Source organism: Bubalus kerabau, chromosome 11, assembly GCF_029407905.1.
Source record: "Bubalus kerabau isolate K-KA32 ecotype Philippines breed swamp buffalo chromosome 11, PCC_UOA_SB_1v2, whole genome shotgun sequence".
NCBI lineage: Eukaryota > Metazoa > Chordata > Mammalia > Artiodactyla > Bovidae > Bubalus > Bubalus kerabau.
The window spans coordinates 71,888,777-72,013,299 of NC_073634.1; the positions used below are offsets into that span (position 1 = coordinate 71,888,777).

Consider the following 124,523-nt stretch of genomic DNA (forward strand, 5'->3'; position numbering starts at 1 on the left):
ACAATGTCACAAACCTCAGTCCATAGTTCATCAAGCACTCTATGTATCAGATCTAGTCCCTTAAATCTATTTCTCACTTCCACTGTATAATCATAAGGGATTTGATTTAGGTCATGCCTGAATGGTCTAGTGGTTTTCCCTACTTTCTTCAATTTCAGTCTGAATTTGGCAATAAGGAGCTCACAATCTGAGCCACAGTCAGCTCCCGGTCTTGTTTTTGCTGATTGTATGGAGCTTCTCCATCTTTGGCTGCAAAGAATATAATCAATCTGATTTCGGTGTTGACCATCTGGTGATGTCCATGTGTAGAGTCTTCTCTTGTGTTGTTGGAAGAGGGTGTTATGACCAGTGCATTCTCTTGGCAAAACTCTATTAGCCTTTGCCCTGCTTCATTCCGTATTCCAAGGCCAAATTTGCCTGTTACTCCAGGTGTTTCTTGACTTCCTACTTTTGCATTCCAGTCCCCTATAATGAAAAGGACATCTTTTTTGGGTGTTAGTTCTAAAAGGTCTTGTAGGTCTTCATAGAACCGTTCAACTTCAGCTTCTTCAGCATTACTGGTTGGGGTTAGTATTCTTTAAATGGTAGAATTCACTGGTGAAGCCGTTTGGCCCTGGACTTTTGTTTGTTGGGAGGTTTTGATTACCGATTCAATCTCCTTACTTATAATTGATCTGTTCATATATCCTATTTGTTCATGATTAAACCTTAGAAAGTTTTATGTTTCTGCTGCTGCTACTAAGTTGCTTCAGTCGTGTCCGACTCTGTGTGACTCCATAGACGGCAGCCCACCAGGCTCCCCCGTCCCTGGGATTCTCCAGGCAAGAACACTGGAGTAGGTTGCCATCTCCTTCTCCAATGCATAAAAGTGAAAAGTGAAAGTGAAGTCACTCAGTTATGTCCGACTCTTAGCGACCCCATGGACTGTAGCCTACCAGGCTCCTCCATCCATGGGATTTTCCAGGCAAGAGTACTGGAGTGGGTTTCTGGAATTTATCAATTTCTCCTATGTTTTCCATTTGTTGGCATATAATTATTCATAGTTGTTTCTTACACTCCTTTGTATTTCTATGGTAACAGTTGTAATGTCTCCTCTTTCATTTAAAATTTTATTCTAGTCCTCTTTTATTTCTTGGTAAGTCTACTTAAAGTTTTGTCAATTTTGTTCATCTTTTTAAAACAATAGATTTTAGTTTCAATGATCTTTTCTATTGTCTTTTTACTCTCTATTTCATTTATTTCCACTCTATTTCATTTATTCCACTCTGGCCTTTTTTTTTTTTCTTCCTTCTCCTAACTTCAGAATTAGTTTGTTCTTCCTTTTCTAATTCCTTGAGGTACAAACTTAGTTTGCTTATTTGAGATCTTTCTTCCTTCTCAATGTAGATATTTATCACTATATACTTCCTTCTTAGAACTGCTCTTGCTGTATCTCACTACTTTTGGTATGTTCTGTTTCCATTTTAATTTATTTTACAGTCGCTTTTCTTTTTTTCCAGTTTTCTTAAAGAATAATTAACATATCATTGTATATGTTTAAGGCATACAGCTTCATGATTTGCTTTATATGTATCATGAAATGATTATCACAATAGTTTCAGCTAACACCAGGATTTTTCATTTCTCTTTTGTTTTCATCTTTGGTGCATTGGGTATTGAGGAGCATGTTGTTTAGTCTCCACATACTTGTCAATTTTTCAATTTTGTTCTTATAATTGGTTTCTAGTTTCATACTACTGTGGTCAGAAAAGATGCTTGATATGATTTCAATCTCAAATTTATTAAGCCTTTTTTGTGCTCTAATATGGGATCTATACTGGAGAATGTTCTGTGCGTGCATGAGACGAATGTGCATTCTGTTGCTTTTGGATGGGACGTCCCGTAAATGTTTCTTAAGTTCATCTGATCTAACATGTTAAGTCCAATATTTCCTTATTAATTTTCTGTCAGATGATCTACTCATTGATGAAAGTGAGGGATTGAAGTTTCCTACTATTATTATATTTCTATTTCTTTCTTTGGGTCATTTAATATCTATATATGTAAGTGCTCCTCTGTTGAGTGCATATTTACTAATGTTATATCTTCTTGGTGAATTAACCCCTTTATTATTATATAATGGGCTTCTTTATTTCTTTTTACTGTCTCTGGTTTAAAGTCTGTTTTGTCTAATATGAGTATAGCTAATTCTGCTTTCTGTTGGTCTCCATTTGCGTGGAATATTGTTGTCATGTTCAGTCCACTGTGTCCCTTAAGCTAAAATGAGTGTCTTGTAAGCAGCATGTGTTTTGGTCTTGTTATTTTCTTTGCTTGGCCACTCTGTGTTTTTTGATAGGAGAATTTAGTCTATTTATATTTAAGTTGATTATTGATATGCATTGACTTACTATTGCCATTTTGTTCATTTCTGGTGTTTTGTAATTCCTTTGTTCCTTTTTTTCCTCTTTTCTTTCTCTTTTTTTGTGAATTGATGATTTGCTGCTGTAGCATGCTTTGATTCCTGTCTCTTTATTTTTTTATGTATCCAATATGAGTTTTCGCTTTGTAATTACATGGAGGTTTACATAAAACATCTTGTATTTATAAAGTCTATTTTAAGCTGATAACTTAACATATGAAAGGTCTACATTTTTAACCCCCTCCCATTCTGTGTTTTTGATGTCACAATTGCATCTTTTAACTAGTGTGCTGCTGCTACTAAGTCAATTCAGTCCGACTCTGTGTGACCCCATAGACGGCAGTCCACCAGGCTCCCCCGTCCCTGGGATTCTCCAGGCAAGAACACTGGAGTGGGTTGCCATTTCCTTCTCCAATGCATGAAAGTGAAAAGTGAAAGTAAAGTCGCTCAGTTGTGTCTGACTCTTCACGACCCCATGGACTGCAGCCTACCAGCCTCCTCCGTCCATGGGATTTTCCAGGTAAGAGCACTGGAGTGGGGTGCCATTTCTTTCTCCATTTATGTAGTGTATTCAATAAGAAATTATTAGAGTTAGTATGACTTACCCACCCCATTACAACACTAGCATCATCTACTCAATGAACATGAGTTTGAGCAAACTCTGGAAGATAGTGAAGAACAGGGAAGCTTGGAGTGCCACAGTCCATGGGGTCGCAAAGAGTCGGACACAACTTAGCAACTGAACAGCAACATTAGAATATTCTAAATTTAACTATATGTTTTCTCTTATCAGTGAGTTTTATACTTTCATATGTTTTCATGTTACTAATTAGTGCCCTTTTATTTCAGCTTAGCATTTCTTGCAAAATTGGTCTGCTTGTGATCAATAGACTCAGCTTTTGACTGTGTGGAAAACTCTTTATCTTGCCTTCAATTCTGAAGGACAGTTTTGCCAGATAGAATATTCTTGGTTACCAGGGTTTTGTTTTTTTTTTATTTTTCTATCAGCACCTTGATTATATTTTCCCATTATCTTCTGTCCTACAAAGTTTCTCTAAAAATCCGCTGATAGTTTTATGAGGATTCCCTAGTACATAACAAGTTGCTTTTCTCTTGCTGCTTATAAGATTCTCTTCTTGTTTTCAACTTTTGATTATATAGTGATAATGTAATGTGGTGTGAGTCTCTTTGGATTCATCTTTTTTCATACTTTATGGTATTCCTGGGTTTTAGTGTCTCTTTCCCCAAATGAGAGAAGTTTGCAGTCATTATTTCTTTTAGTAAGCCTTCTGCCCCCTTCTCCTTCTCTTCTGCTTCTGGGACTGCTATAATATATAAATTGGTCCACTTGATGTGTCTTACAAGTTCTTTAAGCTATCATCACTCTTTTCATTCTTTCTCTTTGCTCCTCTGATGGGATAAACTCCATTGATCTTTTTTTTCCACTTGATCTACTCTACTGTTGAACCCCCTCTACTGAATTTTTCATTTGGATATTATATTCTTCAGCTGTGTGAATGTATGCTCTACACTTTTTTATACTCTCTCTCTTGGGCTTCCCTGGTGGTTCAGCTGGTAAGAATCTGCCTGCAATGCAGGAGACCTGGGTTCAATCCCTGGGTTAGGAAGATCCCCTGGAGAAGGGAACGGCTACTCACTCCAGCATTCTGGCCCAGGGAATTCCATGGACTGTGTAGTCCATGGGGTCACAAAGTGTTGAACACAACTGAGTGACTTTCATTTTCACACTTTTTTTTAATTCCCACTTTGCTTTTTTGACCACAGTGAACATCTTTATGACCATTATTTTGAACTATCAGATAAATCTCTTATCTCCATTTCATTAAGATCTATTTCTGGAGATTTATCTTATTTTGTTTGGAACATATCCTATATTCTTCATTTTCTTTGCCTCTCTGTATTGGTTTCTGCACATAGGATAAAACAGCCACCTCTCCCAGTCTTGACAGAGTGGTCTCCTATAGGAGATAAATTCCATCAGTCAGCCTGGGCTAAACTCATGCTTGTCTTTCAGAACTCTGTGACTGTCCAGGCCACTATCTTTGCTCTCCCAGTACTAGAGTGGCTGTGCCAAGACCTGTCTGTGTCCCAAAGGAGAGGACTGCATTTAATGCCTAGATGCAGGCTGGTGAGAAGTTAGATTCTCAGGCGGCAGCTGGGAGAGTAGCCCCTTCCAGGGAGAAACTGGAAGACAGGCAGTTTTGTCTGCTCCCTCTGTCCTGGGCCCGTGTGTGTAGCTGCGGTGCAAGTGCTCCACTCGCCACTGCTTCTTTGATTGCTACAGCTCTACCGGGCTCATGAATGGAAGCTCTTTGGCTATTAGAATCGTGCAATGCAGGAACCCATCCATTGGGTAGCAGCTGCAAAAAGTAGAGCCTGGAGGTATGTACACACTCTTTTTAGGGAGATACTGGCAATCTGGGTCAGACCACAGGAAGACAGCAGAGGAGATGTCCACCAGCTTCCCTGATCCTTTGAGAGGATCAAAGCCAGCCCCTAGATAAGTGATAAATTAGAAAGCTGACACTTTGGCAGCAACTTGTGAGATGAGGTCTTTTCAGGAGAAGACTGGGAAGTGAACGTTTTGCCTATCTCCTCCGGGCCGAGCCCTGAGGGGACAGTCGGTTAAAAACTCCTTTGATGGGTATAGTCTTCTGGTATTCGTGAATGGAAGCCCCATCGGCTATCAGACCCAGGCAATCTGGGGATATGCACCTTGGGCAACAGCTGCAAAAGCATGGGTGCAGATGTGTGCACAAGCTCCTTTATGAGAGAAACTGGTGATTTGGAGCAAGTGATGAGAGACAGTGGGGGAGGTGTCTGCCAGCTACCCAGCCCCTGAGGAAGATCATAACAGCCCCTAGATGTGTTCTAAATTAGCAACCTACCCTCAGGCAGCAGCTTTGAAAGTTTTCAGATGGAAAACACATGGACAATCCCAAACACATGGGATGATCATAAAAACAGATAGTCTGACGTTTAGAAGGAGATTGTCTGCAAGTTAACCAGATGTTTTTGAACTGTGGTGTTGGAGAAGACTCTTGAGAATCCCTTGGACTGCAAGGAGATCCAACCAGTCCATTCTGAAGATCAGCCCTGGGATTTCTTTGGAAGGAATGATACTAAAGTTGAAACTCCAGTACTTTGGCCACCTCATGCGAAGAGTCAACTCATTGGAAAAGACTCTGATGCTGGGAGGGATTGGGGGCAGGAGGAGAAGGGGACGACAGAGGATGAGATGGCTGGATGGCATCACTTACTCAATGGACGTGAGTCTGAGTGAACTCCGGGAGTTGGTGATGGACAGGGAGGCCTGGCGTGCTGCGATTCATGGGGTTGCAAAGAGTCAGACAAGACTGAGCGACTGATCTGATCTGATTCTTACTGTCTGTATAATATTCTCCTGAGGAACCAACTAGATTAAAAACACATTTTTAAAACAAGTTTCAGAAATGAAATGTTGCCCGTTGGGAAATCTGCCTACTCTATCCCTATCATAACAGGCAGGATTCCAAACCACATCCAAATTCAGTCTAGCAAAATCTTACTTAATCCTTTCAAATAAAATAAAATAACAAAGTAAAATAAAATGTTTCCTTCAGTCCTTCAGAAGGGTTTAGATCACAACTCTTTAAAAAAATCCTTGATATGAAATTTTCTAGAAAGTACTTGTGTGCATGATAAGTCACTTCAGTCAGGTCCAACTCTTTGCAATGCTTGAATTGTAGCCTGTCTGGCTCCTCTGTCCGTGGGGTTCTCCAGGCAAGAATACTGGAGTGAGTTCCCAGAGGATCTTCCTGATCAAGGAACCAAAACTGTGTCTCCTGGGGCTCCTGCATTGCAGGCAGATTCTTTACCACTGATCTACCCTAGAAGGTATAGTCTCACTTAAAAATTTGAAACTAAGAGAAATTCTCTTGGGCCCATGTCATAGCCAACTGTATCTCAGGTTCAGCCAGGAAAAAGCACACCTTCAAATTATACAAGTCCCTACAGGGTCAAGATTAAACTCCTGGCAGCTGCTACTGTGATCAGTATGGTTATCTGAGGAAGGAACATTTATCTAAACAGTGAACCAGACTCACTATTTTCTATATCTGCTAATACATAAGCATTTCTCAGGAATAGGGTGTCTCTGCTTTAAAATCTTAACGCTTTGCACGAAAATGAAAGTGTTAGTTGCTCAGTCATGTCTGACTCTTTGTGACCCCATGGACTGTAGCCTGCCAGCCTCCTCTGTCCATGGAATTCTCCAGGCAAGGATACAGAGTGGGTTGCCATTTCCTTCTCAGCGGATCTTGCCAACTCAGGGATCGGACCCAGGTCTCCTGCATTGCAAATAGTCTCTTTACCGTCTGAACCAAATAGCCTTGGCATAGTAAGGGTTGTCTAGTGGTGAACTTTTCCCCTTAGTAAATTTCTCAAGAATGAGGCTCTTATCTCTTTGTAATCCTTTATATTGATTTACAGCTTGAAAGGTAATACTTTGTGTTTATTAACTGTAAAAGAAGGAAGAGGAGAACAAGGTGGAGAAGGGAAGGTCCTGGTTCCAGTTTTGATGGCACTCCTAGAGGGCAAAATATCCCAGGAGGAGAAAGCTCTACTGAACATTTACAACTCCTGTGAGGTGAGTGTTGGAACGAACTTCTGGATCCTGGATCTCAGGGTTTCTAGGTTGTGCTCCTGCTGCTGCTGCTGCTTCAGTCATGTCTGACTCTGTGCGACCCCATAGATGGCAGCTCCTGAGTCCTCCCCATTTCCGGTGAGGCACTTCAGGGACCTTGAATCGAGAGTGGGAGAGAAGGCAGGGAAATGTTATTTGGAAGCCCAGGTGCATAAACACGGATTTAACAAATCAGTCAGAGAAGCTCTTATGTTTTAAATTGTGGTACCTCACTCCAGTATTCTTCCCTGGGAAATCCTATGGACACAGGAGCCTGGCGGACTCCAGTCCACGGGGTCACAAAGAGTGAGACATTCCTGAGTGCACACATGGACAAACACAGTTGGTGCATTGGATGATGCGGTATGGCAGGTAGATCCTGGTTCAGGACCAAGACATCTGGTCCTGAATGGCTTTCCCCTTCTGCTGGACACGTTAGCAATTAATGACTCTCAGTTGAGTCCCTCTCCAGGCATTTCCCTGGATTGCCCTTGGTGGAAAAGAAACACCTTATCCAAGGTCATGCTCCCTCCTCAGAGGCAGCATCACTGGTCCATGTGGGGTATATATAAAAGGCTTGCTCTCCCTGGGCCATCCAGAGTCTAGATCTGCCCTCTATGAGGTCTGCTGAGACCTTTGCTGTGATGGCCTCTAACCACTTACTTCTGTCTATAACTTCTCTCTATCCTGTCCTTTTTCCTTCATCCCCTTACCTTGAAAGCACTGATCCCAACAACACTCCTCAATAAACCTTGTGCACGTAAATCTCAGAGTCTGTCTCTCTGGAACTTGCCCTAAGACCATTAGACGATTAGTCATCCACACACTGTGAACAAAGGGGATACAGAACTACACAACTTCCCTCTGCTGCTGCTAAGTTGCTTCAGTCGTGTCCGACTCTGTGTGACCCCATAGACGGCAGCCCACGAGGGCCCCCACGTCCCTGGGATTCTCCAGGAAAGAACACTGGAGTGGGTTGCCATTTCCTTCTCCAATGCATGAAAGTGAAAAGTGAAAGTGAAGACTCTCAGTCGTGTCCAACTCTTAGCGACCCCATGGACTGCAGCCTACCAGGCTCTCCCGTCCCTGGGATTCTCCAGGCAAGAGTACCGGAATGGGGTGCCATTTCCTTCTCCAATGCATGAAAGTGAAAAGTCAAAGTGAAGTCGCTCAGTTGTGTGCGACTCTTAACGACCTCATGGACCGCAGCCTACCAGGTTCCTCCGTCCCTGGGATTTTCCAGGCAACAATCCTGGAGTGGGGTGCCATTGCCTTCTCCCTCTAGGACTCCTGAAGGCTGGCACCCTCCCCAGGCACCACCCAGAGCAAAGATAGGAGTATGTGTAGGAGAGGCATGGGGGCTCCAAGAAAGAGCAGGCCTGGATGGGGCGGCAGAGCTGGGGCCTCCAGGCAGCCAGACCGTGTGGTCTGAGAACTGCACTGGACATGCCACCACCCCGGAGGGAGATAGGAGAGAAGGGACCCAGGACGTGAGAAAGAAACCTGTGGTTCTCAATCGCACTAGAATCACCTGAGAATCTTTTCAAATATATTACTGCCAGGAGCACCCTTACTCAATCAAGATTCTGACTTGACGGATCAGGGGTGGGGCCCAGGGACAAACATTTAAAAAATGTTCCCAGGTAATTCTAGTGCATAGGAAGAGTGGAGAATCATTTGGCTAACAGAGGTGCGCAGACAGGAAAGGCTGATGACTTTCCCTGAAATCCCCTCTACAAGTTTACTCTGCCCCCTGCTGGACTGATCCTGATTTACTACTCATTGGGCTCCAGGCTGAGCTCACGGAGGGCAACCCCACCTCCGACCGTGTGAAGGCTAGAGGACCCCTCTTATAGCACCAGTGTCCCGGCAGGGACCATGTGTGCATGTGATGAGGGTGTTGGCTTTTCTAAGTAGCGGACCAGCCCCAACCAGGCTACTCCAGGTATTCAATATCAACTCCCAATTTCCTGAGATGCTTATCAAACCTGTGGATTCTCTGGCCCCACCCCAGACCTACTGAATACGAATTTCTGGGGTGAGGCCTGAAAATCCTCATTTTCAACACACCCCTACCCCCTCCAATGAACCTTGTGCATCTAAGTTTGAGAACTGGTACTGACAGCATCACGGATGGCATCACGGACTCAGTGCACATGAGTCTGAGCAAACTCCAGAGATAGTGAAGAACAGGAAGCCTGGCATGTTGCAGTCCATGGGGTTGCAAAGAGTCGGACACATCTTAGCGACTGAACAACACCAAGTGAGAGTTCACTTCCAGGAAACCCTTAATGCCCCAGTTTGCTGATAGGGAAGCCTTGCTTTCTCTGCAGCAGAGGAGTCCTGGCCTGCTCCTAGTTTTCTAACGCACACTGGAATAGGCAGAGTCAGCTTCCTGGATGACCAGCTCAGCTTCCCACTGAGCATCTGAGCACAGCCTGAGAATCCTCTTCAGCAAATTCTTTCCGGTTCTTTTTTTTCCCCCTTTTAGCCGCTCTCGTAAACATGGCTTGTGAATTGTCCCAAATACTTTTTTTTTCACATTGTGCAATTGAATCAACAGTTTTGCATAATAAAAGGTTAACATGATGAGCGATCAGAAAATGAATAAAGCTTGATTGTTCAGCTTAAGATTTGCCACTGAGCACTCTGTACTTCTCTCCAGACTCTGCCTGTTGTCTAATGATTGCCCTCTCCAGATTAAGTGTGGCTCTGAGGTGGATAAAAATATTCACAGGTTCAGATGCGTCCCCCTCCCAGCAGCATCGTCTCATCAAAGAGGCACGACTATTTCTTTGACCTCCCTATTGGCTTTTGGGAATCAAAACTGGCATATCTGAGCTTGACTGAAATCTCCTCTTTATGAGGCACCTCTGTGTATTCCTTGGACACGGTACTGAGCAGTTTGTTTGACTGTGCTGGGTTGCTGCCAGGGGGCAGGCTTTCTCTAGTCCTGACAAGCAGAGGCTACGCTCTCCTTACGGTGTGTGGGCTTCTTACTGCGGTGGCATCTCCTGCTGCAGAGCACAGGCTCTAAGCGCTCACAGGCTCAGTAACTGTGGCTCACGGGCTTAGCTGCCTCACTGCTTGTGGAATCTTCCCGGACCAGGGATCAAACTCATGTCCTTGCACTGGTAGGCAGATTCTTTACCACTGGACCACCAGGGAAGTGCCTATTGGGCAGTCTTAACATCCTCATTTAGTTACTCTGTGAGGGTGCCAGCATCCATAAAAATGAAATGACTTTGATTCTCTTCCATAGAGTGTCCGTGGGCAGTTAGCAGCGCCGTAAGGAGCACAGTGCAGGTTTTCTGCCGGTTTATACTTAGGGTTTTCCCTTTTATCTCCAGATCTCTCCACCTTCTCTGCCTTTTGTTTTCCTGGGGATTCATTTACCTGCTCTGTTAATCCTCTTCAGAACATCCCTTTCTTTCTGTACTCCCAAATGACCATAGGCATCCTTTTTAATTAGTTTTCTTGCTCATTAGGTTAGAAGACAGATGGGGGAGCCCACAGACCCCCAGGCAGAAGCTGCACTGGCCTAATGGGGCTCTCCGAGATTGTGTTCTGAGAGGGTCCCTGGATCCCTGGAGGTCTCTGCCATCAGAACTGACAGCCTCTTTCCAGGTGAATCACTCAAAATTAAGAAATCCTGCCATAGACCCACATGAATTTGGGTTGGTGCTGCCTGTCGAGGTCAGGACGCAGTTTGGAAAAGATTTTCCAGATATGAGGCAGAATGAGAGGGAAAGTTTATTAGAGTGGGAGACTGTTAGAACAGCGGGTCAGCTCAAGGGAGAACTGACATTGAGCAAGGGTCCTTAGTCCACTTTTATACCCAGGGCACAAGGAGTGGGATAGGGGTCTTGTGGGTGATTTGCTGATTGGATGAGGCACATATACTGGGTGGGGGTGGGGAGAGTAAGGCAAATATCTTCTCCCTATGGGGTAGGAGGGGAGACAGGTTATACTGCTCAGGAGGACCTGAAATCCATTAATAGTTACAACATGGGGGAGGGAAGGACAATAAAGGTCTGGTTTTTCTGTTCCTGCATTCCAAGACCCCTCTTGGTTTTATCTGCTCTTTCACCCTTGGGTCACCACACTGCCATCAGGCTTGGTGGATTCCTGATCCCTGCAGGAACCTGCTTGTCATCCTTTGTCCTGGCCACACTGCCTCTTCCTCCCCAAAGTCTGCTCACCTCCAAGGTCAATCACTGACTTTTCTGGGCAAGCACAGCCTTTCCCCACCTGGTTACCAAATGCCTTTCCTCTCTCAGCAGGCCAGTCTGAACCATCTTTGAATCCTTCTAATCTGTACTCATCCCTACCCCACCCCATTTGTCACCTTTCAGAAAGAAGGGAGAATTTGCCACAGTCCCCTGGGGGAGCTCAAGAATGAAAGTTTGGGGAGTAACCTGACTCTAATCCTCCCGAAGCCACCCTCGTGTGTGGGGGCTGACCTAAGCCTTCTTGCCTCCAGTTTCTGAGAACTTCTTTCCTGGGGATGCAACCCGAGAAGGAAACAGCAATCACAGTCCTATATCCTGTCATCTCACCCACATCGCAGCCTCAGGACAGTGCTGGTCCACACATCCTTCTTGGGCTGCAATGGCAGTGATCACCCTTGGATTGTGCTTTCATGGACCTGGGTGTTCAATGATGGAGCCCTTGCGCTGAAGGATGCCGGAGCATTGAGGGCCAGAGCAGTGCCCAGGGACCTGTGCCTACACATACACATGTCTCTCAGGGGGCTGGCTTCCTGCTTCTTTAGCACAAGCAGGACATGGATTCCCCCTTTCCCTTTCCACCATGGTCACCATATCAGAACACAGGAAAGGGGTCCATCTCCTTTCAGCCCCCTCATTATGAAGGTTTCCCTCGTTATAAAGAAAGCACAGCTCCTTTCTACTTAGCCAGATGCCTCTGTATTTCTCAGGTCAGCAACATGTGGCAACACCAGATAGAGGCACATCATGCTGGTCTCGACCCACTCTGGTACTCTTGCCTGGAAAATCCCATGGACAGAGGAGCCTGGTAGGCTGCAGTCCATGGGGTCATGAAGAGTCAGACGCGACTGAGCAACTTCACTTTCACTTTTCACTTTCACGCATTGGAGAGGGAAATGGCAACCCACTCCAGTGTTCTTGCCTAGAGAATCCCAGGGACGGCAGAGCCTGGTGGGTTGCCATCTATGGGGTTGCACAGAGTCGGACATGACTGAAGCGACTTAGCAGCAGCAGCAGCATGCTGGTCTCAGTTGGTTTCTTCAGGCAATACTTATGTAGACTTACTTGTTATGGAAACAGAATTTTATGAAATGGATGAAGACAAGTTTGTTTTCCCTTTCTGGACTTTCTCTTCATCAGTGTCAAGCTCTCCTTCTCTAGCCTGAGGCATCACCTTTATCCTTCCCTTATCCTTCCCCAAAGAGTCCATGGTTTCCACCATGGAGGTCCCAGCCTCTCTCCTAACAGTAGCTCTCTGAACTCCCACCAGCCAGGTACTATGTCTGGCTTCACTAAATAGCCACTATAAAGCCGCTCATCATTGCATAGTTACTGTCTGTCAGGCATGGTAGTAAGCAATTCACCTGCCTTTGCATTTTTTTTTTTTTATTCTCATGATGGCTGATGAGTTAAATTCTATTATCATCTCCATTTTGGAGTTAAGGAAACAGGCTTAGCATTAAGTGTGTGTGTATGCAGTGATTCATGTCTGATTCTCTGCAACCCCATGGACTGTAGCCTGCCAGGGTCCTCTGTCCATGGGATTCTCCAGGCAAGAATACTGGAGTGGGTTGCCATTTCCCTCTCCTAGCATTAAGTATCTTGTCCAAAATTCCACGATAAGTAAGTGATTGATTGTGCCAGGACATTTTGGTTTGAAAACTTGAGTGTTTATGATAGGGACAGAGTAAAGGGACGAAATAGGTGATTACATAGTTTATCCCACTAGGGGACTGTAAGTACAAAAAATATAGGAAACCCCTGTAAGTTAATGATTACTCAAGAAAGCAGGATTGCTTTACCACAAAGCCAACCAGGCTTGCTTAGCAACAAAACCATGTGACAGAAGCATGAGGCATGCCCCCAAACAATAAAACAATGGAGGCAGGAGACCCATATCCTGCCCAGTGAGGTAAATAAGTTAACGATCCCTAGGACATACTCTGCACACATAAAAAACAATAATTCATGGACCTAGCTTGCCCATGCCCCAGGTGGTACAGTGGTAAAGAACCCACTCGCCAATGCAGGAGACACAAGAGTCATGGGTTCATCCCTGGGTCAGGAAGATTCCCCTGGAGGAGGAAACGACAACACACTCCAGTATTCTTGCCTGGCGAATTCCATAAATACATGAGCCTGGTGGGCTACAGGCCATGGGGTCACCAAGAGTCAGACACGACTGAGTACACACACACACACTTGACCATGAAGGGACAAGAAAACTCCCCTGCTCAGCTTGGAGGAGGAGCTGATGAGGCAGCATGACGTCTACTCAAGAAAGACAAGGAAGCTCTCCCTGCCACCCCTCCAGTTTTCCTTTGATTACAAACCTGTAGCCCAATAAATTCCCAGGGTGTGGCATCTCTCACCTGCCCATTTGTAAAACTCACAAGCATCCTATTCTAATAAATCACTTCTTACGCATCACTTTTCCTCTCGCTGAATTCTTTTCTGCACTGAAACATAAAGAACTCTGGTACCAGAGCTCTTCAGAACCTCCCCTCCCCAGGAGATACCAACTAACCAGTTTCATTTATAATGCTTCTCTTGAAGATATTGTTAGATTTGTCACCTATTGCTCTGAGTCTAAGAATATGACTTGCCTGATTCATACAGAGTGCAGCCCACAGCACAGCACTAAAGCTGAGTGAGCTTGCACTTTACACTTCTTAGCCCTAAGAAAAATCATCTCACTTTGTTGACTTTTTCCACCCACAGAGGAATGTAAAAACCCATGAAATCTGTTAGATGAGCCACTTGATTACATGGCAAATACTCTGGATACCTGTTTGCCCCACCACAATAGTCTCCTTTGTCATATTTTGTAGGGACTTTTGGTTTAATCCCCTAAATCAACTCTGAATTTGTTTTCTTAAAAGAGGAAGAGGATAGAGCTTATCAAAATGCACAGGACTGGGAATAGTTGACCTTGAGGCTCTCCTGGAGGATAGTGATGGGAAGGAGATCCCCAAGGGGGCTTTGGGGTGCTGGTAATGTCGGCTCTTAACGTGTCTGTGGGTGATTTGGGTTTCACTTCATCCAAGTTCCTCAAGCTGTCCACTTGGGATTTGTACTTTCTCACCACGCTCACTCCTGCCTGGACCACTTCACCACCTTCTTTTCTTGGCAAACGCTCCACTACCCATCACTCCTTAGCAGGGCCTCCCGCGTCTCATCAGTAGAAACAAGTTTTCCTTCTTTTATATTGTGAGTGAAAATTACTGCCAGCCATGTCAGTAGACACAGGATGTTGCAGTCATCAGCCACTACAAAAGCCCTGGATGGATGGAGAGAAACAAGCCTGCCCACTGCCAAGGACCTCGGACTCTGTGGCCACCCCGAACAGTACACCCTGAGGGGACTCAGGCTGAGAAAGAACAGGATACTGGCCATAGATAGCCGAGGTGCATATCAAAGGAATGATTCCAATGAGCCCGAACCCTTGCCTCTTCCCATAAACAGAGAAGTGCTAAATTACTTAACTGGAGATACCTGATTTTCTTTCATTAACGGTAAACTTTTGATGTTCCAATGACCTGGTCTTTGTTACAAAAACTCCTATAAATCCTGGTTCCTCCCTTACCTCTTTGGAGCAGTCCCTCAGAGCTATCTGAGAGGCTGCCTCTCAGGCCTGAAGTCCTAAGAATTCTCAACTTACAGGCTGTGCATTTTTTTTTTCAATCAAGGCCTACAACACGAGTGGACCATGCTATCAGGGGTCTGGAGTCAGGAAGTGCCTGCCTTACACACTTCATCCCTTTCTCCACCATCCATTAAGTACGAATGATGCAGAGACCTTCCCCGGGTCTCTCCACGCCCAGAGTTCATCGAGTCTGCTATTTACATTTGTCAAAAGGAGATGCTCTTCCTGCACAAAGCCCATGTGGTGTGACTTACTTTGAGTAGTTGCTCTTGATGTGTGACACCTGTTGAAGGCACTTGGGATGTGAGAAAGAGGCACCAAGGAAGGGCATTTCCCTCTTCTCTCAGCCCTTCCTCTGAAGGAAAAGTCCCTGAAGTTAAAACAAAGCAACTGAATTATTTGGAAACTTCGGATGACCACAAATCAGGCGGCCAAGAAATCGAAAGCTCGGGACTCCAGGAAGTGAAATGGGATCAGGTGGAGACCGGCTTGGGGGAAGATCTGCAGTTCAATCCAATATCTTCTCTCCAGGTCCCAGGATAGAGTCACTGTTTAACTAAGGTGGGGCGGTGTCTGCCGTGCCCATATATGGAAGAGCCCAAGGGGAAGAAGCAAGCAGACACCCGGGCAGCCGACCGTCAGCCAACTGTTTCTGCAAAGGAACTGCCACTGTGCAACCACCAGTATCCTCCATTACCCTCCATCCTGCGGAGCGGCTGCAGCCAAGCCGGCGGGACCCACCTAGTCCCAACGTGGCTCCCTGCGGGGGAGTCCTGCTGACCAGGCTGCATCAATACACCTGTCTTCAAAACAGGTAGGGTGTGAGGGGTGACCTCTCAGGACTTTGGACCAAGAAAGTGCTCCAAACTTTAGTAAGCATGTAAATGTCTCAGAGACTGTCTTAATTCTGTAGCTTCGACATTTCCACCCCCAGAGATATGGATTCAGTAGCTCAAAAAAGCAGGTGTCTGTGATGCAAAGGGTCCAAGTACAAGTTTTAAGAAAAACTAGGGCAAAGGGTGAGTTGACTCCCTAAATGAAGATAACCTCAACTTTGCCCGTTTCATACAGTGAGAGGATCTCTTAATCGGCGAGTCACCTTTGCTTTCTGCTCGTTCAGTCACAACCTGGAGGGCTACATTATCATCAGGGATACTCTGATGGCAGGAACCATGCCTTTGTTTACCACTGTATACTTTCTGACATACAGGATAAGCAAAATTACTTGTCTTTTAAAAAAAAATAGCTCTTGGTTTCATTGATGCCTTCTATCATCTTTTTGATCTGTTTTATTTATTTCCTCTCTAATCATTTCCTTCCCTCCGCTGACTTTGGGTTTTGTTTGTGCTTTTCCTAATTCTTGTAGGTGGTAAGTTAGGTTGTTTCAGATGTTCTTGTTTCTTGAGGAAGCCTGTATCACTATGAACTTTCCTCTTAGAAGTGCTTTTGCTACATCCTGTAGATTTTTTGAAGGGTTGTGCTTTCATTTTCATTTTGTCTTGAGGTATTTTCTGATTTCCTCTTTGATTTCCTCATTGGTAGTATTCAGTGAGGGATTCCCTGGAAAGAATGCTTTAGAAGAAAAGGTGCTAGTGAGAAATATACAGATTAATGATCCACCTACTGACCCTGATGGTTAACTCTGTGTGTAGCTCTGCACTTGATCCTCACATGTGTGATTTCTAATGCTATCATCTGGGCATGTTATATAACCTCTCTGGGTCCCAGTTTCCTCATCATTAAAATGTAAGATGTATAGAACAGTCTTTTGGACTCTGTGGGAGAGGGCGAGGGTGGGATGATTTGGGAGAATGGCATTGAAACATGTATAATATCATATGTGAAATGAATCGCCAGTCCACGTTTGATGCATGATATAGGATGCTCAGGGCTGGTGGAAGACAGGATGACCCAGAGGGATGGTATGGGGAGGGATTTGGGAGGGGGATTCAGGATGGGGAACATGTGTATACCCGTGGCGGATTTATGTTGATGTATGGCAAAACCAATACAATATTGTAAAGTAATTAGACTCCAATTAAAATAAATTTATTTTTAAAAAATAAAAAAATAAAATGTAACAGTAGTGTATGCTTCACACAAGCATGCACTTTTATTGAAAAGATTAAATGAGATAATATATGTAAAGTACTTAGCAGATAATATATATAAAGTACCTGGCACATGATAAGTGCTCAAAATATTCTAGTTATTACTGTTGATATTGTTCTATCCTGGGTTCTCTACAAAACAACGCTTGAGGCAAAGCTTGAATGCTAATGCCTAACTGGGAGGTGCAATCCCAGGGCAGCAAAAGTGAGGGAAATAACAAACGAGGAGAGGAGGATGGGAAGCAATACAAGGTGATGTATCACCCACGTCCCTTCACAAAGAGAAATAGCTACTTGGCTAAAGCAAGACACCTACAACTAGTTTTGCAAAAATGCTGGGTCTTGGAATAATCCACAGGAGAGATGTTAGAGAGGAAATTTACATTTAGGCTCCCTTCTGTCTTCCATCTCTCATTGCTCAAAGTTTGCCCCATGGGGAATTAATGCTTCTGAACCTCTGGCTTGTGCATCTGGCCCCTTGGCAGTCACTGGGAAATCCAGATCCTACTCCTTGAGGTTTGGCACCTCACCTCAGTCCGGAAGAGGTGAGAAGAGCCTCTTCTTTGCCCAGAGTCAAAGAAAACCCTCAAAAGAGAGATAAGGGTCCCAGAGACAGTTGAGACCACGAGGACCTGAGACTGCACATACGGTTCCTGCCCACTGGGGAGCGAGCCGTCTGGAGTGACCTGGGGAGGATGAGTTGGAGATAGTAACTCTTAAAATCAGATAATCATTTGATACATGACGGGCCCCAACTTCCTAAATCCCCCGAATGTGCTTTAGAAGGAGTTTAAATTAGTAAGTGGAAAGTGTATCCTCTCTTTATGGATGGAGGAAGAACCGTGCCCAGAAATCCGTGATCATACTGAATATTACACAGTGTTTCTGGGACACATGTAATTATAGAACCCAGGAAGAAGGCTCTGCCATGTCCTCAGAATACATCGACAAGCTACTTGGGAACTTTCTAGGCCTCTTCTGTTTTCAGTAACACGTCAAAGCATTGGGAGATGGGAAGGAGAAGCGTTTCATGCGAAGATGTTTGGATTTTCTGTGTTTGCACGTGATGAACTTAACTGAAAGGAAAGCTGTATTCCAGTTTCACTGCCTGCCCAACAGTATCATGGAGTGTGCATAGAACATTATCAGTTCCAGAAACACAGAACGTTACAGCTGAAAAGCACTTCAGAGAGTAAGTCCAACTTGCTCAGTGTTCCAAATGGTGAAACGGAGGCCAGAGAAGAGGCACGGTTCATGGACTTAATGGAGTGGCTCAGACTCCTTGCTTCCTGGCAAGGGCTCTCCTTGTTACCCCACAGGGTGCCTTGGGAGGGACCCATCAGCCATGAGTCCCTGAAGAGGCTGAGTCCACACGGCGAGGCCACCTGCTAGAGAGCACAGTGGGGTTGCCCCATCCATGAGCCACACCAGTGGTTTCTGCTTTCTGCCGCTCTTGTGCCAGGCTGTTCATCTCCTTGGCAGTCGGCCCAGCATTGAACCCAGAGTCACTGGCAGACGATGGATAGTTCTATTCTGAGTACTCACTTCTCTGGCACCTGGTCCCCATCAGGGGTGCTGCAATGCTCTGTAAATCTGAAGCCATATGAAGGCTTCTCTCATCACTCCCTCTCCCGAGGCCCTTGGATTAGAGATTATCTCAGACCCCTCTCAGCTCCAACAAAACAGAAAGTAAAGATACCCCTCAGCAGGGCCCATGACAAGCTTTGCTTCCAGGCCAAAGCACCAGCCTTGAAGCTGGGAGCCAGACAGCCATCTACTCCCCATGCTGCCCAGACACCTCTTGTCTGATCTTAAGCCTCAGTTTCCCCTTCTGCAGAGAGCCCTGGGTAGTCTTCCTCTGAGGCTTACCTTTCCAGGGACCAGAAGCCTCCATTCACAGCTTCCAGGCCATCAAGGCAAGGAACGCCGCTGAGACTATTCTGAAGCCGGGGAGCCACCCAGGGAAAGCCCTGGTCTAGGTGTTAAGTTCCATTTTAAAGCTCGAAATTTATGTTCATTCTCACCTTCTCACCGTCTCATATCCACTCTCCTTGAGAAATAGTCACATGCCCTCCCCACTCACAGTGAATTTACCTCTGCCCCAAGTCCCCTCTCCTTCCTTCCCTCTCCCCCATCTTTGTTCTTTCTCTCCAACCCTTCTCCCCATCCTCTCTCCCCCTGCGAAGCCCTGAGGTGTGCGAGGTGGCGCACAGCTGAGAGTGGTTTGCACGGGGCTCTTTTCCACTGGAGAGCAGTTAAGTGCCTTATTTTCCCCACTCGGGTGGCTAAATTATTCTCGATGTGTTAAACAGTGTAATTAAACACATACACACGCGAGTGCGCCGGGCCCCTCCCCCCACCCTTCCTTGCTCCTTGTCAGCAGAGAGCACAGTCAGCCCCAGCCTTCAAGCTCTGTTAGTTTTAATTTGAGTTGTGGAATTAGTAATGGGTTTTGCCGGAACACTGTTGTGGGAAATAGATCGCTCCTCATGCGGGGTGTGGGCACCATTTCAAATGAGTATTTGTTAAGAGAAAAACCGTCCCTTGTTGTGTTCTGCTACATTACATCAGATATATTTCCACTGTTCTGGAAAAAAACACGAGCTAGGAAAGAGCTGTGTGCAGCCCTCCCGGCAGGGAACAGCTGAACGCTGCTTCCGGTTTCTTAGTGGATTGAGAACAAAATGCAAACAGCATCCCTCTTGGCAGCTGGGATGTGCTAAGCTCAGCCCAGAGGCCAGGTCACCAGGGCCAGCCCTGCACCTGTCACTATGAGGTCTGTCCTGTCCTATCACTGACAGGAGGGAACTGGGTGGTTTAGAGGCAAAAATACAATGTTGAAGACAAGCAGTTGAGTGCAGAGGAACTCTGCAGGTCAAAGTGAAAGGATCTGCCCAATTCAGGGCTACTTCTGCACCCCTGTTTTATAATCACCCAACCTCATCTTGACTGTCTCCACTTACGGGTACTCAGGCCCTCCTGGTTCTGTGGTCATCGCTGCCATTACTCTCTTACCCTTGACTCTGTCTAATAAGACAGGTGCAAGCCATGTGTGTGGGTATTTAAATATAAATTCAGTTCAGTTCTGTCACTCAGTCATGTCCGACTCTTTGTGACCCCATGGACCATGGCACACCAGGCTTCCCTGTCCATCACCAACTCCCCGAGCTTGATCAAACTCATGTTCATCAAGTCAGTGATGCCATCCAACCATCTCATCCTCTGTCGTCCCCTTCTCATCCTGCCTTCAATCTTTCCCAGCATCAGGGTCTTCTGCAATGAGTCAGTTCTTAGCATCAGGTGGCCAAAGTATTGGAGCTTGAGCAGCAGCATCAGTACTTCCAATGAATATTCAGGACTGATTTCTTTTAATGAATTAAATTAATTTAAACTTAAAATTCAGTTCATTAGTTGTATTTGCCATATTTTAAATGTTCAAAAGCCACATGTATCTAGGGCTACTCTGTTGGACTCAACTCTGGGGACCTGGGAAGGCCTACTGTTAGAAGTCCAGGAGTAACTGGCCAATGCCTGAGGTGCCCCTTCCTGTCACAGGGTAGGGCTGTGGGTACCTGAGGAGATCCTGGTGGTGATGGTCACAAGATCTACCTACCTAGTTGTCGTTATGTTCCATGCCAAGCCCTTTACAAGAAACTTCTCATTTAATACCCACCTACTGTTAAAAGGCTGGTTTTATTGCCACCACCTCCAGTCCATTTTATATGTAAGAAAAGGAGGCTCAGAGATATTAAGGACACTGCTTAGTCATTAAGCAATATCTGGATTCAAACCAAAGTTTCAACCTGATTCCACATGCTCTTGACCACTATTTCACGATGTCTTTTTTTTTTTTTTAAGAGACAGGGCAAAGCCCAGTTTTCTGAAAGGGAGTATTGGGAGTTAGAGAAGCAGCAAAGGTTCCACCTGTGGGACCAGAGATTGTTAAATTTGTGCTCTCTAAGACCAGGATTATTCTAGAGGGCTGGGGATTAGGACTACAGGGCTGCATCTGACAGTCACTGTAAATCGTTCCGTCTTTCTCCCAATAGATATTCTTAGATTTCTAACTTCCCAGGAATTAATCTCTAGATTCCTTGTGTACTTAGCTGATGGCAAGTTTGTGCCAATTAGAGAAAGTCATCACCTTTTCTGGATGGATATAACTGCATACTAGGAAACCATCCTTGCAAGCAGACTGCTTCCTCGCTGGCAAGGTACCCTCTGCTACTCTCTTTGGATACCATTGAAGATGTTGATGTGTCTCTTAAAGTGTGGCCCCCAGAACTGAGCACAGAGGGTTAGATGGCCACGAGAAGCTTTGATTAGGCGGCTGGAGGTGTCCTTTCCAAAGCAACCCCTTACTACTGTGACAGCGGAGCAGATTGTGTCCAGTCTTTTACCACATTTAAAGCGGGAAGTCAAGTAAGGCACACACATGATTCTGAAATGAAATTTAACCGAGGCAGAGCCCACTCACTGTTTACTTGCAATTAACTTTAAAATGTGAAGACAGCTTTGTGGTTTCATTGGTTAAATTCCATCTTCTCGATTTTTAGGTCCTTTAGAATTTTGTTTCTGCCATCTGCCTGGTTAATTGTAATGTTTTCTTTCTATCATTAGAAATGATGAAAGTGTTGAAAAGTATTTTCCTTTTCACTTCAACATCTTCATCCAGGACCAAGATAAAAATGTTAGTGCAAGGGACAGAGCTTTGTGACTATTACGGTACGATGATTCCAAGATAATCTGAAATCATTCATCTGTGATTTCTGGTTCAAACTGTGAATTATATTTATTATATTTTACTTTACTGTGCTATACTGCACTGTACTTCTATATAATACTACAGGATACATACAACCTACTCAGTCTAGCTTGATTTTACCATCTTGTATATAAGGAATAAAGGATGATTTTTATTGGACAATTTTTAAAAATCAATATATTTTATCTATCTATATGTATATAAATCAATCATATACATATGACCATATATATGGTATTCTCCTATTATTCTAAAATTGGAAATCTATTGTTAGAATAAAAAAAAAAGAAAAAGAGCAAGAAAGTTAAATGATTAATTTTGGTAAGGCACTATTTGCCTCTAGAAAAACATGCACCATTTCCTAAGTACTCAAAGTGTTTCTTTACAAGTTCATTTCATCATTTTGCTATGAATATCATACTGCTTCTTTACAAGCTCATTTCAGAGCTTTGCTGTGAATATCATACTTCTTAGAAACATTATTATAGGGCCATAAAAATTTTTAATCAATACTTTGGGGAATGAATGTGTAAATTTTACAAATGAACTTCCTGTTTTTAAAAAGAGAAAGTCTCACAAAGTTTCTTAAATTAAGTTCCCATAAGAATTAACATATGGCTCAATTAAAAAAATTAAACTTCTAAGCAAAGATTCATAACATGTTTATATTTGTATACAATGAATAACTCTGTTCATCCAAAGACATTATAAAGGAGGTAAAAAAATAAATAAACCACCAACTGGGAGAAGACGTTTGCAACGCATATGACCAACAAAATAGAAATATCCAGAGTAAATAAAGAATCCTCCAAGTCCATAAGAAAAATATAACTTACAGACAAATAGGCATAGCTGTGAATATTCATCTCATACAAGAGGGAGTACAAGAATAAACATATTGAAAGATGCTCGGTCTACCAGTAATTTCAGGGAGACATAAATTAAGACTGCAAGGGGGTTGCCATTTTGCTCCCACCAGATGGACACAAATAAGAATCCTGCCAATATGCAGCATTAATGAGGAGACAGAGCAACAGGAACTCTTTTACATCACTGGTGAGATTATAAATTGTTAACAACCTTAGAAAATACTGAGGCATATGTAGTAAAGTTGAATATATGCACAAGTGAAACCGAAATCCCACTCAGTAAACATATCATTTCACATACGCACCAATAGTATGTTAAAGTTCCAGCCATTCCATTTTGCCTCACCAATACTTAGTATAGTCAATATTTTTAATTTTAGTCTTTCTACCACATGTATGGTGGTATCTCATTGTGCTGTTAATGTCCATTTAACTGACAAGATGTCGAACATTTTTCATATTGGTCCTTGCCTGTTTTTGTATACTTCTTGGTAAAATGTCTGATCAAACCTTTTGATCATTTTGAATGGATTATCTTCCTTTTATTATTTATGAGTTCTTTATATATTCAGAGTGCCTGATGAACTATGGACAAAGATTCGTGACATTGTACAGGAGACAGGGATCAAAACCATCCCCAAGAAAAAGAAATGCAAAAAAGCAAAATGGCTCTCTGAGGAGGCCTTACAAATAGATGTGACAATAAGAGAAGCAAAAAGCAAAGGGGAAAAGGAAAGATATACCCATTTGAATGCACAGTTCCAAAGAATAGCAAGGAGAGATTAGAAAGCCTTCCTCAGTGATCAATGCAAAGAAATAGAGGAAAACAATAGACTAGGAAAGACTAGAGATCTCTTCAAGAAAATTAGAGATACCAAGGGAACATTTCATGCAAAGATGGGCTCAATAAAGGACAGAAATGGTATGGACCTAAGAGAAGCAGAAGATATTAAGAGGTGGCAAGAATACATAGAAAAACTGTACAAAAAAGATCTTCATGACCCAGATAATCACGATGGTGTGATCACTCACCTAGAGCCAGACATCCTGGAATGTGAAGTCAAGTGGGCCTTAGGAAGTATCACTATGAACAAAGCTAGTGGAGGTGATAGAATTCCAGTTGAGCTATTTCAAATCCTAAAAGATGATGCTGTCAAAGGGCTGCACTCAATATGCCAGCAAATTTGGAAAACTCAGCAGTAGCCACAGGACTGGAAAAGGTCAGTTTTCATTCCAATCCCAAAGAAAGGCAATGCCAAAGAATGCTCAAACTACCGCACAATTGCACTCATCTCACACGCTAGTAAAGTAACGCTCAAAATTCTCCAAGCCAGGCTTCAGCAATATGTGAACCATGAACTTCGAGATGTTTAAGCTGGTTTTAAAAAAGACAGAGGAACCAGAGATCAAATTGCCAACATCCGCTGGATCATGGAAAAAGCAAGAGAGTTCCAGAAAAACATCTATTTCTGCTTTATTGACTACGCCAAAGCCTTTGACTGTGTGGATCACAATAAACTGTGGAAAATTCTGAAAGAGATGGAAATACCAGACCACCTGACCTGCCTCTTGAGAAACCTGTATGCAGGTCAGGAAGCAACAGTTAGAACTGGACATGGATCAACAGACTGGTTCCATGTAGGAAAAGGAGTACGTCAAGGCTGTATACTGTCACCCTGCTTATTTAACTTATATGCAGAGTACATCATGAGAAACACTGGGCTGGAAGAAGCATAAGCTGGAATCAAGATTGCCGGGAGAAATATCAATAACCTCAGATATGCAGATGACACCACGCTTATGGCAGAAAGTGAAGAGGAACTAAAAAGCCTCTTGATGAAAGTGAAAGAGGAGAGTGAAAAAGTTGGCTTAAAGCTCAACATTCAGAAAATGAAGATCATGGCATCCGGTCCCATCACTTCATGGCAAATAGATGGAGAAACAGTGTCAGACTATTTTGGGGAGCTCCAAAATCACTGCAGATGGTGATTGCAGCCACGAAATTAAAAGACACTTACTCCTTGGAAGGAAAGCTATGACCAACCTAGACAGCATATTAAAAAGCAGAGACATTACTTTGTCAACAAAGGTCTATCTAGTCAAGGCTATGGCTTTTCTAGTCATGTATGGATGTGAGAGTTGGACTATAAAGAAAGCTGAGCGCCAAAGAATTGATGCTTTTAAACTGTGGTGTTGGAGAAGACCCTTGAGAGTCACTTGAACTGCAAGGAGATCTAACCAGTCCATCCTAAAGGAAATCAGTCCTGGGTGTTCATTGAAAGGACTGAGGTTGAAGCTGAAACTCCAATACTTTGGCCACCTGATGCAAAGAGCTGACTCATTTGAAAAGACCCTGATGTTGGGAAAGATTGAAGGCAGGAGGACAAGGGGACGACAGAGGATGATATGGTTAGATGGCATCACTGACTCAATGGACATGAGTTTGGGTAAACTCTGGGAGTTGGTGATGAACAGGGAGGCCTGGCTTGCTGTGGTTCATGGGGTCGCAAAGAGTCGGACACAACTGAGCGACTGAACTGAACTGAACTGAACTGATATAAGTCCTTTGCCTAATATATGTGCTTCATATGAATATTTTTTCCTGGTCATGGTTTGCATTTTTGTTAATGGTGTCTTTTACACTTCTGATTAAGTTTTATTTACCCATTTTTTTTCTTGTAAGGCTCATATTTTTGTGTATAAAAGACCCCAAGATTGCAAATATTTTCTATATTTTCTTCCAAAATATCTTTGTGATCCTTTTGATTGGATTTTGTGTGTATTGTATGAAGGAAGGGTTTGTGTTTACTTTTTTTTCCCAAGTGAATATCTTGTTGCTCTAGCATCAGTTTTTGAAATACATTTCTGTCCCTGTTGAATTGCTTTGGAATCTGGACAAAAATTAATTGACCACATATGTTTTGGTCTATTTCTGGATTCTCTACTCTGCCACATTGATCTATTCATCTGTCTTTTTGCCAATACTGTATCTTTATAACAAGTTCTGAAGTTAGGTTGGCTAAATCCTCCAATGTTTTCCTTTTTAAAAATTCTTTGGTTATTCTAGGCCTTTTGTGTTTAGATACAAATTTTAGAATAGGCTTATTAATCTCTAAAAAAAGAGCATGCTAGAATTTCGGTTGGGATTTTATTGAATCTTTTGGAAGAACTGTAATACTTAGCCATCTAATCAATGAACCTGATCTATCTTTCTGTTTATTTAGGTCTTATTTAATTTCTTATCACAATATTTTGTAATTTTGATATGGAGAGCTTGGATGTCTTAAGTTAAATTTTTCCCCAAGCATATATAATAAAATGTTACTATTTTCCTATTGTTTGCAGCTTGTATCTTGTGATCTCAAATTCAATTATTAATTCTAATAGTTATTTTGTAGATTTTGTTTCTGAAATCCAAATATCAAATAGGGGTCATTTTTTTCTTCTTTCTGATCTTTTTCTTCTTTCCAATCTTTTTGCTTTTTATTTTCTTGTTGAAATGGCAAGGACCTCTGGTACAATGTTAACTAAAAGCAGTGACACAAACAAAAGCCCAGGTCCAGACGGCTCACAGCTGAATTCTACCAAAAATTTAGAGAAGAGCTAACACCTATCCCACTCAAACTCTTCCAGAAAATTGCAGAGTAAGGTAAACTTCCAAACTTATTCTATGAGGCCACCATCACCCTAATACCAAAACCTGACAAAGATGCCACAAAAAAAGAAAACTACAGGCCAATATCACTGATGAACATAGATGCAAAAATCCTTAACAAAATTCTAGCCATCAGAATCCAACAACACATTAAAAAGATCATACACCATGACCAATGGGCTTTATCCCAGGGATGCAAGGATTCTTCAGTATCTGCAAATCAATCAGTGTAATTCACCACATTAACAAATTGAAAAATAAAGGCCATATGATTATCTCAATAGATGCAGAGAAAGCCTTTGACAAAAGTCAACATCCATTTATGATAAAAACTCTCCAGAAAGCAGGAATAGAAGGAACATACCTCAACATAATAAAAGCTATATATGACAAACCCTGAAGGAAAGTTATGACCAACCTAGATAGCATATTCAAAAGCAGAGACATTACTTTGCCAACAAAGGTCTGTCTAGTCAAGGCTATGGTTTTTCCAGTGGTCATGTATGGATGTGAGAGTTGGACTGTGAAGAAGGCTGAGCACCGAAGAATTGATGCTTTTGAAGTGTGGTGTTGGAGAAGACTCTTGAGAGTCCCTTGGACTGCAAGGAGATCCAACCAGTTCATTCTGAAGGAGATCAGCCCTGGGATTTCTTTGGAAGAAATGATGCTAAAGCTGAAACTCCAATACTTTGGGCACCTCATGCGAAGAGTTGACTCATTGGAAAAGACTCTGATGCTGGGAGGGATTGGGGGCAGGAGGAGAAGGGGACAACAGAGGATGAGATGGCTGGATGGCATCACTGACTCGATGGACGTGAGTCTGGGTGAACTCCGGGAGTTGGTGATGGACAGGGAGGGTGCTGCGATTCATGGGGTCGCAAAGAGTCGGACACAACTGAGCGACTGATCTGATCTGATGACAAACCCACAGCAAACATTATCCTCAATGGTGAAAAATTGAAAGCAGTTCCCCTAAAGTCAAGAACAAGACAAGGGTGCCCACTTTCACCACTACTATTCAACATAGTTTTGGAAGTTTTGGCCACAGCAATCAGAGCAGAAAAAGAAATAAAAGGAATCCAAATTGGAAAAGAAGAAGTAAAACTCTCTGTTTGGAGTTGCCAGTCCTGGTTCGATGCACAATACTGGATGCTTGGGGCTGGTGCACTGGGACCACCCAGAGGGATGGTATGGGGAGGGAGGAGGGAGGAGGGTTCAGGATGGGGAACACATGTATGTATACCTGTGGCGGATTCATTTTGATATTTGGCAAAACTAATACAATTATGTAAAATTTAAAAATAAAATAAAATTTTAAAAAAAAACCTCTCTGTTTGCAGATGACATGATCCTGTACATAGAAAACCCTAGAGACTCCACCAGAAAATTACTAGAACTAATCAATGAATATAGTAAAGTTGCAGGATATAAAATCAACACACAGAAATCTCTTGCATTCCTATACACTAATAATGAGAAAATAGAAAGAGAAATTAAGGAAACAATTCCATTCACCATTGCAACCAAAAGAATAAAATACTTAGGAATATATCTACCTAAAGAAACTAAAGACCTATGTATGCTGCTGCTGCTAAGTCACTTCAGTCGCGTCCTACTCTGTGTGACCCCATAGACGGAAGCCCACTAGGCTCCCTCATCCCTGGGATTCTCCAGGCAAGAACACTGGAGTGGGTTGCCATTTCCTTCTCCAATGCATGAAAGTGAAAAGTGAAAGTGAAGTCGCTCAGTCGTGTCCGACTCTTAGCGACCCCATGGACTGCAGCCTACCAGGCTCTGCCGTCCATGGGATTTTCCAGGCAAGAGTATAGAAAACTATAAAACACTGGTAAAAGAAATCAAAGAGGACACTAATAGATGGATAAATATACCATGTTCATGGATCGGAAGAATCAATATAGTGAAAATGAGTATAGTACCCAAAGCAATCTATAGATTCAGCGCAATCCCTATCAAGCTACCAATGGTATTTTTCACAGAGCTATAACAAATAATTTCACAATTTGTATGGAAATACAGAAAACCTCGAATAGCCAAAGTAATCATGAGAAAAAAGAATGGAACTGGAGGAATCAACCTGCCTGACTTCAGGCTCTACTACAAAGCCACAGTCATCAAGACAGTATGGTACTGGCACAAAGACAGAAAATAGATCAATGGAACAGAATAGAAAGCCCAGAGATAAATCCACACTCCTATGGATACCTTATCTTTGACAAAGAAGACAAGACTATACAATGGAGTAAAGACAATCTCTTTAACAAGTAGTGCTGGGAAAACTGGTCAACCACTTGTAAAAGAATGAAACTAGAACACTTTCTAACACCATACACAAAAATAAACTCAAAATGGATTAAAGATCTAAATGTAAGACCAGAAACGATAAAACTCCTAGAGGAGAACATAGGTAAAACACTCTCAGACATAAGTCACAGCAGGATCCTCTATGACCCACCTCCCAGAATACTGGAAATAGAAGCAAAAATAAACAAATGGGACCTAATTAAAATTACAAGCTTCTGCACAACAAAGGAAACTATAAGCAAGGTGAAAAGACAGCCTTCAGAATGGGAGAAAATAATAGCAAATGAAGCAACTGACAAACAACTAATCTCAAAAATATACAAGCAACTCCTGCAGCTCAATTCCAGAAAAATAAACGACCCAATCAAAAAATGGGCCAAAGAACTAAATAGACATTTCTCCAAAGAAGACATACAGATGGCTAACAAACACATGAAAAGATGCTCAACATCACTCATTATCAGAGAAATGCAAATCAAAACCACAATAAGGTACCATTTCATGCCAGTCAGAATGGCTGCTATCCAAAAGTCTACAAGCAATAAATACTGGAGAGGGTGTGGAGAAAAGGGAACCCTCTTACACTGTTGGTGGGAATGCAAACTAGTACAGCCACTATGGAGAACAGTGTGGAGATTCCTTAAAAAACTGGAAATAGAACAGCCTTATGACCCAGCAATCCCACTGCTGGGCATACACACTGAGGAATCCAGAATTGAAAGAGACACGTGTACCCCAATGTTCATCACAGCACTGTTTATAATAGCCAGGACATGGAAGCAACCTAGATGTCCATCAGCAGATGAATGGATAAGAAAGCTGTGGTACATATACACAATGGAGTATTACTCAGCCATGAAAAAGAATACATTTGAATCAGTTCTAATGAGGTGGATGAAACTGGAGCCGATTATACAGAGTGAAGTAAGCCAGAAAGAAAAACACCAATACAGTATACTAACGCATATATATGGAATTTAGAAAGGTAACGATAATCTGTATGCGAGACAGCAAAAGAGACTCATATGTATAGAACAGTCTTTTGGACTCTGTGAGAGAGGGAGAGGGTGGGATGATTTGGGAGAATGGCATTGAAACATGTATAATATCATATAAGAAACGAATCGCCAGTCCAGGTTCGATGCAGGATACAGGATGCTTGGGGCTGGTGCACTGGGATGACCCAGAGGGATGGTACGGGGAGGGAGGTGGGAGGGGGGGTTCAGGATGGGGAACATGTGTACACCCGTGGCGGATTCATGTTGATGTATGGCAAAACCAATACAATATTGTAAAGTAATTAGCCTCCAATTAAAATAAATAAATTTAAATTAAAAAAAAATAAAAGTGGTGACAGTGGGCATCTTTGCCTTGATTGTGATCAAAAGGGAAAAATACACTCTTCCATCATTAAGTATGATTTTAGCTGTAGGTTTTTCATAGATGTCCTTCATCAGTTTGAGGATGTTACCTACTTTTTCTAGGGAACTTTCCTTTGAAAGTTTCTATCATAGGTATATGTTGAATTTTGTGAAATAATTCTAATTCAATTATTGGTTTTCTTTTTAGCCTTTTAATATGGTTAATTACACTGATTTTTTTAAGTGTTAATCCAACCTTACATTCCTAAAATAAATTCAACTTAGTCTTGATGTATTACTCTTTTTTTCTTTTTTACATTGTTGGATTTGGTTTGCTAAAATTTTTAAAGGATCTTTGCCATCTCTGGTCATGAGGGATGCTGATTCATAATTTGATGAGGGGCAGGGTGGGGGTGGATTCCTTTATAAGGCTTGCTTGTCAGTGTTATGCTGTCCTGATAAAATACATTCAGCACTGTTTCCCTTCTCCTTTCATTTCTGAAGAAATCTATAATCTTAGTGCTATTTTCCATTGATGGTGTAATAGAATTCACTAGTGAAACCACCTAATTCTGGGAGTTTCTTTGGGGGAAAGCTTTTGATAACATATTCAGTTTCTTGATTAGATATAGGGTTATTTAGGTTCTTCTCCAGTCAACTTTGGTAAATTTATATATTTATTTTATATTTTTCAAGAAATTTATCCATGTCATATAACTTATAAATTTGTTGGCCTTAACTTGCTCGTAGTATCTCATCAGTTCAGTTCAGTTCAGTTCAGTCACTCAGTCGTGTCTGACTCTTTGCGACCCCATGAATTGCAGCACGCCTAGATAGCATATTGAAAAGCAGAGACATTACTTTGCCAACAAAGGTCCGTCTTTTTTTCCAGTGGTCATGTATGGATGTGAGAGTTGGACTGTGAAGAAGGCTGAGTGCCGAAGAATTGATGCTTTTGAAGTGTGGTGTTGGAGAAGACTCTTGAGAGTCCCTTGGACTGCAAGGAGATCCAACCAGTTCATTCTGAAGGAGATCAGCCCTGGGATTTCTGTGGAAGAAATGATGCTAAAGCTGAAACTCCAGTACTTTGGCCACCTCATGCGAAGAGTTGACTTATTGGAAAAGACTCTGATGCTGGGAGGGACTGGGCGCAGGAGGAGAAGGGGACGACAGAGGATGAGATGGCTGGATGGCATCACTGACTCGATGGACGTGAGTCTCAGTGAACTCCGGGAGTTGGTGATGGACAGGGAGGCCTGGCATGCTGCGATTCATGGGGTCGCAAAGAGTCGGACACGACTGAGCGACTGAACTGAACTGAACTGAGGCCTCCCTGTCCATCACCAACTCCCAGAGTTCACTCAGACTCAGGTCCATCAAGTCAGTGATGCCATCCAGCCATCTCATCCTCTGTCGTCCCCTTCTCCTCCTGCCCCCAGTCCCTCCCAGCATCAGAGTCTTTTCCAATGAGTCAACTCTTCGCATGAGGTGGCCAAAGTACTGGAGTTTCAGCTTCAGCATCATTCCTTCCAAAGAAATCCCAGGGCTGATCTCCTTCAGAATGGATTGGTTGGATCTCCTTGCAGTCCAAGAGACTCTCCAGAGTCTTCTCCAACACCACAGTTCAAAAGCATCAATTTTTCGGTGCTCAGCTTTCTTCACAGTCTAACTCTCACGTCCATACATGACTACTGGAAAAACCATAGAGATCTCTAATGTTTATAAGATCTGTGATGAGAAAGAACTCTTATCAGTGATGATATTGGTGATTTGTGTTCTCACTCTTTTGTTCCTTCCTCATTTGACTTTGGGTTTGTCAATTCTGTTGATGTTTTCAAAGAAGCAGCTTTTGCTTTGTTCATTTTCTCTACTGTTTTTCTCTTTCATTCATTTCTGCTCTTGTCTTTATTTACTGCCTTCCACTTCTTTGGGGTTTTCTTAATTCCCTTATGATATCACCTTTGACTCATGATTATTTAGAAATGTGTTTAATTCTGGATATTTGGGGTTTTCTTAAACATTGTTATTAATTTCTAATTTTAATTCTGCTGTGGTTCGAGAATACTCTATGAGATTCGATCCTTGGAAATAATTGTGTTTTATGGCTCCGTGTATTGTCTATTTTGGTGATTATGTATCACATGTTTGCAAAGAAAGTATATACTACAGTTTATATGTATAAAGTAGTATATATATCAATTAGACTGAGATGATGGATTGTGTTATTCAGATATTCTGTTTCACTAACGTTTTTGTCTAGTTTGTCTACTAGATGATGAAAAATGCATGCTGAAATTTCACTATAATTATGGTATTGTTCCTGTCTTTCTTTACTTCTGTTAAGTTTTGATTTATATATTTTCAGTTTCTATTATTAGGTTACATTTATGATTTTATTTCTTTCTGATGTATTTTTACCAATATTAAATGTCCCTGGTTATTTTATCCCTGGTAACACTCTTTGCTATGAAGTCTGACTAATCAATCTACTAAAAATATTCACACCAGCCTTCTTATGATTACTTTTTGTCCACTTATATTTCTTTTTGTCCACTTTTTTTCAAATTATTTGTGGCTTTGCATTTAAAGTATGTCTTTAATAGGTAGAAAATAGTTTAGTCTTACTGTCAATCTCTGACTTTTACTGGAATTAAATATTTAATTATTAATATGGCTGGACTTATGTCTATTTTATTTGTTTTATCCACTCTTCCACTTTAATTTATTTCTGTTGATTATTTGAATATGTATTTGTATTCCATTTTAATTTGCTTATTGGATTTTGGGTATATCTCTTTTTGTCAGTGGTTGTCTGGGAATTAGAGTGCACATACTTAACCTTTCTCATTCTATTGTACCACTGCATTCTAAAATGCAGAATATTTGCAACCATATGCATCCCTTTAATTCCCTTCCACTATTCCTTATTTATAGTTATCATATGAATTATATCTGCATATATTTAAAATCTCTCCTGATAATGTTATAATTTTTGCTTTAAACACATATGTATTTTAAAGAATTTAAGAAGAAAAATAGTCTTATACACTTATCAAGATATTTACTATATACCATTTCTGAAATTCAATTTTCCCTATTATTACTCCCTTTTATGATTTATTACTGTTCTTTATTATTTATTTATTACTTCCTTTATTATTTCTTCTGAGACATGTCTCTACATGATGTCTCTTCATTTTTGTTTATCTGAAAAGTCTTTATTTTTATTCTTGAAATTTTCACTGGATATGGAATTCTAGGTTGACATTTCTTTCTTTCAGCCTTTTAAAGTTACTCCACTGGTTTCTGTCCTCCATGGCTTTGGATAGGAAATTTGTCAGTATTGTCTCCATCTTTCCTTTCTGTTTAATGTGTTATTTTTCTCTAACTTCTTTTAAGAATTTTTCTTTCTTTTCTCTAACTTCTTTCTTTACCTTTGGTTTTCAACAGCTTGATTATGATGTGTCTAGTTATGGTTTTCTTGACTTTGCAGGCTTCTCTAGGTCATAAACTTATCATCAAATTTGGGGGGCTTGGGGCCATTATTTCTTCAGGTACATTTTCTGCCCTGAAATCTTGATCCTCTCCTTCTGGATTTTCAATTACACATAAATCAGACATTTTTATATTACATCATGTGTCTCCCTGTGGTTATACCCTACTTTACTTTCAATGTTTTATTCAGTCTGTTCTTGGGATGGATACTTTTTATTGATCTTTTCCCTCATTCCACTTATTCTTTCCTCTGTCACCTTCATTCTGCTTTTCAGCCCATCCAGTGAATTTTTTATTTCAGATTTTACATTTTTCAACTCAAGATTTAGCTTCTATTTGTTTCCTTTTTTTTTTTTTTATAACTTCTGTTTCTCTATTGAGATTGCCTACCTTATCATTCATTTCTAGTGTGTTTCCCTTTATTTCAGGAGCATAGTTTAGTAGTTGCTTTAAAACCTTTTCTTTGTAATTTCCACATCTAGATCATTGCAACATTCTCATTTGTCAGTTGTGTTTTCTCTTGTAAATAAGTCATCTTTCCTTAGTTCTTTTATTTTGAGAAGTTTGAGATTATATTCTGGACAAAGTGGATGTTATGTTGGGTAGATTTTGTGTTCTGTTATAATCTTCTGGGGAATGTTGATTATTTTTAGAAGCAGGAATCAATTTTATTAAGTTCAGAGTATACATTCTAGCTCACCTTCTGTGGAAAGTGATTCAAATATCAATTTATTTCTTTAAACCTCTGCTGTACTGATTTGGCTCTGGATCACACATCTATAATACAGATAGGTTAGGCTAAAACAAGTGCAAGCTTGCTAACATACTTAGACAATCTCATTCTCTGGTGCCCTCTCTTCTCGACTTCTTTCCCCTAGTGTCTTCTCCCTCCAGGTCTGTAGGAATTCCTTTCCCAGAAAAACAGCAGGGTGTCCACCAAAGCTTCAGTTATCTGTACTGGGACACTTGATGACTGAGCCCCATCCTCATGGCAAAAGTATGAGAGGGAAAAATCAAAGACCTGGAAATTCACCCTCCTGCTTGTTTCTTCTCCAAGTTTTGACTCCCCTGTACAATTTGCCAGCTTTTGTTTTCAGATTCCCAGTTTTTATTGTTTCCAGAGGTTATAGTTACAGTTATAATCAGGAGGACAGGTGGATTGTATAGGGGGCTTCTTATATTGCCATAAAGGAACTGGAACTCCTCTCTATAATTTTTAAAAGCTGAAAAATAAGGAAAAGTAAAATAATTCAATATAGAAATGCATAAATATGTGATAAACCTGTTTTTCAATAAAAGCAAGAGAATGATAAATACAACATTCTGGTTTTGGCCTCCTCTGGGGGAGGAAAGCACAAGTACCTTCATAAGTATTGGTGTGTTCATAACCTTGGTGGTAGGATCATGAGTGTTTGTGAGGTTATGATATTTCATAGTCTACATAGCTTATGTAGGTCAAAGGCTAACAAAATGAAGCAGGTCAAAGGCTAACAGAGTTTTGCCAAGAGAACGTGCTGGTCATAACAAACACTCTGTTCCAATAGCACAAGAGAAGACTCTACACATGAACATCACCATATGGTCAATACCGAAATCAGATTGATTATATTCTTTGTAGCCAAAGATGGAGAAGCTGTATAGAGTCAGCAAAAACAAGACCAGGAGCTGACTGTGGCTCAGATCATGAACTCCTTATAGCCAAATTCAGACTTAAATTGAAGAAAGTAGGAAAAACCACTAGACCATTCAGGTATGACCTAAATCAAATATCTTACTATTATACAGGGGAAGTGACATAGATTCAAAGAATTAGATCTGATAGACGAGAGCCTAAAGAACTATGGATGGAGCTTCATAATGTTGTACAGGAGGCTGTGATCAAAACCATGACCAAGGAAAAGAAATGCTAAAAGGCAAAATGGTTGTCTGAGGAGGCCTTACAAATAGCTGAAGAAAGAAGAGATGCTAAAGGCAAAGGAGAAAAGGAAATATATACCCATTTGAATGCAGAGTTCCAAAGAATAGCAAGGAGAGATAAGAAAGCCTTCCTCAGTGATCAATGCAAAGAAATAGAGGAAAACAATACAATGGGAAAGACTAGAGATCTCTTCAAGAAAATTAGAGATACCAAGGGAACATTTTATGCAAATGTGGGCACAATAAAGGACAGAAGTGGTATGGACATAACAGAAGCAGAAGATAGTAAGAAGAGGTGGCAAGAATAAACAGAAGAAATATAAAAATAAGATCCTCATGACCCAGATAACCATGATGGTGTGATCACTCACCTAGAGCCAGACATTCCAGAATGCAAAGTCAAGTGGGCCTTAGGAAGCATCACTATAAACAAAGCTAGTGGAGGTGATGGAATTCCAGTTGAACTATTTCAAATCCTAAAAGATGATGCTATGAAAGTGCTGCACTCAATATGCCAGCAAATTTGAAAACTCAGCAGTAGCCACAGGACTGCAAAAGGTCAGTTTTCATTCCAATCCCTAAGAAAGGCAATGCCAAAGAATGCTCAAACTACTGCACAATTATACTCATCTCACATGCTAGCAAAGTAATGCTCAAAATTCTCCAAGCCAGGCAACAACAATACGTGAACTGAGAACTTCCAGATGTTCAAGGTGGATTTAGAAAAGGCAGAGGAACCAGAGATCGAATTGCCAACATCTGTTGGATCATAAAAAAAGCAAGAGAGTTCTGGAAGAACATCTACTTCTGCTGTATTGATTACGCCAAAGATTTTGCCTGTGTGGATCACAACAAACTGTCGAAAATTCTTCAAGATATGGGAATACCAGACCACCTGACCTGCCTCCTGAGAAATCTGTATGCAGGTCAAGAAGCAACAGTTAGAACTGGACATGGAACAACAGATTGGTTCCAAATCGGGAAAGGAGTACGTCAAGGCTGTATACTGTCACCCTGCTTATTTAACTTGTATGCAGAGTACATCATGAGAAATGCCAGGCTGGATGAAGCATAAGATGGAATCAAGATTGCCGGGAGAAATATCAATAACCTCAGATATTCAGATGACACCATCCTTATGGCAGAAAGCGAAGAAGAACTAAAAAGCCTCTTGATGAAGTGAAAGAGGAGAGTGAAAAAGTTCTTAAAACTCAACATTCAGAAAACTAAGATCATGGCATCCAGTCCCATCACTTCAACACAAATAGATGGGGAAACAATGGAAACAGTGAGAGACTTTATCTTTGGGGGCTCCAAAATCACTGCAGATGGTGACTTCAGCCATGAAATCAAAAGATGCTTGCTCCTTGGAAGAAAAGCTATGACCAACCTAGATAGCATATTAAAAAGCAGAGACATTACTTTTCCAAAAAAGGTCCATCTAGTCAAAGCTATGGTATTTCCAGTAGTCATGTATGGATATGAGAGTTGGACTATAAAGGAAGCTGAGTGCTGAAGAATTGATGCTTTTGAACTGTTGTGTTGGAGAAGACTCTTGAGAGTCCCTTGGACTGCAAGGAGATCCAATCAGTCAATCCTAAAGGAAATCAGTCCTGAATATTTGTTGGAAGGATTGATGCTGAAGATGAAGCTCCAATACTTTGGCCACCTGATGTGAAGAACTGACTCATTGGAAAAGACCCTGATGCTGGGAAAGATTGAAAGCGGGAGGAGGGGATGACAGAGGATAAGATGGTTGGATGGCATCACCAACTCAATGGACATGAGTTTGAGTAAGCTCTGGGAGTTGGTGATGGACAGAGAAGCCTGGTGTGCTGCAGTCCATGGGATCACAAAGAGTTGGACACAACTGAGTGACTGAACTGAACTGACATAGCTTATATATTGTCTTATATATATCAAAGTGGCCTAATTTAAAAACTAACAAATGCAATTGTTTGTCAAGTTTAAAGACTTTGGCTGTGCTGTGTTGTGCTTAGTTGTTCAGTCGGGTCTGACTCTGCTACTCCATGAACTGTCCATGGGCTACATGGACTCTAGGCTCCTCCGTCCATGGGATTTTCCAGGAAGGAATACTGGATTGGGTTGCTGTGCCCTCCTCCAGGGGATCTTCCCAACCCAGGGATCAAACCCACATCTCCTGCATTGCAGGCAGATTCTTTACCATCTGAGCCACTAGAGAAGCCCATGTATTCTTATAGCTATCCATCTCTGAGTGGTAGAAATGCATGAAAGTTTAGGACAAGTTTATTGGAGTCAGAGAAATAAGAAATTAATATCTTTGTATAATGTTTCATGATTTATATCTCATCCCACCTATTTTTTCATTTTATTTTTCAACAAAGTATCATTGTACCCATTTGACAGAAAAGAAAACTGAAGTTCTAAGTGCTTAGAAAACGTCTTTGGGCTCATATGACTAATAAGGGGCAGAATAAAAACTTGAGTTGGAATCTTCTGTAGTCATTTAACTTTGGGACATTTTTTTTCTTCTGAAGTCCATCTTCTCTTTATGTTAGAATGGCTCTCATTAAAAAGTCTACAAAGATAAGTGCTAGATAGGGTGCAGAGAAAAGGAAACCCTTGTAAACTGTTGGTAGCAATGTAAATTGGTACAGTCACTATGAAAACCAGTAAAAAACTAAAAATAAAGCTACCATATGATCCAGAAATCCCACTCTTGAGCTTATATCTGGAAAAGATGAAAGTACTAATTCAAAAATATACATGTACTCCACTGTTCATAGCAGTGCTGTTTATAATAGCCAAGAAACAGAAGCAACCCAAGTGCCCATCAACAGATGGTTTAAGAAGATATATAAATATACAATAGAATATTGCTCAGCCAGGAAAATATTGTCATTTGCAGCAATATGGATGGACCTAAAGAATATCATACTAAATAAAGTAAATCAGACAAAGAAAAATATGATATCATTTATATGTGGAATCTAAAAATTAATACAAGTGAATATACACAAAACAGAAAAGATTCACAGACATGGAAAACAAACCTATGATTACCAGAGGGGGAAGGATAAATTAAGAGTATGGGATTAACAGATACAAACTACTATATGTAAAACAGATAAACACTGAGGTTTTACTGTAGAGCACAGGGAACCATATTCAATATCTTATAATAACCTATACTGGAAAATAACCTGTATATATATGTGTGTGTGTATATATATATATATACATACACATATATATCTGAAAAAAACTTTGCTGTACACCTAGAACTAACACAATATTGTAAATCGACTATACTTCAGTTTTAAAAAAGAACTTGATTTCAACTCTTTTTGCCATTTTTCTAGCTTCTTCTATGCCATTTTCATTTTAAGATCAATAAGATACCGCAGCAGCAAGACTAGGTATATTCTGACTATCGGGTAGGCCTTCCATCTTTCTTTTTTTCTTTCTCTTTCTAAGATAGTTGAGTCTTCTCCTGCCTTTGTTTATTTTATAAAGTGAAGCAAGTATGATATAGAAGAAAAGGAATAAGCCAAAGTGTCCTTGCCAAAGTGACAGGTGGGAATATTGTTTGGCCTTTTCTGCTGCACGCAAAAGGGAGATGTTGTCAAGTTCTGTAAACCCTTTATGCCCAAGAAAGCGAGTCTACAGGCTCTTCCCTGGCAAAGCCATTACCAATTCAAAGAGCAAGAAGGTGAACCCAGTAGGTGTGATATCTGTGCCTATTGAGGCTCCCTTCCAGCCTATTCTCTTTTCCCATCAGTATTCTCCTCCCTCCCAGAGCAGCAGATCACCTCCTCCAGCAATGAAACCAGGCCTCCCGCCTGGCCCCCAGAGCCTTCTCCTTCCTCTCGGCACTCTTGGTTAGTGGAAACAGAGCAGTGGCAAAGCCAAGGACATGGGTCTGATGTACCACTCCTGACCCTTACCCATGCTGGCCCTTCTGGGCCTGGCCCATCATTCATAAGAGCAGATCCTCCTCTTAGAGGGTGTATGACTTCTGCATGTCCTTTCATGGCCAAAATGATAATGATGTTAATTATGCTAATAACCACTGTTCAGTGACCAGTTTCTGTTGATTAGTCAGTGCTAAACATTCAGCAAGCATGGTTTCATCTGAGTCTCACCACAACTCTATAGCTTGTGTATGAGTATCATCTCCATTTCACAAAAGAGAAAAGAGAGTCTTAGAAGGGGGATTCCTAAAGCTACCCAGTCCACTGCCCAGTAGTGGGCAGTAAGGGCCCTGCAGATGAGCCTGGATCTGATCCCCAAACATAAGGCCTTTTTTTAAGAGTCTCGTGGAGAAGTCAAGCCAAACTCTTCTGACTCATTTTCAGCTGTAATTAAGAGCTGCTTAAGAATAGTCCCATAATCATAGGTCAATGGCTTGGCGGTGCTGTATTGGTTCCACCATCCTAAGCATGTGCAGAGTTGGCTGACCCACAGTTTTCACAACTCTCCCTTACCAGGTGTCATTGCCTTGTCTTTACTTGGAAACCAAATTCTATTATTGTTTTCTTGTTCTTGAATTGTACCTGACTGTTATTTCAGCTTTATCACTCTTACATAATTTGTTGTAGGTTTTCCTCTTAACCCTATAGTGAGTGGTGAGGTACACTGACATATTTTCACCTGTTATTTTCCAAGAACTAGAATGAAGAAATGTATATATCATACAGGACTAAACCAAATAAAATTGCCCATATTTACTTTCATATGGTCCAACCTAGTAGTTCACATATAAATTATTCTTACTTCATTTATTGGGCAATTGTATATATAATTCTCTCTAAATATGTGTGTGCAGTGATACTTCATTGGTGCTATTTTGTGTATTTATTTGTGTTATCTAAATAACTTGCAATATACTATTATATATTAACTGTAAGAAAATTATAAATTATTTTTTGTTTGCATATTTTTTCTGTGATCCGAAATCTTGATTATAAGCTCATATTCTTTCTTTATGAGTTGTTCATTCATGTTCCTCTCTAGTTCTTTGTCATCATTCGATTGCTTTTTCACTGTGAAGTAGGTATGGATAGGACATGTGAACCTTGGGGTCTTTTGTGTCACCTTAACAGACTCTGATCAAAGAAGCTTGAAAAGTACAAGTGTAAGTGCTAAATAGGTTTTTCAAGTCCCGCAGCTAGTAAGTGTGAATTCAGATCCAACCCAGCTTGTCTAGCGGATGGAGGATGTGAAACATATTTTGTTAAATGGCATCAGTTACATCCCTGTAGCTTCCTGAACAAGAAAACCCAGACTTCCTTGACTTCTCTTTAGAGAAATTAGGACACTGACATTTATTGGCTGCCTACTGTTGCCAGGTGGCTCAGTGGGTAAAGAATCCATCTGCAATGCAGGAGATGCAGGCAGACATGAGTTTGATCCCCTGGTTGGGAAGATCCTCTGGAGGAGGGCATGGCAACCCACTCCAGTATTCTTGCCTGGAGAATCCCATGGACAGAGGAGGCTGGTGGGTTACAGTCCATAGGGTCGCACAGAGTCAGACACGACTGAAGTGACTGAGGATTATTCAGTCTGTTAGGTCCAACCTCATTTAATACAGCAATAAACACTCCAAGATTGGTATTATCAATCCGTACAGGTAGAGATACAACACAGGGTTGACTACTAACTCACGATTGCAGAACTGGATATGTAGGTGGTGAGAGCAGAAAGCAAACTCAAAACTTATTTGATTGTTCATCACACTGCCTTTCCTTTTTCCTACCCCACATCTCCATATTCTACCTATATATAGGTATATATATACCTATATATAGGTATATATATCAAGCCCTATATATTTTACCTATAAAATGACTCTGGAATCTATCTCTCCACCATCTTTACGACCACTGCCATAACACTGACCCTCCCAAGGACAAATGCAGCAGCCTCCCAACCTCCGCCCTGTCTCAGACCCTCTCCATTCCACCACCTAGCCTCCAACTTGTTCCGTAATCCCACACACGGATCTTCAATGGCCCTGCAGCGCTTGAAGGGTATAAAACAAAAACAATCCAGCTTTCCAACCTACATTCCTGGCCTTGTCTGGCAACACTCTTTATCTCCAACCCCAACTCCACCGACCCTCCAGCCCCTCCCATTCCCTCTAACACCCATGACCTTTCTAATCCAACTCCTGGTCCTCCACGTACTTGCTACTTGGGACACTGGAGGGACTTTTTAAAAAATTTATTTATTTATTTATTTTGCTGTCCTGGGTCTTAGTTGTGGATTGTGGGATCTAGTTCTCCTCAGGGATCAAAGCCATGCCCCCTGCATTGGGAACACAAAGTCTGCCATTGGACCACCAGGAAAGTCCTGGGACTTTTTTTTTTTTTTTTAATCTACCTACCAGTTCTCCACCTGGAAAATTCTTTTCCCCCAAGGCCAATTGCAGGGTGAGAACTCGTGGGAGAAACATTTCTGGGCAGTTCCTAGCTCCTCCTCTTTATAGCCACAGGACTTTTTACACATTTTTAAGTAGACCATTTCTGTTGAACGATAGCTAGTTGTTGAAATGTCTAATATATTTTGCCACTTGATAACGAGCCTCCAGGGGATAAATATCATGTCATATTTATCTTTGAATTACCGGCATTCAGAAAAGTGCCTGGTACGAGGTCAGTACTCAATAAATGTTCATTAATGTACAAATAGTCTCTCATGCATGTAAGAGCATCCTGAAAAGCTGTTCGGTATGCAGATTGAAAACTGACCTGGAAGGAAGTTTTCTTGGATTCTAGTCTGGGCTTGCCCCCCACCAACTGGCTGGGTCTACAGGGACAGAACTTACCTGGTTCCAGTCTCACTTGTAAAGGTGGCAGACATCTGAATGCCTTCCAGGGCTCACATCCAGTGATGCAAAGTACTTGACAGCTTATCCCTAAAAATACCTCTTTTTCTCACCCAAAAGGAAAGATCTGATACCTCTTCTAAGAAGAATCATGGCACACAACCAGCAGTTTCCAGCCAAGACCCCCATCATCAAATTCAAGGAGCAGGACTTTTACTCCTTGCGGGATCATTGCCTAAACAGAGGGCTGCTGTTTGAGGATGAGACATTCCCTGCCGAGACTTATTCTATAGGTCTGCAGCTCCTCAAGGGAAAAAAGCTCTCCAACCTAAGCTGGATGCGGCCAAAGGTGAGTGAAACTCCCCACCTGGGACATGCCCAGCTCCTGGGCCCTCTGACTGTCTCTCATGGTACTTCCCACTGAAAGGATGGGCTTGAAACCTGGTTTTCAGGGCTGGCCCAAACCAAACTGGAAGGAGACTGAAATTCATCTGATCCCCTCAGCTACAGTGTTGCATCCACAGTGGGATGGAAAGACTCTATACCAGGAAACAGGACCCCTGGGTTTTAACCCAGTTCTAACACAGCATGTCACTAGGTTACGTGCCTCAGGATTCCCTCATAAAAAATGGGGAAGCAAAGGTATGAGGATTGTAGAAGTAGCTGTAGGGTCTCTTCCATCTCCATAAACGAACCCCTCTGTCAGTGTTCATCACTCTTTATTCTGTTCAGGTATCACTGTCTTTTTCTTTTTTCTTTCCTAGTTAGAATTTACTCAAAGGGAAGATAGCATGTCAATCATTTGTACAATAGGATGAATTTCAACAATTGCCTTGCCTCTCTCACATGTATTGGTATTTTTAGTCTTGTAAAGGCTGATCACCTATAAAAGAGTTTTAGACATCAGTTATAAAATTAAAGAGATATTTTGTGGCAATGTTCAAACCCCCTGACTCCCCCACCCCAACAGATGACCACTAATTCCACCTTGCAGCCAAGTGAGCCCGCTTGGCTTTTCTAGAACTATCTCAGTTTCAGGACATGAAGCTCCAAGGGAAATTTCTCAGTCCACTAAACATTCTTGTGCTGGCATTTTCAATGATACAAAGGACCTGTCTAAGGGCCACTTTGAGGGCACTGATGCTCAAACATCCTGTTCATGCTTCCAAAAGCCGACAGCAGAACCTAAAACAAGAGGACAGAGTATAATGTCTAGTAAGCTAATGATTATAATATCACTAGGGTTACTGAATGGGAATGAAATGCCAAGCACTCTGTGGAACACACTCAATGAAGCCAGGTTAGGTTACACAGAATAGGGGTTTTCTGATGACAGAACAAGACATAAACCCTGGAGTAACCATCTCTTGACCCTACTCCAGTACTTTTGCCTAGAAAATCCCATGGACAGAGGAGCCTGGTAGGCTGCAGTCCATGGGGTCACTAGAGTCAGACATGACTAAGCGACTTCACTTTCACTTTTCTCTTTCATGCATTGGAGAAGGAAATGGCAACCCACTCCAGTGTTCTTGCCTGGAGAATCCCAGGGATGGGGGAGCCTGCTGGGCTACCGTCTATGGGGTCGCACAGAGTCGGACACGACTGAAGCGACTTAGCAGCAGCAGCAGCAACCATCTCTTGTCCTAATTCAGGACTGATTTGTAGCTTTGGGGAAGGCGAGGGTGAGTGGGGATCTGATGGGGTTTAGGATGCTGCTTAGTTAAGATAGAGAAGGAAATGGCAACCCACTCCAATATTCTTGCCTAGAAAATTCCGTGGATTGAGGAGCCTGGTGGGCTACAGTCCATGGGGTCACAAAGAGTCGGACACGACTGAGTGACTTCGCTTTAGTTAAGATGAGGGTGCTTCAAACTTCTAGGATCCATCTTACCAGCCAGAAGCAATAAGTCCCCAACAATGACTCCCTTCTGGACTTCACTCCTAAGGAGAACTGAGCAGAGAACTCTATTTAAAGCTTGGAAGGATTATATTTTTCCCCCCTTTGTTATTTTCAGATGAGATTCTTTTAGAATGTTGTTTTTTCACAAGGTACTGAGCAATAGATGTGAGACTATATTTATAGTGTTGAAGAATTTATAACATTTTTATTTAGAAAGGATTGAGTTTTTTATCTAATTCCAACAACATCTCAACTTGTGATGTCTTTTGGGGTCAAGGAGAAACTGAGGCAAACAGAAATGAAATGACTCACACAGAATCATTCCAGGAACCCATAGTAGAGGCAGCCAGAGGCCAAGTACATTTTACTCCCATTCTTCTTCTCACCCCAAAGCTTATCCATCCAAAAACTCTACCAGGGGATCATTTTTCATTCCCACATTTCTTTTAAAATGTATATGTTGATATTTCTTTGTATCCCTTATCGAAACTGGCAGCATTGAACACTTGTATTTTTCAGAGCTTTCCATACGTCTTCTCTTTCTCTGTTTTTTGTTCTTCCCAGTTTTATGAGGGAATGGGTTCAGACAGGTGATGTGACTTGCACAATGTGACATAGTTAGGGAAAGAGCAGGATTTAAACTAAACTTTCTGACTTCACATACTACATGCGTGCATCTTCAGTTGCTGTCGTGTCTGACTCTTTGCGACCCCATGGACTGTATGCAGCCCACCAGGCTCCTCTGTCCATGGGATTCTCCAGGCAAGAATACTGGAGTGGATTGCCATTTCCTTCTCCGGGGGATCGTCCCAGGGATCAAAACTGCATCTCCTGCATTGGCAGGCGGATTCTTTACCACTGAGCCAACTGTGGGAAGCCCCCCACATACTGCACTTTTCCTCATATTGTATTTTAGGCTCCTGTTTGCTACTAATAATACCTTGTGCATCAGTAGAATCTCCTGCACTGTCTGAGTAACCAGGAATCAATCTCTGTCTATGTTCTGCCCTTCTTTTCATTTTTTTAGGTGAAAAGAATGAGGATAAAAATGGTGCCAGTGCCTAACAAGATTATTTTAAGGAATAAATGAAGACAATACATAGAACATTGTCTAGCACATTGTAAGAACTTACTAAACACTAGTTATTGTTACTCTGATTAATTTGAGAGGGATGGCATTGCATAGCAGCTACAGGGGCCATCCCCTAGGATTCCTTGGGCTTTTACTGTCTAGTCATCTCAGCTTCAGTCTTCAGCTAATTTCAGCAGACACTTTTAAGGAGAAATGTGGGTCAGAGGAAACCATCTGGGGAGCCCAGAGGAGGCTGGCAGGGAGTGTGCAGCGTGCTTTTCCTCTCACATTCTGCTGTCTATCTCTATTAGAAGGGTGCCTCCCAACCTAAAGCTTGCTCAGTGCCGACCTGACTGCATCCCCTAAACTTCAGTTATATAGCAGTTGAGGTGGTACCAAGGCTCCCTAGGCCATTTCTGCATTCTGTGTTTTCTAGACAATGGCAAAGCATCATACTCTAGGCAACCACTAAACCAGCATGGGTATCATTCTACCTCAAGTACTCATTCAGGCTTGGTAGGTTCAACAACAGAGCAAGAGTCAGGGACATGAAACTAGGCTTGGCTTTCTACATGAAGAAGAAAAGTTGTTTCTCATGTAGTTTATGTTCTCTCTCTCGTTTTGTCTACCTCTTCCTTCTTCTTCGGAGAAGGCAATGGCACCCCACTCCAGTACTCTTGCCTGGAAAATCCCATGGACGGAGGAGCCTGGTAGGTTGCAGTCCATGGGGTCGCTAAGAGTCGGACATGACTGAGCAACTTCACTTTCACTCCTTCTTCTTATCTCCTCTCTCTTTAACAATTAAACCTGATCCATTTTGCTACTGTTCCTCCCATTGCTTCCTTCAGCTTTTCTGGGTTTAAGGAATCAGCAACCCACTCCCCAGACTCTCCCTTCCCCCGACCAGCAGGCAGTCAGGTTCCATAAATGCCTGTGACTGTGCCCAGAGCAAAAGGCGCTGAAAGGACCCAACTCCTCATCCTCCTCAATGCTTCCCGTAACCCCAGCCTGAGGAAAGACGATGCTGGGAATTACACCTGTACTCAGAGACTCTACATGAGATTTCCTCGAACTAAATTTGGTAGAGTCACTTTCTTCTAAAAATTTTATCTCATGAATAGTATCAAATTCCATTTATCAAGCATGTCTCTATGCTAAGTATTAATCTAAGCACCTTACACACAACACTTCATTTAGTTGCCATAACAGGCCTCTGAGGTAGATGATATTGTGTGTGTGTATGTTAGTCGCTAGTGGTGTCTGACTCTTTGCAATTCCATGGACTGTAGCCAGCCAGGCTCTGTCCATGGGATTTTCTAGGAAAGAATACTGGAGTGGGTAGCCATTTACTTTTCCAGGGGATCTTTCCAACCCATGTATCGAACCCAGGTCTCATGCATTACAAGCAGATTCTTTACCATCTGAGCTACTAGGGAAGCCCAGATGATATTATCCTCATTCAATAGATCAGCACCATCCAAAAGAACTTTCTGCGAGGATAGAAATGTCCTTTATGCAAATACAGGAGCCACTAGTCACATGTTGCTATCAAGCAACTAAAATATGGCCAGTGTGACTGAGGTGTTGAAGATTTAATTTCATTTAAATGTAAGTAGCTAATATAGCTTGTGGCTACCATATTGGAAAGCACAGAATTGTAGATGCAGATCCTCACAGCAGAGTTGCCAATATATCAGCTGTATATGCATGTTCAGTCATGCCTGACTCTTTGACTCACCCCCAGGCTCCTCTGTCCATGGAATTTTCCAGGCAAGAATACTGGAGTAGGTTGCCATTTCCTTCTCCAGAGGATCTCCCTGATCCAGGGATTGAACCCATGTCTCTTATGTCTTTTGCACTGGCAAGCGAGTTCTTTACCTGCTGAGATGGATTTAATTTAATTTGAATGTAAGTAGCCAATATGGCTTGTTGCTGCCATACTGGAAAGCAAAGAATTACAGATCCTCACAGCAGAGTCACCAATATGTCAGAGTAAGAGATGGAAATTTCATCTTTGTCTTCATTCTTTAGTGGAAAACATGTTCATTACACAACTGAAGAAAGCGCTGTGGGCCCAAAACAGGTTCAGGGTTCAGCACCCAGCCCCACTGTGGATTCTGGCCTGTGGCAAGCCCAGAATGTCACTTACCCAGATGACAACATTCATCTTCCAAGTAACCAGAGCAGAGTTTCCAAAAGGACCATTTACTAGATATGACTCACCTTGGTTTCAACATAGGTTGTCCCAGAAAGGAAGGGGTTAATGATAGGTAACAGAAGGCAACAGACAATTAGCACAGCACCAAAGAACTTTGATTCCAATAAAGCAAAGTTCTCTAGCAAAAAATAGAAAAGGGAGTGACGCTGCCACCTGGCCCTGCCTGAACTCTGGCCACTGGCTGAAAGGGGCTGTGTCTGAAGGCCAGCGCGCTAAGCCTGGTGTTTCCCCATCCCAGAGCAGCAACTGTCTGGGGCAGGGCATGAGGAGCTCTTGAAAAGAACACAGGAATCACCGTCCAGAACATAGGAAGTGATGCCACATTAGAAAGACACCTCCAAGGATGTGGGCAGGGGAGTGCCTGATGTACCACTTCAGATATGGATGTGGGTGTGGATGCAGAGGGCAACAGGGAGGCAGAGAGGGGAGAGGTCGGGATCTTCTATAGGACACAACCAATAGTGACTGCACAGATATAGCCTGTGGCTTCATCTATTATGAGGAATTGGCACACGTAGTTACGGAGGCAAGACGTCCCACAGTCTGCTATCTGCAAACTGGAGACCCAGGAGATCCGATGGTATAGTGCAGCCCATGTGGGAAGGCCTGAGAACCAGTGGGGCTGATGATGTCATCCCCAGTCTCTGGGCAGCAGTCAGGCAGAGAAGGGGTGAATTCTCCCCTTCTCTACCTTTTGTTCTGTTCGGGCCCTCCATAGATTGGATGGCACCCATCCACGTTGGGGAGGGCAATCTTCTTTACTGTGTCCCCTGATTCAGATGCTAATTTCATCTGGAAGCACTCCTTTGAAATAATGTATAACCAAATATCTAGGCACCCTGTGAGCCAGTCAAATTGACACATAAAATGAACCATCACAGCTTTCTTCTGTACGGATGATGTTGCAGAGGCCTCAAAGGGCCAATCCATGTCACAGAATCAGAAAACACTGAAGACCCTGCCTGCTGGTGTGGTCCACAGCAAAGGCACTATGTGGGCGGAGTGTCTAATGCACAGCCTGCCTCCTGTGTGACCTAGGATAAATCACTCAGCCTCTCTGAACCTGCTTCTTGCCCTGCTGAGCCTCGGAATCACCAGAGGAGCTATGCAGATCCTGAACTCTACCTCCACTGACCTACAGAATACAGGTTGTGGGAAGGCGACATCCAGCAGCCTGCATATCTGCAAAACTTGTGGGTGATTCTGAGTCACTCCCGGGGTGGAGGCTGCCCATCACCAGTCCTGTCACACTCCCTTGCAGACATGGTTCACCTGGCCCACGTGGTGCCAGGGCACCTGCCCAGGGCCAGAGGGTTTTTATCTTCCAAGCATATTGACCTGTTTTCTCTGAGGGCCTGGTCTCAAAGCCGGCCCAGCAGACTGAAATGCTTCTGGGTATAATTTCTGTCTCCTCCTACCTTTGCTCTTTTGGGATTGCCCAGGACCCTTCTTAAGCCAGGGTGAGGAAGGAACGGGTAGCTCAGGAAAAGAGACAAAAAATGCTAGTTTTGTGCCCAACTTTGATGCACACACTTCTAGTGTTTGTCCATGAACTTGATGTTGATGACTGATTTTTGGTTTGAAATAATTGCCATTTAATCTTCAAAACATTAAAGTATCCTTCTGTTCCTACTTGGCAAAAATTTCAGTTTTTTAATTTTAATATTCTGGTAAATCAGAAAAATTTGTGCACTTATGAAATGCCTTCATGGCATTTACTGGAAAGAGAGCAATTATTTTTCTTTTGGCCTATGTAAATGTCATTTGATGTCATCAGATATCCTGATAGGAATCCATCCTGGCATCCTACATTTCTGTGGCAAACCCTACTTGATGATAGTGGGTTAGCTGTATAATTTATTGTTGATTTCCTTGCCAGGGATTTATTTCAGTATTTTTCCATAAGTGAAATCAATCTGTGTGTGTGTGTGTGTGTGTGTGTGTGTGTGTGTGTGTCAGGTTGGGCATCCTGGCTGTACTGGCTTCTTAAAATAAACAATGACAGGATTCTTTTTTTTTTTCCTAATGCTGAAACTACAAGCGACACAGGAATTGTTTATTCCCTGAAAATCTGAGAGAACTCAGCAACAAAATTGTGTGTAGAAGCCTTGACAGAGATATTAGGGAGATATTCTTTAATCATTAAAAACTACTATAGCAAGGTTATTGATTTTCAGGTGATTTACCAACTTGGATCATTTTTGGCCATATTAATTTTTGTCCAACAATCTTCAGTATGTTTTAAACCGATTAGTATAGAATTTTACATCATGTTTTTATATTGTTAAAACAAGATTTCTAATTTTATTTGAAATAAGATCCTCTACCATATTAGCCAAAGATTGGGTCTAAGTAAACCTTCTCCCCCAATACAATGTATTTGCTAATCTTGCTATGTTTCTCTTTTGTAATTCACCAATTGCTCTCTTTATCATTTTCTCCCACCTATATTTGTGAGGCTCTTTTTTCTTTCTTTTATTTTATAATTCGACTGTGTAAATCATGTTTTTATTCTCTCTTGTTTAATAATGAATGCATTGGAGACACTAGGTTTATCCATGAGTGTGGTCTTTTTAATTTTGCAAATATTACAGAAGCAGGGAATCAATATTTATTGAACAGGCCCCTTGTCTGACACTATGCTAATATTTCACATCCTTCCTCATTTGTAAAATAATGAAGACTCCTGTTTGGCAAGTCCATCAGGAGATCACTGTGAATGAGGCATCTCATCCTCCACGAGGGTTTGGTCACAGCAGCCAGGACATCATGACTTTCTCATTTGATGCCATTTTCTTACATATGGAGAAACCAAGGCTCAGCAAAGTAAAGGAAGTTGCTCAAGGTCACCCCAGGAACAATGCAGACAGGATTCCACACCAGGTTCTGCTCTTCTGACCCTCAGCACACCCACCCCTGCTCTGCCCATCAGGGTGGTAAACCAGGAGTAAATGACGAAGAAGCTGCAGCGTTCTTTATGCAGTGGTCAAGAAACCTGAGCCAAAACCCAAACGCCTTCACCTTCTTTAACTCCCTTGAGTGGAGGATCTCCAGCCAGCCTCCACTAAGATCTTGAGTTCCCTCTTCCAGTAGAAAGGGAGGAGACAACTAGAGCCACTGAAGCACCCCAAGCTGCTTTGACGCTGGGAGAGTGGCTCCCTCTTGGGCCCTGTGAGAGCTCTGCCCTTCCTGTTGGTGTTAAGAGAGACCCCGAGTTCTTTGCAGCCAACGGTAGGGCAGAGGGTCAGCTCAGGGCCTCCACTGCAAGGACTTGGGCCTGAGGGCCCCCCTCGTGGTCATCAGAGAGGGCCAGTTGTATGCAGAGAAGATGGTGGGAGGAGGCCTGGTGCGGTGGGCTGGCTGAGTTGTTTGCAAGCACACACACCTTTGTTTGCCCCTTGGAGGGAGGCTCCACCAGGAAACAGGAGGGCAGTTTACGAAGGGCTGACAGGTCTCACTAAGATACAGGACTCCACATGTTCATGGCTGTTGAGCAGATGAATCCTTTTCCACTTTGCAGCCCCTTTCTCTGGGAACTCTCTTGTCAATGTGAAAAGAAATGACACAGGAACAATTATACCAAATCATGCAAATCCATGCAATGGAGATCCAGGACACAGAGAGGATGCTGAGGAAATCCTGTGGGCTCCTGGTTGCAGGAAAACCTAGAAGCTGCCTGGGGTCTTCCAGAATCAGTCTGGGTGTTAGCCAGGGAGTGGGCAAAGACCTGAGTAATACACAGCCTGCATCCTGTACAGCATGTGGCTGGACTTGAACCTGGAGCTCCGAATGCCTATACTGACTTCTCAGAGATGACATTTCACAAGGAAAGTGTGATTATGCTTGTAAAAGTTTCCTCTAGTAAATTCATCCTTTTCTTTCTTGGCTGTTTATAGACTCTTAACGAAACACTGCTGTTGGGACCAGGATGGCTGATCATTTGATGTAAGGATCCTGGTCCTTATCTCCACGTGCAGTCTGCCCATGCATTTACTGCCTATCTGGGCAGTTACACATACGCCCCTCTGACATCTGCCTCCCTGTTAGCAATAAAACCTGAAGAATGAGGGGAACTTTCCTAACTCAGATCCTAAACACCTCTTTACAAAGTAACCTCTACTCCTCAAAGACGAGGAGAGTGATGTCTTGGGACCACACTGGGAGACAGAGGGTAAAAGATGCTCATGGCTTTCCCCTGCTCTTTTCTAAGGATTTATTGAAGGGTAAGTCAGAGCCTCTCTTCATCCTGGAAGGTGCAAGCAGATTCGATATCCAACAAGGAGAGGCAGGTAAGAACTCAACCTCTTTCTTCTTGGCCCTGGATGGAGGCAGGCTGCCCAAAGTCCACCTCTGAGCAGCGGTGGGTGGAGAGAAGTGCCCCCACCCAGACCCATAGAGGCCGACACCCTCAGTGTTGCTGTGGTTGGACTATTCATGCTCAGACCTTCAGCCTGTAAATCAGCTTAGCAGTGGGTGTGCAGAGCCCTTTATGGAGAGGAACTGTCAAAGAAAAGGAGAAAATATACACAGAGTTTAGTCTGAGTACTGAGTAGAGAGAAGTAAATGTTTATTGAACTTCTGCAAGGCTTTGCTAGATACTTTGCATGAAATAGTTCATTAACCCTGCAACATCCTCATTTTATATATGCAGAAGCTAGGGGTCCAAGGGACACAATAATGTCTTTCATGTCACAAAAGCAATACATGACAGAGTTGAGTTTGAATCTAGAGCTGTGTGACTCCCTCCAACCCACTGGGCAGGCACAGGGTGGAGTTGTTGCTGAGACCTGAGGAGTGTGGCAGGAGAAGGGAGGCCCGTGGGCGGTAGCAGGTGTGGCTATGCAACACCCCTGAGCCGAACCCTAGGAGTGGGGGGTGAGACTCCTTGGGGTGGGCACGTGGACATGGAGCCCAGAGACATAGAAAAATAAGATACAACCCTTGGGACTCCTCTGGTGGTTCAGTGGCTAGGGCTCTTTGTTTCCAGTGCAGGGGGCCCAGGTTCGATTTCTGGGCAGCGAACTACATCCCACATGCCAGAACTAAGACCCAGTGCGGCCAAATAAATGAATAAGACACAACCCCTCTGACAGCAGGCTCTACGTCCTTAGAATGTCACTTTCCAGTTAATGCCCTGGCACTTGGACTTCACCTGGTGAATTTGATAGAAGCCTGCCTGGCTTGCTGTCTGTGTTGGAGAAAGTCCCCTCCAGCCAGTAGCCTCCTGACGGGATAAGGGACCTCTCCCAGGGCATCCCTGTGGCTTCTGCACCCAGCAGCATGCCTGACTTGAAAGGGCATTCAAGCCATTGTGTGAAGATGGAGAGAAGACTCAGGAGAAGAGGGTGAGCTTACTCAAAAGGGCTCACAGAGGCCTTCAAGGAGAAACTCAAAGCCATGTTCCCTCAAGGGGGAAAAGGGGAGAACCTGGATATGGGCTGGAAAGGTCCCGACACCAGGAGGGACTGAGTATTAGCAAAGAAAAACAGAAATCTGTTATCCCCAATTTTAGAGCGCACCATTGCCACTGATGCTGACAACAAAATTGCTGTAATTTTGGTTCTGGGCACTTTGGGCCAAACGAGAATCAGAAGGCAAGTTGGCCCATCAGCTTGGCTGGGGCTCTCCTGATGCACTACCATCACCATCAGAGCAGCACCAACACCACCATCCCTATCACTACTCCACCCCTACCCCACCGCTGTCTCCATAACTACCAGCATCACCTCTATCTTGTTTGGAACTGACCCCAGTGAATCTTTCCCCCAGTTCTCCTCTCTCAGACAGGAAAAAAAAAAAAACATTATTCGGAAGGAGGTACGCCAACTCTGAGTAGTGCATCAGGTGGATGCTGTCCAAACAGCATCTCACGACTTACGTCCCCCTCCCCTCCAGGAGATTGCTGGTTCCTGGCAGCACTGGGGGCCTTGACACAGAGTCCACAGTATCTGCAGAAGATCCTCATAGACCAAAGCTTTTCATACCAGTATGCGGGGATTTTCCATTTTCTGGTAAGTATGCTGCTGGGATGCTCCTTAAATGGGATTCTCTGTGAGCCTAGGGAGGCAACTGTCTGGAACGTTCTCTTGGTCTAGCAGCCTGAGATGTGGGAGAGACACATAAGTGTTAGTTAATGTGTGTTAGTGCCTCAAAAGGATCTGAACTCAGAATCTGACAACACATAGGGAAGATAAGAGTTAACATGTTTTCATGTAAATATTGGGTTGGCCAAAATGTTCATTTGGGTTTTTCCATAGCATCTTATGGAAAGATCTGAATGAACATTTTGGGCAACCCAATAAAAAGTATGGCAGAAACAATCAGCCAAAGAAAAGAATTCCTGATCAAAGACCCTGTACCTCATTGAGGTTTTGTGTGTCTGTCTGTCCTGGGCCACACCCTGTTGTTTTGATTACAGCAGCTTCAGAGTGACTTGTGACAGCTGGTGGCACACGTTCTCCTTCATTATTCAGTATCTTTCCCTCAAAAATATTTTATCTTGTTGATTCTTGCACATTTATTCTTCTGTGAGAATTTTTAAATCATTGCATCTAATTAAAAAGAAAAGCCACCATGAAGCAGAATAGAGCAGCATTAAATTTATGTATTAATTTGGAAAAATCACATTTTTATTATTGTAATTATTCCTTTCCAAAAGCACAGTGTATCTTTCCATTTATTCAGAACTAGTTTTATGTCCTTCAATAAAATGTTATAGTTATGTTTTGATATTCCTTCCATACCCTTCTTGATAAATGTATTCTCAGATATTTTTCTAACTATATGTTGATGGAAAGAGAATGCTAGTCCTTTTTTTATATTAAGTTGTATCTAGCCACCTTATCAAATTCTCTTATTCTAATTTTTTCTTTATTAATGTCTGGATATTTTTTAGTTATTTAATATTATCCACAGATAAAGATAATTTTGTCTCTTAATATTTATAGAGTTATTTTGTTTTGCTGTATTAATTAGAAGATGTAATTTTGAATGAGGTGACAAGAGCAAAATTTTTGCCTTCTCTTGAGTTTAGTGGCATACTTTCTTGGTATGCCATTCTTTTAATCCACTGTTGGATTCAATTTGCTAAAAATTTATTAGAATTTTTGTATCCATATCACATGTGCAATTGGATTCCAGATTTTTGTTGTTTTTCTTTGGAGTTATACTGGCTTTTTAATATGAGCACATTGAGATTTACTTTGATCTGAAATAATTTGTATAATGGTTGTTAATCATTATTGGTTCTTTGCAAGTGAAATAGACAATTGTTAAATTGTCTAGACCTATCTCCTTTTAAAATATGAATTCTTTAACTCTTCTAATGTGTTCAATAGCTATTGATCTGCTTGGGCCTATTATTTCTTCTGAAGTTAATTCTTGAAATTTATATTTTGCTGGAAGAATCAACTATTTCTTCTATAGTTCTAAATGCATTGCCCCAAAGTTGCTTATATAAGTCTCTGAAAATTTACTTAATTTCCTCTAATTTGTGGCTAAGTGTACTTTATCAATCTCTTTGCTATATATTTTTTAATATATTATCGAATGTTTGTAAGTTTAATATATGCAATCAAGTTCTCTGATTTATAGATTATATAATCTGCAATTATCTCTTTTGTCTTGGCTTATTTTTTCTCTGTTTTGGCATATTCTAAAAGAAGTGAATTAAAGTTCTTTCCCAAAGTTATAGTTTGGAGGGTTCCTTTTATGTTCTGACTTTATAGTTTTCTTGCTGTATTCTTTTCTACCCAAATAATTATGTTTTTACTCTTCAGTTGTTAGAATAAAACTTACACAATATCCCTCTTTGTTATGTATGAGGCTTCTAACCTTGACTTCCTCCTCACCTGATCTTCACGTTGCTATTCTAGATTCCCGTTACCTACATTTCCCTGTTATATTTTTGCTCATCCTTTCACTATCAATTTTACTTTCACTATGTTACAAGTATGTTTCTTGTCCACAGCATATTCAAAACTCATTATTCACCATTGTTTCCTTCAGCCTTCATTTCCCCTTAAGATTTTTGTTCTAACTTCATTATCATTTGGGAGGAGTAATTCCTTGAATAGTTTCCTCAGATTACATGAGTAGTTTTTCACTTGCTGTGTCTTAAAAACAGTATTTCAGTTGGGTTTAGGATTTTTGGATTACATTCCTTTTTCTCAAAGATCTGTAAACATTTTTCCATTGTCTTGTATCTTCTCCAATGTTGCAGAAGAAATATCCAATCTATCTTCTTGACCTTGTATGCAATACATTCTTTCAAATTGCAAATTTATATGAGGCACTCTCTCTCTCTCTCCTTGGTTCAGAAATTTCTTTAGAATATGTCCAGATATATGCCTTTTTTATAATTAAATGTATTTATTTTTAATTGAAGGATAATTACTTTACAGTATTCTGTTGGTTTCTGCTGAACATCAACATGAATCAGCCATAGGTATACCTATGTCCCCTCCCGCTTGAACCTCCCTCCCACCTCCCTCCCCATCTCACTCCTCTAGGTTGTTATACAGAACCCTGGTTTAAGTTCCCTGAGTCATACAGCAAATTCCCATTGGCTATCTATTTTCCCTGGTGGCTCAGAAGGTAAATCGTCTGTCTACAATGTGGGAGACCAGGGTTCGATCCCTAGGTTGGGAAGATCCCCTGGAGAAGGAAATGGCAACCCACTCCAGTACTCTTGCCTGGAAAATCCCATGGACAGAGGAGCCTGGTAGGCTACAGTCCACAGGGTCGCAAAGAGTCCGACACAACTGAGCTACTTCACTTACTTACTTAATTACTTAATGTCTATGTTTCCATGTTACTCTTTCCATACATCCCACCTTCTCCTTCCTCCCCTACTCCGCTGTGTCAGTAAGTCTGTTCTCTATGTCTGTGTCCTTTTGAAGAATAATCTTGCCTGGAATTCAGTGAGCCCTTTCATTCTGAAGACCTGCCTCCTTTTTCTACTCAGCTGTTTCCTTCCATTTCTTTTCTGGGCATTCTCCTTTATCCTGTTTTCTCTTCCTGAAGTCCAATTATTTGCATGCTAGGTCTTCTAACAGATGATGCTGATATTACTGGTCCAAGGATCACACTGAGAAGTTAGCCGGAGGGGGCAGGGTTTAGCATTGTCCAGGCTCACCTCAAAGCTACAAATGGTGGAAAGACAGGTGGTTAGGACAAATTGAGGTCTAGGCAGGGTATGCTCTGCCCTTCTGGAAGGTGAAGAAAGTCCCACGATTCTCCAGAAATAGCTGCAGTGATGACCTCTGTACATCTGTTCTTTCTGAGTTTGGGCACAGTTCTCAGGAAAGAGCCCTGTATCTGGGCAACTTGGATGCTTTGCCCAAAACCCTTCTGGTTTCCTGCAGATACTTGGATGCTGGTCAGATGGCCCAGCCTGCTTGTTAAAGGGTGCAGACATTATCTAGGGGCCAGCCCTCCTCATCCAGAGAAGTGAACTAGGAAACACAGATCACTGACCTCACTCTTGACCACCCCATTTTCATCAGGCCATTTGCATCCTTTCTGGGAACAATGATCTCACCTGAGGTTCCCTTTGTATAGGGAGAGCAAGTCTGGTCAGCTCTACTGGCGTGGGAAGGTGCGAGTAAGGGTGGAACCAACCAGAGGGGCTCATTCAAGCCAGGACTCACTCAGTCTTGATGGCATACTGTGTGCTGGGCACTATCCTAGGTGCTGAACAAAAAGGCTATTGAAAAAACAGTTCCTTCTTTTTTTTTTCCTTTCTTTTTCCTGTGATCCCACTCTCATAGTCTCATCCGATCCCAGTCACAGTGTGAGGTAGTTCTTACTCTTACACCATTTGACAGATGAGGAAAGTGAGTCACAGAGAATTAAGTATCTTATCCAATAGCTATTGCTCAGGACAAAAGTAGGCCTGGAGCACAGTTCCCCTGACTGGACACTGGCTCCTACACCTTGCCATCCAGTTAAACTCAAATGGGTCTGTCCTTCTGGTACCCTCCATCCAAGAGCCAGGGTTATCTTCCTTGGTGCTTCAGACATGTTCAATGATCTCACTCTAATAGCATCTCTGTTAGCTCCCCACTTCACCCGCCTGTGCGTCTGACTGCAGTGAGGACGCAGACCCACAGCAGTGAGAACACCAGCTCCAGTGGACTGGTTCATTAAAGACTGCAAGAACACCTTCTTTGTTTTGTTTCCCCTGACATCTCTGTCTTGGTCTCCATCTCTGCTTCGATAATGCATCCTCATGCAGGTGCAACAGACCAACACCTGGGACATTCAGCTGTGGACATGGCCATGCGGATGGCTCCCCCTCACCACGAGCAGGTGATGGATCACATCCACCCGGCCTTACTCTGAGCCCCGCTGTCAGAGGCTTGCCTGCGTCAAGACTCAGGCCTAAGACCAGAAGCCCTGTTGCTGATCCAGAGACCAGCAAACAAACTCCAAAAAGCTGGTTTTGTTATGAATTTTCATCATTTGGCAGTGTCCCCGGGTGAACCATGAAGAGCTGAATGCTGAAGATTAAACCAGTCTGTTTTGGAGAGGAACATCTGGTTGGTTTGTGCTCTTGGCAGCAGCAGCGCCAGCCCGCTTCATTGCTGCTGATCTGATGGCAGGGCCAGCTGGACGTGAGGACAGGAGGGCCAGGGCGAGGCTCAACCTGCTCAGTCCTCCCCAGCAACCTCACGTTTGGTGGCCTCCGGGCCCTGCCCACTCTGTGGCTACCATCTGGGATGCTTTCCCACCTCCTTGCCACCTGCAGGAATCCTGCCCGTCTTCCCTCGAGCCTCCAGCTCCCCGAAGGCTCTCCTTCCCCATCAGGACACTCCCAGTCACCCATTCTCCTCTGCTATCAGCATCTGCTCCCGCCATGCCCATTTTGTACACAAGATGTACCTGGAGCATCTTGCGTGTGTCCGGAGCTCACAAAGGACATGCCAAAGTGAGGCAGGAATTAGTAGCAAAGTCCAGCTAGACCCGAGACGCCTTCCTCCCTGCCTGTGTTTTCCTTGATTAACTCAACCTGTGACTCACCTGTCAGTGGAGATGACAGGCCCGTCCCCTGTCTGCAACCTGGGCTGTGATTTTGATCTGCATAGACTTGTCGCACTGTAGTGGTCATGTGGCGATGGCGGTAATCTTTTGGCCTGGGCTGGGGGTCAGCACCTCCCTCCTGTCCCAGCTCTACTAAGGCATATATTTTGCTTTCTCTCCTCCAGTTCTGGCGGTGTGGCCAGTGGGTGGAAGTGGTCATTGACGATCGCCTACCTGTCCTGAACAACGAGTACCTCTTTGTCAAACCTCGCAACAAGCAAGAGTTTTGGCCGTGCCTGCTGGAGAAGGCCTACGCCAAGTAAGGATGGGCCTGTCCCTATGCCTGGGGCCTGGATACTGGCCCTGCCCGCCCAGCCACTAGCCCTGACAGATGCTCCCCACCAGTCAGTCCTGAGACCTTTGGCTACTGCTGCTGCTGTTAAGTCGCTTCAGTCGTGTCCGACTCTGTGCGACCCCATAGACGGCAGCCCACCAGGCTCCGCCGTCCCTGGGATTCTCCAGGCAAGAACACTGGAGTGGGTTGCCATTTCCTTCTCAAATGCAGGAAAGTGAAAAGTGAAAGTGAAGTCGCTTAGATCTTTGGCAACTCTGCTCAGTTCAAGCAATGCCCCTGGGAGCCTCAGAGCCTTTGCCACCTTGTGGGACATCCTATATAAATAATCACGTGTGCAAGGGTGTGTTAGACACAACCATTGGGAGGGACCCAGAGGCACATAGCGAGGGATGGGCAGGGCAGAGCTGGACAGAAATAGGGACTGACAGTGGTATTATTTTAGGGCTGGTGTACAGGCCCAAATAAAATACAATATCATGGTCAAAGTCTGCTGAGAGGGCAGAGAAGAGAGACAGCAGTTCTGACTTTCTGACTCACAGAGAGTCAGCTGACGCTACACAGTGGAGGTGGCGGAGAGCGAGGCCTTAAAGGATGGGTGAGATTTCAGCAGAGGGAGAGGGGATATGTGGAGAAGGCAATGGCACCCCACTCCAGTATTCTTGCCTGGAAAATCCATGGACGGAGGAGCCTGGTAGGCTACAGTCCACAGGGTCGCTGAGTCGGACACGACTGAGCGACTTCACTTTCACTTTTTACTTTCCTGCATTGGAGAAGGAAATGGCAACCAGTGTCCAGGGATGGAGGAGCCTGATGGGCTGCTGTCTATGGGGTCACACAGAGTCGGACACAATTGAAGCGACTTAGCAGCAGCAGCAGAGGGGATATGGGGGCATGGACATCCCCAACAATGGGAATGATATGATCAGCAACCCCAGCAGACAGTCTGGGGCCTGGTGTGGGTACCATGAGATTGGATTTATGTGTGGGGGGCAGGGCAGGAGCTGCTTATTATTTTATGGTCTAAACACCCTGTGTCAAGGACTATTTTCTGGTGTTCACAAGCTGAAGTACCTATAAACTCCTCAAGTCACGTGCTTCACTTGCACAATTTGGGTTGATTTTATTCAGCAGATGTTTATTGTGCCTTTAGTCATAGTCTAGGCACTGCACTGCATGCTGGGATAGAGATGCTCAGGCTGGCCCAGGTTGGGTATGCAGGAGTCATATGTGTGTAAGAGCCACATCAAGAGCCACACAGCTGAGGGACACATCACAGCTAGGAATCAATACTAGGAGACAGAAGGACAGGGGACCACACATTTCGGGAGAAAATGGGTAGTAGAGAGTGTTCTGGAATCAAGTTCCCCAAAGATCTTCCTAACCAATGTTTCATATGATGAATGGGGAAGCCAAGACTCTGAATAGTGATGTGATGGCAGGTGCAAGTGATTAACTTGAGTCTACTGAGGTCTTTGGTCGTGTGATCAGGTGACATTATTTGGCAAGACTGAAGACCCCACCCCATCCAGTCTTAGGCTCTGAAGAATGGTTACCACCCCATAGACCACCACCAGTCCCTGTCCTGCTGAAGGGCACATAGCTAGCACTCTTTTTATACATTGTTTCTTTTGAGTCAACTTGTTCAAAACTAAAGCTGTTATCATTTCCAGTGTCAGGAAGAGCTGGACATTAACATTTGAGAATGAAGCCCAGAAAACAACCAAGGTGGTTCAAACAATCCGTATGTTTTGGGAGGTTAATTTACTTCTAAGCTTCTTATGCAAATACTGCCATTATCTTTCTTGGGTGGATTTAGCGTTCACCATACCAGGGCTTCATTTTTATTTTTTTTCCTTTATTGAAAGAGGGGAGCAAGATGGTTCACTTGGAGAATTAGAGAGCTCATGAATGAAGTGATGACTTTGACCCCATTTTGTTAACAGCTGACCTAAAGCTGTCATTCAGCTTGAAAAGAAATGGGAAACTGGACTCAGAATCCACATTGAACCCCCTGAAGAAATCTAGAGCAGGAGAAAATGTTGCCAACTCCAAAGCTATTTAAAAGCTTTTCCCTCCATCCAAAGAAGGGGATTGTAGAATGTGGAGGAAATCAAATAGAGCACATCAGAGCTAGAGGGAGCCTCTGTCAGCATCAAAGCCTACCTTCTCTGAAAGATGAGGAAACCGAGGCTGGTGGGGGATGAAATGACTTGCCCAGGGTCACACAGTGTTGGAGGCCAAGCTGGGATCAGATCTGTCCTCCCCAGGCACATGCCTGTCCATCATCCCTTGACACTGCCAGTCCTAGAAGAAAAGGATTTGTCTTTTGCCTCTTTTTGCTTCAGTGTCTGGCCCACAAGAATTGCAGAAGTATGGAGAACCCACATGTCTGAGTGGAGATGGTCCTCTTTCCCTCGCAGGGTGTAGACAATACCGAGTGAACACTGGATTCCAGACTTTGAAACACTGTTGCAGCTGGGGAGTCTGGAAATGAATTGGTCAAGTGAGTCAGATGTGGAGGGGAAAAATATATATATTTGCCTGGCTTTTTTCCCCAGAGGTCACAAAACAGGAGAGTGGGGGACAAAATCTGGTAGGCTGCCTAGCATCCTTTTTGGGATCCCTGCAACTCAGAATTCCAGCCTTTCAGCATCCTTCCTGGATATGATTTGACACCTGAATTCTTCCCTCTCTCCTATCATTGTCAGGTAGAGAGACGTTTTCCTAAAATGAGGCTGAAGCTGAGGGGTGAGAACAAGGCTCTCTCAGAATTCCTGGGTCCAGGTGACAGGCTTGGTGACAGGTGTGGCAAACGCAGCGCTCTCTGTCTTTCCCTCCCCTTCTATTTCCTGTCAGCCAAGGAGGCTGAGAAGAGCTGCCATGTCCCTGAAACACAAGCAGGATCTGTGAGCTCGTGTCTGAAAAGCAGAGAGAGAGCTCTTTGTCTAAACACTCAGCCACTGCTGGGACAGGATACACAGGCATCAGGGAGACGTAGCGAGAGGAGGCTGCTGGCCGTGGACTCTTCGCCTTTCGTTTGATGTCTCTGTGATGGCTGCTGAGGGTAGATTGCTGACATCAGATACAAGAGTCATATGTGTGTAAGAGGTTGCTAGCATCAAGAGCCACACAGGTGAGGGACACATCCCAGCTAGGAATCAATACTAGGAGACAGAAGGACAGGGGACCACACATTTCTGGAGAAAATGAGTCGTGGAGAGTGTTCTGGAATCAAGTTCCCCAAAGATCTTCCTAACCAATGTTTCATATGATGAATGGGGAAGCCAAGACTCTGAATAGTGATGTGATGGCAGGGGCAAGTGATTAACTTGAGTCTACTGAGGTCTGTGGTCGTGTGATCAGGCAACATTATCTGGCAAGACTGAAGACCCCACCCCATCCAGTCTTGGGCCCTAAGAAATGGTTACAACCCTACAGACCACCACCAGTCCCTGTCCTTCTGGAGGGTGCATTGCAAGTACTGTTTTTGTACATTGTTTCTTTTGAGCCACCTTGTTCCTAACTGAAGCTGTTGCTCATTTCCAGTGTCAGGAAGAGCTGGACATTAGCATTTGAGAATGAAGCCCAGATAACAAGACGAGACCTGTAGACACTGAGGTTGTGGCCCTGGAGTGATGGGACAGAGCCAGCAGGGCCTTCCTGGTGTGGCTCTGGTGCAGTTCTATTTGAAGCCAGAACAGGGTGTGGCAGCAAGGGAGGTGGGTCACGCTGGTGGGCTCTGGGATAGATTCTAAAACCCTGGTCTTGGGCTTCCCGGGTAGCTCAGACGGTAAACCATCTGCCTGCAATTCAGGAGACCTGGGTTTGATCCCTGGGTCGGGAAGATCCCCTGGAGAAGGAAAGGGCAACCCACTCCAGTACTCTTGCCTGGAAAATTCCATGGATGGAGGAGACTGGTAGGTTACAGACCATGGGATCGCTAAGAGTCAGACACAACTGAGAAACTTCACTGGTTCACTGGTCTTGGTGACCTTCTGGCACCCTCAGCACCCTCTTAATCTATGACCCAGAGCCTGAAAACATGTGGAAAATCAAGTGAGTCAGATATACTGAGGCCCACCTGGGCATAATCGTGACCAAAGGGAAGCTTTGCAGTTGACTCAGCAAACATTACAGAGATAAGAGTCTAATACCAAACATAACCCTGGTCAGAGAGAGGAAGATAAGATTTAGAACCAGTTTAATAACAAGTCGAGATCCGTCTGTCATCTGTTTCCTGTAGAATGGCCCTTGGGTTCTATGGGTTCTTTGCTTTCATTAATACAAGGCTTTCTCAGCATCCATGGTGTTTGTACCTGGGACAGTGTCCTGCTGAGAGTGGCTACTTGATCTGTGTTTGCTGGAGTGGGTTTATGTGAATTTTGGGGGTCTCAGAGGAAGAGAACAGCAGAATTGGAAGTATGCTGAGAGAGGGGTGTCTGAGGGGCCCCGGAGCAGATCCGGGTGAAGGGCTGAGGACTCGGAGGGGTCTTATCCGAGGCCATGGGCCCCAGTAGAGGTGGCAGCAGAATGGACCCACACCTGACCTTCATCACCAGAAAGGAAGCCAAGGCCAGGGCTTTCCCTGGGAGGGGCTTGGCCACTGCTTGCCCGTCAGGGACAGGATAGCTGAGATCCCTGGCCAGGGCCAAAGTGACCAGGCAGTGGTGGGGAGCATGCCCACCAGACAGCTTTGACTTTGGGAGGTAGGGTCTCCCATCCAGCCTGGCTCACCTCCATGTTGTTGTGGGTTTGCCCTGCCTGTATTTTAGGACCCCACAGTAACCTTTCCAGGTCACCCCATTGACAGGAATTTGAGTTCTCAAATCAAATATGACCTCATCCATCCGGCCCCTGCTGTAGGCTTTCCCCGTGATCTATCAACCTTGCCTCTCCCAGGAGCACCAGTCAGTCCATCATTGGCCCCACTCCACCACGCTCTTCCAGCTCCAGAGCCTCCCTGATTTGTTCTTCCTCCCCAGAGTGTCTGTCCCACTGTCCTTGTTGTTCAGTCGCTCAGTCATGTCTGATTCTTTGGACCCCATGGACTGCAGCATGCCAGGCTTCACTTTCCATCACCAACTCCTAGAACTTGCTCAAACTCATGTCCATTGAGTCAGTGATGTCATCCAACCATCTCATCCTCTGCCGCCCTCTTCTCTTACTCTCAATCTTTCCCAGCATCAGGGTCTTTCTCAATGAGTCAGCTCTTTGCTTCAGGTGGTCAGAGTTTTGGAGCTTCGATATCAGTCCTTCCAATGAATATTCAAGGTTGATTTCTTCTAGGATTGACTGGTTTGATCTCCTTGCAACCCAAGGGACTCTCAAGAATCTTCAATACCACAATTTGAAGGCATCAATTCTTCAGTGTTCAGCCTTCTTTGTGGTCCAACTGTCACATCCGGACATGACTACTGGAAAAACCATAGCCTTACTTGGATAAAACTTAGTTCAGAGTTGTGCTCCTTCTCAGAAACTTTCCCAGAACCCCCAATCACTTCCTCTCTGTTCCAAGTTCATCCACGCACTCTCATAATTAACAGACACCTGAGGAAGGCCATGACATGTCCTTTGAAGGGGAGAGCATCTCTGTGGCAAGTGCTGCTATTCACGGGGGACAGTAGAAGCAGGGAAGCAGGGACTTGCTGTCCCGATTGTGCCCATGCGAAGCACACCTCCGTGAGCCAGACCCTCTCCACATGCTGTGTGTGCTTTACTGGCAGCACCGCTGCAACAGCCCATTCCCTGGATGAGCAGAGGGGGCCTTGAGAAGCTCAGCCTCCTGCCCGAGCCTGAGACATCATGACAGGGGAGGCCAGGAGTTGGCCCAAGCAGATTGGCTCTTGAGTTGAGACTGTCTGCCTCACCAGTAGGTGATTGGGGCTGCCACAGTTGGGAGAAAATTGGGAGGAAGGCAAGATAGGGGCAATAAGGCTGGGCTTTTCTCGGGGTGTGGGTCCCAAAGCAGAAACCCCATGGGAGGGTGGGAGAGGCACTTTGGAGCACGGGTCTGAAAGTTTAGGTGGTTTGCTTTGGGGATGTGTATGGAAGCCTCATCCTCACCTGTGTTACCTTCAGTGACATCACCTCCCTGATGATTCTTGGGGTTGGGGGAGGGTTAGTTCTGAGGATGGAAAGGGGAATGCTGCATCAAGCTTCACACAAGAGTAAGGACTAAGGCTGCTTATGGTCACAGAGGACATCAGAGTTGTTGACTGTGGTCTCTTGGAGGACAGAGGTCTCACCTGGCTTTGAATACAAAGTACCCTGCACACAGCCAGTACTTACCACTGTTGTTAAACAGGAAACAGTGGATCCTCATTGTATTAACAGCCAGTCTTTATTAAAGGCTTTCCACATGCCAGGCACTATGTGAAGCCCAGCCCTAGGAGGTTAAGTAACTTATCTAAGGTCAAGTAGTTAAATATCTGGGGAATTGGGGTTTGCCCTTGGTCTGTGGCCCCAGCACCTGCATTCCTAACCTCTATATAATGCTGCCACCTGTGAGACCGGGAGAAGGAAGCGATAAGAGTGGCACATTGCTAGAATCTTTATCCAGGAGAACAGAAGTTGGGCGGATGGCCACAGCCAAGGGGTGGTTTGGTAAATCCTTCCCCTGGGAAGTACACAGAGGTCCAGTGTGCTATCTCCCTTCCTGGAGGCACCAGAGGCACCACTGGGGTTGATCTGCCTTCCTCTTTCTCAGGTTTCATGGGTCCTACGCCAACCTGCACTACGGCTACCTCCCCGATGCCCTGGTGGACCTCACGGGAGGGGTGGTCACCAACATCAGCCTGCACTCATCCTCGTCTGACCTGATGATGATGGTGAAGACAGCCGCGGAAGCAGGCTCTCTGATGACCTGCAGCACCCTGGCCGGGGTGAGTGGATCAGGGATCTTGTTACACGGGTTCGAGTCTTTCCTCACCCCAGAGTGTTCAGCCACTGGCCCATTCAGTTAGTAAGGGGAATGGCCAAGTGACCACCATGGAGCACTAATGCTGTGCTTTACTGACAATGCCTCATTTAATCCTCGCAATGGCCCTCCATCTGAAACAGGGATCACAGAATTCACTTACAGAAGAAGAAATGGGCTCAGAGAGGCTAGGTGAAATGCCCACCATCACACAGCCAGTAAGTGGCTGAGCAGGGCTTCAAGTGCTGTTGTCTAATACTGAAGCCTTTGCCCATTGCTTCCTGTGACCAGAAGCAGTGGGGTTCAGAGTGATCAGGGGAGGCCCTTTGATTCTCACTGGCTCTAAAGGCAGCACCCCAAAGGCAGCATGCCCCATTCTGAAAAGGTCGGCTGACCCTCCAAATTATCTGATTCTCTTCCAAGGCAGCCAATGCCCTATCCGTGCGGATCCTTCCTTCACTCTTTAGCCAAATGGGTCACACACCACTGGTCTGAAACACCACCTGAAACCAAAATGCACTTTAAATCCCAATTCCTCACGGCCTGGAGGAGGCAGGTCTCCCCGACTCCCACAAAATGCCCAGAAAATATGTGTTGGGGTATGTCTCGTTGATAACAAGCCATTAGAGAAAAGCAAGCAGCCCAGGTCCTCAGGACCCAGTGGGCTTCTGTCTGTCATAGGGTGGTCTCCTGAGGTATGAAGTGCTGGGGCCTCAGACACCCTACAGCCTTCAAACTCCTCCTCTCTAGGAAAGAGATCCAGGAACACATGGCGTTCCAGCGTGAGTCAGTGGGAGGCTTTGTCATCTAGCCCCAGCTCAGCTGCTGAGTGAATTGTGCTTTTCTGGGTTTTTTCTGAAGAACGTATGAGTGTTTACTGCTTGGTCTGCTTCCCTCCTTTGAAGCCCACAAGCGAGTCCATGACAATGGCAAATGGGCTGGTGAGCCGGCATGCCTACACGGTGACTGGTGCTGAGCAGGTAAGGCTCCCTGTGGACACGGTGCCCCAGAGTTCTTGCTCCCCTAAGCAGGAATCAGAATCACATGCCGAGTTGAGCCCAGCAAAGCTGAAATGGGTACTGATCACTCTTGCCTCCGCTTTGTCCAGGCCCATCACGGACAGCCTCATTCCCTGTATTCGTCCAAACGTTCTGGCATCTGGTATCCCCATCCCTCAGGGACACCGCCTCCCCTCGCCCCAACCAGAGATCTTACTCTCTTTAAATGACCTCAGAGAGGCTGAGTATCTAGCCAGGTTGGGGGATTGGCCCCAAAAGAAAGCAGAATAGCTACCCAATTGACTTTGGAGGAGAGTTTGCCCTGAAAGGGTTTTATTTGCTACATACCAACATAACTATGACAAAGACTCTCCAAAATGTAGGGTCTCAAACAAGATCAAGTTCACGCCTCAGGTGAGCAGGTGATTCCAGAGCTGGTAGGTGGCTCTGACATCTGTAACATGGAGCTTCTACCTGTGAGTCCAGGGAAGCTGCCTCCTGCCTCCTCGTCTCCCAGCCTGGGGAGGAGAAAGAGGCTAGGGACACTTACACACCCATCTGGAAGGCATGTATCAGTACAGGCACACACCGTGGCCTCTCGGATCCCATGAGTCTGGACCTAATCGGGCCCCCCAAGGCCCAAGGCTATCTGGAAAACATACCTGGTAGGGCCGCCATATGCTCAGCTAGAACTTTATTCCCACAAAAGAGGGGAGGGTGGCTCTTGGGGGCACAGTCTTTCCCCCAAGGCAACAACTGACTTGGGCTGGACAAAAATGCATGTCACCAGTGTGTGCGGTAGCATTTATTCTGGAAAACATGACTTAAGTCCAGCCTCCTCCATTCATAAATGAGAAGCCAAGGCCTGAACGGGGAAGGTCAGGGTCGCATAGCTGCTTGCAGTGGCTGGGCTCAGACACCACGTCTCCTCAGTTCCCATCTATGCTTACCATGCAGACATGCTATCCTTCCTGGCCTCGTGATGATTTCCCACAAATGCCCCCCCACCCCGATCCCTCTATTTCTCACAGCTCTTGAGGTCTGATAATGTTTTCTAGGCCCTTAGAGACAGAGTTACAAACCCCAGGGTCCATTTTTCACATGTATTTAGGGAGCAAGGAATTCAAAGCCTCAGCTTCTATTTCTGGCTTGTTTCTCGTATCTCCTTTCCCTGTGCCAATCTGTCCTTCTTGTCCATTGACCAAAGGCCAGTTGCTCTACTGTTTTGTGTTTGGGTGAATGTTCCGATCTGCAAAACAGAGGCAATATCTTCTGTCTCCTGCCCGCCTGCCTGCCTCCCTAAGGAAATCAGTACCAGAATGCTTCCTCTGCACAGCACCTGGAGGAGAGTAGGCACCTAATAGATGCTCTTGGATCAGTGGATGTGGGCACTTGCCTGAGTGAATCAATGCATTTGTCCTTGGCCTGTGAAAATGACATCACAGATCCTCCATCATAGAACGTATGTGAGGAGCTCAAATATTTCTCAGAAGCAAGAAAGAGGCCCTGACAAACCCAGGCCACGGAAGATCCCAGTCTCAACGGCTCCGATGCACTTCATCTGGAACTGGCCACGCCCTTCTCTGAATTCTCAGTGGAGACAGACAGTACTGTTATCACATCTGACCACGGATGGATGCTCTGCTTCCCCAAAGCTCCCCATCCCAGATGTGGACAATTCTGGGCTAGGGAGAGCAAATTGGCTTTCTCATGTGCCAGCCTTGATCCCGGCACTGCTGCCTAGATAACTGTGTCGACAAGACTTTGGCTCTGCTTCCAGACTTGGAAAAGAGAGCTGTGATCAATGAGTGACATCTGTGCTGGGCCTGGAAGGAAAGAGCCGTGGTACCTGTGTGATGTGCTGGCCATTCCTGACAAGGCCCTTTTCATACATTGAGATGGCTTCTGTTTCTTCTCTGAACACAGGGGAGAAGGCACTTTGTGTATCGAGAGGTCCAGATGGCTGTGGAATGTGAGTCCTGCCAAGGCTGGGCCTAGGGATGGCAGTGACGGAGTGGCCAAGTAAACTTCTAGGGCAAGGTCAGGGAGGCAAACTGGGGAATCCAAGTGTGGGTTTAGCTGGGGTTTGGGCTCCTGAAATGTGAAGTCAAGTGGGCCTTAGGAAGCATCACTTGAACAAAGCTAGTGGAGGTAATGGAATTCCAGTTGAGCTATTTCAAATCCTGAAAGATGATGCTGTGAAAGTGCTTCACTCAATATGCCAGCAAATTTGGAAAACTCAGCAGTGGCCACAGGACTAGAAAAAGCCAGTTTTCATTCCAATCCCAAAGAAAGGCAATGCCATAGAATGCTCAAACTACCGCACAATTGCACTCATCTCACATGCTAGTAAAGTGATGCTTAAAATTCTCCAAGCCAGGCTTCAGCAATACGTGAACCATGAACTTCCAGATGTTCAAGCTGGTTTTAGAAATGGCAGAGGAACCAGAGATCAAATTGCCAACATCCGCTGGATCATGGAAAAAGCAAGAGAGTTCCAGAAAAACATCTATTTCTGCTTTATTGACTACGCCAAAGCCTTTGACTGTGTGGATCACAATAAACTGTGGAAGATTCTGAAAGAGATGGGAATACCAGACTACCTGACCTGCCTCTATATGCAGGTCAGGAAGCAACAGTTAGAACTGGACATGGAACAACAGACTGGTTCCAAATAGGAAAAGGAGTACGTCAAGGCTGTATATTGTCACCCTGCTTATTTAACTTATATGCAGAGTACATCATGAGAAACGCTGGACTGGAAGAAGCACCAGCTGGAATCAAGATTGCCGGGAGAAATATCAATAACCTCAGATATGCAGATGACACCACCCTTATGGCAGAAAGTGAAGAGGAACTAAAAAGCCTCTTGATGAAGGTGAAAGAGGAGAGTGAAAAAGTTGGCTTAAAGCTCAACATTCAGAAAACGAAGATCATGGCATCTGGTCCCATCACTTCATGGGAAATAAATGGGGAAACAGTGGAAACAGTGTCAGACTTTATTCTTTTGGGCTCCAAAATCACTGCAGATGGTGACTGCAGCCATGAAATTAAAAGACGCTTACTCCTTGGAAGGAAAGTTATGACCAACCTAGATAGCATATTGAAAAGCAGAGACATTACTTTGCTAAAAAAGGTCCGTCTAGTCAAGGCTATGGTTTTTCCAGTGGTCATGTATGGATGTGAGAGTTGGACTGTGAAGAAAGCTGAGCGCGGAAGAATTGATGCTTTTGAACTGTGGTGTTGGAGAAGACTCTTGAGAGTCCCTTGGACTGCAAGGAGATCCAACCAGCCCATCCTAAAGGAGATCCGTCCTGGGTGTTCTTTGGAAGGAATGATGCTAAAGCTGAAACTCCAGTACTTTGGCCACCTCATGCGAAGAGTTGACTCATTGGAAAAGACTCTGATGCTGGGAGGGATTGGGGGCAGGAGGAGAAGGGGACAACAGAGGATGAGATAACTGGATGGCATCACTGACTCGATGGATGTGAGTCTGAGTGAACTCTGGGAGTTGGTGATGGACAGGGAGGCCTGGCGTGCTGCGATTCATGGGGTCGCAAAGAGTCGGACACGACTGAGCGACTGAACTGAACTGAACTGAACTGGGTTCCTGGTGATGCTGCTCATGGCCCTGATGTTTTCCCCCCACAGCACATGCTTTGAGTTGTTCTTACAATGCATTAAGCAGTCTGAACAGGACATTCTCCTGTGACAGTAGGTGATGAAAACCGTGTGTCCTGCACGGTCCATTCCCGCCATTCCTGCCATTCTGTGGCTACTGACACTTCCCAACGTGCGCTCTCAGCAGTGCCAACCTGGTGAGATGCTCTGTGAAAGCAGTATTTGATGTTAGTATTTAAAGGCTCTGAGAAGGCCTGTATTAACAATGTAAGTGCAGCTTGGTTTTAATCTACTGTTAGCCAGGAAACAGTTTTCTCTAGGAGTCACTATTAACCACCTATGGAACTCACATTCAAGAGGATACTTTCAAGGAATTATTATCCTGGGAAAGATGACCTGGATCACCTCTTCCCTGTGGCCCACTTTCTGAGAGATCTGACCAGGGTCAGGGTACAGTCAGTAGCCAGGAGAGTGATGCAAGAAAGCTCACTCATTGTCAGATGCAGCTGTGACCTTGGCCTTGAAGGTGACTCCTGAGCCCCTTGGCCAAGGCCCATGTGATAACAGAGCCCTGTCAGAAAGAAGTAACACAGTCAGACAAGGACCCAAGAACTTGATTAAAGATTCTTCCTTCAGAAAGAGGGGCTTATAACTCTGACCACAAGTGCCAAGATTAAACCAGCCCATAAATGCAGCATTCTTTTTAATCTGCTCATCCTGCCTCTGGGCGGGACACAGACAGGAAGATAAATGAAATTGGCATTTTTTACTACACACCTAACTGGGTTGGTGACTCCCTGGGGCAAGGGGATGTGTGTTTCTCTGCACGCATCATTTAGCGCTGCCTCAGCCCCTTCCAGTCACTGGCTGCTCTTCTCCCGTGCCTGCCTGAGCCCCTGACTGTCCCTTAGGCACTGAAGGTGGCTTATTAAGCTTTTTGGACCACCAGAAGATTGTTTCTCACATCCCTGTTCCATGGGCTCCATCATATGCTGGTGGTTAGTAATACACCATGTACAAAGCCTGGGGTCCCAGGGGACGGGGCATAGAAGGGGAACCCCCATCTCATGTGGCATTAAAAGTCAGAGTACCTTCCACTGCAGTGTCAGCCAGACAGGAGTAGACAGAAAAGAACTGTACGCAAGCTAGGTTCATGTGCCCTTCTTTGACCCCATTGCTCTCTCCTGTATGTGTGTTAGTTGCTCAGTCATGTCCGACTCTTCACAGCCCTGTAGACTGTAGCCCACCAGGCTCCTCTGTCCATGGAATTCTCCAGGCAAAAATTCTGGAATGGGTTGCCATACTCTTCTCCAGGGGGTCTTCCCCACTCAGGGATTGAACTCCGGCCTCCTGCCTTGCAGGCAGATTCTTTACCATCTGAGCCACCAGGGAAGCCCCTTGCTCCTTCATGGCACCACCCTTTTGGTAATCACATGCTCGCACAGGGTTTCCATGCAAGGTCAAAGTCTCAGCCGCATCCAAGAATGAGCTGGGCCATGGAGCAGCTGTATCCTTTATCCACTCCCAATTCCAAAATTAAGAGCCTGGGCTTTGGAGACTGACTGTGGTGAGGATCAGAATTCCTCCTCTGCCACTCACTCTGTGGCCTTGGGAAAGTTGCTTAGCTTCTCCGATGCTCATTCTCCACCTCTGCAAGACAGGGGTTACATGAACATCTACCTGGGAGGATTGAAGGCTATAGCGCGCATCACACGCTCGGTCAGGCCTGGCTCTGGGCCTGCCTCCACACACGTTTCTTTTCCACGTGGGAATATTCCACTCAGAACTTTCTCCTCTGACCTGGAATCGGTGAACAAATCCTCCCCTTCTTCACCCCTCTGTCTCTTTCGACAACATTAACACTGATCAATATCACAGCTGCAATTCAATCAAGCTTTAATTCCTCTCCCCAGGCAGAGGCCTACTGGATCCAGGAAGTTAAGTTCAAAGGGTTGTGATTGTTTTAACTTGCAACAAACAGTCCTGCCCTCTGGCCTCAGTGGTTTGCTGGCCTCCTATCTGGGAGGGATAATGATGTGACCCCTTCCACCTTCACCCCCTACCCCCCAGGAAGGAAGGAAATTTCAGAGCACTCAGGAGATGCCCCTACAGAGACAAGCTGCTGGAGCCAGGTGCAGCCCCCGCCACCTCCCCCCCTCCTCCGCAATTGCAGGCTGGGGGAGGGCTCAATTCCCAGGCAGTCCTCTTCCTGCTCAGATCAGCCTCCTCTATTGGCCTTGCTCAGGACAGTGCTGTGGAGACCCCAGCACAGCTCCCAAGGGGCTGCCAGCCAGGAAGCAGCTATTTCTGTGGAATAGAGATGCTGGCTGCAACAAGATGTGGAGGAGGCTGGGGACCCATACAGATCTCCCCTCTGCAGCTGTGGCAGCACCATCCTCAGTGTTTATCTGCCATGCAGTCTTAGCTGGCGCACGCTTTAGGATGCAGTCTTACGGAATGAGGAAGCCGCACCTGCCTTCAGGGTGCTGCGCAGAAAAAAAAAGGACCATTTTCTTCTCAATCTCATTCCAACTCCACACGGGCAGAAGCATTGATTTTTTTTTTCCTTTCCATTTTTTCTTCTGGCTGAAGCCAAATGAGGTCAGAAGTTAAATTAGTCCTTGGAGGTGAAAAGCAGCTGCATTCATATCCCTTCTGCCAACTTTTGCTGGAAAACACTGACAGTTTTCCTTTTCTGTTCTTTGCAGATTGAGTACAGGAGGAGCTGGGAGTATCTTATCCGCCTGTGGAACCCCTGGGGCAAGATCGAATGGAGAGGGCGCTGGAGCGACCGGTATGGCTTCTGGAAACCTCTCTCTCTCTCCTTCATGGGCACCTGGTGTTCAGAGAGCACCCTGGCCCACGAGGGCAGCAGGTGGACCTCCCTTCGAGCCTATCCAGCTCACACCTGTGTGGGACTGTCCATCCATCACACACTCCCATGATGCCATTCACCAGGCATCATTTAGACACCTACTGTGTACTCTGTACTAAGTACACTGCGGGATGGGAGCTGTGGGACAAGAGATAGTGTCTGTCCTCCAGTGGGTACACCAGAGTAGTGAACTCATATACTACCTAGAATAAGTAAAAAATTAAAAGGGGTGGGGCAGGGCAGATGCTGGGTTCTACTTGGCAGACAGAGATGGAGAGCAGGAGCCTCAGCCCATAAAAGGATCCCATGGGATTCAGGTCCTGCTGATGCTATGTCATCAGGATGGAAAAGCCTTCTTCTAGAGGGGGAGATGGCAAACTGAGGCAAAGATCTGGCTGATTTTTTGACTCAGTCCACCTGTGTTTGTCTCTCCTGCCCTATCGGTCCAGATTCACCTTGCTGGTGGTGGGAGTGACGAGGGGAAGTGGGTCTTAGTTGTGGCCGTGCTCCAGGCAGCTGCTCGCTGGCCCAGCTGACCTGTGGGGCCCCCACTGTGTGGTCTGTGGTTTCTGGGGAGCTGGGCTGGCCTTTCCCAGCTGCCAGGAGGACTAACTCCTGGTCCCCACCCCTTTGCTGACTAAGAATGACACAGCAGTCCTGAGCGGGGATGGAGGGCCAGCCACAGCAGACTGGCTCCTCTTGGCTCCTCTCCTCAAGTGAGGCCCATCCCATCCACAGGCCGCTGAGGACCTGTGTTAGGTCCATGGAAAGAGTCCAGAGGCCAAGGCAGCCTAGCACAAGGAAGAGATGATCCAAAAAGAAATGCAAAGCATTCAGGAGCACAAGAGAACAGGCCCAACAAGCAGTGAGCATCAACACTACCTCCAGAAGCATGTCCTGGAGGTAAAGGCCAGTTTGCCCCTGTCCCCGTCCTGACCCCTGTGGCCCAGGCTTTGTGGTGTATGATTACTGTGTGGGTCCCGGGATCCTGTGTGAGCCCCAACAGCTGAGGTGTCTACACAAGTGGGGCTGGAGGGTAGTAACGTGAGAGAGATTGAGCGAGGAAATAGGTTACCTCACTTAGAGTAAACCTGTTGTAATCTCAGATACTCTCTGAAAAAAGGGCAGCTAATCCCCTCTCCCCCGACAGAAGGGGAATGAACTTGCAAAACCACGAACCACTGGACAGCAATTTTGCTCCCTGCCGCCCTCCCTCCTTTTACTGTACCTCTGTTCTTTTCTTCCCCAGGGGTATCCATAGCGCTACCAAGCCCCTCCCCCGACCTTCCCCATCATCACTCCAAGCTGCCCACTGTGGCGGGGGCTGTCAGATTAGCCAGAATCCCTGATTGAGGCTGGCCACGACAGCAGGAGTAGAGGAAGGGAAGGTGTCTGCAGTACATCCTCCTTGAGTGAAAGAGGCAAGAAATTCACAGGAGCTGATGTTCTGGCCACAGTCCCTGCTCAGTTCAGTTCAGTTCAGTCGCTCAGTCGCGTCCGACTCTTCGGGACCCCATGAATCGCAGCACGCCAGGCCTCCCTGTCCATCACCAACTCCCGGAGTTCACTCAGACTCACGTCCATTGAGTCAGTGATGCCATCCAGCCATCTTATCCTCTGTCGTCCCCTTCTCCTCCTGCCCCCAATCCCTCCCAGCATCAGAATCTTCCCTGTGCTAGAGATCAAATGGCCAGTGAAGGCAACTAGGGACCCCAGAGGTGAGGGAAGAGAAGCTTCCCACGGGCAGGTCTGTTCAGGGATGGATGGATGGGGTTGAATGGAGTTCAACCAAAAAAAAAGGTATAACTCACTTTGAAAGTGGTCCCTAGGTAGGAGGGAAGTGTCGGCCGCTGTGCCTAGCCACATTTGTTGGTAGTGTGTTAAGGGCCAGGAAGCTGGCCTGGGGAGTGCAACAAGAGAGAAAGAGGTGTCACAGCCTGGAGCCAGGGAGCCTGGTGCCAGCTGAGAAGTTTAGATTTGTGCCCTAGAGTCCTGGGGTTCATGAAGGCCTTTGAACGGGGCAGAGAAGTGTGCAGAGCAGGAATGGGGGGTGGAGCCCACCACACCTTCTCTGGTGGATCACATGACTGAGGGCTGAGGTTCACAATCCCCCACCAATGACCAGGCTGGAAGGAAGTGGCATGGCTGCATCCTCACTTTCCCCATGCGCTGGTCAATTCCCTCCCTAGTTTTTAAGAACTGGAGACAGATCGGGAGAGCGGATGGTCTAATCTCAACCATAATAGAAATTTCAGTCACACACACTTAAAGGCAAACTTGCATGAATCAATAGCGTATTGATTTACACTACATTTATTTTCCCTTACACACTGCAGAAAATGTAATTATCACTTAATTATAAAATTACCATTTTACAGTAACACATCTGACTGGCTCAGCCTGCAGCCAGAAGCCTGAGTGATCCCTGCCTTGCTCTCCTGGCTCAGAGGTGACCCACCCCACACCCTGCAAGTTACTCCCAGAGAAAGATCTCATTACACTTTTGTGCCTATGGGGCCCATCTCCTATGAGCATGCCTCTGCTTTGAGGAGCAGGCTGGAAAGGAAGGGACAGCTACTCCCTTCTTCCTATAAGAGTATCCTTCACTGTAGACCCTAGGACTAGCTTCTGGAACACATCGTCCCAATGAAGCAGACAGCTTTAATTGTTTATTAAGCCAGCATAAAACTATAGCATTCTACTCTATGACTTCCCTGGTGGCTCAGATGGTAAAGCATCTGCCTATAATGTGGGAGACCCAGGTTCAATCCCTGGGTCGGGAAGATCTGCTGGAGAAGGGAATGGCAGCCCACTCCAGTATTTTTTTCTCTCCCCCCCTCCCCCGCCCCCGCAAAAAAGGGGCTCAAAGAAATGTAGACAGCTTCCCTGTGGCTCAGAGGGTAAAGCGTCTGCCTACAATGCGGGAGACCCAGGTTCGATCCCTGGGTCGGGAAGTTCCTCTGGAGAAGGAAATGGCAACCCACTCCAGTACTCTTGCCTGGAGAATCCCATGGATGGAAGAACCTGGTAGGCTACAGTCCATGGCGTCCCAAAGAGTCGGACACGACTGAGCGACTTGACTTCACTTCTTCTACTATATGCCAAGGCATGTGTTCAAGCCCTGTGTCGGATGATATTATGCAATGCTGAGCAATGTCATTGATCTCATGGACCTTGGAGGCTAATGAGGGACAAGATATATACAGGCACTAGTATCAGAGGATGCTCAGTGCTGGGACAGGAGTGGTACAGTGTGCTGTGCGGGCTCAAAGTAGGGGCACCACAGTGGGGACAAGGAAGGTTTCCCAGCAGCAGTAACTTTAAGGAGGAAAAATGAATAGAAGTTATTGGGCTTCAGGACTGAAAGGAGGAGGAGTATTCCAGGCAGAGGGAGCATCATGGTGAAGGCCAAGGTGGGGTGGAGGTTGGGTGCTGCCATGGCCACCGAACAGGCCAGCATTTCTAAGAAACAAAGATATTCATTATTGTTGGAGTGTGTAGTTCAAGGGCAGGGAGAACAGGTCGCTGCTCAGGTAAAGCTGGAGAGGTGGGCAGAGGTCAAGTTCTGTTTCAGAGTTTGAACTTCGTCCTGAGAGTAGTGGGGCAGTGCTTCATGTGTTTATGGAACTGCCATAATCAGACTTCTGCTTTAGAAAGATCGTTTTGATTGGAGGTGTGGAGAATGAATAGGAAAGTGGGCAGGGCTGAGTTCTGGGAGGCCAGTCCACGAGGGAGATGAGGGTTCTTGAACTTGAACACAGCAATAAGGATGGAAATAATTGGATGGTTTTGAGAGGGGTTTAGAAGGTAGAATCAGGGCATCATTAATATTTGGTGATGGCTTGGATGTGGAGGGTACAAGAGAGAATAACCCTTCATGTTCTCACTTGGGCAATAGGAGAAGGCAGTGGGTGAGTATGGTTTGGAATAGGTTGATTTCAAGGTCATGGTGGGGCTCTGGTGGAGACAAGGGATGAAGCACAGCATGTATCCTTCTAAAGGTCAGGAAAGAGGATAAGGCTGGGGACAGTGTAGAAGCTGTCAGCATAGAAAGAATCGTCAGGTAGAGTGACACTGTCCACTCGCACCTGGAAACTTCTGGAGGCCTGTGCAAAGGGCCCCTGTCAGGGCACGTGTGGTTGAAATGAAACATCCTAGGGGATCTCATCCTATGGTCTGTCTCTCCACGCCCAGGTCTCCGGAGTGGCAGGAAACCCACGACCAACGGAAAAGCCAGCTGTATGAGGATAAGGACAATGGCGAGTTTTGGTACTGTATTTCATTATTTGGTACTTTTAAAATTATTATTATATTTTAAATCTTGAACCGTTGCCCAAACCCTCAATCCCCACCCTTTCCCTAAACTTTTGTGAGAATGAGGATTAGCTTTGCAGAGACCTATATAGAAGGAGCTTATTTTCTCCACCAAGACACCAAAGCTTTGAAAAAGATACTGTGTGTTCTGTCTTTGCATGAAAGGTCTTTCAACTTTGAAATATTAGAACTTGCAGCAGATGTTAATGGTGAAAAGGAATATTGGCACTGAAGCTTTGAAATCAGCAGTTTCCTGGCAACCAGGATGCATGGTTATCAGGCATGTAAATTCTTTGCTGTCTTTTTGGAACCCTGGAGTGCCACAGTCTTTCCTGGCATGAATCGTAGAAGAGCAACTTGAGGTTAGCCTCCCAGCCCTCTCTCTGGAGTTCTGAGTAAGATGTCAGTGTCATCACTCAGCAGCTATGTAAGACTAGGTGCTTTAAAACATATCATCAGATAAAGAAGATGGGGTACATATATACAATGGAATTTGACTCAGCCATTAAAAAGAATGAAATAACACCATTTGCAGAAACATGGATGGACCTGGAGACTGTCATACTGAGTGAAGTTAAGTCAGACAGAGAAGGAGAAATATATGACTTTCCTTATAGGTGGAATCTAAAAAGAAATGATACAATGAACTTACAAAACAGAAAGAGACTCACAGACTTAGAGAATGACCTTTACGGTTGCCAGGGGCAAGGGATAGTTAAGAAATTTGAGGAGGTCATGTACACACTGCTGTATTCAAAATGGACAACCAACAAAGACATACTGTATAGCACATGGAACTCTGCTCAGGGTTACGTGGCAGGCTGGGTGTTGGAGGGGAGTTGGGGGAGAATGGATACGTGTATATATATGGCTGAGTCCCTTTGCTGTCCACCTGAAACTATTGAAAAATTGTTAATAAGTTATACCTTAATACAACATTAAAAAATTTTTATTTTAAAAAATTTAAAAAACATCCTCAGCCCTACACTCACATTGTAAAGGATAAGATGGACATTTCTCTGATGAATTGTCTAGTTTTTTAGCGACATATTTAAATAAAATTTAGCGTGTGTGAAAAAGAGACTAGGTCTAAGTAATTGAGAATCAGAGGGACAAATATAAATTAGACAGAAAAATATTTCCAGTCTTGCAACTTTAATCACAGGCGTGATTTTAGGTGTTGAATCCATTGTATTCTGATAAGGGCTTCCCAGATGGCTCAGTGGTAAAGCCTCCACCTGCGATGCAGGAGACACAGGAAATGTGGGTTCCATCCCTACGTCGGGAAGATCCCCTGAAGAAGGAAATGACAACCCATTCTGGTATTCTTGCCTGGAAAATCCCATGGACAGAGGAGCCTGGCGAGCTACAGTCCATGGGGTCACAAAGAGTTGGACACAGCAGAGAGATTGAGCACACATAAGCACGAGACTTCAATAGTGCATTTGGCAAAGGGCCTATGGAAAGGTGATTTTATTAGCAGAGTGTAGGACCCAGGACAGAAAGAGACTGACAGTCATCTTGCTGGTCAGAAAAGGGGCCTGCGGAACCCATAATTTAACTGTGTCCTTGTCCTCCCCATAATTTGACTGTGTCCTTGGGCTTCCCTGGTGGCTCAGCTGGTAAAGAATCCGCTTGCAATGTGGGAGACCTGGGTTGGATCCCTGGGTTGGGAAGATCCCCTGGAGAAGGGAACAGCTACCTAGTCCAGTATTCTGGCCTGGAGAATTCCATGGACTATTCCATGGGGTTGCAAAGAGTTGGACACAACTGAGCGACTTTCACTTTCACTTGTCCTCCCAGGAGAAATCAGAAGGGCATTTGCCCACAAATGAACCAGAATGGGGTTCTGGTCTTTGGGTAGGACAGCGGTAAATCAGTGGATACTGTAGTTGACAGGCAAAGGGACAGTAAAGTGATGGGAACCTGCACCCAAGGAACAAACCAGTGGTCACTAAAGCGATATGTCTCTGTTTATAACAGGATGTCATGTCAAGATTTCCGAGATAACTTCTTTGGCCTGTTTATATGTAACCAAGTTCCAATCAGCCTGGACCATGGAAGCACGCCCCATGAAAGATGGTCCCAAATGATGTTTAAGGACCACTTAATTCCAGGAAACACTGAAGGTAACTATGACAGTAATTATTCTACCAGGTGAGAAGCTGCCAGCTCTTGCCCTATCCTGGCTTAAGCTCTCAGTGGCCCTTGATTCTAGACCATCAGCCTAAAGAAGGGGAGGACTTTGTCAGCCCAAAGGGACAACTGTGTTTCTCCAGGAGAAATGATTGCTGGAGGGGGTGGGTGGGAGGCTCTCAGATGCACCTCCCCTGGCTTCCTGCTTTCCCACAGCCCTTCTGCTAACCTCCACCACCTCCCAGGACTAGAATGGGGCCGTTGCACTTCAGTGATTATCCAGGACTTTGGGAGGGCTGTGAGAAGAAGTCTGGACATGTGTCAGGGCCTGAGTTCAACCATTGTCTTGGCCACATTTTGGCTCTGTGGCTCTGGTCTCTCTGTCCTCAGTCTCCCTAACTGTTCCCAGTGAAATTAGTCATCTCTGTCTGCCCCTGGAAGCCACAAAGCCCCATCCAGGCACCAGGGAGCATACTCCTGCCCCTGTTGGTTGATGTTGGTTGGTACCTGCAGCACCGTACTGAGGTCCCAGAGGTGGGCGCCTCAGAGCCTGTCTTTGGGCTCCTAGAAGATGAGTTTTATTGATGAGATTTTAAGGGAGTGAGTGACAGTCTCACTTTGCCTCGGCTCCCCATTTGTGACATGGATGAGTGAAATATCACCCTCTGAAGATGAACCTGAGTGTGATCACACACCTGGATAGGAAAGGCTATGCAAACAATGTATTTGTGTGTGTGTGTGTGTGCACTTGCACCTCGACATGCGCATTCCCTCTCCTTGGCCCCAGCCTGCCAAGAATAGTGTGTTTGAATGATCTCACCACCCACCCTCCCCTGTCTTTTCACTCTGCTGGTCAGAGAAGCTAGTCACCAGGAGGCCATGGGCAGATTCTGAGAAGTCACTGAGTCACTCTTAGGCAGCAGGTTGACTGATTTAATCTTCCTGAGCTCCATCTACCCGACTGTGGGGCTAAAGCCCTCTTCCCTAGATATATGCAGGTCAAGGAACTAACCAGAATTATACATTGGCGCCATCTTTAGTAATTCCTTACAAGGGAGAGAGGGCAGGGAGGCAGCCAACAGCACCAACTATGTGCTGCTAAGTGCACTTGAGTGTATCATCTTTGATCCTCACAAAGCTGTGAGGTCATATATGTCTCCCTCTTGGCCTTTCAGAGCTTCCCAATTGTGCCTTAACCTTCTGAGGTTTACTAATTCATCTCTATCTTGATTTATCTTCATTTATTTTTCATATGTTATCTCCCACGCATTTGAATCTAATGGTTTTCACATTAGTGATCTCCCTCTGGCTTTGGTGAGGACACTTGGGTAGCAGAGTTCTATGAATTGACATCTCTCAGCCTCTCTTCCTCTGTCTTCATGTGTGCTTGGGGGTTTGACATCATTTCATGGCTCCATGGTTGTCACCAGTGCATAAGCTCATATATACCTGAGGCCTCTGGAATCCCACTTATCATAAGAATTGTTTATGTTTAGTCACTAAGTCATGTCTGACTCTGCGACCCCATGGACTATAGCCCACCTGGCTTCTCTGTCCATGAGACTTTCTAGCCAAGAATACTGGAGTAGATTGCCATTTCCTTCTCCAGGGGATCGTCCCAAATGCAGGGATTGAACCCACATCTCCTGCATTGGCAAGCGAATTCTTTACCATGGAGCCATCAGGGAAGCCTTTTGTAAAAATAGCCCTCCATTTTACAGTGTAAGAAACATTTTCATCACATAGGAACTATACTTTCCCTCCTTGTTTTTAAGAAGAGACTAAGGCTCACAAAATAAAGCAGCTTGTGCCACAACTAGTAACTATGGGGACTGGAACCCTGGTCGTAGGTCTTCACATCCAGAGTTTCTTCCACAACCCACTGAACTGGGCTTGGCTCTCTGAAGTGATCATGGTCCCATCCCAGAACCCCAGGGACAAGCTGAGGTCCAATCGCTGCTGTTTTTCATGCAGGATACCAGAGGGGCATGCAATACATCTTCTCTGTGCCAGACAGCATGGAAAACAACAATGTCATCATGTCCTTCAACATTGGGCCACAAAATTTAAAGGCAAAAGACAGGACATTTCCACTGAAGTATGAGGTGTTCAAGGTAAGGCAGTATGTTTCAGGGCTTGTCCTTTGGGGACATTTCCATACACCTTGGGTGGAGAAAGCAACTGACTAGCCTGGGAAATTTCACTTGGCAACAGACTCAGAGATAAAACCAAAAGGGCAATTGAGTTCACCTGGTTCAAGTCTATAAATTTGCAGGAAAACCTGAGACAGAAGAGTGCAATGGGCCACACCTCCTGTCCTTGTCACTTGTCACAATTTCCTGGTATGCTGGTGGCTCTAATGCTTGTTCCTCAAAAAGTAAGCTGGTCCAAGGCCAGCTGTTGCAACAGTGCATATTCCCAGGACCGCCCTCCAACCTGCTGAGTCCCAGCCAATTCCCCTGGGCAGAGCCTGAAAGTCTGCATTGTAATGAGCTCTCTGGAGACTGCATATACCCAGGAATGTTTGAGGATCATTGGTTACACTCTGGGAGGAGTTTAAGGGAAAAAAACAGTCCTGGGTATACATCCGGGAGGTACATTTTTCTCTCACGCTGAAACTAAAGTCTGGTGAAAGTTCCATGGTTGGCTTACAAGCATCTGCTTGGCTACTCATCCAAGGCCAGGCCTTCCTCTCTACCCAACCTCCCCTTCCCTCCCCTCCCCTCTCATGGCTCTCCCAGCCAGCCCTTCAGCTCTGAAGGGGTCATCTCCTTTCCTCGCCTACTCATACTCACCTGCATACACCCTAACTGTGAGTAGATGATCAGGGAATTCTTTTTTTTTTTTTAATACCATGTAAAATAAAGGAGTTATGAAAGAAAATCTGACACCCTTGATCCCTTCTCCTTTCCCAAATAATTTAATGCATCCCAAAGATCAAGTGAAGGGTCCTCAAAGCATACACCCTGCAGCCTCTCTGCACAAACATCCAATGCTGGGATCCTCTGTCCCCATGTCAGAGGTGAAGTGACATTGTCAGAGTTAATGGCAGAACTGGGAACTGGGCACCAGATGTCTCTCAGGCCTTCAGTATACCCATCATCTGTGTGACTGGAGCTCTGATTATGGCATCTTTAGGATGGATCCCAGGAATGTTAGCCGAGACTAAGGCAATATTCACATCTAGGGCCTCAGCCCCCTCATGGACAGGCAGAACTCCTGGGTCCTGAAACAGTCTTGTGTACTGGCTATGGTTCACTCTAACAGGAAGGCCTTGCTGATAGAGAACTTCAGAGTTCCAAGTGTGTTCACATTCATTGTCTCAAAAACCCTAGTACACCTGCTTTTATAGATATGGAAGTCACAGGTCAGGGAGAATGAATGTCCCGCCCAAGGTGCAGCAAGATGGTGACAGGGGTGTGCCTGAGACCAGAACTTGTGGCCCCAGGACCAAAGCTCTCAGCAGGACTTAGGCATGTGCCTTTCTGGTGATGCTCACAGTGCAAAGAAAAACAATGCTTCTGGTTCTAGAAGGTGGAGAACCCTTTGGGTCCTGTTATCTCTGAACACATTTCCACTTCTAGTGCATGAAATCAGTGGAAAAGACCATACTTTTGAGGCGCCTCAAACCAGCAGAGACTATCAAAAGAACATCGTTGGATGCTGTCGTGGACAGTTGTCCTTTTCATCACCACTGGGTACATGTGAGCCCTTTCCATGTGGGCGGGGACTAGGCAGGGCCTGGTCTCCCACTGCAGCAAAGAGGTCAAATATTGCCTCTCCCAGCCCTTGGATACAAAGGAGTAGACTGTTGGGCCAGGCTTGTCCAATCAGATATTCTTGGTCACTCGAGGGCTCGAGTCTTGAGAAAGTAACTAAAGGACGTGGGGTCAGCTGAAGGATTCTTTACAGCGAATCTTTGGGCCCATGAGCAGCAATGCAGTCAGATCCGGTGGTGGTGTCCAGCTGTGTAGCCACCTCTTTTCATTCCTGCCCACCTTCCAAGCTGCATTCTTTAGATTTCCCGTTGACTCTGTGACTTTCCTTTCCATAAATGACTTTTTGCTCACTCCACCCTAGATTGGTTTCCATTGTGTTTGGCCAAGGATCCCAATTGATTCAGGTGCCTCCTAAGAGGACCCTGAACTTCAAAGTCCCCCAGCTCCCTACCTCTGAGAAAAACAAAACAAAAGGAGTTGAGAAAGGCTGGGATGGAATGAGGCATCTGGTATACCCAGTCAGACTTTTACAGTTCAGGACCAGACAGGGCTACTAAAAATATTTCAGCCTACTCTTCTGTTTCCTAATGTGAGAAGTCCAGAGAGGATATGGGGGCTGTCCCCATTGCACACAAGTTGGGTGTGTACTTTGTATTGTCATCTATGATTCTATGTTGCTCCAGAGCCAGACAATGTAGCAGCCTTGTGTTTACTGATTTGCCCAGAGTCTTTATGGTTCAGGAGCAAGATTTTAATCATATCTGTTTTCTAAATGTTGCCAAGCCCGTTTGTCTACTTTCCAACTGCTGCTGCTGCTAAGTCGCTTCAGTCATGTCTGACTCTGTGTGACCCCATAGACTGCAGCCCACCAGGCTCCCCAGTCCCTGGGATTCTCCAGGCAAGAACACTGGCTGCCTTATTTCTCATCTGCCCACCTTGCTGAAGGGTCATGCAGACCTCAGCTTCCCAGGAGGTTCAGTGGTAAAGAATCTGCCTGCCAATGCAGGAGACATGGGTTTGATCCCTAGGTCAGGAAGATCCCCTGGAGAAGGAAATGGCAACCCACTCCAGTATTCTTGGCTGGGAAATCCCATGGACAGAGGAGCCTGGTGGGCTACAGTCCACGGGGTCGAAAAAGAGTCAGACAGGACTTGGCAACTAAACAACAACAACGTGCAGCTCCATGAGCTCCTCAGGATCCCTGGAGATCCCACTGCATCTTGTAGGATCCTGATAGAGAGGGTTCTAAACACCAAAGAGCAGTCCAGACCTTGAAAACTCGAGAGACATTTGTGGGGTCCTTCCACAGTTCTGCTGAGAAATAAGCCATGTTAATGCCAGCAACTATGCTTTGAAGTCTCCAGGGCTCCAGTGGTGTTGTGGGTACAGGGCTGCCACCTTGGCATGGGCTTGTGACCCTCCAAGTGCTATGGGAGCATGGCTCTGCCTTGTAGCAAACCAAACATGGGTGATATGCAAATAGGCAGGGAGAAGACCGAAAGGAAAAAGGGAAAGGTGGACAAGCTTCATCCTCCCCGAGGCTGGACTTTCCGCCTCCCTTCCAGCTCACCCCTGAGCTCCAGAGATGTCTAAAGAAGGCAAGTCAAATGGTCTATACGCCTAAGTGGAGCCAAGGATCAGCAGTAGAATAGAACTGAAACCCATGCCAACATGAAATACAGTGCCTGGAGGTGGTGGGTATTAATTGAAAAGGAAGCAACACAGCTTTCTCTCTTCTCACCTCTGCTACTGAGACCACAGAGCCTCGGTTTCCACACTCATAGAATAAGGAGCCTACCTTCTGCTTGGGATTACTGTGACAACCCAATACATTACATGGAATTACTTGGTAAACCCTGAAGTGGCTTAAAAATGGGACTCCATCTTCAGTGCTTCCTTCTACAACATGGGCAGACTGGAACATAGACATCTCCCCAGACACACATATACATCCCTACAAACGCTGGGATACAGTGGGGCGGGGACATTAGAACAAGCTCCCATCATGCTTTACAGTAATCTGACAAAACAAGTTTCCTTCTCATTGGAGCTCCAGAGCTGGAGAGTTTACACTTGATCCAGGTTCTGTCTTCCCTCCAGTCCCCATCACCATTTACCTTTTCCTCTCAATTTTATCATCATTGCTGTGAAGAGTAGCCAAGCTGAGATGATAAAGGAAGACTCCCTTCTCCTCAAACACCTCCCCCACCCTTGATTTCCTTCCCCTTCAGGTCTCTACAGCAGCTGGCTTTCCTTTCTTGCAGCTTCACATGGGGAAAGAGTGATGGTGCCCATTCACCCCCCGGATGTTCCAGGGAACAGGCTGGGCATGCAAGATAAAGGAGCACAGAGCCCTGGGCTAGGCTGCTCGGATCTACTCACATTTGGGTTTTTGTTTGGGTTCCTGAACCTGCCTTTCTTCTCTTCCCACAGGTCGACTATCAGGTATGGCCACCGCCCTTGCCATCTGTTGTTACTGCTATGCCTCTTCCAACACCCTTGACCTCCATGTGTCTCTTGCTGTTCGGTGGCTGCCAGTTCAGTCTTGCTATGTCCTGCAGCAGACATAAGCTTAGAACTTCCAAACAGGTCAACAACACAGGAAATATTTCAGCTGTGCTCATCTAAAGCTGGATTCCTTGGGTTGTTCTCTGGCTTGACGTCCCAGAGAGGCTGCAACCATGAAAACATCCTCAACATTTGGCCCCTGATAGATAAGATTGATGCTGCTGATTCCTTCTAAGACGAGAGACAGGACTAATGGGTATTTTTAGCCTCCTGTATTCTTTTTCAGCCCCCAAATCCACCACAACTAGGATGCATGCAATGCAAATACAAGCTCAAGGCATGTCCTCCAACCCTTCTTACAACCACATCCCTGGCACCACCCTCCTGCTAGCTGCTGCCGCCACTACGACCCCACCCCCACCCTAGTAAATATTGTGGGTGAAAGGTGACCAAAATATGGGTAAGGATGGAGAAGGAAAGACAGAGTTTGGGAAACCTAACCTCACAGGCACTCAGACCGCTTAAATAGATGTGCGCTCCATGCCAAAGGGAGGTGCATGTGACCAGACCGAGGATGGAAGGGAGAAGAGATGGAGCAGCGTGGAGCCACAGTCAATGAGTAGTGACTGCAGCCTGCTGGCAGGTCCAGGGACCCTCCTCCAGACCTCCCAGAGGTGCCGCGACGGAGAGACAGAGGCTGGGATAAGAGCCTCTGAGCAGGAGACACACAGAAGCCCAGGCAGACTGTGGACAGCAAGGCCTGTCTGTCACAGTGGCGGCACAGCCACAGAGCTGCATTCAGGGTCTGACTCTGGTTCTCAGCATACCAGTCATGAAATTAGAACTTCTGGAAGGACTTCAAGGGCAGCACTCAAGTGCAAGAAACAGGTCAGGGTTCTAGTTCTCACAGCTGGAGAATGAAATGAGGACTTGATTAAAGAAAAGGCATGAGCCCCTTCCCTGGAATTACAGGGTCAGGTCTTGTGATTGTAGGAGGCTCAAAGCCCACACACCTCTGAACAAACTGCCTCCCCATGTGCGTGTGCACACACACACATACACACACACACACACACACACACACACACACACACACACACACACACACACACATGCAGAACAGTGCTGACTCTCTGGAGAACTGATCTCATCATTGCTTTTGCCAGAAAGGCCCAAGCGAGGTAGGCTCCAAACCTCCTGGGGCTGCTGCTGCTGTCAGCAGAACCACTGTGGAGCCTCTGCCCAGCTCCCTGCTGCTCAACAGCCACCGTGGTCTCCTCGTGCAGCCCAGCCTGGTCCCCAGCCCCTGCAGAGAACCTCTCCCGTCTCCGTTTCCCCGCAAGGCAGAGCTCACAAGTAGTCATTTCACGCTGCGTGATCATTCTAAATGGAATCCCAATCTCAACTGTATTGGGGAAAATTTATTTAGTAAAGGGTTTTTATTATGTAATAGGTATGTGACATCCGGTAATAGGAACTGCATTATATTTATTGTTTTGTCTCTAAGCAAATATTGAAATAAAAGGAAAATGATCAGGGCCTATTATTCTCCAGTAAGAAGGCATTTCAGGACTTCACTGGAAGGACCAGACAGAGGGAGTTGAAAGGCCCCCAGCTGCACAGTGCTACAGGGGTCCAAGAGCACTTTGCAAAAGAGCCCAGGGAGAAGGGACTTCAGGGGCTCTGAAGGTAATCTAGGACTGGAAGAATCTCACTAGTTTTCATGGAATTCGTCTTTATATATAAGCAGAGCAATAAACCCAGAAGCCCAGGATGCTGTAAGATATAATGAGGTAAAACCATGTGCCATATTTCCTTGCATTCATTGCAGTGTTAGCATCTATATTAAATAACAGTCTGAACTCTATTGCATTTTGAGACTTCAGGTAAGCAACTGTGTCTCCCTTTTCAGGGCCTGTAGGGCTGTTCTGAGGGATAGTGAGGGGCCTGGGAGATGGGGGGTCTCTCCCAGTGTCTGGGGCCCATAGACATAGGGGGTTTCTCACCAACTCCTCCATCCCATCTCCTCCAGTTCCAGCACTTTCAAGACAGATTGCCATCCACCTTCTTCTCCCAATTCAGAATTGCTGAGAAGGGCATTGTGTCTGAAACCACGTGCAACCTCACAGAGTGCTTCAGTCTGAGCCCCGGGACCTACGTGGTGGTCGTCTCCGAGGGCAGAGAAGCTGTTGAATTCTTGCTCCGAATCTTCCTGAAGATGCCAAACAGTGACAGGTACAGAACTTCTGGGATTCTAAACGTTTTTATCCTACTTAGTTTTATAAGAACACATCATATCATTCTGTGCGGCAGTGCACTGTGTCAGTGGGGGACACAGCATGGCCCTCACTCTGGAGAAACTCAATGCCAAGACAAAAAAGAGGGTGGGGATATTGCTTGATGGAAGGCAGGGTCACATGGGAGACCACAAGGGAGGGACCCATCTCTGGCAAGAGGGCCGGAGGAAGGCTTCTTGGGGGCATGGCATGTGAGCTAGTCCTTGAGAAAAAACATAACTCAGAGTTTCAAAGGGGAGGGCAGTGCTGTTGTTTAGTTGCCCAATCATGTCTGACTCTTCGCGACCCCATGGACTGCAGCACACCAGGCTTTGCTGTCCTTCCCCATCTTCCAAAGTTTGCCCAGATTCACGTCCATTGAGTCGGTGATGCCATCAAACCATCTCATCCTCTGTCGCGTCCCCTTCTCCTGCCTTCAATCTTTCCCACCATTAGAGTCTTTTCTGATGAGTTGGCTCTTTGCATCAAGTGGCCAAAGTATTGGAGCTTCAGATTCAGCATCAGTCCTTCCAATGAATATTCAGGGTTGATTTCCTCTAGGATTGACTGGTTTGACCTTGTTGTAGTCCAAGGGACTCTGGTGGAGGAAAAAAGCATGAGCAGAAACAGGGAAGTGGGCAAGAATGGGGCTCATTGAAGAATCAGCAGAGCTGTCCGTAATGTGCAGGAAGGTGGTACATGGCATGTGTGGTAGTTGTCTGAAATGTGGCCAGAATGTGGGATCACTGCCAAGTCGGCAGTTAAGACTGGGACCAACAGCACACCCGCTGCTGGGGCACCGAGGCAGGCACCACTGCTGCCATGGCAGTCTTCACAGTTGAGTGCAGATGAGGCTTTCTCAGTCCAGCATGCCATGCAGTCACTGTGCCATGACTCAGAGTTGGAACCTAAGACAAATCTTATTTGCCATCCTGGCAATGGGGTCACTAAACACCCATATTTGGGTGTGAAAGGAACAGTTTACTAAATGATTTGAAGGCCAGGGGAGGCCTGCCCTGAAGACTGGCCATGAGGTCACGATGTTCATCTGTCTCCTGACTGCCCACTTCACAGCTCACTGTGCTGAGGCATGTCCTTGGCATAGATGCCCAATGCCTCCAGAGGTGCCCACCATACGTAAGCATGAGCCTCTTTTGAATAGTGAGCTGGTCATCCTGGTCACACTGTCCCCTGGTTTTCTAGGAACCTGGACGGCAGTCTCAACCTGAGAGCCCTGCAGGTAGGTGTGCCGCAAGGCTTGGTTGGCAGCCTTCAGTGGATCACGGCCCATCCCCAAGAGCTTCTACCTCCTTCTTTCTGCCTCACCACTGACCAGTGAATGAGAGACACCACAGCGGGCTGGTGACAGCTCCAAGGGGGCAGGGACGAGGGAGAAGCCCAGGCTTCAGAGGCCAGGCTGGACCGTTTTCCTATTCCCCACTAAGGTTTGATCCAGTTGCTGGATGAAGCCTCTAATTTCCAAGTGGGAGGTTCTGGGTCCCTCACTGTATCAGACAGGGGATCCCTTTCCCAGAAATTTGATGTTGGCTGTTCTTCCTTACATCCAGGCAAGTCTTCCAGAAAATGGCTCCCAGCAGAGCATTTTCTACAAGTACGCTCAGCAGGTACTGTACTTAGCAACGTGGCCATGAGGGGCCCTGCCTAGGACAGGGATGAAGAGGTGAGAGGAAAGAAAGCCTCTCCCAGGTCCTTACGAGGCTACAGAGGAAGATGACCAGCCTCTCTCCCTGGATGCCACCAGAACTGATCCAGGGAGACGGGACGCCCCAACTGGGTGACATCTGGGGTGAAGTGTAGTTTTGAAAGGGAGGGGCTCCTTATAGGAGGGTGAGATGTATAAATCTTTAAACAAGCCGTCGGCAATGCCCCTGGAAATCTTCCCTTCTCCCGTTCTGCCGCCTCCCACTGCCGTTGGCACCCTTCCTCCTGGGAGCTGGCCAGCTTTCAGAAGGCACCACTAGCCTTCTTCCTGCCAAGCCACCTATGTGCACAAGGGATTTTCTTAATGGTTTAATAAGCTGTTATAAAGATCCTTGACTTGTCAGGAGAAAAACAGCTGCCAAGGGCTCCACATGATGGGCCTCTCACCATTAGTAATCATGTCAGTGTGGAAACAGAAAGCCATACGGGTGACTGTACGCACTGAGCTGGCCTCGGGAAGACAGGTGGGCAGTTCTCGGGCCCTCGCTCTGTCAGACAGGTGGCCTCCTTCCCCAGAAATGTGGGTGCCCAGAAGACCCCCAAGGAGGCGTCCTCTTCCCCCTGACCTCGTGGTGCTCTGCAGAGCCCCTGCTGGAGCCCTCTCGCCATCTCCTTCTCCCATGGACAAGCTTTCCCAGGGCGGTGACATCTCATTATGCCCTCGCTTTTACCAGGCTGGGTGTGAGAAACGCCTGCATGGGGAACAGCTCTGCTTCTCCATAAAATCAACATGGAAGCCACTGCCCGTAAAGCTGGTCAGGGTCTCCAGCAGAAAAGGGAAGGCAGTTAACACCTTCAGGAGTTCAAGCCAGGAAGAGCGTCTGGCCCCTCAACCTCTGTTGCTTCCTGTTTTTCATCCAAAGGAAACCATGATGTCTCCCTTTCTGGCTTCTGTGGCTGGGAAAATGAATGCTAAGTCGTGTGCTCAGTGAGAGCAGCTTCTCTTAGCCTGGATTCCTGGCATGTGTCTCTCCTCACCACACACACATAGCACATAGTAGCCATGTCTTCTCTCATTCCCATCTTTCTGGAAGCAGATGGGGACACACACCTGCAGGGCTGAATTGATTCATTCAGCAATACTTCTCCCGAGGGGCTCCCAAGTGCCTGGTATGATGGGGAGGAAGCAAACACTGTTTTCAGCCCAATCATGAATACAGAGAGAAATGCAAGGTGACCCTCCCCGGGTATCAAGTGTCAGGAGTGATAAGCACTGCAGATGTTCAGGGAGGGAGTTATGGCCTGGAGCAATCAGGAAAGGCTTCATGGGAATTCCCTGGAGCCCTGGTGGTTAGGATTCCATGCTTTCACTGCTGAGGGCACAGGTTCAATCCCTGGTGAGGTAACCGAGATCTCAAGTCGTGCCACGTGGCCAAAAAGAAAAAGGAAAGGCTTCATAACAAAGGTGAGATGGGAACTTAAGTGCTCAGAAATCCCAGTGCTTTCACAGTCAGGCAGGCATGGCCCCTCAGTTCCTGAGCACTGATGTGGTTCCTGCATCCCTTCCTTGTTTGGAGCAGGGGCTGGACATTGATGCCACACAGCTTCAGAGCCTTCTCAACCGGGAATTCCTAAGAGGTAAGGACCTGCTGGCCCGGCCCCATCCCCATGGCCACGCCAGGCCAACACCGCCCTCTCTGACCTCTCAGTCCTTTCTGCTCTTCCGCTCAGGACCTCCAGGGGAAGCGTTCTCCTTGGATGAGTGCCGCAGCCTTGTGGCTCTGATGGATGTATCCTTTGCAGTCACCACCCACCCCCCACTGCCTCCCCAGCACTGAGAGCCTGTCTGCTCCATCAGCTTCCCCAGGGATCTAACTGGGACAGTAGAGAATCTTTTTTCACTCTCACTGTTTTCTTCCTTGATTCTAAGGGCTCACCAAAGAGCCTGGGCTTCTGGGGACTCTGCACGAACTCACTAACTCTCTAGACCCACCATGGCAACAACAACAACACTTACTATCTATCAGGTGTCTACTGCACCCAGGATGGTACTGATAGGTATTTTTTCCCTTGTAGTTCTTGTAAGAATCTCTGTGATATAAGAAGTATCGTCCATGGTACAATGGAAGAAACAGGGGTTCAGAGAGGTTTAGTAATTCACCCAGATCGCACAGCTAGTCAGGATTTGTGCCTGGATTTGAACTTGAAGTTTTCAGCTTCCAAAGCCCATGTTTTTCACTGCTTAGCAAAGCATAGTATCCTAACTTCTTTCCTTCTACCCCTCTCCTTACCACTATTTAAATCCCTTGCTCAACAAACCCCCAGTTCAATAAAGGTAACAACCACCAAAGTGAAAGTCGCTCAGTCGTGTCCGATTCTCTGCGGCCCTGTGGACTATACAGTCCATCCAACTAATGGAGGAAGCCCTAGGTCCGCATGGCAGTTACACCCTGTTATTACTATTCTGTTGCATTGACAGATGAGACTGGGCTGGGCAGTGCAGTGACTTGCCCTAGTTCTGTGGCCACAAGTGGCTGGACTGGGACCCAAGCCCAGGATCTCCTGCCTCCCGTCCTGACTTCCACTCCCCTGGGAGCCATTTCTCCCCTGCCACCCCATCTCCCCGCTGGTGGGCATATCCCTCAGGGGTCACCTTGCAACTCTCCCCTCGCTGTGCACTGTCTCCCTGAGGGGACACAGATCCCCCAGCTCTTTCACTCTTAACAAGGCTCTACTGGGGACATGAAGCTGGGCATTGTTGAACAAAAGCCATCTTGATGAACTCATCAGTCAGGCCCTGTCTCTTGACTGTTGTACAGAATCACTCGGAGACGCTGCTCATCCCTGCAGATAAATCAGAATGACACTCAGGAGCCCTGCAGCCTAGGGCAGGTAACCCCAGGGGAGGTCATGTCTGTTGGACCCCTGCGCAGAAGACCAGTCTTTTCTACCCTTCCTTCTGCTCACCTGTCAGCTCCCCTCCAGTGCCACAGAGATCCATTCTTTCCATTAGTTCTCATTAAACTCTTTGTATGGAAGGACCAGGCTTCCCTGGTGGCTCAGATGGTAAAGAATCCACCTGAAATGTGGGAGACCTTGGTTCGATCCCCAGGTTGGGAAGATTCCCTGGAGAAGGGTATGGCAACCCACTCCAGTATTCTTGCCTGGAGAATCCCCATGGACAGAGGAGTCTGACGGGCTACAGTTCATGGGGTCACAAAGAGTCGGACACGACTGAGCAACTAAGCGCAGCACACAGCATGGAGGGACCAGGGCTGGCTTTAATACCCAGAATGTGGTCCATCCATGGCTGCACACTTAGCACATGTGCTCGTCTCTCAGCCCACCTCAGGAGCTGCAGTCACCTCCCCACACTGCTGCTTCCCACTCCCCTCTACAAGGGGGACCCACCCCAACTGGTGAAGGCTGTGTTTGGGGTTCAACCTCTTTCCATGGGTGCAAATGACGTTGGCATCCCTTTCTCAGGGCTGCCTTCTTCTAATTGCCCATTTTCTCCTGTGAAATGAATCTAAGCCAGGTCTCTTTTAGATGCATCAGAGCCAGCTGGTGTGGGGTCACATCCAGGTGACTCCGGACCGCCTGTGTTACTAGGTGATGGATGGAGCCTCTCCATGCCTGAGGCCCCTCTGCTCACTGCACACAAGAATGCTTGACTCTTAACTCCCCACCAGCTGAAGGTGAACGGGCGACTTGACCAAGAGGAGTTTTCAAGGCTGTGGAGCCGTCTCGTCCACTGCCAGGTACCAGCATGTTCTCTCTTGACGAGTGTTCATTCCAACTGGGTTGGCACAGATTTACTGGGTGCCTGATTCTGCCCCAGCATTGAGGGCTGTGAAAGAAGGGGAACCTTACCCCACCCTCAAGGAGAGCCCCCGTTTTGCCTGGGGAGATGTGCGTGCACTGCTGGACGGCTCAAGGCCATGCTCAGTCAGGTGGCAAGCTGAGGACCACTCTAGGGGGCCAGAGGAGAAAGGGTCACAGTGGACTGTAGCTGAAACTGCCGGCTGGCACCGCCCTCTTCAGTTCTCTGTGGGCCCACTGCAGCGTCCCCCAAGCCACTAGTTCACCTTGTTCCCTTCCCCTACCTCTGCCAGAAAACAGATCAGAGTCACAGTTGTGGTCTGTGGCCTCTGTGTGGCCTCACCATTGTTCCCAGGACAAAGTGGAAACTCACTAGCTGTACCCAAGACCCTCTGAGTTAAGATCCACTTTGGGGTCTAGGAGAAGCCCCTTCACTTATCCCACCTGCTCCTTTGAACCCTAATGTAAGACTCCTCACTTTCCCTTCCCTGCAATGGGAGCCTGCCTGGTGCCCACCCAGCCTGAGGGTCCAGACCCCAAAGCTCCGTGGGGGCCTTGCCTCCCCTCTCCAGATCCGGTTAGTTCCCACTCAGCTCCCAACACTTGAACTCACAACAATAAGATGAAAACACTTCCTGTTTAATGCTATTTATTTATCACCTACCTCTGATTGGAGTGATTGGGTTTCCCCCTGGACACAGCAATGACTGATGGCCCATCCATTAGACTGCAGGTCCTCCCAGGCAGGGAGCCCTCATGTTCATCCTTTTCCCCAGCGTCTCCCACAGTGTCCAGCTCACAGCAGATGCTAAAAAGTGCTGAACAAACGACTGAGCAAGTGCATGACACTGAGTCCCTACCTAATTGAGAACATCTAGGACTCTGAACTCACAAAAGCCAAATAAGGCCAGGAAAAAGTTCTCAAGCTGCTCTTCCACTGTAATTGGCTCTCACAATCAGCCCGGACTGAGCACCTACTGGGGGTATTTTGCTTTGAAACATCCTGGGTTCAGTCCTCTGGTGCTTGTCTGTCTCATCAGGGCACATGACTCACCAGCCCATGTTCTCACCTGGGAAATGGGAGGAGGCTGAGGGTTAGAGTGAGAATTAGAGGGAGGTAGAAAAGTCCCCAGAGAAGGCAATGGCACCCCTACTCCACTACTCTTCATGGACGGAGGAGCCTGGTAGGCTGCAGTCCATGGGGTCACTTAAGAGTCGGACACTACTGAGCAACTTCACTTTCACTTTTCACTTTCATGCATTGGAGAAGGAAGTGGCAATCCACTCCAGTGTTTTTGCCTGGAGAATCCCAGGGATGGGGGAGCCTGGTGGGCTGCCGTCTAGGGGGTCGCACAGAGTCTGACGCGACTGAGGCGACTTAGCAGCAGCAGCAGCAGCAGCAGCAAAGTCCCCAGCAAATGGAGAACTGCCCTGTAAAAAAATTGAGATGTTCAGGGGACTCCACCCTGAGGCATCGCCTGGTCCCACAGACAGTTCTCACCTGCCTTCCGTGCTGCCTACACTGCGCTCACTAGTGTGCAAGGTGCTCTCCTAAGTTCTTTATAAGATGTGCTCATTTCTTCCTCGCAGCAAACCTACAAGGTAGGTAGTATATTGGCCTTGTGCTACAGAGGGGGTGGACTGAGGCCCAGAAAGATCGGGTCACTTGCCCAAGGTGGCACCGCTGTAGACAGTTAGGCTGGGATTTATACCCAGCAATTTGGTTGTGCAGTCTGTGCTCCTAATGCCCATCCTAGGCAAGTTCTTTAGTGAGCTCTTCACGTCCCTGGAAAGTGACAAGCTGCCCTGGGTGGAAGGAACCCAGTCTATGGGGTGTAGAGGCTAAAGGAGAGCAGGTTGGGAGGGGGGAGGTGCAGGCCTGAGAGAGGGGCCCGCAGCCCTGCAGTTGACAGGTAGGAGGTCTGTGGACTTTAACAAACGGAACCCACGCTGCCTGCCCTTCCCCCTCTCCCTCCTCCTCCCCACCATCCTCAGCTGTGCACCCATCGACTTCTGAGCCGAGCCCATCATGTTTTAGGGAAGCAGCCTCCAGGGATGGGTACAAGATCTTCCAGGACACCCTCTTCCACGTGGGCACTGGGGCTCATACGGGTTTCTTGCTTCTTCCTCCATATCAGAGTGTTTTCCAGAACTCCCCAAAGAATGCTGGTGTTTTCCTCAGCTCAGATTTGTGGAAGGCCATAAGGGACACAGGTAAAGCAGACAACCCTTTGAGCTTTGATGATTGGGAGTGGCAGGGGCGTGTGTGTTTGGTGTATGTGTGTGTGTGTGTGTGTGTGTGTGTGTGTCCGCCCTCTGTGGACCTCCTGGCTGCAGACTCCAACTCCACCCTCCCCCACCTGAGTTCTCACCTGCCAGTCAGCTCTCCTAATTGCCTTCTCTCCCCAGCACAGCGCTAACCATGAAAAATGACCCTGAATGGTTGATACCCTACCAGAAATCTAACTTGCTTGAAGACACATCCACCTAAGCATCCAGGCCATCAGGATTAAATACTCACAGGCCAGCTGATGCCCTCTCTTCACAGAGGGTCTGGGGTTAAGTGAGATCACATGTATCTGTTTGCTTCAAGGAGGCAAGAGCTTTCAGTCCTGGGAGAATGATAATAACACCGAAGGGCGAGGATGCGTCCGAGTTCAGCCATAACTTGCACGCACATCACCTCCTTTGATTGTCTAAACAGCTCTTGAACTGGGCAGGGCAAGAATCATTGTCCCCACTGTCCCTGCAGGGAAATGGCCCACAGAAAGGTGAAGTCAGGAAATTGCCACCTTCCCTAATGAAATGTAAAATCAGACTCCCACAGGTCACTGCTGAAAGGGCAGCCTCAATGGGTCTCCCTCCTGGGGCTCCTGGCCTGGATGCAGAGCAGGTAGAAACCTGAGCGCCTGCTCCCCACCGCTCCCCCCACTTCCCCCTTTCTCCTTCCTCTTCCACTTATAAAAATATGTGTTTATTTGGCTGCGTGGAGCCTTAGTTGCGGGAAATGGGCTTAGTTGCCCCACAGCATGTGGGATCCTAGTTCCTCGACCAAGAATCAAACCCACATCCCCTGCATTGGAAGGGGGATTCTTAACCACTGGCCCACCAGGGAAGTCCCTCCCCTCCCTTAATTCTTCACAGCAGAGGGTTGTGTTTCTCACACTTGAGGTTGAGGAAGAAGCCCCTGGGGGCTTATGGAAGCAAGGAATGTTGAGCCTCACCACCCACCCCAAGGTACTGACTCAGGAGGACTGGGGTGGGACTTGAGAACCGGCATCTCTGACAAGTTCCCAAGTGAGGCCAAAGCTCCTGGTCTGGGGATCACACTTTGAGAACCACTGAATGGCCAGTGGAAGTTGAAACCTTTAAAGGATACCTCACCCATGACTCCAGAATAATAAAAGGGAGAAAGAAAATAGCTGAAATTCAACTGAAAAGCTTGCAGGGGCCAGCAGGTAACTGAAGAGGGCCATGGAGCTGATGTGATTTGCGGGGGCAGTTTGAGAATGTACAAGCTGCAGGCATGTCCTATCTAAAGGCCTTCGTATTCACGTTTTATTAATTCTGCAGGAGAAACCAACGTGTCTCATACTGTGTGGGTCCCGAAGGCCACCAGCTTTGTCCCCATGATGAATGGTCCGGTTTACAGGGTCCTGGTAGCTCACTGGGGTGCATAGACCCCCCCGGATTTTCAGTCTGCCCTTGTCGGTTCTGTGGTCGGTGCCTCCCTGGAGCTTATAGCTAGACACATAAGATCACAAGACCCAAAGAGGGCAAGGCAGCTCTATCCTGCCCACCTGAGGGCTCTGCTCTGAGGACCAACCTCATCCCTGGATGACCAACCTAGGACTGAGCCCCTTCTCCAGGAACCGCACATGAGACCACACACGGTCCAGGATTAGGTGAGGAGGGCTGTTGGAGAGGGTCACCAGCAGAGGGAGGCCTGACAAGGTGGGGCTGGGAGCAAACTTTTCAGGTGTCCTGGCAGCTCCCATCCCCCACAGGAATTATCAGATGATTGTCAAGGGTCAGGAATGTTTTGAGTTGGCCTCTGGCCAAACTCTAAAACAGCATTGTTGTGGCTTGGAAGTTAACATTCTGAAGAGTAAAAAGTACACAGAAGAGGAGTGGACTGGCCGCTGAGCCAGGTGGAGGAGGGGATGGTGGTGAAAGGCCACGTGGTCTCCGCACAGGTGTTTCTGATCTCCCGAGGTGGAGGACCACACCCGTTCCTCCCTGCTCACCAGCTCCCCCACTGTGTCCCAGGCTTCCTCGCAGGGATCTCCATCACCAGCGAGCTGCTGGACCTCATGAAACTCCGGTACAGCGACAGCACTGGCAGGGTCAGCTTCCCCAGCCTGGTCTGCTTACTGATGCGGCTGGAAGCCATGGCAAGTAAGTGTCACCCGGAGACCATCACGCTGACCAGAGAACATAGCAGAGGACCAGGAATGCACTCTGGCTCCAGGCCTGGGCAAGGCCTCAGTAGTGGGATGGGCTGGAGTCCTGCAGAGGAGCCCTCATCCTGAGGGGCAGAGCCAACATCAGCCTAGGTGACCGTGTAGCTGTCCTGAGACCCCGGCCTCCCTTCTGCATCCTTTTCTCCCCAGGACAGTCCACATCCCAGATCATTTATTTCCTCTTCACCCTTCTCAGCACCTCTCTCACTCAGGAACAAGGTTAAGTTACCGTGGCCCCCCCTCCAGATTGTTTACGGTTCAAACCTACTCTTTAGTCATGCAGTAAATGGCTTGATCTCTGCCGAAGGATTTCACAAATGGTGTCTTGGTGGATGCAGGAGGTCCCCCCAAGGCCTCAGAAATCCAGCTATGTAGGCCAGAGTTTTGGACACTTCTTAGCAGCATACCCCTTTGTTTGAAATGAAATTTCACATGAAACCCCAAATCACAATAGAGCTGCAAACAGAGCTGTGGTGGCTGAGTTGATGTGGGGTCTGGCCTCCACTCACATCATTCCGCACCCCCCCAACCTCCTCACCCCACCACGTGGTCCTTAAACCCCACAGCTCTAGCCCCACACCTCTGTACTAGGCAGTTAACAGGACAGAGAGAACAGAGCCCTGGGAGGGTAAAGGAGAAGCCAGAGGCATAATCTGCTCCAGAGAAGTCACAGTTGGACAAGAGCACTGCCCTTGAAATATCTCCTAAGACAAGACCTCTGAATCTCAACGGCCAAGAATAGAGGGTCTGAAGTGCAGAGAAGCTAGAGAAGGGAGGGGCGAGGTGGGCAGAGCAGTCAGGGAGCTTTTTTGAGAGCTGAGCCTTGAGCTGTCTCACGGGTGTGGAGTTTAACTGGGAAGAGAAGCGGAGAGGAGGCCAAGCACAGCCTGTGGCTTCTCATGGGATCAACACGCTGGCTTTCTTCTCATGTGGGCCCAGGCCTGCCCTGATCCCTCCCTTCCTCTCTACCCTAGAAGCTTTCCAGAACCTCTCCAAGGATGGAAAAGGACTCTACCTGACAGAAATGGAGGTGAGGTGCCTTCCCCTCCCAGAGACAGGACACAGCCCTGGCCACCTCTCCTCACCCGAGTCCAGGGGGCATTTCCCTCCCTGAAGCCATTGAACAGTCTGTCAAAGGCCAGCCAAGCTACCAGCCCCCCTGCCTCCAATTACTGCCTTTATATATTGCTAGCTGCCAAGGCTGCTTTAGGATCTTGGCAGACAGATTTTATTTTTTTCCAATAGCTTAATAAAGCAGAGGATTATGTGGGAGTCATAAATCCAGGAGGGAACTAAAGAACACCTGCTGAGCTCACTGTACATTAAACTGACTCCCAGTGAGTTTTAGAGAGAGCCTCCTGGCCCAGCCAGCTGGTCGACCTCAGCTGTCCCTCTCAGTGCCCGGCTCTTCAGGGAGTAGCAGACGACAGTGTTGTAACGGGGCTGAGACCTCCTGCTTGGGTGGGAATTAACTGGAAAGAGTCGATGAGACTAGACTGGGATCTTTCAAAGGAAGAGGAAACCATTTGCCCCGCTCTGTGTTAAGCTAACAAGTTTAAAGATTGGTTGTAATAGGGATGTTTATTTCTCAGTGGATGAACCTGGTGATGTACAACTGAAGCCAGGAGAAGAACAGGCATCAGAGCCCAGGTAAGACATGGCAGCTTTGGAATCATTTCCTCCCAAGGGCTCAATGTGTCTTTCCTTCCAGGAACTACACACAAGACTCTCTCCCTGGGGGCAGCCTCCCCATAGATTACAGAGCCCTCATCTGTGTGAGTCAAGGCTTACAAGCTGCTTGGCCTGTGAGTTTCAAAGCCAATACTGCAGATTTCACCCAAGTCTTATGTACATTGATAAAGGGTGTGGCCTGGAAGTTATGAGTGAGGAAGTCAGAATTTTTTTTCACTTATTTGTATTGAGATATAGTTGACGTTTAACACTGTGTTCATTTTAGGCATACAACATAATCATTTGATATATGTGTGTATTGTGAAATGATTACCATGACAAGTTCAGTTAATATCTATCACCTCACATAGTTACGTTTTTTCTTGTGATAAAAACTTTGACAATTTATGCTCTTAATAACTTTCAAATATACAGCACAGTATTGCTAATGATAGTCACCATGCTGTATGTTACATCCCCAAAACTTATAACTGGAAGTCTGCATGTGACGCCTTCACCCATTTTGACCACTCCCTCACCTTCCGCCTGTGGTAACCACCACTCTGTTGTCTGTATCTATTCAGTTTGGGTTTTTTTATTAGTTTCCACATGCAAATGAAGTTATACAATATGTGTCTCTCTCTGACTTACTTCACTTAGCATAATCACCCTCAAGGTTCATCCATGTTGTCACAAATGGCAGAGACACCACAACAGACTGAATAATATTCTTTTGTATGTATATATAAATATGTATACCACATTTTCTTTATCCATTCATTCACTGATGGACACTTAGATTATTTCTGTGTCTTGGCCATTGTAAATAATGCTGCAGTGAATATGAGGGTGCCTATATCTTTTCAAGTTAGTGTTTTTGTTTTCTTTGGATAAATGCCTAGGAGTGGAATCATTAGATCCTGTGGTAGTTCTATTATTAATTTTTTTCAGTTTAGTGACTGTTTATAGAAGAGCTCCTACATGGCTATGTGCTGGACTCCAGGGATTCAAAGATTAAGAAAATTCACATGGCTTCCACCCTTAGTTCCTCACTATCTAGTGGGAGAGATAGTCTTGTAAATAGGAAACTGTGCCTTTATATACAAGATTCAGTGAATGAGGCTTGGGTGCTGTGTGGATACTAAGAGCAGATGCTTCAGATGATTTCTGCTTTGGACAAGGTGATATGCTTGAGGGACACCCATATGGAGATCTCCCATGGACAGCTGAACACACAGGTCTCTGGGGAAATCAAACTTGATCCTTGCCTTGGAGGGTCTTGCTGTGAAATGAAAGAGACAGAAGTGTAAATATAATAGATCAGTTACAATACTCTGTAGCGAAGGCTAACACAGAGGTTCACGCAAAGATGACAATACGGCTAACTTGGCCTGCAAGTTGTGATGTCTGTCTAGGAGACAGCCCAGGAGCTGAGTCTTGAATGATTCAGAGTTGTTAGCCAGAGTTGTGGGTAGTTGTTGAGGTCAGCGTTCACATGGAATTCTTTGGATAGACTGAGCAAAGCTTCAAGGCACAAAGATATTACCAGCTGGGGAGCCAGTGAATGATATGCAGGCAGCGGGTCATGGGAGGTTCTCTTCTGAGGGCAAGACACACAGTTTACAGTCTACCTTGATGCAAGTAAAAGGTGGCATGCTGTCCCCACTCACGTGAGAGGTGTTTTTTCATGGTCCTAGGAGTCAGTTCAATGTCCTGTGGAGAGCAGACACCCAGAGCCTATTACTCACTTTTAAGGAATCTCCATACTGTTTTCCATAGTGGCTCTGCCAATTTACATCCCCCCAATAGTTCACAAGGGTTCCCTTTCTCCACGTCCTCATCAACACTTGTCTTTTTGATAATAGATGTGAGGTGGTCATTCTACCAGGTGTGAAGTGATATCTCATTGTGGTTTTGATTTGTATTTCTCTAATAATTAGAAATGTTGAGCATCTGTTCATGTGCCTATTAGTCATCTGTATGCCTTGTTTGGAAAAATGTCTATTCAAGTCTTCGGCCTATTTTTTTTATGGGACTGAGTTCTTTATATAGAGTTGTACGAACTGTTTATACACTTTGGATATAAACTCCTTGTCAGTCACAGCATTTACAAACATTTTTCCCAATTCACAGATTGTCTTTTCATTTTGTTGATGGTTTCCTTTGCTGTGCAAAAGCACTTATTATTGTTTTTATTTCCTTTGCCTTAGGAGACTGATCCAAGAAAATACTTCTATGATTTATAGCAAAGAGCATTCTGCCTATGTTCTCTTCTAGGAGTTTAACATGAGGGAGTGTTCAAATCTCATTGTTTTACATGTGACTGTCCAGTTTTCCCAGTGCTGCCTGTTGAAGAATCTGTCTTCTTTCCATTGTATATTCTAGCCTCCTTTGTCATAGGTTAATTAACTATAGTTATGTGTATTTACTTCTGGACCCTCAGTTCTGTTCCATTATCTATGTGTCTGTCTTCATGCCAGTACTATGCCATTCTGATTATTGTAGCTTTGTATTGTGTAAAATCTGGAAAGATTATACTTCTAGCTTTGTTCTTTTTCCTCAGCATTGCTTTAGCAATTTAATCTTTCATGGTTCCATGTAAGTTTTAGGATTATTTGTTATGCTTCTGTGAAAAATGTTCTTGGTAGTTTGATAGGAATTGCATTAAATCTGTAGATTGTTTTGGGTGGTACGGTCATTTTAATAATGTTAATTATTTTAATACAAGAGCATGGAATATCTTTCCATTTCTTTGAATCATCTTCAATTTCCTTCATCTCACCAACAATTTTCATTGTCTATCATATTTGTGTTAGCTATCCTGGAGGGTATGAAGTGATATCTCATTAAGGTTTTGACTTACAGTTTCCTGATAGCTTGTGGTATTGAGTATCTTTTTGCTGTCTACTGGCCATTTGTATATCTTCTTTTGAGAAATGTCTATTCAAATCCTTTGTTTAATATTGGTTTTTTTATCATTTTGTTGCTGAGTTGTAAGATACAGACACACATTACATACATACATTCTTGTTACCAGTCCCTTATCATATATGTGATTTGCAAAATTTTCTCCCATCCTGTAGGTTGTCTTTTAAGTTTCTTGATGGTATCATTTTCAGAATTTTATCAAGTCTAACTTATCTGTTTTTCTTTTGTCACTTAACACTTTTGGTATTATGTCTAAGAAATCATTGCCTAACTTAAGATCATGAATTTACTCCTGTGTTTTTCCCATAAGAGTTTTATAGTTTAACTCTTACATTTTGGTCTTTGATCCATTTTGAGGTAATTTTTGTGTATGGTGTGATGTAGTGGGTCCATCTTCATTCCTTTTCTGCCAGAAGCTTCATCAGGCAAGCCTGGATGTACTCCCATTGTGAGAATACTTCTGTTCCTCTCACTCATCTTCAACCCATCTGCCCTCCTCTGACTTACTAAACTACTGTATTAAAAGCAATCAGACAACTCCTCTTCCTTCCCTCCTGTCACATCTGTTTCTTTTGAACAAAGCACACACTTCCGTTGTCACACTGGGGGCAATGTTTAAAGTTGTTTGAAATATTGAATTCTTTTTTTAAATGTTAAATATTTGGCTCTGCTGGATCTTAGTTGCAGCGTGTAGAATCTAGTTCCCTGACCAGGGATCGAACCTGGGCCCCCTACTTTGGAAGCATGGAGTCTGCCACTGGACCACCAGAGAAGTCCCCCAAAGTATTGAATTCTTACTTTAAATAATGCTTTAAATACTCATGCTTTGGTATATAGTCCTTGGATATCTGAGGCTATGATGATCTTAACTGATTGCAGAGTCTAGAGGTTTCATACATGCTAGTCACACCCGCTAACAGTTTGTCTAACTGATGTCATCTACATTCATGTTGATCTACAGTCAATATGGCAGTAAAGTGCCTTACTCTAACAAAGTTAGTATTTAGAACAACTTCCCACTACACATAAATAACGTGTCTTGAGGGATGGGCCACCTCCTCCTACTCTGCATGAGGGTGAAATATGAGCAGCAGAGGCCCAGGTCCTGCTGATTTACCAACAGCCATTTTCACAAGAGTGGGTCTACTTCCATCCTAATAAATCCCATCTCTCCAGCCTTCAGACCAGAGAAATTCTTTTTGAGAGGTAGGAATCTATATTTGCCTCCACGGATAGGAAATCTCTCCACCTCCTTTAGCAAACATGCACCCGGTGATTACCAGGCACCTTTCACACCTAGGGTGTCCACCTTTCCAGAGCTGACCTTTAAAGAGAAATGTATCAAACTGGGATGATAACATGAACACTCCAAGGGCATAAACCAAGCAGGAGAAAGAGCTAGAATTCAGGAAACAGGAGGCTCAACACCAGATCCATCACTGGCTAGGGAACTCCAGAGTCCAGGGCTGTACAGCTAAATGGGAGAGCCAGAAACCCAGCGGAAATCAGGAAGAGCGATCTTTGGGGAAAAAGGATCTACCTGCAATGCAGGAGACCCAGGTTCATTCCCTGAGTCGGGATTGAAAAGGGAAGTTTTCAGCCTAGAAAAGGGAAGTTTTATCTAATCCGACTCTTTGCAACCTCATGGAGTGTAGCCTGCCAGGCTCTTTTGTCCATGGGGATTCTCCAGGCAAGAATGCTGGAGTGGGTTGCCATGCCCCCCTTCAGGAGATCTTCCCAACCCAGGAATCAAACCTAGGTCTCCCACATTGCAGGCGGATTCTTTACCATCTGAGACACCAGGGAAGCCCCAATCTAATCACTTATTCATGGGTAAAATAGTATTCAGAAGGATTTTGAATTTCTGCTGGAGGGTTTTGGAAGAATTATTAGGATAATGACATAGACCAAACAGATTTTTAAAATGAGGTAATTATTAATTCCTAGAAGAACAAAGACTTCTAGAAGAAAGCAAATTGAGTTTTTCTTCACTCAGCAGAGAATTGTACATACATAATTGTAATAAAATAAAAATGGAATATTGATTTAATAAAATATGTGACACAAATATATTAGAGAAAGGAAGGAGAGAAGATACAGGCACAAAAGTGGGTTAAGAACACCCTAGCTTCATCTTCCATCACGAGATGTCAGTAGGCATTTAAAATTGGTAAGTCAAGGGGGTAACCATATAAAATATTATTTAGAAGTAAGGAGTTCAGAAGAAAGAGTTACAAGAGAGGAATTCCATATAGGAGTGGCACAGGGGACTGCTGTTCTTTCTTCATGCTTTGTATGAATGTCTTGAATTTTTAAATGTATCTTGGGCTGGACTTTTATGAAAGTAAATAAGAAAACTAGCATATAATAATAAATAAATAAAATAAATAATCTGAGAAACAGAGTTTAAGACTCAAGAGAAGAGGAGGGAGATGGAGAGCAGAGTTGAGACTGTTTCTTTACCACGTGGACAGGAAAGTAGGTTGTTAGAGTTGTAGAAAAAATGTCCATGCAAGAACGTCACTTGAATCCAGGAGATAAACCCTTGAGAAAAGCCACTCTTCCTGGGAGTCCTCTGGACAGAGGAGAGTTGCCCCTGTTCTCAGCCCTTCAGTCCTGTCCGTGGGGTCATAGGAACATCTGCTCCGCAGCTTTCCCTCCACTCTGCTGCAGGTACTCTGGAGCTAAAGGGGCAGTGGTTTGCACTCAGACAGGGCAGAGTAGGGTGGGTAGGGTGCGTCTGGAGAATTTTGAAGAATGAAGTAGAGTCACTGCCGTCCACTGGAGCCATGGGTGTGATGGAGCTCGGCCAGCCTCGCCAGCACGTGGTACACTCTGTTGCCTGGTGGTCCTGAGAGTAGCATCTGTGGGAAGGGGGCCTGCCTCTGCAGTCACTCAAAGAAAGGAAAAGCTTCTTTACTCACCCTGGGCCTTCTGTGTTTGAGTGTCTGTGTCTTTCCCTAGGATGAGAATCTGGCTCTTGTTCCATTGGGCTGTGCTGCCCCCATGGGTGATATACATCAAAGCCTGCCCTGCCTGGATGTAGTCAAAGCTGCCTTCGAGGAGCCTGGGCCGGGTCCTCAGCTGGGTCAAGCTCTGGTTCGCCCAAGGTCATAAAACAGGTTATCTGAATATTTCAGGACACCAACCTGGAATCCCAGGAGAAAGAAGCAGATGTTCCCTTGTGGGAAAGCAGGGGAAAAGCCGCATCTCGGTCCCCTCCCACCAACCCAGTCATTTCTCAGTCTGTCCACCCACAGGATGCTGTGCGTGACATGGGAGTGGATCACTGGGTGTTTGTAGAATTAATCATACTCTCTGATATCTGAATCCTGACTGTTTCACAGCCAGATGGCAAAATAAAACATGGTTCCCATAAAGGTCTTCAACTTCATGACAAGTAAGATCTTAGTTCTGGATGAAAAATACCTTTGGGGAAGGGGAAATCCAACCAGCAAGGCAAGCACCTCCCTCCCTCCTAATCTGTAAAGTCATCAGATAGTTCCAAAAGATCACGACCCACTAGAGTACAGAAGAGATTCCAGAGTGACCAGGCCAGACCTCACTCAGGAGAACTGGCATTTGAGAACTCATTCCTGGATGCATCTCTCCAGTGAGGGAATACTTGCAAATGTGTGTGTCAAGAATAGGAGGACAGGAACCTTTCAGAGTGTGACTTGTCTGAGAAGAAACAATCAAACTGTCAGTGGCATGGGCAAGGGTGTGCCATCATGCAAATACCCACACTCAGGAACTGGGTTAGCATTTGGACGCGGATGTGTCCTGATCAAGGAACAAACATACAGCCAACTAACTGCCTCTCACAGGGGCTGCTGCTAAGGGTTTGCAATCATTTCAGTAGCACAGCAGGGTGAGACACGCAGCATAGCCTGGGCCACATCATTGTGCGTCCTTGCCCTGTGCTTGGCTAACCAGGATAGATGGCCATGGTTAGCAGCCTGGGCTTCAGAGGTAGACAGAGCTAATGCCTGAAGACCCCAAGTCCTAGGCTGTTATGCAAAACAATGAGTCCTGACCAATCAAGACAGATTGTTTTAAAATAAAAGGAGAAAGTTCAAAAAAAAAAAATGAATGAGCTATTTTGGCAGGACTCAGAGATGACCTTCACCTGCTTGTGCTTTCAGGTAGAAAGTCCAACACGCCTGCACACTTTGTTGAACCAAACACCTGGACTGAAACCCAGCTTGGCCTGGGGAGCCCTCAAGTGGAGGAGCAGGAAGAACAGTTTTGCTTCCCCAGAGCCGGGGGTGACCCTAGTGAGGATGGACATCTGAAAGTGCATGTACACACACACACATACACACACACACACACACACACCAGGGATGCCCAGCCCTAGAGAACAGCACACACGCGCACGTGTATGCACACACACACACCAGGGAAGCCCAGCCCCAGAGAACAGTTCCATATACAAGCCCACTAATCAGGGATGACATCAGTCTTGCTTCTCCCTAGAACAGAAACAGTTTCCTTTGAGCAATTGCTCCTCACCACCTCCAGGCAGAGGCAGGATTGCAGTGGAGCAGCACAGCACATGTATGCCCCTTCCCTCCCTAACCCCTATGCCCCATGAGGGCCCTGACCTTCAGCACAGAGTCCACAAGGACCTTAGATGATAACCAACTCAGTCCAGTGACGGGTTTTCCAATCTCAAGAACATGAACCTCACATTCAGTTCACCTGTGTTTTAAATTAAGAATGGAGATACTATAACTTATCCAATGTAAACATTTAAAGCCTTAAGTTTCATATAATAGCCAATTAGGAGGCGAGGCTGGGAACAGGGAAAGGGGAGAGACTGTGGAATAGAAGTAAGGTTAGGTGGGAGGGAGGAACAGAGAGTGCAGCAGGCAGCACCAGGCAAGTGTAAAACAGGAGCCGCTCAAGCTATCTTACGAAGGAGGAGTTTAACAGGGAGCGAGTTGCTCACAAAGCTGTTGGATCAGCTGGAGGAGCACAGTCCAGAGAAAGCAAGAAGAGTGAAGTCGCTCAGTCGTATCCGACTCTTTGCGACCCCACGGACTGTAGTCCACCAGGCTCCTCTATCCATGGAATTTTCCAGGCAAGAGTACCGGAGCGTGTTGCCACTTCCTTCTCCAGGGGATCTTCCTGACCCAGGAATCGAACCCGGGTATCCCGCATTGCAGGCAGATGCTTTACCGTCTGAGCCACCAGGGAAGTCCTAGGCCAGGGAAGATCGCCACTAAGTCCCAGGTTCACCACCAAGAGAGAACGATGAAGCTGCTGCTGCCACCCTCGCCAGACATTATAGGGAGTGGCCAGAAATGGTCACGGCTGCCTGTAGCCCGAAGCGGGTGAATTTCTGGACAAAATTTCACAACTTCTGAAGCCCACGTGTCTGCCCACCCTGCCCAGAGGCAGCATAAGGCTTCTGCCTCTCTGCTGCCTTCCAAATCCTAAGTGCAGAGGAAAGAGAAAAATGTGGGGAGAGGGAAAGACAAGCAGATGGAGATGGAGAGCTGGGGCGGTGGGGGGAGGATGATTCAGACAGACAGGGAGAGGACAGATGAGGCATGCAGGGAGCAATACAGACAAATAAGATGGGAGAGACCAGTGACAAGAGATTAAAACAGAAGGAGGAAGGCTGAGGTTTATGGGTGTTGATGGGAGTGGAGGCCATAGAGCCCAATCATTCAAAATCTGTTGCCGGTGGAAATGCTGACTTACGATGCCAATCAGGTTGTGGCTGTCAGACTTCATTGTGCATAAAAGTCACCTGGAATAACTTTTATAACAAGCTTTAGAAATTCTGATCCAGAAAGTCTGACGCTAGACTAGTCTGTGAATCTGCCTTTTTTTTTTTTTTGAAAGCTCAAGGGCTTCCCTTGTGGCTCAGACGGTAAAGAATCCACCTGCAATGTGGGAGACCTGGGTTCAGTCCCTGGATTGGAAAGATTCCCTGGAGGAGGGCATGGCAACCCACTCTAGTATTCTTCCCTGGAGAATCCCCATGGACAGAGGAGCCTTGTGGGCTGCAGTCCACGGGGTCACAAAGAGTTGGAGACAACTGAGTGACTAAGCACAGCAAGTGATGCCTGTGGTCCTTGGATGACTTAGGAATCACTAAGGAATCACCTAGGAATCACTGCTTTTGCAGCTCCACTGAGTGGTGAAATGCACTGGCTGCAGCAACCAGGGCGGCTGTGAAATGCCTGATGAATCCAAGCTTAAGTTCTGCTCTGGTCAGAGGTCTCTCGCCATGCTTCCCCACCCCCAGCCCCTCACTGCTGCCTAGAATATCTGAGATCCCTCTCACCACCTCCCAGCTCACTGCTCCCCTCCTTCCTGCTCCCCGAGAACTGATGTCCTAGTTGATTTTTACCTCTAAACAAGCTCATTAAGCAATAATCCTAGAAGAATCCATCACTCTGACAAGGTTGTTGATTAACCATCCCCCAGCCGAGCCTAAAGTGCTTAATATCCAGGCGGAGTGGTCAGTAATGAGTCGAGCGGCAGCACTGGCCTGGTTCTGAGCAGATGGATGCGAGGTGGGCAGTTGGGCCAACTTTGCAGCCTGGTGGAGGTCAGTGGAGAGGAAGGTGGACGGTCTCCAGGCTGCCCAGGCTGCAGCAAGTTCTAGACCCTTCCAGCCAGATTCTAGGCCGTTATTTCTGAGACCACTGAATGCCCCCAGAGGGTATATAAGGATATGAACAACTCTGGACAACGGACAGGAGAAGGACCACTTGAAAGGGGCTGGACACAGAGACGTAATTCCCCAACCTTACAGCTCTGCCAACTATCTAATTGCCTGAGTAAGAGAAGAGACAGGCAAAACGATAAAATGACTGCCTTCCTGAGATCAATTCAAGTCCAGACTGTTATGTCTTTCTTTTTCTCCCCATAGTTAGACTCTTGTTTTAAACACCCCTCTGTTCCCGTAAAAGATTTGCTTTCTGTGCGTGGAAGTGCCTTGGACAGAGCAGGATGTGGCAAAACACTGCCCCCTGGAGGTCACAGTTGTTACAGCTTCAAAGCATCCGCCTCCCAGAGGTTCCTTCGAACTCAAGTCTCCAGTGTGGGCTCAGTGGCAGTCTCCAGCCAGCCTGGCCGTTGCTGCCATCTAGGCTGCCCTGTGTGCACAACTGCCCCATCACCTGCCTGACTCCATCTCATTTCTGCCCCCCCTCCCTTTTTGCATAACGACTGGATGACATTGGTAAATACTCTTGATCAAGGGGAAGGGAACTGATTCCCCTACCCCCAGCTGTGCAGCTCTGATGGGATCACTGACATGCCATGTCATCCCATGTCTTTAGATGTTTCCAATTCTGTTCAGGCACAAAGAGAAAATAGCATAGAGTGAGTGCCAGTAGTGTTAAGAGAATGAATGGCTGAGCTTGTGTAGTGTGAATACAGGGAGCATGGCAGAGTGGACAGAGCACTGGGCAAGTCCTCTGGAGTCTCAGGTTCAAGTCTTGGTGCTGCCTCCATCCAGCTGTGTGTGCTCTGAGGACGTCCCTCTCTGGACTTCCTTCTTTAAAATGAAGGGGCTGAACTTGGAGATGTCTGAGGTCCCTTCCATGGCACACACTTGGGGGAGCCAAAGCCTAAGGATTCTAAGTCACAGTCATCATTTGCCGCTGCTGCTGCTAAGTCGCTTCAGTCGTGTCCGACTCTGTGCGACCCCATAGATGGCATTAAGGGGAAGCAATTAGTCAGGAAAAACAAGCCCCAAGGGCACCCCACTCCAGTACTCTTGCCTGGAAAATCCGATGGACAGCGGAGCCTGGTAGGCTGCAGTCCATGGGGTCGCGAAGAGTCGGACACGACTGAGCAACTTCACTTTCACTTTTCACTTTCCTGCATTGGAGAAGGAAATGGCAACCCACTCGTGTTCTTGCCTGGAGAATCCCAGGGACGGGGGAGCCTGGTAGGCTGCCGTCTAGGGGGTCGCACAGAGTCAGACACGAGTGAAGCGACTTAGCAGCAGCAGCAGCAGCAATGAGGCAGCAACAGCTCTCCAGTGTGGGCTCAGTGGGAGTCTCCAGCCAGCCTGGCCATTGCTGCCATCTAAGCTGTCCTGTCTGTAGAGAGAGACCCACTCTCTAGGGAAATAAACAGGACTCTTTTCCTTTGACCTGGGAGTTGCTGTTCCTTTTACCATGTTTTCAATGACAGAAGTTCAAAATCCCCTTCACTGTATATTATAGCATAAGGAATATGGTCAATAATATTGTAATAATTTTGTATGGGGACAGATGGTTACTAGACTTACTGTGATCATTTCATAATGTATGCAAATGTCAAATCATTTTGTAGCTTGCCTGAAAATAATAAAATATTGACCATCAACTATATTTCAATTAAAAAAAATTTTTTTAACTGTATGCATGGGATGAAAAAACAGTGCTCCTCCATTCAGCCAGAGTTGGTCTTTAGCTTTGACCTTGCTCTGGAAAGGTGGAATCCGGGCCACAGTGCCGCCTGGGCTGGTGGTGGTGCAGTGACACCTAGTGGCCATTTCTACTAATCACAGCCCAGCTCAGCTTCTCTGTACTTGAGAAAATCCCATCCTTTCTGTGGCTGAAAGGGCTGCATTAACTCTCAGTCAATGCAACTAATGCAGGGCCCTGGGTTGTAATCTCAGTCTTGCAAATGTCTCTCTGTCTGACCACCTTCAGTATCTTCAAATGGGATTTTGGCCCTTACGTGCTTCCCTTCCAACTGCCTTGCTCTCTGGACCACCACGACTAGGACATGTAGTCAGGGATCTTAGGTCCATGCAGAGGGCAGGATGTCCCTACTGGGAAGGCACAGCCCAGAGTTCACCACTGGGACCCTGGGGTCCCACCAATGTGATCATGCACGGTCCTGCCACACCCACCTCCAACACAGCCTTGAGACAAGAGCACATGGCCAGAGCATTGACCACAGATATTCCATCCAAGGCTTGCCTCCATCCTGGCTACCAGCTGCTGAGGTGGGAAAAAGTAATGGAACCAGTCAGAAGAAAGCATCATTGAGCCAGCTTCCTATGGGTTGGGTGGGGAGGGGAACTTCACCTGCTAGTCCCCAATTTGGGTACCAGAATCTTGCCCTATTGATGGGATCTGTGGGGTTCACAGAACCCCATAAAGAACAACATAAATGGGTTCTTTTTAACACATTCCTCCCTTCACTGACACCTGCACAAGCTGCATAGAGGAGAAAGAGGGCTGTGCACTGAAGCTTCCAAACCTCCCCATAGTCACTCATAGTCTTTTGGCACGGCTGAGGACACACAGGCTGAGCTTTCAGGCTCTTTTCTGAGTCACACATTCTTCTTGCCCTAGAAGAACTGTGCTCCCTTCCTCTTGAGCCATGCCCCTCATCACTAGTTTCTGGTCCTTATTTATGAGTCTTTCTCCTAGTGTAATCTTTGAGAGCTACATGATTTCTGCAGAGGACTGTGGTACTTTTCTTTATGGCTGTGTTCATGTCACCGTCACTCCCTACAGCTTCCCCTGGACTGTCCCTGAGAAGCGTACAGTGGTAACACCCAGGAACCCCTTGAAGAAGGAAGTGAGTCGTTCAGGTTGGGGATACGATTTCCAGAGTCACCACAGCTTCTGGTGGTATGCGGTCATTTCCCCCTGCCTGTTAAATAGTGTATGTAAAAATACTTTTACACACATAGAGAGCACACGAGCTATCATTTTTAAATACCTACTCTATATTTGCCAGGGTCCATTCAGGAGACAAAATCAGACCAGACAAAAAAATCATGTTTGAATAGGGAAATTTTAATACAAAGAATTATTAACTAGTGAAAGGTAATTAACTATTAAAAGGGGCAATAGAAGACTCTAGGGAATAGAGGAATAGAAAATGCAGGAAGCAGCTGATGCTTCTAAGGATGAAGGAGATTACCCAACAATGAGAGAAATAACTTGGGTGAGATCCAGGCCACTTTGGAAAGAGTGTGCCTGCCGCCCACTGGATGGTGAAGATGTTCACGGGGCTCCTGCCGACTGGAGGACACCTGTGGGGGGCCTTGCTGGGTGAGAGAGCCCAGACTCTGCTGGCAGTCACCTTGTAGGAAGAAAAAGGCACCCTGGAGCCCGCAGGGGCACGCTACCTCTGTGTGCCGTACAGTGTCCCTCTAGCTCCCTCTGCTGACAAAGCCTAACATTACACCAGCTGGCTTTAACTTTCTTGGGCTCCAAAATCACTGCAGATGGTGACTGCAGCCATGAAATCAAAAGACGCTTGCACCTTGGAAGAAAAGCTATGACAAACCTAGACAGCATATTAAAAAGCAGAGACATTACTTTGCCGACAAAGGTCCATCTAGTCAAAGCTATGGTTTTTCCAGTAGTCATGTATGGATGTGAGAGTTGGACTATAAAGAAAGCTGAATGCCAAAGAATTGATGTTTTTGAACTGTAGTGTTGGAGAAGACTCTTGAGAGTCCCTTGGACAGCAAGGAGATCCAACCAGTCCATCCTGAATACTCATTGGAAGGACTGATGCTGAAGCTGAAACTCCAATACTTTGGCCACCTGATGGGAAGAACTGACTCATTTGAAAAGACCCTGATTCTGGGAAAGATTAAAAGCAAGAGGAGAATGGGATGACAGAGGAAGAAATGGTTGGATGGCATTATTGACTTGATGGACATGAGTTTGAGTAAGCTCCAGGAGTTGGTGATGGACAGGGAAGCTTGCATGTTGCATGCAGTCCATGGGGTCACAAAGAGTTCGACACAACTGAGCAAATGAACTGAATTGAACACCAGCTGGCAGAGAAGAAACCAGGGTCCAATTGCAGTATTACAAAGCAGAGGAAAGAAGGGCGAATTTGGAGTTGAAAGGCAACAAATTGATAATAGGTCCACCTGCCAGGCCTGGTGTTATGTATTTCCCTAATGAATCTCATATAATCTCGAGAAGCACAATTCTTTGAAATAGTTACTAGAATTCCCATTTTAATGTTAAGTAGATTCTGAAAGTTAGACGTAATCTGAGAAGGATACACAGCTAATATACATGGCTGAGCTGGTGTTTAAAGCGCTGTGCTTGTGACTCTCGAGTCCGGGTTCCTACCCAAGCTAACAGTGCCTCTCTCTGTGAAGGAGGAGGGACAGTGAGATCCTTCCTCCCGCTTCCTCCTCCATGAACTCACATGAACCTTCCCAGCATTGCTTCTTGGACTCTCCTGCTTGGAGAGACCAGTGGTGAGGCAGATGCCTTGGGGTGCCCTATGGCGGTGGTTTCTAAACCAAAATCACCGGGAACAGCTTGGTGCAAATAGAGGCTCCTGGCCTTCTCTGCAGACCCCAATTTAATAGTTGGGAACAGGAGTAGGGCTGGAGTCTGCATTTAACAAACTCCCCAGAAATCTTGATGTGCCTATAAAGGAGCGCCAAGTGCTCCAGTGCGCTAGAAGAGCAAGTGAGAAGCTGCCTGGCCTTTGCTGGCGGGGGTGGGGGGTGCGGAGGGACTTCACACTGATAAGCTCCTCTCAGCCCTAGCGCCCTGCAGAAAGGTCAATGCTGCTACCTGACTTTGGAAATGAAAATCCGATGGGGCACATGGATCTGTTTCATGGGTGATAAAGTTGTAATGGCTCTAATGGAGGCCTAATTAATTCCTGTTTGCCAGCTGGAAAATTGGAAGGTGGGCTCCAGGACCCCTGGCCCCCTTTAGACATATTTTCTGGACAGGAGGTATTTCCAAGCTAGAGCCAGCTGGGCAATCCCACCTGGGTCAAGAATAAGAGCCAGCCACCGTGTGCTAGGAGCTGTGCCCCTCTGTCTCCAACCCTGGAACCTGCTGGCAAGGATTAACGCCACAACAAGGAAACTGGGGGTCTGCCCAAGGCCTCATGGGGCGGAGCTGAAATTCAGGCACACATGAGACTTACTCCAAAGCTGTGTGCATGGCTTGGGAGAGGAACTGGCTCCTGCCTCAGAGCCCCTGCTTGGGGCCAGCCAAACCCTAGTAGGCTGGGGGTTATGTGCTCATGCTCATCAAGAAGTTAATGTCTTTCATTTGGTGGGGGGTTTTAGCATCTATAATACAACTCAGGAAATGGGCATCACGTGCTATTATCTTGGTCCTTCAGAGAGGCGCTAAAGCAGAGGATATGGGGGAGGGGTCTGTCCCGGGAAGGCCTCATAGGGTCCTGCTCTGTTACATAAACCCATAGAACTATAGCACCAAGAGTGAACCCTAGGATAAACTGTGGGCTTTGATAAGGACAGGTCAGCATAGGTTCATTGACTGTAGCGTCTAGCGCTCTGGTGGGGGATGTTGATGGTGGGGGACATGGTGGGGCAGGGGGTATGTGGGAACTCTCTATACTTTCTGCTCAGTTTTCCTGTGAACCTAAAAACAAATCTAGTGAAAAGAGAAAAAGTTACTGCCTCTTAATGTGGTTGTGAGAATTATTAAATAAAATAACGTTGTGGAAGGGCCTAACCCAGGCTTTGGCATGTTTCAGGGTCCCTGGTAGCTGAATGAGGGGAGATATCACCCCGTAAGCTCAGTGCAGGTCCAGGAGGACCCTGACAGTGGAGGAAGGGCGATGCTTGTCTCCCTCAAGGAGCACTCAGGGGTCGGGGATGGGGGGGCTGGAGGTATAAGAATTAAGGACCAGTCTGGGCCAAGTGTTAATCAGTCAGAAGACAGAACAGCAATTTTGGCCCAGGACTGAATATGATAACAGGCCCAGGTCTAGGATTTGTAAGATTAGTCCCTCCCTCTCTCCAGATGAACCTTCTCATAGCCAGTGGAAGGGACCAGAAGAGACTAGTTACTTGGTAAAAATCATGAATCTGGCAGGCCACTCCCTGGCTCTGAAGCTCTCACTTGCTTCCCAGCACCTTCACCTCGCACGTAGGCCTTCCGTCCGCTTCCTCTGCGGTACAGCCACTCTGGGAACTGTTAGTGGAGTAGAAAGAAAACAGGTGACCAGAGACCCAAAGTTTAGACCCAACTCTACGTAGCTGTGTGACCTTGGGAACATCTCTCCCCGACTCTGTGCTTCAGCTTCCCCAGGCTGGATTCCTTTCTTCTTTCCTTCACTGAATACACTATTGAGTGCCCACTATGATCATGACAATCTCTAAGGTTCTCCCTATTGTGATGTTATGTTTTTTTCAGTGTGGTTCAAATGCACTGGGAGAAATATAAAACACACAAAGGATAAAGGTGAAAATGAAGAGGTTCCCTTACTTATGGTATTCCTTCCCAGGCTCTGCCTTTTGACTCTTCATTTCTGTGCCCACCTTTGAGGGAATGGAACACATGTTTGCAAAGTGCTCAGATAACTGAAGACTGCTGGGCTGTGACCTTGCCCTCAGTGTCTGATTCAAGATGAAAGTGGATGCTCCCTGACCAAAGTGCTTGATTCTGAGTCCCCCTCCATGTTCACACCTGTCCTCCCTGCCAAACCCCCTCCCCTGCGAGAGGATCCAGAGCTTCTCTGGGGGAGGCACATGATGCTCAAACAATTAGGAGCTCAGCTTCCAAACAGATCAGGTTCCAATTCTCGCTCTGATTTTGCTTGCTGTGTGACCTTGGAAAGTTACTTAACTTCTCTGAACCTTGCTGCCCTCTATCAATTTAATAGAGAAAATAAATGTCCACCTGAACGGGTGTTGTAAGATTAATGACATAAGTAATGTTTCTGGCCACATAAATAGCAATACCACTCTATATGAGTTATTAGGTAACTTGCCTGAGATAACTTATGTAAAGCGATTTTTGCTTGGTAAGAACTCAGGCCCTTCTTTTCCTCACACTCTTCAGTTTCATTTCCTTCCCTGTGACTGCAGGGGGCAGCATGGGGCTGTATATGGAGCCCTCTTTCTCACTCGCAGAATGGGAGTGCTGGCAAGGCCCCTTGGTTGACAATAACCACAGATTGTTTATGGAGCTCTTACCATGCTGGGCGCATGTCACAAACCCTTCCTTTAACCCGGGTAGGTTCATAGCGGGGGGAGGTTCAGTTACCTGCCTTGGACAGGGGAGGGATGATGGACTCTGGCAGGCAGGATCCATAAGGGTGCAGAGCCTAGAATCAAATAATCCCCTAGCTGGCAGCTGGGGCACTTGCCCCCTGTGGTTGGTGGCCTCCTGGTGGGTTGCAGGAGCCCCACGTGGTGGATGAGGACAGTGGGACCCCAGGAGGGAGGGAGTGACCCAACGCCAGAGGCCTGACCCCAGGCAGGCACCCTTTCCTGCAGGGCCCAGTCTCCAGGGAGGGTCCCATTGGCCAGGGCCCCCACTGCCCTGGGACTCAGCCTAGGCTCTCTGAGGGGGAGCTGGGAACCCCAGGAAAGCAAGCACCCGACGTCCTGCTGTCGGCTTCTGCTCATCCAACAGGACCTCTTCTGATCCCCAAGTAATCTTCGCCTCCAGGAGCCACAGTGATTTGTGGATAACTTCCTCCAAATCTCCCTTGGCTAATCCTCCCTAGACTGAACCCTTTAGTGATTGCATTTGGGCTGGTGGCCTCTAATCCCTTGGGCATCAAATATTCCTGGGAGGGCACATGGGCAGCCGTGTGTCCTGCTGGGGCCCAGCAGCCAGCGGATCTGAGCTGGGCACACCCGGGACCCCCAGCTTGTGCCTGAGTCAGCCTCTGTTTGTCCCTCCTTCGAGTCTCACTGGGCAGGAGGTCAGGGAAAAGTCCGGGTCTGTGTGCAGCTGTGCCGGGACAGGGCAGCTGGCTGGCAGCCAGGGAGCTGGGTCCCCGGTCTCCATACCAAGTGATTCTCAGAGGGATGTTCTTGTCTGAAGTCAGGGCCTCAGTTTCTTCCTCTGGTAAATGGGGGTAAAATTAGTCTTGCCTCATAGGGATGAGGATTTATGAAGGTAACATATTTAATGACCTTAAGGCAGAGCCTGGAAACTAACATCACCAGAGCTGGCTAGCTGTGGTTAACCTCCAGTGTCTCCCTGCCACCCCCACCCCTCAATGACAGCCATGGCTGTCCCCTGGCTCCCACCTCTAGAGACGTGGGCCCCGGAACATCAGCTCCCCACACAGGTGTAGCAGTGCAGTGGTGGGAGAGCCACTGTGGGCTGTGTGGGGTCTGGGGGCTTCGGGAATGGTTTCGGTGCTGGGGGAGACCAAGGACCTGCGGCTCTGAGAAGGTGCACCCACTGCAGGAGAGTTGCCCGATGCAGCCACGGCCAGGCTCGGGGACTCAAGCTCTTGCGGGATGAAGGAGCCCAGGGCCGGGGAGGCTGGCAGGCTTCAGTGGGGCAGCTGGGCATTCCTGACAGGGGTGGACCAGCCCACTGGACAGACAGGATGGTCCCAGACACTGCACAGGCAGAGGGATGATTCAGGGGCAGCTCCACAAACTGGATAAATTAATCTTTTTTTTTTAGATTTTTAAAAAAATTGTGATCCATTTTTCTAAAGTCTTTATTCAATTTGTTATGACATTGTTTCTGTTTTTTTTTTGTTTTTTTTGGCCACATAGCATGTGAGCTTAGCTCTCCAACTAGAGGTGGAACCTGCACCCCCTCCTCATTGGAAGCCAAAGTCTTAATCACCGGACTTCCAGGGAAGTCCCTAAATAACTGAATCTTTGAGATGCAGTTGCAGTACTTCCTCACCAGCAAGTCAGCAGGTGGCCCTGCCCCTAAGAAGGAGATAAGATTGGCTCAGACTCTCTGTGGGGGTTTAGCTCCTTCCCGGAGACGTTAGCTCTGTCCTGACCCCCATCTCTGCACTTTCCACCACTGCTCTGGGCTCACAGTTATGCCCTTGTCTCTCCCAGGGGTGGGCCTCATCACGTAATCCTGTTTTCCTTCCCTCTGTCCATACTCTACTGAAAAACTAAAATAAAAACTAAGCTTTCTCACACTCTTCAGGATAGAGAGTTCTAGACCTTTCCTGGAGTCCTGCCTGCTTAACCCAAAGCATAGAAGCTTGCCCTTGGCCAACCAGGAGCCACCTGCCAGGGAGACCCCTGCCCACCCTAGCCCAGCTACTTGCAATGTTAGCTTCCTCTGTGGCCCAGAGGCGGAGTCCCGCATCCTGACAGCCCATGTGCTACATACGTGTTCCTAGGAGTGTGTCTTACTGACAGTGTCTGAAATCTCACTACTTACTCTCTCAGCCTAGAAGTCCTCACCTCTGTTCACTTGAGTTCCTCCAAGGAGCCTGGCACATAAGGAGGCAAGGAATACAATGACTGCGACTGCGTGTTTTGCAACCCCATGGACTATAGCCTGCCAGACTCCTCTGTCCATGGGATTTCCCAGGCAAGAATACTGGAGTGAGTTGCCGTTTCCTGCTGCAGGGGATCTTCTCAACCCAGGGGTCAAACTGGCAACTCCTGCCTTATCTCCTGCATTGCAGGTAGATCCTTTACCACTGAGCTACCGGGAAAGCCCCATAAAGTACACCACCATTTGTGTAAACATAAGTGGAAAAAGAATAAAAGTATTTTCTTATAATTGCGTATAATATTTCTACTAAGATAACAAGAAACTTGTCTCACTGGCTTTCTGTAGACAGAACAAGGTGGTAGGGAAATAGAAATGGGAGGCAGATTTTTTTATTGTACAGTCTTTTGAATTTTGAGCCATGTGAAATATATCCTAGCCAAAACTTAAAATTGTTTTAAGTGAAGTATACTCGATTTACAACATTGTGCTAATTTCTGCTGTACAGCAAAGTGACTCCATTGTACATGTATATGCATTCTCTCTTCCTATATTCTTTCCCATTATGGCTTATCATAGGATACTGAATATAGTTTCCTGTGCCATACAGTAGGATCTTGATGTTTATCCATTCTATATATAACAGCTTGCATCTGCTAACCTCAACCTCCCACTCCATCCCTCCCTCAGCTCCTTCCCCCTTGGCAACCGTAAGTCTCTTCTCTGCATCCGTGAGTCTGTGTCTGGTTCATAGATAGGATCCTTTGTGTCATGTTTTAAATTCCCCATATAAGTGATATCATATGGTATTTGTCTTTCTCTTTCTGACTTACTTCACTTAGTATGATAACGTCGAGTTGCATCCATGTTGCTGCAAATGGCATTATTTCATTCTTTTTATTGCTGAGTAGTAATCCATTGTGTATAAATACTATATCTTCTTTATCCATTCATCTGTCAGGGTACATTTATGTGTTTCCATGTCTTGGCTACTGTAAATATTGCTGCTATGAACATAGGGGTGCATGTATGTTTTTGGATTAGTTTTGTCTGGATATATTCCCAGGAGTGGGATTGCTGGATCATATGCTAATTCTATTTTTAATTTTCTAAGGAAACTCCTTACTGTTCCCTGTAGTGGTTGTACCAATTTACACTCCCACCAACAGTGTAGGAGGGTTCCTTTTTCTCCACACCCTCTCTGACATTTGTTATTTGTAGAGTTTTTAACGATGGCCATTCTGACTGCTGTGTGGTGGTACCTCTCTATAGCAAAACTTACATTTAAAAATACACATAAGAAAAAGAACAGAAAGAAACCAGTTGCAGGAGGCAGAAACAAAGACATATTAGTCTCTTACTTTAGCTATGCATAGAGTGATTTGTACTCTCAAAGATTCCAAAGTGAAAATACAAATTCTATTTTTAAAGATTTTCTAACATTGCTCAATAAAGCAAGCATCTGGACTTTTAAATGCAAAAGATCAGTCAGATTTCTGGCTCCCACATAAGAGTGCAGAGCTCTGCAAAGTGCATTGCTCTCACCCTTACCCCCCAAAAGTGCCGAATAATTTACAAAATGACACCTTTTCATGAACTCATCAGAGAACTGTGATGGAAGGCAATAAACTAAGCTGAAATCTAAGGAAAAGCAGGCACCACCAAGGAGAAACGGGACACAGGTCCTCGATTACCTGTTATGGAATTGTACACCATATAAGCTGGAAGGAAGAATCCAACCAAACTTTTTAATGAGATGTTAAAAGCCACGTGTGGGGCCCATGTGGATGTATAGCCCCCTTGAGAGCTGCAGACTTCAGGGAAATCCACACCCGCTTACAGGCCGTTCTCCGTGGGACACACTTGATGCTCACAAGAAAGACGGGGCGAGGGTGAGCAACCTGGGCAGACCTATCTCTTGATTCAGGTCTGGGTAAAGGGAACAGTGCTTTCAGAGAAGCACAAAGTTCCATGCAGATCCTTCTCCCTATATCCTTTATGGAAAAATACATATATAACCACTGGGGAAAGGAGAGTGCCTTAGGGCACAGGATCCATGGCAGCTGGGAGAAGAGTAAAATGCTCAATCCTGGGGGAGAGGGGTAAAACTACACGCAGACCAGAAGTCCCCTGCCGATGGGGGAGGGACAGAATCACTGAACTGTCCCCCCACACAGCACCTGCCCAAGCTGAGACCAAAGGAGAACAGCAGAGGCTGCCCCCGACCCCCACCCCGTCCTAACAAATATTGAGTAACAACAGCAATACATTGCTGGGGGAGAATCAAGAGGGTGAAGAGAAATTTTCCCTAAGAGATAGGTGCAAAGGGAAGCCCTAAAGGGAGGACTTAACAATTCACCCCATGTTGATCTGCCTGTTTAGTGCCATTCAAATAAAACTCTAGGCAAAAGTTGTTCATAGAAATTGACACACTAAAGCCAACATTTATATGCAAAAGCAAAGGAACTTGAAGAGCCAAACCAATTTCAAAGAAGAAGAGCAAAATTGGAGGAACCGCATTATCTGATTTGAAGACTTACTAGACTTTCTATAAAGCTACAGTCATCAGGGTAGTATGGTTTTGGAGGGAAATATATACAAATAAATATTAATAATACTACTGTATAATAATAATATATTTATATTAATGTATATAAGTATATATGTGTAAAATATATGCAAATAAATATATGGTATATATTTTATATATATGTTTACTCTGTAGAAATGTATTTTATGTAATATATATTTATATAATATGAAAACATATTTTATATGTATTATATATATATATATATATATCCATCAGTGGTACAGAAGAAATAACCCAAAAATAGATCCACATATTTAGTCAACTGGTTTTTTGCAAAAGTACAAAGACAATTCACTGGAGAAAGGATGTTCTTTTTAATAAATGATGAGAAAAGAATTAAATATCCAAAACACACAAAAAATTAAGAAACAAACTTTAAGCCATATGTCCCACCCTATACGAAAATTACCTCAAAGTGAATCTGTGCATGTGCTCAGTCGTGCTGGACTCTTGGCGACCCCAAGGACTGCAGCCCACCAGCCTCCTGTGTCCATGGAATTTCCCAGGTGAGAATACTGGGATGGGTTGCCATTTCCTCCCTGACCCAGGGATCGAACCCATATCTCTTGTCTCCTGTATCGGCAGGTGGATTCTTTACCCCTGCACCACCTGGGAAGTCCTCAAAGTGGATCTAAATGTACGTAAATGTAGTACCTAAGATGGTAAAACTTCTGGAAGGAACGTAGAAGGAAAACTCTGTGACTTCAGCCACCTGGACCTTACACCTGGAAGCTGTGCAAGACACAGCTGCAGAGGCCTGAGTTGTGTTTCCCCATTTCCTACTTCCCTGGTTTTCCTGGCGACATTTACTTCCTAGAGATGTTTGCAGGTTGTTGGTTATTTCCAAGTAAATGCAGAACTGAAGGTGGGTGTTCATCCTTGGAACAGTTCATCTCGCTGTTTCTCTAACTTGCCCTGCCATCCTGAACCTGGCTTCAGCTTTCTCACCGCCCACTCAGCTTTGGGTCAGCCGTGAGCCTGGTTTGCCAACTCCACTGAAGCCAGAGAGCAAACTGTTCACTCCAGCCCCTCACCCTGGCAGGTGCCCCCTGGGCCTTCTCTCCTGCCCTCGGTCAATTTTCTTCCTACTCAGTATGTGCTAGTGAAGTTGGAAGAGAAAAAAAATAAACGCCCAAACCCACAATTTCTTCACTCTGGGTTTGGTCATTTATTCAGTTTTGTTTATTCCTTCTGTCTGTCTGCCTATTTATCCATCATGTTAACTAGGCCTGAGTTAACCACCGAGTCTCAGAATTGTAGTTGTTGAACCAAGGGTCTGCCTTTCTGTGTGTGTGTGCACGTGTGTGGATGTTTGTGTGTATGTGCATGGGTGTGTTTATACAGAAGAAGTGTGGAAGTGAATAGGAACGAGAAACTCTTTTTTTTCCCCTGGAGGGAAAGAGCCAGAAATTACATCCGTTCAAAAATATCCTGCCTCTCTCACAGATAAATATAGCGACATGGGTAGGTGTGTCACCGAATAAAACTCTCAAAACAAATCCGGGAAGAATCACTTGAAGAGGCTGCCACTGCGGACTCTGTCCTGCGGTTCCTCTGTCCCCCATCTCCCGACCCCATGCTCCCCACAGCAATCAGGAGGGAGAGCGAGGAGGGAGGTCTGTGCCTGGTTTCCCCCAGCATTCTGGCCAAGGGGAGGGGTAGCAGGAGCAATGATGCTCCTTCAGGGGTTGCTGGTCAGAGGGTCTCGGTCACCAGATGTCCACTCACCACCATGGGGAAGAGTTTGAGAGACCACTTCTCTCCGTGACAGAACAGGAGGGCAGCCCCACAGAGACATATTTAGCAAGTGCGGTGGCTGGAACTAAGGACCCGTGACTCGGACTCAAGGGCACCATTAAAACCATTTGGCCACCAGCACGGCAGAGACACCTACCAGCCAGAATGGACATTGCCAGAGGGAAGGCATCCTAGCACTGCATGCCAGCTGAGACTCAGCCCCCCTTAGAGGCACATGCAGCCAGTCCTTCCAGCAGCCCTATGAAGGGGGCATCATCATCCCATTTTTCAGATGGGGAGACTGAGGACAGGAGTGACTCAGTGATTGATTCAGGGTCCTGGGGCAGGTCATGGCAGAGCTGGGCACCGTCTCTTCTGAGAGTGTCAGGGAGGCCACCCTGCCACCATGTACAGAGGGGTAGAAGCTGTCCTGGCCCCCAGTCCAGCCTGGCCCATCAGCAGAAGCCTCCACAGCTGGGTCACTGAAGGGGCTGCACCAGCATCCCAAGCCCTGCGGGAACAGAGTTGTCGTGGGTCTTCGAGGAGGAAGGATAGAGCCATTTTGCAGTTGTGAGCTTCTTGCTACCTAACACTCACCTCACCTCCTGCCTCAGCCTGGACTCCTCACTGTCCAGTGCCTCAAGTATCTGTCGGTCCCCCTCTGCCATAGGCCTGGGACACCTCTCTTACCTGGCCAAGAAACAGCACCTTAGGCCAGCTCTGAGCTCCAATAAAAAAGTTGCTTAACATCTTTTGGACCTGTGAAGTCAGACCAACCTGGATTCAAATACTGCCTCTGCCACTCCCCAGCTCTGTAGCCTCGGGAAAAGCAATGCCTTATTTATTAGTTTCTTATTGCTGCCGAAACAAAAGTCCACAAACTTAGTGCCTTAAACAATCTTACAGTTCTGAGAAAAGGTGCCAATTTTTTGGTTAAATTTTTTGGTTTTTGGGTTAAAATCAAGGTGTCTGCAGGGCTGTGCTCCTTCTGGCTCCGAGGGAGAATCCAATTCCTTGCCTTTTCCAGCTTCTAGAAGCTTCCTGCATTCCTTGGCTCGTTGCCCTGCATCACTTGGACCACTGTGTCCATCACTACATCGCTCTCTGACTCTAGCTCTCCTCCTTCACTCTTATAAGGATCCTTGGGATAACATAGTGTCCCTCTAGATACTCCAGGACAGTCTCACCATCCCCGAATCCTTAATCACAGGCCAAGCCCCTTTGCCGTTTATGGGAACCTCACCACAGGTTTTGTGCATTAGGGCATGGCCATCTCAGGCAGGGGTGGGGAACATTA

General features: G+C 45.9%; 1 protein-coding gene and 1 long non-coding RNA gene across 3 annotated transcripts; one reads left to right on the top strand and one right to left on the bottom strand.

Moving 5' to 3' along the window:
- The first annotated feature begins 15,640 nt into the window (after positions 1-15,640).
- CAPN13 (calpain 13) lies at positions 15,641-106,185 on the top strand. Its single transcript, XM_055540589.1, has 22 exons — positions 15,641-15,771; positions 42,384-42,612; positions 51,664-51,742; positions 53,349-53,464; positions 58,661-58,794; positions 65,537-65,711; positions 66,652-66,726; positions 73,074-73,159; positions 77,435-77,509; positions 79,538-79,683; positions 81,665-81,816; positions 87,950-88,152; positions 89,397-89,433; positions 89,762-89,818; positions 91,436-91,493; positions 91,587-91,645; positions 93,548-93,616; positions 95,816-95,891; positions 97,947-98,075; positions 99,115-99,170; positions 99,733-99,790; positions 105,704-106,185. The coding sequence occupies exons 2-21, from the start codon at positions 42,415-42,417 to the stop codon at positions 99,757-99,759; spliced, it is 2,007 nt and encodes a 668-aa protein (XP_055396564.1). The 5' UTR covers positions 15,641-15,771; positions 42,384-42,414; the 3' UTR covers positions 99,760-99,790; positions 105,704-106,185.
- LOC129623304 (uncharacterized) lies at positions 92,550-96,165 on the bottom strand. Of its 2 annotated transcripts, XR_008700476.1 has the most exons (4): positions 96,050-96,165; positions 94,342-95,108; positions 92,823-92,934; positions 92,550-92,699 (listed from the first exon to the last, which is right to left on the bottom strand). It is a non-coding gene; the product is annotated as an uncharacterized LOC129623304 (long non-coding RNA). The 2 variants fall into 2 exon arrangements; XR_008700475.1 differs by lacking the exon at positions 92,823-92,934.
- Positions 106,186-124,523: the final 18,338 nt, after the last annotated feature.

Excerpts from the sequence above, each read along its gene's own strand:
- CAPN13 (XM_055540589.1), top strand. The coding sequence starts at position 42,415 with ATGGCACACAACCAGCAGTTTCCAGCCAAGACCCCCATCATCAAATTC. Across the intron at positions 79,684-81,664 it reads AATTCCAGGAAACACTGAAG|GATACCAGAGGGGCATGCAA; the intron begins GTAACTATGACA and ends TTTTTCATGCAG. Across the intron at positions 93,617-95,815 it reads GCCGTCTCGTCCACTGCCAG|AGTGTTTTCCAGAACTCCCC; the intron begins GTACCAGCATGT and ends CCTCCATATCAG.